The sequence below is a fragment of the Microchirus variegatus genome (assembly GCF_963457635.1).
Source record: "Microchirus variegatus genome assembly, chromosome: 12".
Lineage (NCBI taxonomy): Eukaryota > Metazoa > Chordata > Actinopteri > Pleuronectiformes > Soleidae > Microchirus > Microchirus variegatus.
Genome location: NC_139813.1, coordinates 12624153 through 12768331, shown reverse-complemented (window position 1 = coordinate 12768331; position 144179 = coordinate 12624153). Strand labels below are relative to the sequence as shown.

At 39.9% G+C, this 144179-nt stretch overlaps 10 protein-coding genes across 12 annotated transcripts in view; 6 read left to right on the top strand and 4 right to left on the bottom strand.

Moving 5' to 3' along the window:
- actr10 (actin related protein 10) overlaps window positions 1-4624 on the top strand; it is an 8380-nt gene extending 3756 nt beyond the window's left edge. The window contains exons 7-13 of the mRNA XM_083899233.1: window positions 6-85; window positions 687-722; window positions 1307-1386; window positions 1489-1562; window positions 1679-1760; window positions 2391-2592; window positions 3999-4624. Of these exons, the coding sequence (XP_083755359.1) occupies window positions 6-85; window positions 687-722; window positions 1307-1386; window positions 1489-1562; window positions 1679-1760; window positions 2391-2592; window positions 3999-4180 (736 nt within the window). The 3' untranslated portion in view covers window positions 4181-4624. The remainder of the gene's footprint in view (window positions 1-5; window positions 86-686; window positions 723-1306; window positions 1387-1488; window positions 1563-1678; window positions 1761-2390; window positions 2593-3998) is intronic.
- A 2628-nt stretch (window positions 4625-7252) lies between these two features.
- Window positions 7253-10878, top strand: LOC310934726 (vascular endothelial growth factor A-like; the record flags this gene model as incomplete). Its single annotated transcript, XM_083898521.1, has 5 exons — window positions 7253-7318; window positions 10168-10201; window positions 10286-10470; window positions 10566-10642; window positions 10833-10878. The coding sequence occupies 5 exons, from the start codon at window positions 7253-7255 to the stop codon at window positions 10876-10878; spliced, it is 408 nt and encodes a 135-aa protein (XP_083754647.1).
- A 6518-nt stretch (window positions 10879-17396) lies between these two features.
- On the top strand, window positions 17397-20786 carry cipcb (CLOCK-interacting pacemaker b; the record flags this gene model as incomplete). The annotated part of the gene is made up of 4 exons (XM_083899219.1): window positions 17397-17517; window positions 18579-18760; window positions 18851-19020; window positions 19881-20786. Exons 2-4 carry the CDS (start codon window positions 18652-18654, stop codon window positions 20784-20786), a joined length of 1185 nt encoding a protein of 394 aa, XP_083755345.1. The 5' UTR covers window positions 17397-17517; window positions 18579-18651.
- Window positions 20787-26090: 5304 nt separating this feature from the next.
- Window positions 26091-39457, top strand: znf410 (zinc finger protein 410). Its single transcript, XM_083899241.1, has 10 exons — window positions 26091-26144; window positions 26241-26373; window positions 28008-28190; window positions 29032-29253; window positions 32649-32811; window positions 34476-34657; window positions 35184-35273; window positions 35435-35554; window positions 38107-38226; window positions 39278-39457. The coding sequence occupies exons 1-10, from the start codon at window positions 26112-26114 to the stop codon at window positions 39376-39378; spliced, it is 1347 nt and encodes a 448-aa protein (XP_083755367.1). The 5' UTR covers window positions 26091-26111; the 3' UTR covers window positions 39379-39457.
- A 164-nt stretch (window positions 39458-39621) lies between these two features.
- On the bottom strand, window positions 39622-67253 carry LOC310935290 (ectonucleoside triphosphate diphosphohydrolase 5-like). The gene is made up of 14 exons (XM_083899153.1): window positions 67206-67253; window positions 47413-47645; window positions 47167-47246; window positions 46825-46968; window positions 45688-45763; window positions 45140-45175; window positions 44754-44842; window positions 44263-44345; window positions 43924-43985; window positions 43422-43523; window positions 42171-42314; window positions 41207-41263; window positions 40901-41019; window positions 39622-40204 (listed from the first exon to the last, which is right to left on the bottom strand). The coding sequence occupies exons 2-14, from the start codon at window positions 47636-47638 to the stop codon at window positions 40121-40123; spliced, it is 1302 nt and encodes a 433-aa protein (XP_083755279.1). The 5' UTR covers window positions 47639-47645; window positions 67206-67253; the 3' UTR covers window positions 39622-40120.
- Window positions 67254-68463: 1210 nt separating this feature from the next.
- On the bottom strand, window positions 68464-78169 carry aldh6a1 (aldehyde dehydrogenase 6 family, member A1). Its single transcript, XM_083898295.1, has 12 exons — window positions 78030-78169; window positions 77715-77759; window positions 75915-75989; window positions 75371-75532; window positions 74249-74327; window positions 73017-73319; window positions 71216-71337; window positions 70779-70968; window positions 70505-70686; window positions 69761-69940; window positions 69372-69470; window positions 68464-69290 (listed from the first exon to the last, which is right to left on the bottom strand). The coding sequence occupies exons 1-12, from the start codon at window positions 78066-78068 to the stop codon at window positions 69186-69188; spliced, it is 1581 nt and encodes a 526-aa protein (XP_083754421.1). The 5' UTR covers window positions 78069-78169; the 3' UTR covers window positions 68464-69185.
- Window positions 78170-78527: 358 nt separating this feature from the next.
- Window positions 78528-80329, top strand: LOC310934536 (sterile alpha motif domain-containing protein 15-like). Of its 2 annotated transcripts, none has more exons than XM_083898281.1 (3): window positions 78528-78728; window positions 78829-78927; window positions 79932-80329. In XM_083898281.1, the coding sequence occupies exons 1-3, from the start codon at window positions 78594-78596 to the stop codon at window positions 80142-80144; spliced, it is 447 nt and encodes a 148-aa protein (XP_083754407.1). In that variant the 5' UTR covers window positions 78528-78593; the 3' UTR covers window positions 80145-80329. The 2 variants fall into 2 exon arrangements, with proteins under 2 accessions (XP_083754407.1, XP_083754406.1); XM_083898280.1 differs by having other exon boundaries at window positions 78826-78927.
- Window positions 80330-82043: 1714 nt separating this feature from the next.
- Window positions 82044-90900, top strand: lrfn5b (leucine rich repeat and fibronectin type III domain containing 5b; the record flags this gene model as incomplete). Its single annotated transcript, XM_083898863.1, has 4 exons — window positions 82044-82057; window positions 87227-88143; window positions 88922-89096; window positions 90563-90900. The coding sequence occupies exons 2-4, from the start codon at window positions 87253-87255 to the stop codon at window positions 90898-90900; spliced, it is 1404 nt and encodes a 467-aa protein (XP_083754989.1). The 5' UTR covers window positions 82044-82057; window positions 87227-87252.
- Window positions 90901-103565: 12665 nt separating this feature from the next.
- On the bottom strand, window positions 103566-111738 carry yy1b (YY1 transcription factor b). Of its 2 annotated transcripts, none has more exons than XM_083899006.1 (5): window positions 110897-111738; window positions 108874-109036; window positions 108225-108285; window positions 105741-105899; window positions 103566-104672 (listed from the first exon to the last, which is right to left on the bottom strand). In XM_083899006.1, exons 1-5 carry the CDS (start codon window positions 111498-111500, stop codon window positions 104490-104492), a joined length of 1170 nt encoding a protein of 389 aa, XP_083755132.1. In that variant the 5' UTR covers window positions 111501-111738; the 3' UTR covers window positions 103566-104489. The 2 variants fall into 2 exon arrangements, with proteins under 2 accessions (XP_083755132.1, XP_083755133.1); XM_083899007.1 differs by having other exon boundaries at window positions 108874-109024.
- Window positions 111739-114085: 2347 nt separating this feature from the next.
- evlb (Enah/Vasp-like b) lies at window positions 114086-143822 on the bottom strand (the record flags this gene model as incomplete). The annotated part of the gene is made up of 13 exons (XM_083898520.1): window positions 114086-114123; window positions 114543-114600; window positions 114748-114808; window positions 114900-114957; window positions 115698-115749; window positions 116027-116066; window positions 116257-116357; window positions 116521-116816; window positions 116904-116977; window positions 119849-119915; window positions 126737-126914; window positions 127932-128100; window positions 143728-143822. 13 exons carry the CDS (start codon window positions 143820-143822, stop codon window positions 114086-114088), a joined length of 1287 nt encoding a protein of 428 aa, XP_083754646.1.
- Between the last annotated feature and the right edge of the window lie 357 nt (window positions 143823-144179).

Genomic DNA, 144179 nt, shown 5'->3' with positions numbered 1-144179 from the left:
TGTAGAGAATTAGATGGACTTCTTGTGGAGCAGTGCACCGTGGACACAGACACTACCACTGGGCAGAGTGTACCAGCTGTCATCGGTAATTACAAAACACGCCATGCGCCATCTGTCTTTGTCTTTTTAGTGGCTAAATGTGTAACTCTGGTATGGACTGCTGATTTGCTTTTTTTGGAAAGGATAATGGCTTTGAACTATCATGCATTCAAAGAGGAACTTCTTGTTTCTGCGTGACATTTGTGTGAATTGTACATATATATAGAGCCTTGCTTTTTTTAATAGTGGAAACGGAGTGATGGAGTTGAGCTGTGTGATCCACAGCTGCAGCAGAGTGAGAGAAGCTGCTTGTACATACATCAATAATTGAGATCGACAGCAGTCTGACTCACTAGACTGGACTGTTAAAAGATTTCTCCTTTAAGCACCAAGCGCTGAGATCTCTTAATTTAACATAGATTCTGGTATTGTAATCTAAGTATTTGAAAATCACTATACAGTGAAGACAAAAGTCACCAGAGAAGAGTTTCTGTGGCCTATATTTGTTTTATACTTCCATAAGTTACCCTTTGCTGCAGTGTCAGCTAATACTTTTTTCCAAGCGCAGATCTTATAATAAATCTCACTTGAAAGTGGGCATACAAGAACTAAAGAAAATGTCTTTTCACTTGTATCTGTCTTCTCAGGGACCATCCCAGAGGAGACTGTAGAGGACATAAAAGGTGAGCTTGACTGAGCTGTTTTTGTCTTCATGATTTGCACCCCTTGCTTTCCTCTTTTGAGGGATCACAGACGGTGTTTTTCCACAAAGAAATGCCACATTTTAAAAAAGAAAACCAGTGTTGAGACTCCGACTACTTTATGAAAGTAGAACACACTTCACACCTTTGGGATACTGGGGCGGCCTATTCTAGTTTTTCTCTTTATTTGTAAGCGACGGCTCTTTATTGTGACACAAGAATAGGTTTATATTTAGTCTCGTTTAATTCATGTCTTTAGGAAAATCCTCTGGGTTGCACAAAACAGTGGATTAATGGTGAGTCAGAGCAACATCTGAGAGTTGTTTCTTTAAGTTTATGATTCAATTCAAAGTGTTTATTTTTGTGAATTAAATACATAATTTACTTGCACTGAGCTGGTAGAACAACCTATTACATAATTAAATATTTTATTTATGGCTAATGTAGAGTTAGTATCTTAACCCTTACATTTAGGATCAGACTTTAACGACCAGTAGTTATTAGATTAACTTGATTAATCATGTGATTTGATACAATATATAATTCACTGTTGATTGTTGTTGCAGTGAGAACGTGTTTTGTCAGTGACCTGCAGCGAGGCCTCAAGATCCAAGAATCCAAATTTAACTTGGACGGTACAGCAGAGGTTTGTCCACAGTTTTCTTTGGTTATTTTCCGTCCGTAAATGCATGTTAATTTTAAGTTATGCATTACAGTAAGACTTCTTTCTGTTCTGATGTGTTCATAGCGTCCAGCTCCTCCACCGGATGTTGACTATCCTCTGGACGGGGAGAAAATCATGCACGTCAAAGGTTCAATCAGGTAGTTCATCTGAATAATATTCATACATATTATGTGCTCTCCATTTCTTGATTTTCTGTGCTTTTGAAATCCAAAAGAAATCGACATGTGATTCATGGGTCTTCTCCTGTCTTTAGGGACTCTGTGATGGAAATCCTGTTTGAACAGGACAATGAGGAGAAGAGCGTGGCGTCTCTGATGCTCGACGCTCTCGTCAAGGTAGAGAAAAGTCATTCATTCTGTATGCCTTGGGTTTTTCTGAAGGGGAACATATTACGTTAAAGAACAGTCTCTTGCAACCATTGTGTGTGCCTGAGCTGCTTAATGCAGGGGGGGTGACGTCAGCGCACAGCAGCCTAATTAATCTTGAAAAGTCCAGCAGCAGACGTTACACCTTCTGCCTCCTTAGAGTGTGACTGAAACAGCAGCATGTTTAAAGTGCTACTCGTGCAGTATTCTACCCGGGTTGTACTGAAACACAGCAGCTCCCCTCAGGGAATTGGCTCCACACACACAGAGTAAAACAGCACTGCAGTAAAATGTTACACAGCCACTTTCATCCATCACAATTTTCTTTAGTCTGTTCCTGTCCTGTTAACCACAAAGTGCTGTTTTCCTGTCACATCTGTTCCCCCACAGCACAGATACGGCTGACGATCGTCTGAAATGTTTTCCTTATTGATATAGAACGATGGTGTGAAAAATTTAAATAAATAAATCTAATATCTTTTCATTGTTCCCTTGACACAAAAGCACTAGCACATAAAAAGCAGATCCACCCCCTGCATATAAAAGATGGCACCTATGCAGGCGACTTAATTTGCTGGAAATGTTTATGTTTGTCTTTAGTGCCCCATCGACACCCGTAAAGTGCTCTCCGAGAACCTGATAGTGATTGGTGGCACGGCCATGCTGCCTGGCTTCCTGCACCGTCTGCTGGCAGAAATACGCCTCCTGGTGGAGAAGCCCAAGTACAGCAACGTGCTGGCCAGCAAGAGCTTCCGTATACATGCTCCACCTGCCAAACCCAACTGCACTGCCTGGCTCGGAGGTTAGACATGTGATTTTATTTCAGTATTCAGCACAACTAGGTTGAATTTCAGTTTGATAAAAAAAAGATTTCTTCATATTCCTGCAGCATCAACACATTCTCCATAAGATCTCTTTATTAAGTAATTTGTTAATCAATTTTTCAGTCATTTTACATGATGGTTGACTAAAAGAGTACTTTTATAATACATGTGAACTTGTTAGTTTAGTTGAATGGAAGTTACATTTCCACTGCATGTATACCTTCAGTCAGACCCAAACTAGTGCTCAGGTCCATGTTCCACAGTTTCTACCCCCTGTTTTTGATCCAAAAATGAAAGAAGCCAATACACTACATTTCTAGACAAACAAGGAGACATATTATGCAGAATCAACTTTTAAATCATTTAAATCCTTATATTTGGGACTCTGAAGGCCCTATGAGTAGGTAGTAGAAGTGTGAAAAAAGATAACTCACTCATGTTTTTGTGATTCCTCCTCAGTCTAAGTACAGGAGATAAAACACGCGATGTTGACTTCCGCACGCAATGTGACATCACACTGCAAATTCCTGCAGTTGTTGTCTCGCGGAGCTCCACTTTGTCCCTAAAAAACGGGAGAGTGCTGGCGAGGGCAGTAGTATCCGGAAGAGCGCAAGTCCGTGAAAGTCAGGGGTGGGGGTCACAACAATAAGCCATCTAAGCGAATGAAGACGGTATCTCACCCAGTCAAGATCCTGCACTCTGGTGGACACAACACGCGCAGGTTCAAAAACCTGAGCCGTCTGGCGACACACTGTGCCAAAACAGCCCTGTTTAGAGCGCTCTGTTTAGTGGTATCGCTTTAGATCCACCTTAAAAAAAAAGTAAAACGAAACTTGAGGGACAGGAAATGACATCAGCCACAGAGGCTAGTGGAAGCTAACAGCAGTTAGCATTTGTAAAAGTGATCATTTGCAGGCTCTAATAGGCACATTGCTGTCATATATAACATGTATCCACTGGACAGATAAATCCTCTGAGGCTGGAAGTTTGTGTAGAACTCTGTGCTGCACTGTGGAGCCAAGTATAGAACTTTTCGTGGGCTTCCGATTTTCGGATACCGTTGCTCTCGCCAGCACTCTCACGTGTTTTACGGACAAAGTGGAGCTCCACGAGACAACAATTGCAGGAATTTAGCGCATTGTGACGTCCCAGTGAGTCAACATCGCGTGTTTCATCTCCTGTACTTAGACTGAGGAGGAACACAAAAACATGACTGAGTCATCTTTTTTCGCACTTTGCCAACTGATAGGACCCCCAGAGTCCCAAATATAAGGATTTAAATGATTAAAAAGTTGATTTTGCATAATATGTCCCCTTTAAAGTTCATGGATTTTAGGAAATCCACAACCGTAGCCTGACTTAAGTGTTGTCCTCTGCTCAACAGGTGCCATCTTTGGGGCCCTTCAGGACATCCTGGGCAGCAGGTCAGTATCACGGGATTATTACAACCAGACAGGACGTATCCCAGACTGGTGCTGCCTGAGCTCCCCTCCTCCTGAGTCTCTGTATGAAGCAGGAAAGACCCCTCCTCCACTAATGAAGAGAGCTTTCTCCACAGAGAAGTAAAATACGCTCAGACATGAAATAATGTTACTCTCCTTCTACCCAATAAAACAGTAATATTTTAATATAACAGCTCAACACATATCTTGTCACTGTTATCTACACAAACAGCTCTAGGTGTTTTGTCGTGTCTGGTTGTCACATCTGTGCTCTCATATGCAGAGATTGTAATACTGATGATCATGTGAGCAGGTTTTACACAAAATTTCAAATTATGTTTTGTGCGTCATGCACAACTGAAGTCTCGTTGTGCAAGACTGAGGATGTATCTGCACTCCCAGTTCTGTTTTTGTTTACGAAATGTGATATTCAGCTAAAGAAAATTTGCTGTTCACTAATAACGGATCAAGTAGCGGGAAAAGATTGATCATCTTCTCAAGAAAGCTGACGTTATTTCAATGTGATGTATCATAGAAAGTGGGAAACTCACTCTAGCTCTTTCAAAGTAAGAAAATCTGCGTGATTTTATTTATTTGCACTTTTCCATGTAAAGTCATTTCAGTGTATTAAAGGTTCTGCACACTCACATAAGTGTTTTCAGTCATTCATGCTCGTAAGCAGCCCTGTTCCAGCAGACGAATAGGTTAAATAAGTGTTTTGAAAGATCTCCTATCATTAAATCACAGCCCAGAAACCAAAAAATAAACTAATGGGAGCTTTATTTAGAAATTACATGTGATTTTAGCCCAGAATGAATGAAAAAGTACCTCTCTACATCTAGGCCATGTGAGTAAAAAAAACCAACAACACTTTCATAAAACTACCTTTGTTCTCCTCTGGTCATTGAGACAAGTTGTTTCTTCCGTTTTCATTCAGATATTTCTTTAACCAGTGTGGCCTGTTTCTGTCTTTAGCCTAGTTCTAGTTTGCTGTACGTGTGTTCCATCTGTTTGCCTTTCTGGGTCACATTCATCACTGAGACTGGCTCCTGTGGAAAAAAAAAAACGGTATAGCAATACCCACAATGCATCTGCAGCACCGACACAACATACGGTGGGAAATTGTTAATCGTTTGCATCATTATCACAGGAATAAAAATAGGCATAAGCACTGAATGGCGTTGATCCGTGACCTTTACAATGAAGCTTTAGATAAATAGCTGTGTGTGTGTGTGTGTGTGTGTGTGTGTGTGTGTGTGTGTGTGTGTGTGTGTGTGTGTGTGTGTGTGTCTCTTGTGTCTTCTTTACTGACTAAACCCAGCAGCACTTGAACTCTATGGAAACAATAGCGTTCTATTTTTGAACATGCATTTTTTTTTTGTCTGGAAAATGTCCTTGGTGTGATGAAGTGTACATGTTTCAGAGTAAGGACATTTTCTGTTTCCTTTGTTTCCATCGATCAGGTCTTATTTTTCAACTATGGCAAAACTCTTGCCATAAAGGGTGTCATTCTTCTTTTTTAGTGATTTTTGAAAGCTAAAATACACGCTCTGATTATTTTTTCTGTTTGGTGGCCTTTGCCTCAAGTACAAAAAAACAATGTTTATTTTAAAGGGATTATGCACTTATATAGACATACGTATGGGCAGTATGCGCTTTAATGAGATTATCCCTGTCTGATCATATGATGAAATGGCCTTGTCTGTGTCTGAGGATGTAAAGCTGTGGAAACAACGTCTTCCACCTGAGGTAAAATGGCGGTGGAGCCCTCGTATATTTGTCAGGACCAGATCTAAGAGCAAAGATGGTTGAGCTGCATCTGCATTTGTCAGTCTGTCAGAATGAGTCAACCACATGCTGAACATCAACAAGATAAGGCAGCGTTTAACATCAGAACAATGGTCTCTGATAGACACTGCTCTGTGATATGAGGAACATTGCAGGACGCTCCTGTACGTACAGACCGACACGTGCATGAGTCAGTCGTTGACAGGATGGAGAGGCAAATGTGTTGAGCGGGATGGCAGCATCCATCTTAGTTATCTCCTCTGCAGAAGCTGTTCGTCGGGACACATCAGCCCAATTATCCCATAAATCACACAGGCTGTGAAAACACATCTGAGCCTCCTCTCATAAACACGAGGAGCCACCGCCGAGCCTGTCGTCCCCACTCTGCACCATCACAATACAAGAGCACGGGCGTTATATCGTTATATCGCTGTTGGTGTGGTTCGTTTAGGAAAGTCAGTATGAGTGTCATTGAATGTAAGTGGAGAGCATTGACACACCACAAGAAACCTGGGTTACAGTTAATTATCACCAGAAGTAAAGTGTTGATAAAAGCCCATTTCTGCCAATGTGAAAACTTACAATGATGACTTACTAACTCAGAATAAAAAATAACTGTTTTTAATCTCAAAATATATGAAAAAAGTATCTCAGAGATGGCAAGCCATTATTTTTTTGTTCTTTTTTTTCATCACTAAGTAAGCCTGTGTTTGTGTATAAACATGGCAAAATCAAGATAGACAGTGTGCTTATTCTCCTCCTGCTTTAATGCCACAACTGTAATATGAAATATTAAGTTTATGTTGGATCTGTCTTTCATGAATTTATTGATTTTTTCTGTTTGATTTTCTTAGTCTCTAATGATTGACTTCTCTTAATAATCAAAATCTAGTAGCAGTTTGTATAAATGTGCTCGACATCCTTTCATTTCCATACGCTAACATTTAAAACTGCCTCGATTTAGCTTTATCTTTATAGCAGTTAAACACAAACATAATTATGGGTAGTATATTCAATTTCTGCTAATAAAACCTCCTAAATGTTGCACAGTGGACTTTTAAATGCAGCAGCGTTGTCTGTTGTGTAGTATATAGCCATTAATATCCAATTTTATTATACTATAATTAAAAAAAAATTCATTTACCATTGTTACTATTGCATATACACCTGCTGTGTATGTAGTAACTGTAGTAAATGCAGTTATCATCATGAATGCTGCAGTTGTTTCCTGTCTGTTTCCAGTGGATAATTCATCCAACCTCTGTTTGTGCACAACAGCAAATCCATGCTCTCTCTCTCTCTCTCTCTCTCGCTCTCTCTCTGTGTCTCTCCCTCTCCTCTTCATTCTGGTCTGAGTGACTGCTCCTGACAGGAGGTTATATCTGAACTTATCCTCACCAGCATAAAGATGCAAAGTTTCCCTGGAATCTCTCATCTGTCATTGATTCTTCTGGTTCAGCTGGTACCTGCACAGGTAAACAGGCGTTATAATATCAATAATAACACGCTGTGATCTGCAACTTTTCAACTGTAGAAGTACTTTATTTTTTATTATTATTATTTTGAAGCTGAACTCTGATTCATTTAGATATGTACTATGAAATTCAGATTTTTTTTTAAAAAGTCGGATTTTTGTCTCGGCTGTTGTTGCACACATGCATGAACAAGAAGGTCCAATCCTCACTTTTACTGTTACAGCAACAATGAAAACAAGGGTGTTGTCGATCGGCGACGATAACGGTGTTTGTGTTCAGTTGGTGTAAGTCTGGACAGTGAGACAGGAGAAAGCTAAATGGAACTCAGCCACCTTTAATCTGGTTATTTACACCTGGGGTTTCTTACTGTGACCTTCATTCCAGTGAAGACTTGCTGTTCAGTGATGTAATAAAGTGTATGATCAGATATCCTATGCAGCTATACAGTGTTTACAGTTAAATAAATGTACTTTCTATGACGTGATGAGTTAAAATCAGTCATAAAGTACCTTAAAGGGATACTTGAGTAAAAATACAAGTATCTTACCAGAAAATGTCTTGGGTAGAAGTTGAAGTCACTTTTTATATTATTACTTAAAGTTGCATTATGTAATAAATCTAAAGCAACTGGCCATAAAATCCTCCTAATATGTCACAGAGACTCAGGAATAATGTTTATATAACAAACTGAACTCACCAACAACAACAGTACAGACAAAATATTTGAATTAAAAATAATATTTTGCAAATCATGTTTATGTTTTGAAATCATGTTTTGGCATGTGGCGCCACCTACCGCCGTCTACCAATCATTGCAGTCAGTAGAGTCTCAGCTGCCGAGCAACCATGGGTTGCCAGTTACGTGAGAAAACGAAACCTAAAAGACCTCGGTATTTTGAATTTGAATGTAGTAACTGTTTTTGGCCACATTCTTACATATGGCACCTTTAAGTTGACGTCTTAAAATATTTAAGAGGTTTATTCTACTTTGGTATCAAAAGTAATCGCCTAATATAAAATGTACTTTTTAGAGTAAGTTTTAGAAGTAAAAATGAGGAGTCAGTGGTAGGGCGAGTTGTCTTTCAACTGGAAGGTTGTGCGTTCAATTCCTGGCTCTGCTAGTCTATGTGTCCTTGAGCAAGGCACTTAACCCCATGTTGCAGCGTATGAGTAATGGGTGAAAACTATAGTGTAAAGCAGCTCATCAAGACGAGAAAAGCTAACAACTCTTCTTCTTCTGATTTTATTTGGTAGTAACGAGTAACAAAGATATTTAGAGGAAAATGTAGTGGAGTTTAAAGTAAAAGTTCCTCGAAATATACAGAGTAAAGTACAGATATGTGAATTTGGTTCAAATCATTGATGTCATAGAGACCATGGTGGAGATATTCTCCCACACATTATTACTGGTTTTTAGAGACACTGTATAGCAGCAGGTGTTTTCTCCCCCTTGGGTTGTGAGTAGAGTGTTAAATGTCTGCTTTTAAACAGGTGCTTCCTCTTTACTGTATGATAGGATGTAACCACAGGCGAGACAGATGCACTCATCCACTATCGCTCAGCGGGGGAGCTGACTGCTCAGTGAATATGCGCTGTAGCGTGTGAAGGGGCTGTGTCGTGGTGCAAATCTGTAAAAGTGGCACTTTTATGGACTGTGGAATAACATTATCTGATTATGGAGAGCCTCTCTTTGTGGTTCACTCAGTTACCATGTCCTTTTTTATAGAGATCTGCAGAGATCTACACTTGTTTTGTGCAGAGTAAAAGTTCAACAGCTGGTTTACGTCCTACACTGTTACTTTTAAGGTTGGTTTATGGCTGTGTTTAATACTTTTAAAAGACGATGCACTGTGAATACTCATAGTAGTAGTAGTGTGCCATATGCTGGGATTATCATTATATGTCAATTTGATGCTTTTACACAAATTAATAATTGAATTTTGTTGATACTCTGAGCCTCTTTTAGTGAATGCCAATATTTAAATCCATTTATTCAAGAGGATGGACTAAGATTGTCTGTATTTTTCCTTCTTTGGCAAACAAACTATCAGGAACATTTCATGCATGTTTGCCACCGTGAAACCTGTTAGTTATGAAGCTTTTCATTAGAAGCCTCATCCTCGGGTTGAGACAGAGTTTGAGGACTCAGAAACAGAGACGGAGCCAAAGTCAACACTTCCTGCACAAAGTTGGAGACTGAGGTTGTGAGAACTTGACAAACTTCATGCTGTGACATCAGGACACAAATCAGTGCTGCCTTTGTTTTAACTGTGTTTATTGTGTGTAAAACTGCATGAGACGAGCCGGCAGCTATTCTTTACTGATATTCTATGTCTTTTTTTTTTTCTTTTACTCACAACTTGTTGGGAAACAATTGTTCTGTGGTGGTTTTTAGGCTCGTTTTACTTTACTCATCCTCAGTTCTGCTGATTTTACAAACACGTGGCCACTGTGAGTGCACTGTCTTTCTTTTACCACAAGATGGCACTCTGCAACTGTTTTATTGTAATGTTTTGTTCTTTGTTTGAAAGCTTTGGAAATGCTTTTTTTTTTTTTTTTTTTTTTTATTAAGAGGGGGGAAATATTGTTGAGGATTGTGTAACTTTGAAACATATAAAGTGAGAATCAGTGTTTCAAATATAACATAAAAAGATTAAAATTATGTGCAATATTTATCTTTTCCCCCCTTCTATCATATTGCATATGCTGCATATTTCTATCAATATATGTATATGAAAAGCAGTACTGTATAACCAAAAATGTCTTCCCTTCCTGGTTGTTTGCAGGTTTTGACACTTTTACTCTGATTCTTATCAAATTACAATAGAAATGTCATTCATTTTTGCAGATGTCACCCGAACCAGGAAATGCAACTCTAAAAGGTAAAGAACGTCCTCTTGGTCATTCCCCACTGAGAACTGTCCCTTCTTTTTTAAATGACTACAAACAAAACTTTTTTTCTCTAGAGATGACGTTCCAGGAAGTGTTTGCAAAGAGCGCTTGCCACCCAATGGAGCAGTTACTGGAGGTGGAGCAGGAGTTGGGATACATCTACATACCTGCCTGTGTCTCACTGTGGCGATGCTCTGGTTGCTGTCTGGATGAGGCCATGGAGTGTCATCCGACCCTTGAACGCAACATCACTTTAGAGGTGTGGAAAAGCCTCAAAACATCTATTGAGACAATAGATGGACATTTCATTACCATGTGGTTCTTTATTTCATTTCCCTTTTCTTTGTTACTCAGGTGATGAAAATCCGTTCACTCAAAACAAGCCACATGGTGGAACTCACATTTGTGGAGCATCAGGCCTGTGAATGCAGGTAAATTACAGATTAGGTCCCACGTCAGGTTCTAGTTGATGGAGGGGTTTCGTGACACACAGCTAACTGCGAGTTGTTGTTGTTGTGCTTTCAGAATCCGTCAGAGTAAAAGGTCAGTGGTCAAACATTTTTATCGCCTTTAGACTTGAACTCATGAGTGTTTTGATTGCACTTTATTTTCACACCACAGCAACAGTGAGACCATCAAGAAAAAGCCTTGGATGAGGCAACACTAGAGGACAGCAAATGACTGTGGCAAGTAGATTGAGTGTCCTCCTGTGGCACACACACACACTTGGGCACTTGACTTCCATTTATTTGGACAGCATAATATTATAATAATAATTGTAGCTTAATTTGTATAGCACCTTTCAAAACAGAATAAAATATTAAAAAAAGACAGCATCACATAAAGGCCAGTCTATAAAAATAACTTTTAAGATGCGATTTAAAAGAAGACAGCAAACCTTATCTCCGCAGGTAGGCTGTTCCAAAGTTGACGGAGAAGGCACGGTCACCCCTTGTTTTGAGCCTCGGCCTCAGAAAAACAAAGTAAAATGAAAATTAAGGGACAGGAAATGACATCAGCCTCAGAGGCTACTAGGAGCTAACAGCAGTGAGCATTTGGAAAAGTGATCATTTGCAGGCTTTAGCAGGCACATTGCTGTCATACAGTATATAACATGTATCCACTGGACAGATAAATCCTCTGCGGCTGGAAGTTTGTGTAGTGCTGCACTGTGGAACCAAGAATAGACTTCCGGTTTTCGGATACATTTGCCCTCGCCTGCACTCTTGTGTGTTTTACGGGCAAAGCGGAGCTCCGCGAGACAACAATTCCAGGAATTTAGCGCAGTGTGACGTCCCAATGAGTGTGGAAGTCAACATCGCGTGTTTATCTCCTGTACTTAGATTGACGAGGACCACAAAAACATGAGTGAGTCATCTTTTTTCACACTTTGAAATTTGAAATTTGAATTCTCAGTCCAGTTCCTCAAAGGTTCTGCCTCATTTTGACCAGGTTTCGGCCTCCATGAGGACTACTGGTCCTGACAAGTTCAGTGTTTATGCCAGACACAAACACATTCTTGCACAAAATTCCTGCATACTGCGTTCCCTTGCCCCTTACCCGAACCTTATCCATCACAACTAAATGCCTAAACTTAACCTAAATCTAATTCTAACCCTAAAACCTGGTCTTGCCCCTGATGTCCCTGATTTGTCACTGTGCCTCAACTCTGTCAGACGGCCAAGGACAGACTTAAGAATTATCTGCGGTGATGCTCTTCACTCTGGTTTGCCCATAATCCAACAACCACTCATGATGCGTTTGCGCTTCCGTGTAAGAACAATAATCCAAGGCTGACAATTGTTCCAACCAAGGACTGTCTGTGAAAAGACTTGAAAAGGTACAAGAGAACGACATTTTAGCTGTCACATGCAGCAGGCAGCCAAAGCATGTATAGTCATAAATGTATTTATATGAATCGTAATCAATATGAATAATAATGATTTAATCAGACTATTATAAATACTGAGCCTATTTGGAGTTTAATGCCCACAAATGAAGATTAATTTGTGAATATTCTGGCTGAGCTATTGTTATTGAAGCCAGTATCAATTTCATTTTCCTTATGACGAATACAATACATTTCTTAATAACGTAACCTTTAAAATAAATCTGATGAACTGCAGACACATTTATTTTACATTCAAGTAAAAATACCTTCTTTTTTCCACCGAAAGAACCATGTGTGCTTTCAGATCGAGCAGTTCAGTTCCAGCGCAAAAACGTATCTTTCATTTTCAGCGAGAAACCCTGAGCAATATGTGCAGCCACTATGGTATTTTGTTTGTCTGTGGTTCATTTTCACATAAAGGTCAGAAGCAGCGTGTGTCACAGGTAATCTCTCTGTAATAATCTGTCTGCCTCTTCTTTCTCTCTCCCGCTCAGAAATGGTTATGGAACCAGTAGTGAATTATAGACATTGTGATAAGAATCAGATGCCCCCCCCCCCCAAAAAAATTTTTTTTTTTTTTGAAAAGGCCACATATGGAGCTCAGTTGTCAGAGAAGAAGAAGGAAGAGCATCTTAGAGGAAGCCTCTGGTGAGGGTTTCAGGGTTAGTTTGGGCTTGAGACTGCAGATGTACGACAGACAGACAGACTGTGTTACAAAGGAATTGGGGAAACAAATATGGTTTGATGGTCATGATAACCTGCCTACCTGTCCTCCAGTTCTAAGAACGCCCCATTCTCGATAATTAGCTTAAAATCAATGCCCATGTTCCCACATGAATGTTTTCCTTATTCACAACAGAGGCAAAGACACATCTTTCATCATTTCCCACAGAAACAGCTGATATTTTTATAAGATTAATACACATTTTTACTTGGGGTGAAACCAGATAACCAAATAAATTAACATATTGGTGCTGACGAAAGTAAAACAAAAGTCAGCTGAGGAGGCAATGTGTAATTAGATTCAACTTCAACCCATCCATCCATCATCTACCGGAGGAATACAAGGGTTGCTGACATAGGGCGATAGGCAGGGTACAGTCTGGACAGTTCACCAGTCCATCACAGGGCCACATATAGAGACAAACAACCATCCACTCTCACATTCACACCTATGGTCAATTTAGAGTGACCAATTCACATAATCCCCAAATTTGCATGTTTTTGGACTGTGGGAAAAGCCAGAGAACCCATGCAGAGAAAACCCACGCACACAACATGCAAACTCCATGCAGAAAGACCCGTGTTCCAACTGGGGCTCAAACCCGGGTCTTCTTGCTACAAAGGCAAGAGCGCTAACCACTACACCAACTGTGTGGCCCTGAGTCAACTTCAAACCACCTCCAAATGTGTTTTTTTGTCTTCGGCGGTGGGGACACAATCAGGACAGACTGTGAGCATTTAAACCCTACACTCTTTGAAATAAAAGTGCTAAGTAGAACCATGTAAGGTTATTTTTGGCCTTTTTATAAAGGTTCCACCCTTTTGGAGGGTTCCACCAAGAACCCTTTTAAAACCCTTTATTCAGGAAAGGGGTTTTTAAGGGTTCTCTGGATCAAAATGGTTCTTACTGGAACCATTAGTGTTACCAAGAACCCTTGAAAAACCCTTCAACGGGAAAGGGTTTTTCAGAACCAAATGGTTCCAGGTAGAACCTCAGCCCTTGTAGAAGGACCCTTTTGGAAGCCTTATTTCTAAGAGTGTAGCATCTCAGGATGTTAATACCAGATTGGAACTGGGTCTAAGTATAGACAGACAAACTTGAAAACATCTACCTCCAGCAGCGTCATTTAATGAAATCTATGTGTTTACTATCAAACCATCTCTTTAATTTTACAATCCCTTCACCATGAAAACACTGGCTGAATGTTATGAAGAGACCCATTTAGAACCCTTACTATAATAAAGCAGGACTTGGCTTGTAACGAGAGGGTACAAGTCCCCCACCAGGTCAAGGACTGAGGTACCCCTGCCAAATCAAATGTGGGGATCATTTGCTGTCATGACCCCTAAAAAGAGACAAATTGAGGGAGCAGAAAGAAACAAAGACTATAATAATAATAAATCAATGTTTCAATGAACAGTTATTGTTGAAATGGAGGTCCGATGAGGATTCAACACAGATCGTGAGTGTCGGTAATGAAAATGCCAATGTTGCCTCAGTCACTGAAGCACATAATCTGTTCTGTCTTGGGGAACAAGGATCAATGGGTAATTTGAAGAATAGGTGGGATCTTGGCTCTGTCTGTTGGAAAGTAGGTCAACTGTTTAAAAGAGGTGACTGGCCCTGTTTTACCATGTCCCTTGTTCAGAAGGAGATGGACGACATTTATCCGGCAGCCTGAGCAGAGCTGGAAAGAAGCCATCCTTCGAAAGCTAGAAGTCATGCAGACAATGGACTGAGGGTCATTCGGGGAAAAGTATTTTTTCTTCTACCACAAGTGAATGATCACATACACAGTATAAGAACCTGTGTGGCCATTTTAGCTCTGTCTGCTTATCCAGTGTTAATGCTGTACGAGTAATTGCTTTGGCTCCTGTTCATTTTGTAAATCAAAGCTCAGAGGTACAGGCCCATTATCTCGTTACCCCTCCACCCCATATTTAGTGGTCACAGCAGGACCACACAGTTGCAGCATATTTCATTTCTTCCAGCAGATTCAGAAGAGCCAAACCTGTGTGGGGTCAGTACTCGACATAGTTTAACTGTCTACCTTGATTTATTCTGCTTCTATTTGACAGGTGATGTTGCTGTTGTGCTGTATGTGCCCTGTGAGTGTTAGAGAGGCTACTGTTTTGTTTTTGCAGAAGGACACTTAGCCTTTTTCACTCTGAAGTAAGAGATACCACTTCACACAGATGCTCTGTCCTGAGGGACCCCTGCCCTGACCCCATGGACCCCTCATCCTCATCCTTTGCCATTTAGAACCTTTTCTAAGTGACAAACCTGCCACTTTGTAGTGCTCACACTGCCAAGTAGCACATTAGCGAGCTCCATAACCTTCAGAGCACCACACATTTTAACAGTACTTGTACTATAAACAGTAAATGACTACTAAATCCAAAAGATTGTGATCTAGTTCATCTTCAGCCATGTGTTCAACGAGTGCTAGAGGCATGCATTTTTCTGTGTGTTTCATCACAACAATTTACAAATAAGCCAATAAAACTGGCATAAACTAAGAACATGTAATCAATTCGCAATCATATGGTCATGTGTTCCGTATGGTTTTATGCCTTGTTGAAATTCAAATGTGTGATCATTTATGTTTGTCTTTCCAGATGCCAGTCCCCAGAATAACTGATTCACACGTCTGTATTTGGAGGACCGGTTTTGGTGCCGTGCACAGCAGAACATCTGTGACTGAATCACCTCTGATCATCATCTCTCACACCTTCCATCTTCTCTGTGACTTTGCTTTCTACTTTTGGTTAAAACCTAATTAATATCAAATTATTGTGTTTTATTGAATAAAAAAACCTGATCATTCTGATATCAAACATGCAGCTGCGTTCGTAAAAATACACGTGGGGTTGAACAGTGGCAAAGAACTGGTGTGGAGATAATGGGTGGAATGTTTCAAGCTTATCAGCTGCTACGCAAAAGGATTATGGTCTCTGTCCAGCCGCAGAGTTCATTGATCCGCGGTCACATCAGTCTGTCACATCTTCTCCATGAAGTCATATTTACTGTGAGTTATACAGTGATTAATGTTCTGTGATTAAAGTACTTTTATTGTGCAAATTCACACACAGGGAATGAAGACACAATCTCAATCACCGTGTGTGTTACGCCTTCTTTCTGTACTGATGTTTTTTTGATGAACACTGAATCCACTAATGTTGAATCACAGCGTGTTATCAGTTGAGATCACACTCCAGACACATAAGGAACCTCTGTGCTGGTACATTTGCACTCATATACTGTTTGCTTGGTATTTGGCATGTGACCTCACTTTATCTGACCAAAAGGCTCTGAAGTAAACACATTGTTAACCAAGCACACAGGGTTACTGTTGTCCATTGCCTTGTGTTGCATTCACTGTCTTTTGGAGACACGTGAGACTTAAAACATGTTGTGTGAATGAAATCTGTTCAAAATCCAGAATCTTTCTGGTTTTCTGACAACGATATATTATAAATTAGCTACCTATGTGACTCATGCCTGAAGAAAATGTAGGAAAATTATTTGCTTAGTATTTATTGCTACTTTATGGTCTACTCCTGGGGTTTTGGGCTTGGCATATTTCCGATGCATTACACAATAATTAAAAAAATCAATCAAATCACTCATGTTATCAGTCATCACGTTGCTGTTTAAATGGTTGTCTTCAAGTCAAAGGTCTACATTATATCTCATCTGTGTGTTTTTGTTTTATAGTTTAATTACATTGTAATTGATGTTGTCTTTTGAGACAAAAAGCGGTGAAGGAAAATGTCCACATCTGTGAATAATAAATTATTAATATTAAATATCTCCTTGTACATGCATGTGCACACTTAACAACAGAACACTGTACATTTGACCCATCATAATATACACCACGGCTGCGCACGTGAGTACACGTTGTTCTTTGCAATGTCAAGCATGCCGTAGTAATTCTTGGACAAACTGCTCTATTATGTAATGCACCTGAAAGCTCTCGTCACAGGATTCCCTGTATGTCACTTTACATTTAACTTACTCACTCAGCGACCGTACACGATGTCCTCAACTTGCCACACTTTCAGCACAAAGTCACGTTTTTGAGCTGCTGCACGCGCCGGCCAATCAGAGGCCAGGAAACCCACCCAGGCTGTGACGTATCCGGTAGTCCAGACGAAGCCACGCCCTTAACTGCCAAATATGGCAAAGTGGCTGAAAACAAAACGTGTGGTCCCTGGCCCGTAGCGTTGTGTTTAGTACACGTTGTTATTGTGTGTGTGTGTGTGTGTGTGTGTGTGTGTGTGTGTGTGTGTGTGTGTGTGTGTGTGTGTGTGTGTGTGTGTGTGTGTGTGTGTGTGTGTGTGTGTGTGTGTGTGTGTGCGTGCGTGCGTGCGTGCGTGCGTGCGTGCGTGTGTGTGTGTGTGTGTCTGTGTGTGTGTGAGAACGCCGCCGCCTACGTCGACGCCTGTTGCCGTCGTGCTGCGCACGTGACCGAGCAGACAGGGGAGGGGCTCATGTCTCGTGTACAGTACCGTGGAGCCGCAGGATGTGGTCAGTGTGACTGTAGAGCAGCAGTAGTAGCAGCAGTAGCAGCAGTTGTAGCAGTCGTTATTATTCACGTACAGGAAAACACGGAGTAACCAGTTCGGCTACTATCACGTAGCCCACAGCTTCAGAGAAAGCGTCACCGGAACAGCTGTACAGATAAAGTAGGTTTATTTTTGTGTGTGTTTTTCTTGTTTCTTGTTGTTTTTGTTCTTGATATGACGTTAATTTCTGTCAGTTGAAGGCCCGTTGGTGAGCGCTGTAGTAAAAGTGCATCACGGCTAACTGCACGTCCGCCTCATCTGCTTTCTCGTCTCTTGTTTTCAGTTAGCATCAGTTAGCTAACTATATTGTTTATCAAGGGTAGGGCGATGTGGCCTAAAAGGTCTTCTCACGACGAGAGTGATACGAATTAGACGATATTGTTCGTAATCATTATACATGTCAGATGACGGAAGGCGGAATTTCGTTCTTGAGTGATAGGCGAAGAAATCGGTAAATTGTGGTTTAACAACCAACCCTTCACTGATTTGGGGTAAACATTCAAAGTGTTCGTCTGTTATAGCTCAATGTGCGTTTGTGCAGTGCATGAACACATTGCTATGTATTGATCGTTTTTGTTTTATTTTGCAGTTGAAGTTGTTGCCTTATTGCTGAGTCTGTATATCTAAACTATACTATTATATGTTGCTAATGACGGTTCGTGTACCTTGTTTAGTATTTAGCAAGGTTTGACTCACACAACAGATAAAGGTTCATTTTACTATCCAGTGCTACTTTGATTACACTACACTAGTGTCTTATTAATGCTGTCTGCCTCACCAACGCACAGTCCTAGTGATTTACTTTGAAGTGCCACGTGGGGGAAGACTGCATCTTTTATTGACAACCCAGGACCTCCCTATCTATTGTTATTTAAGATTATTCTGGGCATTCAGTTCACGTGCATACAAAAAGAGTGTGGACAGGACAGAAAGTCATGTCTGTTTACTTTTACAAATCTAAAAAATATTTTTACGACATGGCATGAAGATTATTATGATTAGTATAATCTTGACAAGAACTTTTCACTTAGTCCTATCTGTCTTTTATCAGAATTTAAAGTTGCTAGTCCACTCTGAGGGTTGTGATCACACCCTTTGTGTTATGTGTGTGAATATCTTAATGTGTGTGTCATTGACACAAGGAGAGCCTCTGCTTAACTGTTTTTCTTTCTCAAATCTAGACTTTGGTATGCTGATGCAGTATTGGTGAGAGCATATCGATCCAAGAACTTTGTGTGTACACAAGCAAAGAAGATGAGCACCAAGAGGAAAGCAGAGATTCGCTCCAGGACAGCAAACAGACCACGCACCATGAAGTCGGGAAACTCTCGAGCCGATTCAGAGAGAGATTCTGGATTCTCAGGTTTGGCGTTTATCTTGCTGCTTCGCATGGTGCTTCGATTATAGTTTATCAATCAAATGAACTAAGGTTTCTCTACTTATTTGCCTATAGATGCAAGCTCAGAGTATATGAGTTCAAAGAACACAACAGATCGGGAGGACTCACTCCACCCTGTTGGACAGCAGGGCTCAGGGCCTCGGTCCTCTCAGCTGGCTGTGGTCGGAGGCTCATACTCCAGCATGTCTCCCATGATCATTATGAACAATGTCCTCCTGAAGCAGGTACGGTACAAAACAATACAGCTTTGAAGATGCTGTAATACCTCAGATTTTAAAATGTGTAGATGATTTAACATTTCTGTTTCCACTCAGGGTTTCAGCTTTCAGTCTTTAAACATCAAAACATTGGTGTGATTTAAGCGAAAAAAGGGTGGCTTTTGTGTCCGTGTTGAACTTAAATATTTATCTTCACAATCCAGTTAGTTTCATGGAAATGTGCCATCGATGAAAGATTAACCATTCTCGCAGGATTGCGAAAAGTAGCTGAGAAACAGCAGTAACGTGAAAGTAGAAATGGCTCAATTACATTCAGCTTTTACAAAAAAGAGTGAAACCAGAAAAGCGAGATTAGACAACAAAAATGTAATGCAATATTATGTGAAATACATAAGTAATACTTGTTCTCCATTCTGATAGACATGCTGATTTTTTGGATGTTTTGAATGGATGACGTATGTTGGTGCATGTCATCTTCATATAAATTAGCATGCTTTTCTAATCCCCTTTAATTGGCAGTTTAAATTAATTTAGGGATACTCGTTTGTAAAAGTAATTTCAGTGAAAACCTCTACAAATGAGCAGGTTAGAGAGAACCACTGAGCTGTAGAGTCCTGTGACTTTGTAATTATGTAAAGTTGTGTTTTAACAGTGATGCATATGGAAGCATACTTTAGGTAGTGGTGCTAATTATTCATATTTTTAATAACCAATGCATATTTTAGTATTGTTTTTTTTCAAGTGCAAATTCAAAATGCCTGGATGATGTCTTTATTAATATTACTTATGCTTTCACAAGTGCAACATGGGAAAATGTGTGTGATGGCATTTCAAAGTTCTCAATACCAATTATGTTGTCTTTGTAGACTGGAGACAACCCTTCTGCTCTGAGGCAGAGCTGGGGCTTAAGTCCCACAGTGGAGGTGGTTCAACCCATGGTCCAGCAGCCTCAGGTAGTGTTCGTCCAACCTGTGGTCTCTCGTCAAGCTTCTCCCGCCCCCAAAGAGGCCACCCACAGACACAGTCAACGCAAGAAGTATCTTCCAGTCCGCAAATCCTACCACAAGATTGCGCCACATCCTGGCGACTACTCCTCGGGCAGGGGAACTTCTTCCTCATCTTCATCCACCTCTTCCTCTTCTTCAGCGTCAAAGAGGGGTAGAAGTTTGACCTCTAAACACCGTGATCATGGTCACAGAGAGAAAAAGTCAAGAACTCTGGGTGGTACTTTTAGTAACTCTGGCTTAAATATTACCAGTCCCAGTGCTCCCAGCATCATGTCTTCTCTACTTCAGAGTCGACTTTCTTCCCCCATGACAGAAACCAGTAGCAACAGTAGTCCTTCCAGTGAGAGGCCTTCATCAGCTTTCAGTCAGTCAGACTGTAACACTTCCTTTTCTTTCAAACAGACCTCCGATTCCGAAAATGAGACACCTTCTTTTTCTCAAAAAAGCACAGAGAAAATCTCACTGGGAGAAATTGACCACAGTGACCATGATGATGACACACGGAGGAAGCGTTTCTGCAACACCTACAACATCCTGAGCAACTCTGGCCTTCTGGACATCACGCTACGAACCAAGGAACTTCTCAGACAGAACCGACGCACGCAGAATGACCTAGACCAGCTGAAAGAACACACGGACCTTTTCCTTCAGGCTATTCAGAGCGGTGACATTAGTATCTGTGGTAAGCTGCAGGCAAACCTTTACAAGAAAGACACAGAGAAAGAGAGGGAGAGAGCTGCTCAGGCCAGCTTAAAGTCAGATTAAGCCCGGGCCAGTGCGAGACAATAAACCTTTAAACTGAGATGGGGACAGGAAGGTCAGGGTTTGGGAGGGGTTGGCGTGTACAGAGACAGATGGAACGAAAGTAATGTGCTCCACAAAACACACCCACAGAGAGAGTGCTCTGGCCTACATTTTGGCTGTGGCCTGCTGTAGGGCTTTGATCCTCAAAAAAAAAAAAACTCAAAAAATTGGTGCAGATTAAGACCATGGCCTCATATTTTACTTTCTTTCAGTAGTTGCTGACAAACTTAACTTTGCTGAACCTGATGGTGTTAGTCTAGGACGGTGTCCTTGTGGGAAGAGAAAACATGGAGGTGAAAACAAAAAGTCTGTTTCTCTAGTCAGCTCGTGCACTGAGGGTTAATTGTCCAAACAGCCAGTTATGACATGACTTGTGCAATCAGTCAAGGACACGGTGCAAAACTATAGCCAGGTTTGCTTTAAAATGCATCGCCAAATTTCACAGGATTTTCAAAATATGTTTCCATCGACTGCTGTGAAACAAACTTCAGGAATTGGTTCACATAAGCAGTGGGTGGCGCCAAAGTCCATGTCAACACAAATGGTCATAATTACAAAGCGCTACTTTATGACATAAGTAAAGAGCACCAATAGCTGTTAAATTGTGGCATTTTGTTGCAGCTTGATTGATTTTTTTTTGTACTAGAATGAATTTGCTTCTTACACTAAGTGGAAGAATGTGGTTTCCTCACCAGTCCACGCAAACCTCCTCTCACCTACTGTATCCACAGTTTCTGCTATTTTTTTCGAGTACAGCGAAATGTGGAAGCTGTAGAGATTTTTAGTCACTTGATTTCTAGATGTCCTTTTTTATGTGCTCGAACCATTAAAATAGTTTCCATTCAGGTTTTTTTTATACGTGTTAAACCAGAATAATGAAAAAACACACCTAATTTCATGTCGGGTACGTTGATAGTGCTGCTAGCTATTGACTTGATGTGTTAGGGTCCAGTACGGACAGAACCTCAGCACACAACTCGTTCTGACAATTAACATCATTGATATGTTCCTTCACACATTGGCTCACTTGCACTGATGTGTTGCTTAACAGGAACCTAGTTGACAGTCAGGAATTGTGTATATAAGCCAAATAATGTGAAGCAGCAGTTGCCAACCATGTAAAATCAGTTTCTGACAGGTTTAAGAAATGGATGTGTTCAGGGCCTCTTGTCAGTCTGTATCCTCAATCATTCAGAAGTCTAACGCGTGTCTCAAGTGACTCTTAAGATGCTGCTGTGCCGTTATCCTGCTGTGAAAGATTTAGCACAGCCGGTTGACAGTTTTAACTTCAGTATTCCCATCACGTTGATGGCAACAGCAATACAGAACAAACGGGCTGGAGGTGACACGCACATCACAGATGCTTCCCAGATAAACGTCCCAGTGTTAATGGTGCTTCCTGGCTGTAGTTCAACCACGTTGATTTGTGTATGATGTCCTTCATACGACTGTATTGGCTTCTCTTATTTATCTGTCTATGCATGGATGTCATTTAATGCAAAATGTATGAAATGTCTGCATCACCAAGGCAATCACCAAGTCCTGTTTCTTTATGAATATTTAGGCCTCTAGTATCTGAAATTTTTATTTATTTGACAAAATGTCCAACGTACCCTGTCTAAATTAGGAACAGATGTGTGCTTATTGTCATGTTTTTGTATGCTTATAAATGATGGCCTTAATACCAAAACCCAGATAGCATCACAGAACTTTGCTTTTGCACTAAACTGATGTAAGGAGGAGCTCTGAAGCAGATTCTGGACAGAATGAAATGGCAGCTATGGAAGACTTGCAAAAACACTTTGCATTGTGAGTCATTGAAAGCACATTAGCTGTGTAGACATAATACTATAGAACAGGTTTCTGTTTTTTCATAGTCTCTTTAACTAGTAAATATGTATAATAATGTGTGTATGTTGAATACAAATGGCCTATGAGTTACACCTCAAGCAAGGGAATCTTTCTTACTTTAACTTTTTAACATTGTAGCTGAAATTCATGGCTTATGTTGTAAATTACAGAAATGTACATGGATTGTCTGTAGGGACTGGAGCACACGTGCATGTTTTTTGTAACAGCTAAGACGGAGTGGTAGCAGTTTTTTATAAACTTCAATCTTTAATTCATTTGTATGTTTCATTGTTTTCTAATGCTGTCATGGCAGATATGTTTTTGTGTTCAGGGTCACTGGAAAAACCTTTTGTGTTCAAGACCCAGCCTTCTGCTCGATAGTTTGAGGTTGCACTGAAGAGATTTAAAGTCATCTCATACTTTTTTTTTCCAATGTTGGCAAAAAAAAAGAAGCCCCAGACGTATTGCACAGTTTTTTCGAGGTTGAAACATTTCCAGAAGTGTTGTTCTATGACCATTAAATCTGCTGCAAGCTTTGAAGTTTATGATTGATCTCGATGCAGAGTTTCTCTGTAGAGCTTATGGTTAAGCTTTCTTAAGATCACATCGCTGTTTTCTGGGGCTTGCCTTTGATTGCAGCAAACTGCCATACGGTGTGTTTTCTGACTGTCAAGTGTAGTGCGTGAGTAGTATTGCTAATTCAGAGCACTGTGCGTTGTTTGTTCATGATATTGATATCGGAATCTGTTATCTGTTCTTTCTTTTTCAGTTGAATATAGTTCAATGTAGCTGGAGAGTTTGGTCTCCAACTGTATTCAGCAATAAAAAAAAGAGGTCATGTCGCAGTGACAGTGTAAATGTTTCTCCTACATCAAGTTATAAAAAGTGTTAAATGTGCAGTTTAATCAGTGGGTCTTCAAAAGAACTACACTTCATTTATCAAGGAGCCTAAATAATATTTCTTTGTTGTTTGTGTGCATATGTTGCTTTTTTTTTTTGAAACATCAGAAAAACACACTCTAGGAATATTGACAACCTTAGCCAATATTTCTCTCTATGTCAACTCTTAAATAAATGTTTTTTTTAAAAAGCTGGAATTTTTCATCATTGTGAATAGTTTTGATGTATGGAATGGCAACATTACTGTCTGCATTATCTTTCATTCACCACTCTATATGTACACTCATTAGTTTAAAAAACATATATTCTTATTGAACATTAAAGGCCATGACAGCTGCAGGAATAATGCTGGTATTATTTTCGTCTTTTGCCTCCGCTGTAAACACGTGTCCGAATCTTGGAATCACAGCATCCCTCCCACATTTAACATAAACTTGGGCAATTCATTAATTTTGACACTTGCAGACCAATCTCTCGACAGCTGAGCAGGTGTTCTATTCTTATGTTAATATTGTGCTTACTTAACGATTCACTGTTGAGTCTTTAAATTCTTGGAACAGGTTGAATGGCCCCCTAATGGAAATTAAGTTTTTGCTGTCATCATATGGATTTTCTGCCAGTGGAATAAGTAATGGTCTTAAAATATCAAAAAAGGTTAAGGAAGTTTTGGCTACAGCAATGCTTATCTTTTCTTCTATGCTGCCATAAGTGTTTAAGTGCTTTAATTAATTTGTTAGTTGGGTTTTGTTTACATGGACGAGCACTGCTGTGGTTACTCTTTTTTTTTTAATCATGACGTCAAGATCATGTTATTGTTTGTTAATTGTTCAGAACAAGTTCTTGGACAAAGTGTAAAGACCGTTTGTGCTTGTAGAGTTTGTCACACTGGACTTTGGATCATTCATCTAAATGTTGGCAGCTCTGCGTCCTTACAGTTAAACCAACTGTTTTTTTGTTGTTGTTGTTGTTGTTTTTAGTTGTGCACCAGCAGCAGTGATGGAACACACTGGCCTGGGTGTTTCTCTTTTTTTTCTGTTGTGTTCAATGAGTAAATTGTGTTCCAGAAACATGATGTATTCATTAACTAGAGATAAACATTGCAGACTGAACGTAGTGTGATTTTTTATTTGTCTGCTCTAAAAGTGGAAATGCAGAACCTTGTTATAATCATCATGGGACTTGAGACTTTGGAGGATTTACCAAAACACCTGTCTCACATTTTTAAAACCTGAGGACACAAGATAATAATGAATAATGAATAAATTAAGTTTGGAAATGGGATTGATGTAACATGCTCTGTGGCAATTTTTGTACATTTGTCGTCACAGACATTGCTTGTGTAATAAATGTCAGTAAGAAAGAAACCTTTCATGTCTTATTTAAAAATTCTCTGATCATCCAAGTTCGGGTAACATTAGGTTACTTTGTTAAGCCTTGAAAGAACAGCAGTTAGAAATAAGTCTGTGCTCTTTTATCACCAATGGAGATTTTACCATATGTTAAGTTTAAGTACATTTCTAAAATGTCTTATGTTTATATATCTGTTTTATATTGTATTTGTGCATTAACATACTGAAAACGCACCAGTAATTGTAAGGTAGTCAGTGAAATAACTTAAAGTGAGCCTTAAAGTTAAGGATCTGTGATTATAATCAATGGTGGTTTGCACAGAAGGAGCACCATGACTCCTCTCCTGCTGCTTGAAAACCGTTCGCACTGAACGTGGCGTGAACAGGTTATGTTTTCTTAATTCTCAGAGAGGTTAAATCTCTCTTAAATCTATGTTTTCACGTGACTTTCTCTTCTTTAAGGTGTAGTTCACAGCCCTGAACACTGGGTGGCGTCGTTGAAACGGGATGCTATCGCAGGAAACGCGGAAATGTCCGACATTTGTTCCATCCGTGTTTCCGTAGAACAAACCTGTCTCCCACTCTGTTTTGTGACTGTTATTAAGCTGACTCTTCTCACACAGAATCCCACTTACGCCACCAATAAGAGGTAACGGAATTTGTTTCGTGCTACAGGGAATTTATTGTGTTTGAAACCGTCCTAATTATACCGTCAGGGGTAAGACTTTAGCACCGGGAGCTGATATTATCTGTGTTGTTAGCCCCGGTAGCTAGTTTTGGTAAGTGCTAACCCTGCTAGCTAAGTTGAGAGGATAGTGTGTTATCTTCACTGTTTGTGTTTGGCTCACACGAGTTTAGCTGTAGCTACAATTAACGGTACTGTTTCACCGGATAGTGTTTGTTATCAACTTGTAGTGAGTTGTTGTCAAACTGAGAACATCGAACTCTGTGCTTGACAGCTTGACATTGTTTGACCACAAGAGCTTGTGTGATGGTGTCGACTCGAAGATGACCTGCTGCTGCTGCTGCTGCTGCTTGAGCGTCTGACTCTCTTAAAATCATCCACTTAAGCGGCTCAAGTTTGAGGCGAGTCACGTTTTTATTAGACTTCAATCATAGCACGTTTGGTTGCATGATGGTAAAGGTGTTTTCCCTGTTTTACCACAGGTTGCACACAGGGTGACCAATGCTTTCAGATGAGCTTGACTCCAAACCAGAGGTAACCGTTCCCTCACTCCCATGCTCCAGATGGCTGTTGTGACACACAACACTGAACATGTTTTATATCTTACTGACTGACTGTTTCTCCTCTCAGCTGCTGGTGCAGTTTGTTCAGAACGCATCCATACCATTGGTTCATGGTCTGGAGGACTCTGAGTCCAAACACTCATGTCTGCCTCTGCTGACTCCAGCTGAGAACTCACTGTGCAGCCCGCTGGAGCTCACAGGTCAGCAGCTGCTCTCTGATACAAGCACCTTCACCTTCCTTTCATGTGTCAAAACTAGAGTTAGACTGAAGTGTGGTTGTACAAGGTATTGACAGATAGTACTGCAACTATAAAATGCCAAAAATGTTGATCAGGGTTTTCGCAAACCTCGTAAAGATGATGTTCTCAAATGCCTTTTTTTTGTCCACAAACCAAAAGGAGTCTGAATGATTTCTTTGTTCTATGGAGCAAAGAAACCAGAAAATATTCATATTTCAGAAGCTGAAAAATCAGAAAAAATAATGAAAAAAACCACACAAACCAATGAATGGATTATCAAAATAGTTGATTGTTAATTTAGTAATTGATTAATAATCAATTAATCAACATTGACTTGCTGAGCCCACTGTTTCCCTGAACCAGCCTGGGCTTTAGACAGTCACCCTCACTGATAACAGGACTGTCAAAAACTAATTTTAGCTGCTTAGAAAAGGCTAATATAGTAAAATCTGCTCTTGTATAATTCTGCAATATCTTAATAACATGTTTAAAAATATACATTATTGTCTGGGAACTGAAGTTTGTAAAGTGATCACTTTGCCAACACTTCACCAAAGTCCCAATAGGAAATCAACAATTTCACACAATGACTCATAGGAGTTGTTGATCCACTGCTGTCTCCATCATTAAGTTCAAACATGTTATCTTGTGACTTGCGTGTTTGAAATTCTTTGTTCATATTTACCTAAGAGACACACACTTACCATGCAAAGCAGCAGGAGACGAGCAGTCTACTGTGTCCCTGCAAGCTTAAAATGCAGATTAGATACATTTTTGTCTTGCACAGTGAATTCTTCACTTTTCAGCCTAATAATGAAATAAAAGAGCAAATATATCTTGACATTAAGTGTAGTATAACTGGATAAATATCTAATGTCTTCACTGTCAGGAAACAAACATGGTTGAGGATTTGAGTAATGCACAGAATGTTCTGCACTTTTTCATCTAAGACTCTACTTCATGTCACTGGGTAAAAGAGGAAAAACATGACACTAATGTTGTAAAATGTCTGATGTATTTGAATAAAACAAATGTAATGTTGTAATGTACTGTTCTGACTGACGGCAGAATGAAATATATATATATTTTTGAAAATAACAATCCAGAATGCTGCAAGCCACTTAAAAAAGTACAAATAGAGAGTATGTATCTACCTAAATCTAGTGATACATACTTTTTTGGATCCAAGTACCTTTACCAGATCTTTATTTTGATTTCAAAATAAATATTGGTTGTATTGGATGTCGGGCCAACAGTTTTCTTGAAGCAAACACCTGGTTGTTTACACTTTTCGACTGCCTTTTTTTGCATCTTATCAAAAGTATGAAGGGCATTTTCAGAATCTGCTTTGTTTACATTCCAATTCCTTTTGACAGAAATGAGCAAGAAAGTGAATCATGTCATTTCTTATTCTCACAAATGTGAAACAAAACACCCAATGGAAAGAAAATATGAACCAACTCATAGCATAGCTCCACAAAAATCATTGTTGTTACAATATCCCACAGTGTATCACCCACATTTGAGGAACTGTTTGCAGATACAATGCACTGTTTTGCTGCGGTCACATATCAACAAACTAATTCTGTCCCCAGATGGAGGTCTGAGTCATGAGCCTGAGCGGTCTCCTTCCTTGTCAGAGTTTGGAGGTGTGTCAGAGAGAAACCCCCTCGTGATCCAGGCACACTCTCACTCACAGGCCTCACCCAGCCCTCCGCCCATCCTCCATGACTTACAGTCAGACGGCACTTCCTACGTCCTGCTGAATTTGGCAAAAGGTAAAGAAACACAGATCCACAGTCTGACAATCACACCTACCAAGCACTAATAAATTTACATATTTGTACTCTGGAATTGAGTAGTTCAAAGTAGCAGAATCCGTGTCTTGTGCATCTATTTATTTTGGAAGAAAGTAACACTAAGTTTTCTTTCATCATGTGTCCTAGCTCAAATGAAGAAAAACAAACTGTAAAGCTAAGTGAAATATGAAATGATAATGAAAAGAAGTCTGCAGCAGTCTAAGCAGAAACCTGATGTTATTCCGCTGTGATGAGTCACAGTGATGAATTGTGTTCTGATGAATTGTAATAAAAGTGAGAGTGAGAATGTTTTACTATAAAGCAAAATCTAATCTTGTGCCCGTACTCTGTGTCTTGCTCGGCTACCTGATTCTTCACGCTGCACTAAAAAGAAATGGAGTGACACATTTTCATGGAAGAAAAAGTGAATTATTTTGGCAGGAAGAAATGATCCTTGGCAGGCACATTCTCGTGGTTTATGAGCCCCTGGCAGGGGAGAAAAAAAATTAATTTTGGTCTCTTGACATGAACCTTTTTGTGTGTGGTGAGTGATGTGGAGCATAGAAAAGACTTTGCCGCAGACAGAAACATTTTCCATTGTTGCGTTACGCTGAAATCCTGAATTAGAGAGATTGTTATTCTGTGAATATTTGTGGGTCTGTTTTCCACTGTTCTCTCAGCCTTTCAGGATGAAGAGCATCAGTGGTTGACAATAATGATTTAATTTAGAAATGTGACCTTGAGGGGCTCACACCATTGACGATCTTGCAGTTTTCCTTGAATTCCTAATTTCCTGCCTCTGCCTTTTCTTCCTTCTGAGGCATCACAGCCTCCTCAGAGTCCCTGATCTTTGCCGCAGATGGCACTGGGGAGGATGACGATGAGGGGGTCTCATCGGGGGACTATGGGATAGATGGCAGTGCTCCCTGGTATCTGCGTGTACAGGAGCTGGCACATGACAGCCTGATTGCTGCCACGAGGGCACAGCTCGCGAGAGATGCCAAGGCCAGCCAGGACGCCAGAGCTTCAAGTGTCAGCAACGGTAAAGTCACATTGTCTTATTAACACATACAGTGATGCTTATAGATGACTTTCACTCAAGACTGCGGGGTCTTAAAAAGTCTTAAATCCAATAATTTGAATTTAAGGCCTTAAAATGTCTAAAATTCTCCTAAAATTTCCTAAAAGGTCTTTAAAATATACTAACGTTCAACCTTCAGTCTCGCTATGAAATGTTTCGATATTTGAGGATGCGATAACATAACTACAACACTAACTAAAGTAGGCCACCTGTGCTGCCCGGTGAGAATTTATCGAGCACCACTAGTTTGTGTGCTGTGCGTGCCATTATGGATGTGAAATGGGTCTTTATGGTCTTAAAAAAGTCTTAAATTTGACTTGTTGAAACCTGCAGAGACCCTGTAAATAAGTAACTCCTAAGACAGTATTACATGACGTTACTGTAATAGTGGCTTGTGCTTCAGAGTCATTGTCTGTCATGGAACAATTTCATGTTTTAGAAAAAGATTATGGGGAGAACAATGAAAATGAAGCCTGTTTCTGGTAAGCAGTGTATTTTCTGTGCTTAGATAACTACTTACTGCAGGCATTACAGACAAAGGAGAAAAAACAAGGTCAGCGACGAGAGAAAATGCAGCGTAATCAGTTCTGAAAGAAACTCTGTTAACACTTCTCGTCTTATTCCTCTAAATCAAAATCATTTTGTAGCTTTGTCAAAACGGATTTACAAGTCTGGTTGTGACTATCTGCTGTAGACATAAACGTCACATTTTGGTGGAACATTAATCATTGTTCCGTCAGTACATATCGGTGCTCGGGCTCTGACGATCTAATGTACATTTATATGGCTAATGCAGACTTGAGAGGAGATGTGAGGCTGCATCCATTAGAAGAACAGACTCAGGTTAGATGAGCTGTAACCAAAGACGGGACGTAGGTGGTCAAGTGATCAAGTAGCAGGAACAGTGCTATATGAATGATGATAGAATAGCTGCATAATCACTTTGTTTCCACCGTACCACTGTCATTTCTGCATGCTAAATATGAATCAATATCCAGCAGACAGTTCGGCAAGCACAATGACAGGAAACGGAGGGAAACAATGGTGTGTCATCTTTAAAAAAAAATAGGAAACTGATTAAAAAGTTTGGGAAATACTGTGTCACAGTAACAAAGCCAGGTAACTCTAAAAAGAACATATTCATTTGTACATTAAAACCCTTGTTTTGTTTTGTTTTTAGTCACAGCTGCACAGAAATAGCCCTGAGAGCTGTTCATCAAAGTTTTATTTAGGTTTATTAGCCTCCCTCACGCCTAAGACGTGAAAATATTGTTCTTTCATAGACACAGTGGGCCCTTTTGCAGAGCAGCCATTTTGGCAGGTCAAACAAGGGCAATGACAGGTGTATAGAAATCAAGCTAATAATGGCTGTGTTCCATTTAGCTTTGTCACTTTCAGGCTGCACGCAGGCTCACCATCGCTCTGTTCTGACTTTCATAAACTGAACAGAGCCATTGTTATTGCGATTTCCCCATTGTCCGACTAATAAAGGACTACTTTATCTTATCACGGACACATTTGCGTCTCCTCCTGCTAAAACAAGTCAAAATGGCGGCTGTGCAAAGGACTCATCCTCTGGTGTCAAAATAATCTGACACAAATTTCATCACATCAGAATCACAGCTTTAGCGAAAATTTTTATGACAGTAGCTTAGCGAGAAGTACCCACACCTTCTTCAATCATCAACTTATTTCATGTCACCTGAGCACAGATAGCTTTAATCTGATCCAAGAGGGAGACGATGTTGCGGCAGCAAACACAGACACAGAAAGCTTTAGGAGTAGTACATCACCACTTATTTTAAGTTCACTCCACAGGAGGCCTTGTAGATGAAGAGTTCAGCCATGACATTTCTGATCTTTGAAAGTCTTCTGAGTCAAATTGCAGCTTCAGGTCCTGGTTATAAAAAGTGAGAATATGAAAGCAAAGATTTCTCTTTCTTATTTGCCCTCAGTTGACTTTGTTTCATCCCAACCTGGTTCTATTTTTCTTAAAATCTTATTTGTAGTATTTTTGTGCTATTGTCATTTAACATTTATCTGTGTTAAAATAAAACCATGAATGTTTCAATCTACAGAGACAAAAAGTATTTTAATGATGCGAGCACCTCTTACCTGGGTTACTGAGAAAGTCAACAGTCTCTTGACAGTTTGGTAGAGAGGGATGCTAAGGTTTGCGAGGCGTAAATGCTCACAAAGACGAATGCACACTTGAAAGGTCACTGGTGCAAACACCACGGACACGGGTCCATGAGAAGTGGGAAAAGTTTATGGTCAGATGAGTCGTTCTTCATCAAATCATGGACCTGTGAGCAAGTGTGTTTGTGGCCCATAGCAAGAGAACAGTGTGGACCTGAATGCTTGGGACCTGTGATGAGGGGTCCTGTGATGTTGTGGGCCACATTCTGTGTCCACAGGGACAAGCCACTGCAAATCAATACAGAGGTGTCCTGATTGATTTATTTTGTCCTGCGGTGACACATTTGTATGCTGTTGGCAGTGGTCACTTCAAGGATGCCAGTATCTCCATCCACTGGGATCATGAGCTCACTGACTGTTTTCACGAGTACGGCAATGATGTGATCTGTTGTGCCCTTCACAGTCACTATATATATTAATTCTATCAAACATTTATCTGCATTATGTTAATGTTGTATATTATGTATCATTTGTCACCCAGCATAACATTATTTCCTTGTTATTTCTTTATTAAAGGAATATTCAGAACTCCTTCAGACCAACCCTGACACTAATGCAGCCCATTTTAAGTTGAAGTGGACCATTAGACACGTGTTCTTTTTCTGTCACATGTGATTTCCTCACATTTATCCTTGACCTCATTATATTTCCATTAAGGTAAAATAAGAGCAGTGAGGAAAAAGGACTTTTTTTCCCCCTTCTTCTTCCCTCTCAGCTCATTCTCAACTCGTGCAGCAGACTTCAGGGAGGAAATAAAATGCTTAAAATACTTTATGCATTGTTAAATTAAATGTCTGCATCAGGCAGAAACTGGTTTCAGTCAGAGACCGAGACTCCTCGGTGAGTCACTGTAATTGCTTCCCTCCTGCTGGCTTGCATTAGATTAACCAAGTTTCTTTCAGCAATGGTGAATCAGTTAGAACCACGTTACTGCAGACATGCTCCAAACAAAATTGGAACTGTTACAGGCATTTCAAGCCAGTTCTTGCAGGTTAAAAGAAAGTGATTGCATTCAGCTTTGTGTTGTTTTTCTTCTGGCTGTGAAAGTTCAGCAGGTCTCGGTCCGTACCCGATGATTAGCTTTTATGCAGCCAGGCTCCAGAGGCTGGATTGTTTTCTGCGTGGCCTCACTCACTTTTACTCTTCCGGTTGCCTAGGTGACCACACACACAGTTTGTCGGCAGACGGGGACAAGCGAGAGCCCCTGCCTCCTCGGACCAACCGGCCCCTCTCCAAACAGATCCTCCGCTGCTCGTTTGAGGGCTGCTGCAGGACGTTCACCTGGCCGGCTCATCTCAAATATCACCTGAAAACACACAGGTAACACACACACACATGCTTGTACAAAATTCTCTGTGTGGAACTTACCTTAACCTAAGCTATCGTGACTAAATGCCAAACTCTTAACCTAATGTTAGTACAGGAAGTATTAAAGGTCCTATATTATACCTTATTTCTCCAAGTTAACCTAGTTCCCTGGTGTCCTAATAAACATGTCTGTGACATATTTTGGTCAAAATAGAATAAGGATGAAGCACCACAGCAGTTCAATCACCCTGCCAAAACAGCCCTGTTCAGAACGCTCTGCTTAGTAGTATCTCTTTAAAAAAGAAAAAGTAAAACGAAACTTAAGGGACAGGAAATGACATCAGCCACAGAGGCTACTGGGAGCGAGAAAAGTGATCATTTGCAGGCTCTTTGCTGTCGTATATAACATGTATCCACTGGACAGATAAATCCTCTGAGGCTGGAAGTTTGTGTAGAACTCTGTGCTGCACTGTGGAGCCAAGAATAGAACTTTTCGCGGGCTTGGCAGATGCCGTTTCCCTTGCCAGCACTCTCGCATGTTTTAAGTACAAAGCGGAGCTCCGTGAGACAACAATTCCAGGAATTTAGCGCATTGTGACGTCCCAATTAGTGCGGAAGTCAACATCAAGTGTTTTATTTCCTGTACCTGTACTTGAGGAGGACCACAAAAACATGAGTGAGTCATCCCAAATATAAGGATTTAAATGATTAAAAAGTTGATTTTGCATAATATGGGACCTTTAAAAGTTGATAAATTAATTTTCAGAAAATTAAGGCCCTTAAAAAGTATTAAAAAGTCTTAATTGCGATTTCATGAGGTATTCTTTGTCCGTACAGTTTGACTGCTCCCCGCGTTTGTTAACAACAACAATGCTATGTATCTTGCGACAGCGAACACGCTCCTGCTGACGTGAAATAATATCTGAAATCTCCCGAAATAAACTCCAGAATCGTGAATATTTGAGAAAAAGTGTTACTTGTTGTTTATTTTAATAAACCGATAAGGTCTTAAAATATTTTGAGAAGTTCTTGAAAAAGTCTTAAAAAGGTATTGAAATTATCTTCAGGATTCCTGAATATACCCTGTAATATAAATCCAGTTATAACTAACTATTAATTATATATCTAAAGCACAGACTTAACCCTCAAAAAAGCCCTTTAATGTTGGTCAAAACCTTTTCCTGATGTTGTTGCCTAAGCACTAATATTCAGTGCTGTGCAATTGTTGGCTAATGTGGATCCATTTTCGAAAACAGCAAATATTAATACTGTACATCAAAATACGCACATTTATTTTTATATAAGTCAGAAGAAAGTGTTCAAGAGCAAAAAAGTGTTTGACACTAAAGAAAAAGGATTATTTAATTAACTTCCCCAATGAAAATTGTATCAGGCCTTCTTTATTATAGTTATTAACTTCTACTTGACAGCAGTTCTAGCTGCTTCCCACTGGTTGTTTGTGATGGAGGCAGTCAGACGGAGCAGAAACATAGCAGAGCTGTTAGACAGAAGCGTGTACTTGTTCTGCAGGAGCAGTGTTGACATCAGGGTAGGGAATCTATTTGTGGTTGCCCCGTCTGACATTGCTGTGGGCTGTTGCAAATGAAACATGTGCAAAAGGAAACACACAGAGACGCTCGTTTGTTTGTCTTTTTTTTGGTTATCTCGGCTCTCAGGAATGACCGAATGTTCAGGTGCGGCGCGGAAGGCTGCGGTAAGAGCTTCTACGTGCTGCAGAGGCTGCAGGTTCACATGAGGACGCACAACGGCGAGAAGCCCTTCATCTGCAAGGAGAAGAACTGTGGCAAAAAGTTCACCACCGCCGGAAACTTGAAGAACCACAGGCGCATACACACAGGTGGGGAAAGCGGGATGATGCTTGTGTATAAAAAGCATGATCACGGGAGAGGCAATAACTCAGTCCATTTGACTCTGCTCATTTAATGCTTCCTTGGTGCAGTCAAGGCTGGGAATTTGAGGAGTCAGCATCACTGGCGCCTCCATTTCACTGCTGCAAAGTAACAGTGCTCTGTCATATTTTATTCAGGTGACATTAAGATTTTTGATGGCGCGTTCCACAGTCGTATTCTTCTACCTAGGGACCAGTTATCAGACCAGCTCCATTGTAGTGTTTATATTTTGCCCATAAGTCTGCTAGAACAGCTTTTTATGAGCCATAATATCTACTTATATTACATATTTGATGTTCTTTTGCGTCAAAGTAAGCTCCGCTATCACCGAGACCTTTTTATCAACAAAAACTGCATTTCTAACATTTCCACACCAGATTCTATGGTGCAGTTCTGCTGTAATAAATTTACATCATTAAGTTTTTATATTATAGATTGTGTGTGTGTGTTTATTTGGGTGTTGGCTGTTTCCAGGGGAGAAACCTTTTCTGTGTGAAGCAGATGGCTGCGGGCGATCCTTCGCAGAGTATTCCAGTCTACGAAAACACATGCTCGTACATTCTGGTGAGTGGGGACACAGTGTACCGCTGGGCCACCTTTTAGTAATTAGTGTGCAACAGAGACCGTACAACATTATGTGCCTTAAAGAGATGCATCCTCCTTAAGTTCAGAAGTGACCTGAATATAGCACCACATCCCTTTGTGTGTGTGTGTGTGTTCCTCAGGTGAGAAGCCTCATCACTGTGGAATCTGTGGGAAGACTTTCTCTCAGTCCGGCAGCAGAAACGTCCACATGAGGAAGAGACACGGAGAGGAGGGGCTCAGCAGTGACAGCAGAGAAACAGGTCAGTCTCTGGCTACAGACATACTACTATTCTTTTTTGTTTTTTAATGTGACAACAGCATTTTAAATGTCCAGATGAGTGTTTTTAGCTCTGTATCAGCAGTCGTACACATCCATACTAACAATGTATATGTATATATGATGATCTGTGAAAACAGGAAGTAAGATTCTCTCCTGGAGTTGTTTTCTTAAATTCAAAAAAGAAACGACAATGGTGAAAAGTAAAAGCTTTTGTTGACAGTTGATAGTCACGTTAAAGCCGATAGCAATCAATCATCAGAGTTTTCACACTAAAAATGGAGTCTGCAGTGTTTTCCACAGCCTTAAAACTGCTAGGGTAATATGGGCAACCGGCATGTCAGGGGCCAAATGTATGCATTTTTAAATGTAAATGTAGCATTTCTAATCTTTATTTAGGCCTAAACAAAGCACTTAACCGAATCACAATTAAAACCGTTGTCTTAAACGTAACCAGCCCGTCACAAATGAGGTTCTGCCTCTTTAAGACCAGGTTTTGGTCTCCATGAGGACTATTGGTCCTGACAAGGTGTCGGTGTTTATGCCAGAAAAGGTCAAAAAGAGGTAACAAACACACACACACACACACACACTTAGAGGATTCTTAGTGGAACATTCATTCAGGCATAATGTATTCCCTCGCCCCCTTACACTAATCCTCAACCTAATTTTAACCCGAACACTAAAACCAAGGCTTAACCCTCAAAAAGCTCTTTAAAGTTGTGAGAACCAACCATAAAACCCTCACAACAGTAGTTTGGAGTGAAAATCTTTCTTATAGCCCACAACAGACATACACACAGTGTGGTTTCCATTGACTCGGATTCATTTCCTGGAGAGACTCACTCACAATAATAACTCACACTATGGGGATGTGTCTCTATGAGGAAGACAAGTCCCCTTAATGTGACTGTAAACAGACATAGGTCCCCACAACACACACACACTCATGGATTTAATACTTTCCTTTCCTACTTTCCATTCTTCCTTACCCTAATCTTTGCCATCATCTCTAAAAAGCTGTAAAGCTGCAGTTAGCAGGATTGTGGGGAATAAAGTTAATTGTTTAATGTCATTAACAGATTATTTAAATACACGGACAGACATATGTTTCCTGAACGCGACAAATGAAATCAGTGTCTTACAGATGTTGACACCTTTTATTATATTTATAGTCTCTCTCTCCTTTAAAAACTTGCCTTTTTTTAGGTTTTCTTTGCCGCTGATGAACTGTTTGGTCACGTTCCAGCACTGTTAAGGACCAGCTGTATTCAGAGTACAGTAGGTGTAGTGGATTAGCCAACAGGAGCACCTGCTCTTTGAACTTCCCTGTGATCAGATGGGTCAAAGCTTCCCGTCCCACTACAGATTTAATTGTAAGGCTGCAGAAGTGCAGATGTGTCGTTCTGTCAGATCGTTTGATTTCCATAACGCTGAGGGGTTCTTATTGATTTATTCATCAATACACCCAAGAAAGAAAACAAATCCTGCGTACTGTACTTTTAAAGAGTCATTTCAAGTGGCAGGACGTGTGGACCGACAAAACTGTTGTCATGATGGTTCTCACAATGTTAGAAGTACAAGAACACACACACACACACACACTCGCAGTAGGAATATGCTAATCCGCGGATTATTATTATCTAGCTTTAAGCAGTCCATACATTTTAAAATCTTGCATACTTACCTTTAGGAACATTTCTTAAATTATTAATGACTTTGAGCAAAAATGTGAACGATCTATTATTTTCAGGGCCAGCAGCTGAATCGTGTTCGACTGCTCCTATCTTTGGGAAAAGCTTCTTTTCCCAGGGTCAGATTTGTCTGGGAAGTGTGTAATTGACAAGATTAAGTGGCACAACAATCCAAACTCATGTCCTCAAGCTTTATCTTGCTTTATTTACATGTTTTTTTTTTTCCTCGCCTTCACATCACAACACGCTGAGATAAACGAGTCGGTAGTCTCGTCTTACTCCCAGCTTCAGCATCTCTTCGGGTTAAAAACATTTTAATGACCTCTTTAATTCCAACATGTGGTCTAAATCGGCTTAAATTAGTCCTGTGTTTTAGTATGCGACGCTGAGTGAAACGAGAGCGGACAGTGTTTTTGCCTCCTCGTCACTTCTGTGGAACAGCAGGAAAGCACCGCTGCTGAAAAAGGAAACGCTGCCAAAGCTCTAATTATAAACAGCTGATTTATTCGGGTCATCCTCCCCAAAGAGGCTGGTCTTTTGTTAAGCAGAGGAAGCAAAGGAAGATTCAGCTCTTCAGCAGAGGGGTACTTTCTGTGTTATTTATACTTTACAGACTTGCCGTTTCCTTGTTAAATAGACCAATGGGATCGGTAGAGTAGCCACCAAAGAGCTCCCAAACACAGGTCAAAAAGTAGTAATAATAATGCTCATTATTAGATTTGATTGTTAATTAAAGATTCAAAACCAACCTCAAACTCTGATGTTGGCTCATACCAAAGTCAAGTGTGTGTCATTCTTCACGTCTTTCTTCTCATGTGTTGATTTTTTTTCCCATTAACAGGAGAAGCTCTGACACAAAGCAGCTTGCTGGAGGCTGACGGTGAGAGTGGAGACGGTATGGTCACCATGACGACAACCGTGGAACCCTTGAATCTTCATCACGCTATGTTAAGATCGCCAGGTAGGTGTTGACACGTGTGCGAAGGAGACGAGACAAAACACAGGAGACTTTGCAGTGAAACCTTACCATTAACGTCAGTGTTGCTGAGTCAGCTGGTGGTGTTGCTAATGTCCCGTTAAGTGTTTTTCAATGACTGTTTGTGCGACTCTCAGTTTTTGTTTTCTCCAGTGTTCAGCATTGTTTGTCTGGACTTTTAAAGACTGTCATTATGAGCTCAGGACGTCATGAGTGACAAACTGCCTTTGTAGTTGTGATTTTGGGGGTGAATCAGATCAGCGTTCACAAAGTTCACAGCATTCCTCCAGAACAGTGATCACAAGTAGACTGTTGTTTCTCATGTCATGGATGTTCAGCTGCTCTGCTTTTACAGTTAATTATACATTGCTTTTGTTTTTACTGACAGCATCCTTGTCTTTTAGTATTTTTAAAGTGGCTCATCAGTGTTTTTTTAATCTCAACTAAAAAGAATGAATCAGGTGCGTTTGGAGTTATCAGGTACACAGGACCTGGTGTGTTCTTCTGCTGTTGTAGCCCATCTGCTTCAAAGTCTGACATGTTGTTATTCCACAGATAGTGTTTTGCATACTTTGGTTTGGTTATAATGACTTAATGGTTTATTTAAGCTGCTTTTTCTATTGTTTCAAACCATTCTGGTCATTCTCCTCTGACTCCTGGCATCAATAAGGCATTTTTGCACAGACGACTGCTGCTGCTCACTGGATATTTTCTCTTTTTTCCTCGCTCACTATTTCTGTAAACCCTAGAGATGATGGTGCCATAAAATCCCAGTGGATCAGCAGTTTCTGAAATACTAAGACCAGCCCAGCTGCCACCAACAACCGCATTCTAAGTCACTTAAATCCCCTCATTCTAATGCTCAGTTTGATCTTCAGCAGGTCGTCTTGACCATGTCTAAATGGCGATTTAGTTGCTGCCGTGCTGTTGAACAGATGTACCTAACAAAGTGAACAGGAAGTCCAGAAAAGGGAGAGTTGGATGATTTCCTGTCTTTTAATTAGCCTTTGTGCTGTTGTCTCTCTCTCCCTCTTAGGCTCGGCAGACTCGGTGGTCGTCCTCTCGCAGCCACACGAGCTGGTGACCATGACGACCGAAGGCCATGCATATGGAGAAGACGTGGTGACATTACTGTAGTCTGCAGTGACAAATGTCAAATTGCTGGACCTCTACCCAGTGGACTAAACATCAACATAATAGATTAACTGCTGAGTTTAACCCCTGTAGATATTTGTAATTAGCAACCAATGATGCTTTTATTTTGAAAAGTGTGCAGGGCAGAGGGCAAACGACCCTTTTTCCGCAAGTTTTTTTTTTAAACAAATACTCCCAAAGAAACACTGAGACGGGTTTTAAGAGTTTATGATAATGTAAAGACCAAGCATTGTTCCGTGCATACTGCTTAATTATTGTAAACACAAGTCAGAGGTTGAAATACACTCAGAGGCACTTATTCTTTCCCAAAACTGTGCTGCCCCCATTATCCTTATTAGTAATGATAAAACATTTGCCATTCAAAAACTGCTGAAGCACTGTGTATCATATTGTAAACACTGGTCTTGCACAGCACAACCAGCCAAAGTTTATGACCCTTGTATCTAAAACAAGTAGTGTCATTTGTATTCTTCAAAGCTGCGTAAAGTGAGTCTGTAACATTTTTCACTCCAAATGTCAACCTCCAGTGCAAGAAACGTTTCTCATTTATAACTCACTGTAATAAAAATGAGTTAAGAGGTGAATTGCATTTTAAAATAAATAAGGAATTACCCCTGAGGTTGGTTCGGCCCTTACGCAACAGCAGCAGCAGTGTGGGCCTCTGAGATAAGGTCGTACCATTATGTGTTTGTCATTGAGCACCACTTAAATCAGCAGCTGTTACTCAGTGGATCTTCAGGTTGTAGAAGTGGTCAAACATGGCGCCCAATGCCCAGCTCGCCTCCACGTTGTTGACTTTCTTGGACAGCTACAAAAGAGGAGGGGGGGGGGGCAAAGCCCAACACCAAATCACTCAAATGCCTTTTGTATTTATTAAATAAAAAAAAATATTCATCACATTTTGTGCAGAATTTCCCTTTTTTTTATTTATTTTTTTTATTTAACTCATGGGTATTTAATTAACGGGTGCACTAATGTAGCTGTTATTACATTTTAAACAGCACTTGCTGTTGCCATGGTAACCATGTTTGGATTGAGACAACTCCTTAAATTATGGGGCGGCATGACAATGTTTTCTGACAGAGCCACACACAGACGGGCTCAGTCTGAACAAGTCAATGAACGACGTGTCGTCGGATCAGTTTAAATGAAAACAAATACTTCATCTACGTTAACTCGTCTTTAACGTGCCGCCGTGAGTCTGAGCTGCACAGCTTTGAACATGGATAGTTGATTTCTTCTTTTTTTTTTTAAATGCCTTGAAAACAGTTTCTTTCATTTGCATCATTAGGCTCAAGGCCACACAGCCCATTGTGTGTGTGTGTGTGTGTGTGTGTGTGTGTGTGTGTGTGTGTGTGTGTGTGTGTGTGTGTGTGTGTGTGTGTGTGTGTGTGTGTGTGTGTGTGTGTGTGTGTGTGTGTGTGTGTGTGTGTGTGTGTGTGTGTGTGTGTGTGTGTGTGTGTGTGTGTGTGTGTGTGTGTGTGTGTGTGTGCTAATGCTTCACCTGCAGCACTGTGTTCTCCTTAAAGCCAAATCCATCCTTGAGCAGACAAGTGATGTAGGCCATGTCCATACACAGGAAAGGGCTGACGGGCGGAGGATACTTGGTCATCTTATTGCACACTGAGCAGACAAGAGGAGAATCATGTTGGGATGATCAGTCATCTGTATGCAGGTGAGGACATGATGCAGGATTTCAGATAGCAGCGAGGACGCGAGTGCAGACAACTGAGATGCACACTGTGTGTCAAGTGCAGAGGAGAGCTGCACGTCTGCCATAGTAACAGAGCAGCGCTTTGCCCCGGCTCACCTTCTTTAGCCCTCTTCTTGAAGTCTCTGACCTCCAGCCTCCCTCCTTGGTCCCCACCTGCAACAGCACTCAGTCATTTAAAATCTCGTAGTATCCATTAAAAGAGCATATTTATATGCATATTATGACGATAGTAATGAGGCTGAACTATTTATGTTAAACATGTAGTTGTGATTTTTCTCACTTCTCTTGTTGATTATACAGTGTCATTATTTCGCTAGTATGTTATTTGAACACGTCTGCACGATATTCAGTGTGACCTACTCTTACACTTGAACAATAGCACAACCCTGATCGTCTTTAATCTGAAGTAGAACCCTAATATATGTTACTGGTAAAACCTGTATTTGACTATTTCAGGTTGACTGTGAAAAAGGTTTGTTCATATTTAAGACCAAATTTCAATGATCACAAATTTTCTCAGATATAAAAAAAACAACACAGCTGGTGGCGCCCAAAGACTTTTGCATAGTATTATAAAATATGATCAATAAAGTTATTTTCATAATATATAAATCTGTTCAAATATTGAGCGTTGCTTCCCAAGGAGCAAACAAACCAGAGCATAATCATATTAAAGAAGCTGAAATTACAGATCTGTTTTTTTATGTTATGACACAAAACAAACTTTAACTGCTTAATCGATTATCAAAATTGTTGACAATTCATTTAGTAATTAATTGTTGTAGCGTCCACAATCAAAAAATAGAATACGATAAATTGCAGCCTTCGCAATTTGCTAATAGCTTTGTTTTAAATTTCATTTTGAAAAATCTAACTCTGTTTACTTTGGACAGGCAGAGGGCAGCGATTTCTCTCATACCTACACACATAGAGCTCATTAATTCACCGAGACTTACGCACAGATGACGCACGTCTGTGTCGAGCACTGGAATGGCTATTAACATCTTGCTGGCTCCATATAATTATGTAAGGTGAGTGCAATGTGTGTGTGTGTACTCACCGATAAGGCCTGCATCCACAGCTCTGTCAAAGTAATAGGAGAACGCATAGAATACGTTGCCGTCTTCCAGCTCATACGGCTGATGAATAATGTCCTTCACCACCTTAAGTACTTCTCGATAACAAAGCTTGAATCCTGTCTCACCTGGGGAAGGAAAGAAAAATGGTATCAATTATGCCTCTTTATGTCGGAGCAGCATTTTTTGAAGCGATGGTCATTTTAGCGGTGTTTGCCAGTGTCACATCACCTCATTTATAGCAGGTTATGCTGACTGTGTACAGTCGCTCGCTGATAATTGGGCTTTAAGATTCTGAATTGATCTAACTGCGATTATTTTTTGTCTGAAATATGATTTGTGATATGAGAAGCAATGGTAATTTTGACATGAAATAATTAGTTAAAATGATCACTGTGTGATATTTGTGTTTTCTTCAGTCTGTCGGGACAGTATTTAATCTAAAATGGTAATTTGACACACAATTTAAGGCTTTAAGAAATATTGCACCTACTGGGATTTGAAAATAGAAAAAGGACGTATTGTGAATTTGATAAAATGTTGATTAATTGTTCAGCCCTAGTTGATAATTACCAATAAAAAACTTGATAAATATGTCAGACTGAAGAAATGCCTTAGTTAAAGGTGCATTATGTAATAAATGTAAAGCATCTGGCCATCAAATCCTCCTAATATGTCACAGGCTCAGGAATAATGTTCATATAACAAACTGAACTCACCAACAACAACAGTACAGCCAAAATATTTGCATTAAACAACTCTTTTGCAGACTGCAAATCATGTTTATGTTTTGAAATCATGTTTTGGCATGTGGCGCCACCTACCGCCGTCTACCAATCATTGCAGTCAGCAGAGTCTCAGCTGCCGAGCAACCACGGGTTGCCAGTTACATCAGAAAACAAAACCTAAAAGACCTCGGTATTTTGAATTTGAGTGTAGTAACAGTTTTTGGCCACAATCTTACATATGGTGCCTTTAAAGAACTAGAAACACGATATTAAAAATTATACTTAACGGAATAAAGTGTAGGATTAGAAAATACTTCTTCCCACTCCATGTAGTTTTCAGTGTAAGTATTTATTCTAACAAGCGTTCAAAATAAATTACAATCAGGTAATCTATCCATTTACACTGAATGTCTAAAACTAAAACCATAAAGGGAATCAAAGGTCACAATTTAGGGTTTCTTCCCCCATAAAGAGTTACTATGTAGTTGTTCTTGGACATGATCTCACCCTCTGGGTCACCGCTCACGTGATAGGTTACACCTCCAAAGCTCCATTCGTCCCTGAACTTCTTTGGCAGACAGGAACTTTTGAAAACGCGCCACTCCAACCCTGTGAGAGATATTACACAGATGACTTCTTTTATCTCCTCACAGGCTCAGTGGCTTCAAATCTGGTCACTACGCTCTACAACTGATCTCAAAACCCGATTGTCACCGAGACAATTTTCTCGGGAGGCCTATCAATGATTCATCTGCTATCACTTGGGTTGTTTATCAGTGGGAGGACTTGACATACATCCCACAGGCACATCTTTCTCTTGTATAACCTTTTAAGCATTTGCTGAACTAGACGAGGAAGCAACACAACAACAAAAAAAGAGTGTGCGCTTGTAGAACTGACTCACTCTTGTGTCCCAGTTATCCTTCAGTAACACACACACACACACACAATGAGCAACACTGACCCACAGCTCACAGCAATGGAGCAGCTTTTCTCAACGTAACAGTACCTTCTGCACCCAGAGCGCCCAGAGTGGCCAGACGAGCTGCCATCAGTCCATTTCCTAGGTAACTAGATCGAGACAAAAAGGTTGCTGCGCAGTTAGAAAACCAACCAGAAACTGAGCGTGTGTGCGTAACAAGGCAAGTCGTGCTAAAAATATCCCCGTCACTTCAACACTAATGACTATACTGAACAAAAACACATCCTGAGCAGTTACAACAAGATCACAGGCAACTCAACCACACTTCTATATACTGTACACATGCATATGTATATAAACACACATCACTGATGACTATTTAAAGATGAAATAAATACTATTATAATTCACTGACGCATGCTTTACCTGTAAGTGTACAACTGAAATGTAGAGTTGAAGATGTCAAAGCTGACGATGTAATCAGTGACGGGGACACTTTCAATTGTTTTCTGCAGCAGAATGTGAAGGACACCGTGGATTAGTGTTTGACAGAGGGTTTCATTTTTTTTTTTTATTAAACACGTTCTTTGAAGATAAATTGCTTAAAGCTGCAGTGCAGAAACCATAGCTGATTTTGTTGTTGTTAATATGATCTGTCTATTATCTCTCTGCCCCTGTTTGGTCTTCATGTACAGAAAAAGATGGTTATTTGTTTTCTAAAAACAGGCTCTGTCAAGCAATACTATCAGACCGGCTGTACAACCAGGTTGTTTTAGCAGAAGAACAATAGCAGTAGTAACAGTAGCCTCTGTCTGTCCTGAATGGTTTGACTGTAATATTGACATTTGTTGTCATTGAACAGTTACGTACTACAGCTTTAACGTACAACAACAAAAAAAAAAATTATTATAACAGACCTGCAGTTTTGGCAGGAAAGTGATCTGTGTAGATCCACCTCCCAGATCCAATATTCCCACCGTTTTCTTGGTTTGTGCGTTCAGGTGACCTGAAAACATTTACACAGCAGCCACAGCAGAGTGGAGATTATCAGTTGTACCTTAGATGGTATCTTCAAAAGCCTTTGTTGACACACGCACACACACACACACACACACATGCACACACTCTCACTCAGAGAGCTAGATAAAGATCAGAACAATCCACTACGAAATCACAGCTGTGAACAATCCGCCGCTATAATAAGACGCAGGCAATTCTTGGACGCAAGGTTAAATTTGGATGTACAGTAGCTGAGCTCAGGAAGCAGGAAACAACGTTCAGTGTTGACGCAGACGGCACTCACCAGTCAGGAAATTCAAAGACATCCAAGCCAGGATTCCTGCGTTGACAAAAATGTGTAAACAAGCAAACCGAGACACAGCAAACAGTCATTTCAGGTGGAACCACACACAAGTTCATTTGAAGAAAAGCTGATAACAAATTTCCACAGTAATTACCACGACTATAGTGTACACAAACACGGGCACGTGCGCCCGAGTAAAGAGCTATAATTCCACCAAAGTTGAAGTGCTGACAAATCAATTACACTACGGCACAACAGACAGTAACATTTTCCGCCAGGATAATTACAGTCTTTTAAGGTCACCGCCACTCTGTGATGGAAAGCAATTTTAGTTTTGGAAGTGTCATCAAAAAGACAGCAATAATCTACAGCAATTTAGCTAAATGTCTACAGTAAACAAATGTTCTAGATAGAAATTGCAGCGCCGACTAAAAGTGGAGCAGAAGACTCGGTGATGGCTCCTTCAAAGCACTGCAGGGGGAAACGTAAGGGCCTGCAATAACTGACAAATATCTGGCTTGTCGCGACAGAAGGTGGGCCGGCAGTACCTTCATTAGTGCCATTCATTACAGTCACGCTGTTGTCTGGGACCAAAAAGGGAGACTCATCAAACACATGTTGAACCTGAGGAGGAGGAGGAAGAGAGAGGAGGAGCAGAGATGGAGAATGAGAGCACGAGGGAGGCGAGGGAAGCAGCAGAGCAATGACTTTAATGTGATCTACTGTAATGGCAGCTCATCCAGAGGTGCCCTCCACTTGAAGGGATTAATTATTCCCCCCAGGGGGATTAATAAAGTATCATTTATCTTCCAAGGTGCCCCAGGGCCAACCATTACTATCTTATCCCCTCCACGAGAGCCATCCACACTAAGCTGCCTGCACGCTGATAACAATACTTTCCCCCTTGTCTTTCTACCACCTGCAGTTTTATCCTGTGCCTTCTCTGGATAAGAAGTTTCCCTCTGAAGTGTCTCGATAATGCAGCTCCTAACAGCTCCCTCGTGGTACTGTACTCTTCTTAGAACTCACCTTTCATTTTCACTGATTATTTTTGTTCCATATTTTGGATTTTCGTACTTGAATTATTTTAATATTTGCATTATTTGTAATTTTACACTACCGTTCAAATTTTTGGGGGTCACCTATACACTTTTTTGTGTTTTCCATTAAAAGTCACACTTTTATTCATCAAAGAGTTGTAAAATGAATAGAAAATATAGTCCAGACATTGACAAGATTAGAAATAATGATTTATATTAAAAATAATAATTTTGCCCTTTCGTCAAAGAACCAGCAAAACTGTTTTCAGTTGTGCTAACATCATTGCAGAAGGGTTTTGAAGGGTTTTCTAATCATTCAATAGCCTTCTAACACAATTAGCAAACACAATGTACCATTAGAACACTGGAAATGGGCCTCTATACACCTATGTACATATTCCATTAAAAACCAGACGTTTGCAGCTAGAATAGTCGTTTACCACATAAACAATGTATAGAGTGGATTTCTGATTAATTTAATGTGATATTCATTGAAAAAAAGTGATTTTCCTTCAAAAATAACGACATTTCTAAGTGACCCCAAACTTCTGAACGTAATGTACATGTTCTAATTATTATTCTTCATCTTCTACTGCTTCATCCTTATTATTATCTATACTATATTGTTGTCTTTGTCATTTTCACCTGGTCCAGAAGAGCCTGAGATTTCTCTGCAGCCAGCAGCCGGAGTCCAGCGGTGGCTCTGAGGACCACAGGAGTTCTCTTCCACTCCAGGCGAGGCACAGTCCTCTTTGCCACCTTCAACAGCAGCCTCACCGTGTGTCCAGCCTTTTTAAAAAAAAAAAAAACAACACAGGACAATGCCCACAATAATGTTTTGATTTTCTCACTTCCTACTCCCTTTCATTATCAACGTAATTCCCCACTGAGGGAGGCGGCCGGCTACGTTTCTGAAGACAACACAGAGGCCGGCACAACGTTTCTCTTCGGCTCAATATAATTGATTAGATTTGACGATGAACTCACCATTTCGGGGGAGTCAGCATATGCTGACAAACCAGGCTTAATGGAGTGGAACATCTCATTGTCCAAAACAGGCAGTTTCTCTTAAAAAAAAAAATAAATAACAACATCCAACCCCTTGAAAAATGCAACAGCTATTAAAAAGCAGAGACGTAAATCTGTTTAGCATTCAAAATATATCAAGCATGATCTATGAAGTGACAGTTTAGCAGCATAACTGATTAAACCCAAGAAGGTGCTGAGGGTTACCTGAGTCACTCTGGATGAAGGTGTAAACATGGATACGTGTTCCTGTGCTGCCAGCATCAAACATCACGGCATAAAAGATGCGGCTGTGGTTTGCCGGTCGGCTGAGGCTGGGGAGGACGCTGCCGATGGTGTTGGTCAAGTCCAGAAGAGACGTCCTGATCTGGGCTCGGCTCGGTCTCGTGAAGGTGAGGAGGACCAAGAGTAGAAGTGGCACAGTGGGCTTCATCTTTATTCTGGAGAATCAGCAAACAGCAAAAACAAAAAAAGTTCTTGTGAACAGATCTGTCACTGTATTATCTAATTGCACTGCTCACAGCTCTAACTCCTGCGCTCCAGTACTGGGAGATGTTAAATTACTGCCAAGACAAGCAACAGAGGCACGCGAAGCAATCAAGTTATTTACAACAGGTCATTTGGCCACACCTCATTGACTCTCTAACCAACCACAGGGACACGTCCCAAAATCCACCTCTGTACGTGCTGAGTCAACCCCCACAGATGAGTGAGAAAACATCACACTCTGGACTTAAACTGTTGGACGAGTTCAATCGATACACAGCAACTCAAGCGTGTCCTGACAGCTCTCTGCAAAACTCTGACATCTAATGAGGGGGAATGTGATGTTTTAAAAGCCCCAGTTAAGCACTGCTCTGCTGGAAACTCTTGCCAAGACTTTGTCACACAGAGGAAATGAGGGGACAGGGGACATTTTACTCAACATCATTTACTGCCTGGAAACTCCAATTTAAGTGTTAAATTTCAGGCATTTAATGTGTCTGGAGAAAGTTCCAAAAAGATTATAGACATGCTACAAGTGGACATGAATAGTCTGGGACCAAAGCTCTGTCCCTTTATGTGTTAATTATTTAAAACTGAAATACATTAGAGACAAAGAGACGTTATTTAAAAAGTGGGATTATTGATTATTAATGAATTCCTGAGGGCTTTATTTGTCTACTATATAAGAGAGTGTACTCCTCTGGGACTAAACATGAGAGATTTTTAAAAATGTGGTTTGTATATTTCCTTTATTTAAAGGTCCAGTGTGTAAGAATTAGTGAGCCTGCTAACTGAAACTTTATGTAATAAGCTGCCGTAGGAACATGATGGCACAAGATGGTGGCCTCCGTAAAGCAATTACACAAACCGTATGAGTAGTATATTCTATTTCTGCCAAAGAACCCTCCTACATGTTTAACACTGGACCTTTGAAGCGACTTTCTTGCTTAAAAACATTCAACAAATAATCATCATCAGTTTTAATACAAACCTAAAAATGTCTTCAAATGTTAGGTTCAACTAAAATATCACCCCTCTGCATAAATATCTACCACACATACTAAAGTTATTATTAATATTCAGATATGAAATGAAAGTTAATTGGCCTGAAAACACCTGAAAACAGGACACAAGACACATGGAAGTAAGTCACATTGTGGAAATAGTTACTGGATTAAGAACTGTTCACATTTCATGGACAAACAGTATTTATCAGTCAAAACTCTATTAACAGAACATTTGATCTATATGTTATATTACGTTTTAGCAAGGGATGCACAGTTTTATCGGCACATATAAGTATCGGTAAAAGTATTATTGGATAGCAAACACACCAAGATCCACCAATATGACTGATGACAACAGTAGGCTTAATAGGCTGATACCTTCTTGACTTTTATGCTGGCGCCCTCTACAATGATTGTTTGTTTTGCGTTTATTAATTTTGCTCAATTAACAAAATTTCAAGATTAATTAATTTCAAGACATAAGACACTAAATGACGTCTCCAGTTTGGTGCAGGGGAAAACGTATATATATTTGAAGCAGTGATCGGCCCAAGCACTCCTGCCCAAGTCATCCTATAGACATAGTAAAATTTGAAAAAAAAGAAAAGTAATTGCTTAGTTTATATTTTTTATTTTTGAAAATCATTTTTTTGGTCCAAAACTTGCCAAAACGTCATACTATACTATGTCGTCCAAAATCTGACAATTTTTTGAAAAAAAATATTTGGTCCAAAATTTGACAAAAACGACATACTATACTATGTCGTCCAAGATCTGACAATTTTTTTGAAAAACATTTTTTTGGTCCAAAACTTGACAAAAACGTCATACTATACTATGTAGTACGTCATACTATACTATATCTCCAAAATATGACCATTTTTGGAGAAAAAAAAAATTTTGGTCCAAAATTTGACAAAAACGACAAACTATACTATGTCGTCCAAGATCTGACAATTTTTTTGAAAAACGTTTTTTTGGTCCAAAACTTGACACAAACGTCATACTATACTATGTCGTCCAAAATCTGACAATTTTTTGAAAAAAAACTATTTGGTCCAAAATTTGACAAAAACGACATACTAAACTATGTAGTACGTCATACTATACTATGTCTCCAAAATGTGACAATTTTTTGAAAAAAAACATTTGGTCCAAAATTTGACAAAAACGACATATGTCGTCCAAAATCTGACAATTTTTTGAAAATCATTTTTTTGGTCCAAAACTTGACAAAAACGTCATACTATACTATGTAGTACGTCATACTATACTATGTCGTCCAAAATGTGACAATTTTTTGAAAAAAAAGTTATTGGTCCAAAATTTGACAAAAACGACATACTATACTATGTCGTCCAAAATCTGACAATATTTTTGAAAATCATTTTTTTGGTCCAAAACTTGACAAACACGTCATACTATACTATGTAGTAAGTCATACTATACTATGTCTCCAAATGTGACAATTTTTTGAAAAAAAAGAAATTGGTCAAAAATTTGACAAAAACGACATACTATACTATGTAGTACGTCATACTATACTATGTCTCCAAAATGTGACAATTTTTTGAAAAAAGAAATTTGGTCCAAAATTTGACAAAAACGACATACTATACTATGTCGTCCAAAATCGGACAATTTTTTGAAAATCATTTCTTTGGTCCAAAACTTGACAAAAACGTCATACTATACTATGTAGTAAGTCATACTATACTATATCTCCAAAATGTGACCATTTTTGGAGAAAAGAAATTTGGTCCTAAATTTGACAAAAACGACATACTATACTATGTCGTCCAAGATCTGACAATTTTTTTGAAAAACTTTTTTTGGTCCAAAACTTGACAAAAACGTCATACTATACTATGTAGTACGTCATACTATACTATATCTCCAAAATGTGACCATTTTTGGAGAAAAAAATTTTTGGTCCAAAATTTGACAAAAACGACATACTATACTATGTCGTCCAAGATCTGACAATTTTTTTGAAAAACGTTTTTTTGGTCCAAAACTTGACAAAAACGTCATACTATACTATGTAGTACGTCATACTATACTATATCTCCATAATGTGACAATTTTTGGAGAAAATAAATTTGGTCCAAAATTTGACAAAAACGACATACTATGTACTATGTCGTCCAAGATCTGACAATTTTTTTGAAAAAACGTTTTTTTGGTCCAAAACTTGACAAAAACGTCATACTATACTATGTCGTCCAAGATCTGACAATTTTTTTGAAAAACTTTTTTTGGTCCAAAACTTGACAAAAACGTCATACTATACTATGTAGTACGTCATACTATACTATATCTCCAAAATGTGACCATTTTTGGAGAAAAAAAAAATTTGGTCCAAAATTTGACAAAAAAAACGACTGTGTCGTCCAAGATCTGACCATTTTTTTGAAAAACGTTTTTTTGGTCCAAAACTTGACACAAACGTCATACTATACTATATAGTATGTCATACTATACTATATCTCCAAAATGTGACCATTTTTGGAGAAAACAAATTTGGTCCAAAATTTGCCAAAAACGACATACTATACTATGTCGTCCAAAATCTGACAATATTTTTGAAAATCATTTTTTGGTCCTAAATTTGACAAAAACGTCATACTATACTATGTAGTACGCCAAACTATACTATGTCTCCAAATGTGACAATTTTTTGAAAAAAAAGATATTTGGTCCAAAATTTGACAAAAACGACATACTATACTATGTCTCCAAAATGTGACCATTTTTGGAGAAAAAAAAATTTGGTCCAAAATTTGACGAAAACGACAAACTATACTATGTCGTCCAAGATCTGACAATTTTTTTGAAAAACGTTTTTTTGGTCCAAAACTTGACACAAACGTCATACTATACTATGTAGTACGTCATACTATACTATGTCTCCAAAATGTGACAATTTTTTGAAAAAAAACATTTGGTCCAAAATTTGACAAAAACGACATATGTCGTCCAAAATCTGACAATTTTTTGAAAATCATTTTTTTGGTCCAAAACTTGACAAAAACGTCATACTATACTATGTAGTACGTCATACTATACTATGTCGTCCAAAATGTGACAATTTTTTGAAAAAAAAGTTATTGGTCCAAAATTTGACAAAAACGACATACTATACTATGTCGTCCAAAATCTGACAATATTTTTGAAAATCATTTTTTTGGTCCAAAACTTGACAAAAACGTCATACTATACTATGTAGTACGTCATACTATACTATGTCTCCAAATGTGACAATTTTTTGAAAAAAAAAGAAATTGGTCAAAAATTTGACAAAAACGACATACTATACTATGTAGTACGTCATACTATACTATGTCTCCAAAATGTGACAATTTTTTGAAAAAAGAAATTTGGTCCAAAATTTGACAAAAACGACATACTATACTATGTCGTCCAAAATCGGACAATTTTTTGAAAATAGTTTCTTTGGTCCAAAACTTGACAAAAACGTCATACTATACTATGTAGTACGTCATACTATACTATGTCGTCCAAAATGTGACAATTTTTTGAAAAAAAAGTTATTGGTCCAAAATTTGACAAAAACGACATACTATACTATGTCGTCCAAAATCTGACAATATTTTTGAAAATCATTTTTTTGGTCCAAAACTTGACAAAAACGTCATACTATACTATGTAGTACGTCATACTATACTATGTCTCCAAATGTGACAATTTTTTGAAAAAAAAAGAAATTGGTCAAAAATTTGACAAAAACGACATACTATACTATGTAGTACGTCATACTATACTATGTCTCCAAAATGTGACAATTTTTTGAAAAAAGAAATTTGGTCCAAAATTTGACAAAAACGACATACTATACTATGTCGTCCAAAATCGGACAATTTTTTGAAAATAGTTTCTTTGGTCCAAAACTTGACAAAAACGTCATACTATACTATGTAGTACGTCATACTATACTATGTCTCCAAAATGTGACAATTCTTTGAAAAAAAAATTTGGTCCAAAATTTGACAAAAACGACATACTATACTATGTCGTCCAAGATCTGACAATTTTTTTGAAAAACTTTTTTTGGTCCAAAACTTGACAAAAACGTCATACGATACTATGTAGTACGTCATACTATACTATATCCCAAAAATGTGACCATTTTGGAGAAAAGAAATTTGGTCCTAAATTTGACAAAAACGACATACTATACTATGTCGTCCAAGATCTGACAATTTTTTTGAAAAACTTTTTTTGGTCCAAAACTTGACAAAAACGTCATACTATACTATGTAGTACGTCATACTATACTATATCTCCAAAATGTGACCATTTTTGGAGAAAAAAAATTTGGTCCAAAATTTGACAAAAACGACATACTATATTATGTCGTCCAAGATCTGACAATTTTTTTGAAAAACATTTTTTTGGTCCAAAACTTGACAAAAACGTCATACTATACTATGTAGTACGTCATACTATACTATATCTCCAAAATATGACCATTTTTGGAAAAAAAAAGAATTTGGTCCAAAATTTGACAAAAACGACAAACTATACTATGTCGTCCAAGATCTGACAATTTTTTTGAAAAACGTTTTTTTGGTCCAAAACTTGACACAAACGTCATACTATACTATGTAGTACGTCATACTATACTATGTCGTCCAAAATCTGACAATTTTTTGAAAAAAAACTATTTGGTCCAAAATTTGACAAAAACGACATACTAAACTATGTAGTACGTCATACTATACTATGTCTCCAAAATGTGACAATTTTTTTGAAAAAAAACATTTGGTCCAAAATTTGACAAAAACGACATATGTCGTCCAAAATCTGACAATTTTTTGAAAATCATTTTTTTGGTCCAAAACTTGACAAAAACGTCATACTATACTATGTAGTACGTCATACTATACTATGTCGTCCAAAATGTGACAATTTTTTGAAAAAAAAGTTATTGGTCCAAAATTTGACAAAAACGACATACTATACTATGTCGTCCAAAATCTGACAATATTTTTGAAAATCATTTTTTTGGTCCAAAACTTGACAAACACGTCATACTATACTATGTAGTAAGTCATACTATACTATGTCTCCAAATGTGACAATTTTTTGAAAAAAAAAGAAATTGGTCAAAAATTTGACAAAAACGACATACTATACTATGTAGTACGTCATACTATACTATGTCTCCAAAATGTGACAATTTTTTGAAAAAAGAAATTTGGTCCAAAATTTGACAAAAACGACATACTATACTATGTCGTCCAAAATCGGACAATTTTTTGAAAATCATTTCTTTGGTCCAAAACTTGACAAAAACGTCATACTATACTATGTAGTAAGTCATACTATACTATATCTCCAAAATGTGACCATTTTTGGAGAAAAGAAATTTGGTCCTAAATTTGACAAAAACGACATACTATACTATGTCGTCCAAGATCTGACAATTTTTTTGAAAAACTTTTTTTGGTCCAAAACTTGACAAAAACGTCATACTATACTATGTAGTACGTCATACTATACTATATCTCCAAAATGTGACCATTTTTGGAGAAAAAAAATTTTGGTCCAAAATTTGACAAAAACGACATACTATACTATGTCGTCCAAGATCTGACAATTTTTTTGAAAAACGTTTTTTTGGTCCAAAACTTGACAAAAACGTCATACTATACTATGTAGTACGTCATACTATACTATATCTCCATAATGTGACAATTTTTGGAGAAAATAAATTTGGTCCAAAATTTGACAAAAACGACATACTATGTACTATGTCGTCCAAGATCTGACAATTTTTTTGAAAAAACGTTTTTTTGGTCCAAAACTTGACAAAAACGTCATACTATACTATGAAGTACGTCATACGATACTATATCTCCAAAATGTGACCATTTTTGGAGAAAAAAAATTTGGTCCAAAATTTGACAAAAAAAACGACTGTGTCGTCCAAGATCTGACCATTTTTTTGAAAAACGTTTTTTTGGTCCAAAACTTGACACAAACGTCATACTATACTATATAGTATGTCATACTATACTATATCTCCAAAATGTGACCATTTTTGGAGAAAACAAATTTGGTCCAAAATTTGCCAAAAACGACATACTATACTATGTCGTCCAAAATCTGACAATATTTTTGAAAATCATTTTTTGGTCCTAAATTTGACAAAAACGTCATACTATACTATGTAGTACGTCAAACTATACTATGTCTCCAAATGTGACAATTTTTTGAAAAAAAAGATATTTGGTCCAAAATTTGACAAAAACGACATACTATACTATGTCGTCCAAAATCTGACAATATTTTTGAAAATCATTTTTTTGGTCCAAAACTTGACAAAAACGTCATACTATACTATGTAGTACGTCATACTATACTATGTCTCCAAAATGTGACAATTATTTGAAAAAAAATATTTAGTCCAAAATTTGACAAAAACGACATACTATACTATATCTCCAAAATGTGACCATTTTTGGAGAAAAAAAAGTTTGGTCCAAAATTTGACAAAAACGACATACTATACTATGTCGTCCAAGATCTGACAATTTTTTTGAAAAACATTTTTTTGGTCCAAAACTTGACAAAAACGTCATACTATACTATGTAGTACGTCATACTATACTATATCTCCAAAATGTGACCATTTTTGGAGAAAAAAAAAATTTGGTCCAAAATTTGACGAAAACGACATACTATACTATGTCGTCCAAAATCTGACAATTTTTTGAAAATCATTTTTTTGGTCCAAAACTTGACAAAAACGTCATACTATACTATGTAGTACGTCATACTATACTATGTCGTCCAAAATGTGACAATTTTTTGAAAAAAAAGTTATTGGTCCAAAATTTGACAAAAACGACATACTATACTATGTCGTCCAAAATCTGACAATATTTTTGAAAATCATTTTTTTGGTCCAAAACTTGACAAAAACGTCATACTATACTATGTAGTACGTCATACTATACTATGTCTCCAAATGTGACAATTTTTTGAAAAAAAAAGAAATTGGTCAAAAATTTGACAAAAACGACATACTATACTATGTAGTACGTCATACTATACTATGTCTCCAAAATGTGACAATTTTTTGAAAAAAGAAATTTGGTCCAAAATTTGACAAAAACGACATACTATACTATGTCGTCCAAGATCTGACAATTTTTTTGAAAAACTTTTTTTGGTCCAAAACTTGACAAAAACGTCATACGATACTATGTAGTACGTCATACTATACTATATCCCAAAAATGTGACCATTTTGGAGAAAAGAAATTTGGTCCTAAATTTGACAAAAACGACATACTATACTATGTCGTCCAAGATCTGACAATTTTTTTGAAAAACTTTTTTTGGTCCAAAACTTGACAAAAACGTCATACTATACTATGTAGTACGTCATACTATACTATATCTCCAAAATGTGACCATTTTTGGAGAAAAAAAATTTGGTCCAAAATTTGACAAAAACGACATACTATATTATGTCGTCCAAGATCTGACAATTTTTTGAAAATCATTTTTTTGGTCCAAAACTTGACAAAAACGTCATACTATACTATGTAGTACGTCATACTATACTATGTCTCCAAAATGTGACAATTCTTTGAAAAAATAAATTGGTCCAAAATTTGACAAAAACGACATACTATACTATGTCGTCCAAGATCTGACAATTTTTTTGAAAAACGTTTTTTTGGTCCAAAACTTGACAAAAACGTCATACTATACTATGTAGTACTTCATACTATACTATATCTCCAAAATGTGAACATTTTTGGAGAAAAAAAATTTGGTCCAAAATTTGACAAAACGACATACTATACTATGTCGTCCAAAATGTGACCATTTTTTGAAAAAATTAATTGGTCCAAAATTTGACAAAAACGACATACAATACAATGTCGTCCAAAATCTGACAATATTTTTGTAAATAATTTTTTTGGTCCTTAATTTGACAAAAACGACATACTATACTATGTCGTACAAGATCTGACAATTTTTTTGAAAAACTTTTTTTTGGTCGAAACTTGACAAAAACGTCATACTATACTATGTAGTACGTCATACTATACTATATCTCCAAAATGTGACCATTTTTGGAGAAAACTAATTTGGTCCAAAATTTGACAAAAACGACATACTATACTATGTCGTCCAAGATCTGACAATTTTTTTGAAAAACGTTTTTTTGGTCCAAAACTTGACAAAAACGTCATACTATACTATGTAGTACGTCATACTATACTATATCTCCAAAATGTGACCATTTTTGGAGAAAAAAAAATTGGTCCAAAATTTGACAAAAACGACATACTATACTATGTCGTCCAAGATCTGACAATTTTTTTGAAAATAAATTTTTTGGTCCAAAACTTGACAAAAACGTCATACTATACTATGTAGTACGTCATACTATACTATGTCGTCCAAAATGTGACCATTTTTTGAAAAAATAAATTGTTCCAAAATTTGACAAAAACGACATACAATACTATGTCGTCCAAAATCTGACAATATTTTTGTAAATATTTTTTTTGGTCCTAAATTTGACAAAAACGACATACTATACTATGTCGTACAAGATCTGACAATTTTTTTGAAAAACTTTTTTTTGGTCGAAACTTGACAAAAACGTCATACTATACTATGTAGTACGTCATACTATACTATATCTCCAAAATGTGACCATTTTTGGAGAAAAAAATTTGGTCCAAAATTTGACAAAACGACATACTATACTATGTCGTCCAAAATGTGACCATTTTTTGAAAAAATAAATTGTTCCAAAATTTGACAAAAACGACATACAATACTATGTCGTCCAAAATCTGACAATATTTTTGTAAATATTTTTTTTGGTCCTAAATTTGACAAAAACGACATACTATACTATGTCGTACAAGATCTGACAATTTTTTTGAAAAACTTTTTTTTGGTCGAAACTTGACAAAAACGTCATACTATACTATGTAGTACGTCATACTATACTATATCTCCAAAATGTGACCATTTTTGGAGAAAAAAAATTTGGTCCAAAATTTGACAAAACGACATACTATACTATGTCGTCCAAAATGTGACCATTTTTTGAAAAAATGAATTGGTCCAAAATTTGACAAAAACGACATACAATACTATGTTGTCCAAAATCTGACAATATTTTTGTAAATAATTTTTTTGGTCCTAAATTTGACAAAAACGACATACTATATTATGTCGTACAAGATCTGACAATTTTTTTGAAAAACTTTTTTTTGGTCGAAACTTGACAAAAACGTCATACTATACTATGTAGTACGTCATACTATACTATATCTCCAAAATGTGACCATTTTTGGAGAAAACAAATTTGGTCCAAAATTTGACAAAAACGACATACTATACTATGTCGTCCAAGATCTGACAATTTTTTTGAAAAACGTTTTTTTGGTCCAAAACTTGACAAAAACGTCATACTATACTATGTAGTACGTCATACTATACTATATCTCCAAAATGTGACCATTTTTGGAGAAAAAAAAATTGGTCCAAAATTTGACAAAAACGACATACTATACTATGTCGTCCAAGATCTGACAATTTTTTTGAAAATAAATTTTTTGGTCCAAAACTTGACAAAAACGTCATACTATACTATGTAGTACGTCATACTATACTATGTCGTCCAAAATGTGACCATTTTTTGAAAAAATAAATTGTTCCAAAATTTGACAAAAACGACATACAATACTATGTCGTCCAAAATCTGACAATATTTTTGTAAATATTTTTTTTGGTCCTAAATTTGACAAAAACGACATACTATACTATGTCGTCCAAGATCTGACAATTTTTTTGAAAAACGTTTTTTTGGTCCAAAACTTGACAAAAACGTCATACTATACTATGTAGTACGTCATACTATACTATATCTCCAAAATGTGACCATTTTTGGAGAAAAAAAAATTGGTCCAAAATTTGACAAAAACGACATACTATACTATGTCGTCCAAGATCTGACAATTTTTTTGAAAATAAATTTTTTGGTCCAAAACTTGACAAAAACGTCATACTATACTATGTAGTACGTCATACTATACTATGTCGTCCAAAATGTGACCATTTTTTGAAAAAATAAATTGTTCCAAAATTTGACAAAAACGACATACTATACTATGTCGTCCAAAATCTGACAATATTTTTGAAAATCATTTTTTGGTCCTAAATTTGACAAAAACGTCATACTATACTATGTAGTACGTCAAACTATACTATGTCTCCAAATGTGACAATTTTTTGAAAAAAAAATATTTGGTCCAAAATTTGACAAAAACGACATACTATACTATGTCGTCCAAAATCTGACAATATTTTTGAAAATCATTTTTTTGGTCCAAAACTTGACAAAAACGTCATACTATACTATGTAGTACGTCATACTATACTATATCTTCAAAATGTGACCATTTTTGGAGAGTAAAAATTTGGTCCAAAATTTGACAAAAACGACACACTATACTATGTCGTCCAAAATCTGACAATTTTTTGAAAATCATTTTTTTGGTCCAAAACTTGACAAAAACGTCATACTATACTATGTAGTACGTCATACTATACTATGTCTCCAAAATGTGACCATTTTTTGAAAAAATGAATTGGTCCAAAATTTGACAAAAACGACATACAATACTATGTCGTCCAAAATCTGACAATATTTTTGTAAATAATTTTTTTGGTCCTAAATTTGACAAAAACGACATACTATACTATGTCGTCCAAGATCTGACAATTTTTTTGAAAAACTTTTTTTGGTCCAAAACTTGACAAAAACGTCATACTATACTATGTAGTACGTCATACTATACTATATCTACAAAATGTGACCATTTTTGGAGAAAAAAATTTGGTCCAAAATTTGACAAAAACGACATACTATACTATGTCGTCCAAAATCTGACAATATTTTTGAAAATCATTTTTTTGGGTCCAAAACTTGACGAAAACGTCATACTATACTATGTAGTACGTCATACTATACTATATCTTCAAAATGTGACCATTTTTGGAGAATAAAAATTTGGTCCAAAATTTGACAAAAACGACATACTATACTATGTTGTCCAAAATCTGACAATTTTTTGAAAATCATTTTCTTGGTCCAAAACTTGACAAAAACGTCATACTATACTATGTAGTACGTCATACTATACTATATCTCCAAAATGTGACCATTTTTGGAGAAAAAAATGTGGTCCAAAATTTGACAAAACGACATACTATACTATGTCGTCCAAAATCTGACAATTTTTTGAAAATCATTTTCTTGGTCCAAAACTTGACAAAAACGTCATACTATACTATGTAGTACGTCATACTATACTATATCTCCAAAATGTGACCATTTTTGGAGAAAAAAATTTGGTCCAAAATTTGACAAAACGACATACTATACTATGTCGTCCAAAATGTGACCATTTTTTGAAAAAATGAATTGGTCCAAAATTTGACAAAAACGACATACTATATTATGTCGTCCAAAATATGACAATATTTTTGTAAATAATTTTTTTGGTCCAAAATTTGACAAAAACGACATACTATACTATGTGGTCCAAAATCTGACAATATTTTTGAAAATCATTTTTTTGGTCCAAAACTTGACAAAAACGTCATACTATACTATGTAGTACGTCATACTATACTATGTCTCCAAAATGTGACAATTATTTGAAAAAAAAACTTGGTCCAAAATTTGACAATAACGACATACTATACTATGTCGTCCAAGATCTGACAATTTTTTTGAAAAACGTTTTTTTGGTCCAAAACTTGACACAAACGTCAAACTAGACTATGTAGTACTTCATACTATACTATATCTCCAAAATGTGACCATTTTTGGAGAAAACAAATTTGGTCCAAAATTTGACAAAAACGACATACTATACTATGTCGTCCAAGATTTGACAATTTTTTTGAAAAACGTTTTTTTGGTCCAAAACTTGACAAAAACGTCATACTATACTATGTAGTACGCCATACTATACTATGTCTCCAAAATGTGACAATTATTTGAAAAAAAAGAATTTGGTCCAAAATTTGACAAAAACGACATACTATACTATGTCGTCCAAAATCTGACAATATTTTTGAAAATCATTTTTTTGGTCCAAAACTTGACAAAAACGTCATACTATACTATGTAGTACGTCATACTATACTATATCTTCAAAATGTGACCATTTTTGGAGAATAAAAATTTGGTCCAAAATTTGATAAAAATGACATACTATACTATGTCGTCCAAAATCTGACAATTTTTTGAAAATCATTTTTTTGGTCCAAAACTTGACAAAAACGTCATACTATACTATGTAGTACGTCATACTATACTATATCTTCAAAATGTGACCATTTTTGGAGAAAAAAAATTTGGTCCAAAATTTGACAAAACGACATACTATACTATGTCGTCCAAAATGTGACAATATTTTTGTAAATCATTTTTTTGGTCCTAAATTTGACAAAAACGACATACTATACTATGTTGTCCAAGATCTGACAATTTTTTTGAAAAACTTTTTTTTGGTCGAAACTTGACAAAAACGTCATACTATACTATGTAGTACGTCATACTATACTATATCTCCAAAATGTGACCATTTTTGGAGAAAAAAAGTTTGGTCCAAAATTTGACAAAAACGACATACTATACTATGTCGTCAAAAATCTGACAATATTTTTGAAAATCATTTTTTTGGTCCAAAACTTGACACAAATGTCATACTATACTATGTAGTACGTCATACTATACTATATCTCCAAAATGTGACCATTTTTGGAGAAAACAAATTTGGTCCAAAATTTGACAAAAACGACATACTATACTATGTCGTCCAAGATCTGACAATTTTTTGGAAAATAATTTTTTGGGTCCAAAACTTGACAAAAACGTCATACTATACTATGTAGTACGTCATACTATACTATGTCGTCCAAAATGTGACCATTTTTTGAAAAAATAAATTGTTCCAAAATTTGACAAAAACGACATACTATACTATGTCGTCCAAAATCTGACAATATTTTTGAAAATCATTTTTTGGTCCTAAATTTGACAAAAACGTCATACTATACTATGTAGTACGTCAAACTATACTATGTCTCCAAATGTGACAATTTTTTTTAAAAAAATATTTGGTCCAAAATTTGACAAAAACGACATACTATACTATGTTGTCCAAAATCTGACAATATGTTTGAAAATCATTTTTTTGGTCCAAAACTTGACAAAAACGTCATACTATACTATGTAGTACGTCATACTATACTATGTCTCCAAAATGTGACAATTATTTGAAAAAAAAACTTGGTCCAAAATTTGACAATAACGACATACTATACTATGTCGTCCAAAATCTGACAATATTTTTGAAAATCATTTTTTTGGTCCAAAACTTGACAAAAACGTCATACTATACTATGTAGTACGTCATACTATACTATATCTTCAAAATGTGACCATTTTTGGAGAATAAAAATTTGGTCCAAAATTTGACAAAAACGACATACTATACTATGTTGTCCAAAATCTGACAATTTTTTGAAAATCATTTTTTTGGTCCAAAACTTGACAAAAACGTCATACTATACTATGTAGTACGTCATACTATACTATATCTCCAAAATGTGACAATTCTTTGAAAAAATAAATTGGTCCAAAATTTGACAAAAACGACATACTATACTATGTCGTCCAAGATCTGACAATTTTTTTGAAAAACGTTTTTTTGGTCCAAAACTTGACAAAAACGTCATACTATACTATGTAGTACGTCATACTATACTATATCTCCAACATGTGACCATTTTTGGAGAAAAAACAATTTGGTCCAAAATTTGACAAAACGACATACTATACTATGTCGTTCAAAGATCTGACAATTTTTTTGAAAAACGTTTTTTTGGTCCAAAACTTGACACAAACGTCATACTATACTATGTAGTACATCATACTATACTATATCTCCAAAATGTGACCATTTTTGGAGAAAAAAAATTTGGTCCAAAATTTGACAAAAACGACATACTATACTATGTCGTCCAAAATCTGACAATATTTTTGAAAATCATTTTTTTGGTCCAAAACTTGACAAAAAGTCATACTATACTATGTAGTACGCCATACTATACTATGTCTCCAAAATGTGACAATTATTTGAAAAAAAAAATTGGTCCAAAATTTGACAAAAACGACATACTATACTATGTCGTCCAAAATCTGACAATATTTTTGAAAATCATTTTTTTGGTCCAAAACTTGACAAAAACGTCATACTATACTATGTAGTACGTCATACTATACTATATCTCCAAAATTTGACCATTTTTGGAGAAAAAAAATTTGGTCCAAAATTTGACAAAACGACATACTATACTATGTCGTCCAAAATGTGACCATTTTTTGAATAAACGAATTGGTCCAAAATTTGACAAAAACGACATTAAATACTATGTCGTCCAAAATCTGACAATATATTTGTAAATAATTTTTTTGGTCCTAAATTTGACAAAAACGACATACTATACTATGTCGTCCAAGATCTGACAATTTTTTTGAAAAACGTTTTTTTGGTCCAAAACTTGACAAAAACGTCATACTATACTATGTAGTACTTCATACTATACTATATCTCCAAAATGTGACCATTTTTGGAGAAAAAAAATTTGGTCCAAAATTTGACAAAAACGACATACTATACTATGTCGTCCAAGATCTGACAATTTTTTTGAAAAACGTTTTTTTGGTCCAAAACTTGACAAAAACGTCATACTATACTATGTAGTACGTCATACTATACTATATCTCCAAAATGTGACCATTTTTGGAGAAAACAAATTTGGTCCAAAATTTGCCAAAAACGACATACTATACTATGTCGTCCAAGATCTGACAATTTTTTTGAAAAACGTTTTTTTGGTCCAAAACTTGACAAAAACGTCATACTATACTATGTAGTACGTCATACTATACTATGTCTCCAAAATGTGGCAATTCTTTGAAAAAATAAATTGGTCCAAAATTTGACAAAAACGACATACTATACTATGTCGTCCAAAATCTGACAATATTTTTGAAAATCATTTTTTTGGTCCTAAACTTGACAAAAACGTCATACTATACTATGTAGTACATCATACTATACTATGTCTCCAAAATGTGACAATTTTTAGAAAAAAAAGATTTGGTCCAAAATTTGACAAAAACGACATACTACACTATGTCGTCCAAAATCTGACAATATTTTTGAAAATCATTTTTTTGGTCCAAAACTTGACAAAAACGTCATACTATACTATGTAGTACGTCATACTTAACTATGTCTCCAAAATATGACAATTCTTCGAAAAAAAAAATTGGTCCAAAATTTGACAAAAACGACATACTATATACTATGTCGTCCAAGATCTGACAATTTTTTTGAAAAACGTTTTTTTGGTCCAAAACTTGACACAAGCATCATACTATACTATGTAGTACGTCATGCTATACTATATCTCCAAAATGTGACCATTTTTGGAGAAAAAAAGATTTGGTCCAAAATTTGACAAAAACAACATACTATACTATGTCGTCCAAGATCTGACAATTTTTTTGAAAATAATTTTTTTGGTCCAAAACTTGACAAAAACGTCATACTATACTATGTAGTACCTCATACTATATACTATGTCGTCCAAAATGTGACAATTTTTTGAAAAAATAAATTGGTCCAAAATTTGACAAAAACGACATACTATACTATGTCGTCCAAAATCTGACAATATTTTTGAAAATCATTTTTTTGGTCCAAAACTTGACAAAAACGTCATACTATACTATGTAGTACGTCATACTATACTATGTCTCCAAAATGTGGCAATTCTTTGAAAAAATAAATTGGACCAAAATTTGACAAAAACGACATACTATACTATGTCGTCCAAAATCTGACAATTTTTTGAAAATCATTTTTTTGGTCCAAAACTTGACAAAAACGTCATACTTTACTATGTAGTACGTCATACTATACTATGTCTCCAAAATGTGACCATTTTTTGTAAAAATAAATTGGTCCAAAATTTGACAAAAACGACATACTATGCTATGTCGTCCAAAATCTGACAATGTTTTTGAAAATCATTTTTTTGGTCCAAAACTTGACAAAAACGTCATACTATACTATGTAGTAAGTCATACTATACTATGTCGTCCAAAATGTGACAATTTTTTGGAAAAATAAATTGGTCCAAAATTTGACAAAAACGACATACTATACTATGTCGTCCAAAATCTGACAATTTTTTGAAAATCATTTTTTGGTCCAAAACTTGACAAAAACGTCATACTATACTGTGTAGTACGTCATACTATACTATGTCTCCAAAATGTGAAAAAATTTTGAAAAAAAAAGATTTGGTCCAAAATTTGACAAAAACGACATACTATACTATGTCGTCCAAAATCTGACAATTTTTTGAAAATCATTTTTTTGGTCCAAAACTTGACAAAAAAGTCATACTATACCATGTCGTCCAAACTTTGACAAAAACGTCATACTATACTATGTCTTGCAAAATGTGACAATTTCTTTCCAAAAAATGTTTTGGTCCAAATTTTGACAATAACATCATACTATACTTTGTCATACAAATTTTGACAATTTCTTTCCAAAAAAATGTTGAGTCCAAATTTTGACAAAAACGTCATACTATACTCTGTCATACAAAATTTGACAAAAAAGTAATGTTAGTATATATTCCAACATTTGACAAATTAGTCATACTTTCATATGTCGGCATAGCTCAGCACATCGGCAAATAGTCCAATTTCATGCATACCTAGTTTTAGCCTGATCTTTCCAAGGACTGCCTTACATGACACTCATGCATGGTGATTTAACCAGTGTAGCATAAGTGGAAAATGAACCTGAAAGTGTTAGAATAAAGATATACAACTGTAATGTTGATATATTTAACAGTCAACTGTCTGTGATGCATTAGAGCTGTCAGCTGAAATGGGGACTATGTTTTACTCTGCACTTCCCTTTGACTGAAGGTGAATTTATACAGTTTCCCTACAGAGCATTACTCTAACTCGAGTTACACCGCATGTGTTTTTCTATGACCGATGTGTAATCTTCAGAAATAAGGACAACTGATGGCTGATTGTTTTTCAATGTTTGCCCAGGTTTCTGTTTACGCCTTCTGATAAAATATGACTGTTAAAACACAAAAAGTACCATTTGCCTCCATCTTGTCCTCTCCCTTGTGTCCCTTTTCTGTTACACCAACTGTCCTCATGTCCTCTTTCCATGAACCTTCTTTGTGGTCGTCCTCTTTTCCTCCTGCCAGACAGCTCCATCCTCAACATCCTTTTTCCAATATAATCACTATCTCTCCTCTGCATGTGACCAGACCATCTCAACATGCCATCTCTTACTTTATTTCCAAAACATTCAACCTGAGCTGTCTGCCAAATTTAGTAGTATTTTTGTTTTTCTAACAGGTGTTCTGTCCTCAGTAAAGTTCACCACAGCGTTGATACACAGGCAGCAGTATTTAAACAAAACAACTTGAGCTATGGGGAGTGTTAAGATGTGTTATTGTTGCGTCTGGTGACATTTTATGAATAGCTTGAGGGTAGTTATTATCTTCTTGTTTTGCTGTTAATGTTTATAATATTTAGGGTTGAGAATATTTTGACAGTCTTGAGGTGTGTCTTCAGTGAACAATGATTACAAGTGTGCTTTCCTTGCTGTAATCAATATTAGAAAGATGCAATTTGCTTGTTTTGACAGCTTAATCATATTCAGCTTTTTATTTATTTATTAGTGTTTAAATGTGTCAACAATTTTGCCTCATAATCCCTCTCCAGGTTTATCCAAAGACATTGAGAGAGTAGGAACACTGTGAATAACTGTAAAATACAGCATCATCACACTAAGTTTGGACACTGTGCTTGTTTTTGTAAAAGGCTGTCAATTATGATATTAACTACTAAATTAAATCAAATCAATATTGGATATAAAATATTTTTACTTTGAAGGTTAAGTGTGGGCTCAATTCAAATCAGAGCTGTACTCGTTTTAAGTATACGTTCTTATAAGTTGTGTTTGTGTGCTTTGTGACATGTCTTTTATTAATGAAGTAATTAAATAGGTACATACATAAATTTAAATAACCTATGTACAGTGGTGAGTTCACTGACCGGCTCGCTCCTCAGTAGACCATGATAAACATTGGCTCACGTGACTTCACTTGCCGGCTGAAGTGTGATAACGTGCTAATGAGCTAACGTTAGCTGCCGGAGACACAGCAACTTTATCGAAGAACTACAATTAGGAGACGACGTTTAGATTAGGAGGTTATCTTCCAAACCACTCTGTCAGTAGTAAAACACACACGGCACACGGTACGCAAACAAGTAAAAGCGTTTCCTGAGCGCAACACTCACAGCAAAGCTCACCATGATGTTCGGCTAACTGACAAACAACACGCCGCCGCTTCCTGTGAGGACTGACTGACTCCGCGTGACGTCACTAGCACCGTTAAATCAGTTCACATTTTAATCTCTAAATTGGACTATTTAGCCCTTACTATTACAGATATCTGTGGCGTCATTTTGACAAGTTGTAATTTCATTTTAGATATCTGTGACGTCATTCTAACGAGTCAAAACTACACTTATGCACCACTGAATTGTAGGTTTGTCATTGGATATATCTCCAATTCCAGTTCCTGATATCTACGTCATTATCACTAGTCCTTATTCAAATTCTAGATATTTTTAATTCAATTAAAACTCTTCAATTTTGTTACACATAGCCATAATGATGTTGTAGCAAAATGACGTCACAGATAACTGATAGTTAAACTTGGTGATTAAATGTTATAACAGCTTAATATCAGGCCACAGTTAAAAAAAAAAACGCTGACTGCAGGACACATGCTTCCTGCCCACACACACACACACACACACACACACACACACACACATACACACACACTACAATGTGCTGCATTCGCGGTCACTCGGGTAAAACATCCAGGGAGCAGGATTTTATTTTCTGCCAGCATGTACACTGCCAGGGTGCAGCAAAGCTTAACTACAAGGAAGAAAACTGCTTTATTGTGTAGTCAGTGCATCAATCATACTGCTCAAAGAGGTCCAGCGTGTAACATTTACATGAAATTATTTTAATTTGGCAGATTATTGAAGATAACATGGTTAATATTAGTAATTTATAGGTGAACAATCACCTCATTGTTGTTTTTCATTACTACAGAATGAGCCTTTTATATTTGTACCAGGAGCCAGGACAGCTCTACAGAGGCCCACAATGGACAAACCTCTTGAGTTTTGATGCCAAGTGGTTTACATCGTTTCCCCAATTTGCATCATGCAACTTCACCAATACATGTTGCTAAATGTTACACGCTGTACCTTTAAATAAAGGGATTAAAAAGGAACACCTAAATCATGCAACAAAAATATTTACTGGTATTAAGTGCACTTTTTTCCTCCTAAAGTAATGACCTCAGTGATATTTTTTTGCTTTAATTAATCCAGTTTAGAAATGAGAACAATCTCTGCGGAGACCACCCCTTTAAATTAGCATATTATTTTGGCCCCAGTTTAATCTGTATGTGTAAGGAGCAGCGCATGAAGTCGCAGAGATGCCAACAGATACCAAGGATAATTTTAAATAAAAGAAGTCAGTGGAGTCCATAACAGTGTCTTTATTCAAACAGTCAACCACAGAGACTCTCATAACTATTTCTCTTCATTTGAAGCAGCTCAGATACTTTTGATAAGTGGATATATCGGAAATATCCCATGGGAATATTGTTTAACATTATGATACATGAAATGCTGCAATTTAGCATTTATGGACAGTCATTAACAAAACAAGTATTATTCTACCAGTTCAATTAAAAACAACTTCCTCTCTTACACAAAAAGAAACCAACATCCCTGGACAGAAAACAGTATGATATGGTCATCATGAGCATCAACCATTATGTCAAGATGGTGTTCTTTACTAACAAGTTAAAGAAACATAGATAATCCAAGTGGAAGACATGTCACTGCTCTTTTTTAAATTTTATTTTATTTATTTGTTTTTAAAGTAATAGAAAGGACCATTAAAAATCACTCACCATGATGAAGTTATGGCCGACTGGGTCAGAACATATGAACAGATACAAAAATACAAGAAAGAAACTCACAGCATCATTCATTGCATCAGTTCAATTCAACTCCCACAGTCTCTCATTTCTACTTGTGTATGTTTTTAGTGCAGCAACATCCAGGACGCTCCAAAAGAAATCCCAAGCCAAAGTATATACTTCTCATTAAAAAGGACAAGGAACCTTTTTCCAATCCCTCCTGTGGTTTAAGGCATAACGAGAAGTTAGTGAATATCATCATAGATGGCAGTTTGGCTTAGCGTCCCATTGTTGGCATGGTAACAGCTGGGCTCGTCACAGTCGCGTCCTCAGCCTTCCACTGAGATGTCACAGTCTTGATCTGAGTATAAAACTGGATGCCCTGATGACAGAGAGAAGAGTGTACCGTCAGAACATTTTCACTTAGACAATCCTGCACACGACCGCGGGTTTGTTACTTTACCTGCTTGCCATAGAAGTTGGTGTCTCCTCTGAATGAACCTCTGGAGCCAGTGAAGGAAAACATGGGGAGGGGGACGGGGATGGGCACGTTCACGCCAATCTGTATAAACACAGAAGCAAGAATTCATCTACAAGTATGCGACATTTGGTCGTCTTAACCTTAGAAACTGGATGGCAGAGGTAAAGTGAAAGCTATGTGTTTCCATCTGCATACATTTTAATGGACCATACAGGTGGTAAAACTGTAGGAAGTTATTTTATTATTATTATTTAACAGATTTTCTAATATTTATTGACCAAAACATCCACCATTTAATATGTTTTTTTAATCAATATGGATGGCTATCTCACATTGGGTACATCATTTTCTGTTTAAATCACATGGCTCACCTGGCCAACGTCCACGTCATGTGTGAATTTGCGCGCTGTGGCTCCATTGTTGGTGAAGATGGCGGTGCCGTTGCCGTAGGGGTTTTTGTTGATTAAAGAGATGGCATCATCCAGCGTATCAGCCTCCAGAACAACCAGCACTGGTCCAAAGATCTCCTCTGTGTAACACTTCATGTTTGGCTGGAAACAGGAACAGAATGAACAAGAACTCCATGAAGGTTTATTACCCAAACACTGTGCCTACATGTACAACGTTTAGGAAATAATGTTCATTATGTTGTAAAAATAAGCGGTTTAGTGTCTTAAATGTGAATATTTCCTTGGTTCTTTACAACTTCATGACAGTAAAGTGAATATCTTTACACGACATTCACAGGTTTTGCCATTTTGAGACATTTTAAAGCATTTCTCTGACAATACATGGAGAAAACTACTAATGTGTTGATTAGTCGATTATAGAAATACTACTAATACTCAATTGCAGTCCCAACTCAACACCTATTCCATTCTTAGATGACCCCATGAAATCTCATCAATATTCATGAACAGAAAATGTTAAAGGTGGGACTCAGAAGGTTTTTAGGTGAGGGTTTGTGGAAGAGTCCCAGTACATTTCCTGGAACACAATAATCAATCACTGGACAAAAACAGTTTTGCACAATCAAGACCTTTTGGGAAACATGAATGGTGTTGATTTTATGTTTTAAAAAATACCCTTATTCCCAATGCCAGATCTCAGCTCACCTCGACACCGCTCAGGATTGTCGGTCCCACAAAGTTGCCCTTTTCATATCCTTTGACCTTGACATTTCTACCATCCAGCAGCAGACTGGCGCCCTCGTCCACGCCACTCTGGATCAAAGACTCCACCTTGTTCCTGGCTTCGGGGGAAATCAGGGGACCCACATCTGCTCCAGGCTGATCACCTTCACGACAAATAAAATGCAAACATTTCTTTCTACAACACTACAATTTTTTAATAATTCTTCATATCGCCATCGTTCTTTCGTGAAATTACCCGCATTTACACGTAATGATTTGGAGCGCTCCACCAGCTCTGGGAGCCATTTACGAGACTCCCCTACGAAAATGGCGGTGGAGAGCGCCATGCAGCGCTGGCCAGCTGCTCCAAAGGCAGCACCCACCAGCTGGTTGATGGTGTTTTCTTTGTTGGCATCAGGCATCACCACACCATGGTTCTTGGCACCCTGAAATAGAAAATGTAGGACACAGCTCTATAGAATATCTCTCTTCTCTCAACATCAAATGGAGGCACCTAATCATATATGTTATAAATGGCAGTGATTGACAGCCAAGCACGCAGCCGTTGTCATGGCGACAGGGATATTTTGCCTCACATGCATCTATTAAATCATAATTTCATACAGTATATGGAGCACACGAGCAGTCAGTATACGTGGTCAGTTTAAATGAGCACTGCGAGTTCTGCTGTACCATGTTGGACTGCACTCTCTTGCCGTTCTTGGAGCCGCGCTCGTAGATGTACTCTCCAGCCTGGTTGGATCCCACAAAGCTGATGGCTTTGATGGCAGGATGGTCACAGATGAAGTTCACCGCTAAAAAAACAAAAACAATCATGTATCATCGTCATAATCAATATCTATGGTATGGTAAAAACATGAGCACAAACAGCCTGTACATTACTGCAGATGAAGGCTGCACACATAATATACCATCTACATATTGCCTGGGGGTTCTGTGATTAGTATTTAAATTATCCTCAGCCTTTCCCAGGTTCCACCGAGATGTGCTTCTGAATGAGCAGGACACAGGCTCTGTTCACAACTGGTATTAAAATATGTCCCATGTGACCTGATCACTTGTGAAAATCTCAGTTTTGTCACTTCACACCAGTTAATATTAGACTGCATCTCCACGTGTCTCGTGTCTCGTCTCACCCCCCCCCCCCCCCACCCACCACTGGCAAAAAACGTGTGTGTGAGATTGTCCAGTGCAACTCTTGTCAATGTGTTTGTGTAATGGAGAGAGAGTGTGAGAGGCAGGAGGAGACGAGTGAATCAAGCTCTCCTGTCTGATTCACGTGTAGCTTTACAATGAAGTAAGGGATCGAGCCGTGTTCGTAATGTGGCAGTGGCCACAAAAAACATATGGGAAAAAAACTGAGAAAATATTTACAGTTATTTATAAAACTGTGACAGGATGGCAGCCGAGTTGGCGGTCATTCAGTGACATATGTGTCCACCACACATCGTCAAGAATGTGGCTACTCATGCATTCCAGACTTCATCTGAACGTAATCCAGGGCCACGTTCAGATTACCAGGTTGAAGTGACTCAAATCAGACATTTTTTAGGGCTGTTTGGACACAGAGATGTGTCACTGAGTATGCCGTCCTTGATCAGATATACATCGAGCACGTAACTGAGAACAATCAAATCAGTTGACATAATCGACCAGCGCTGGCAGCACAATAATCCCAAACAACAACGGAGAGTGCCCTCAAATTTTCTCCAAAAGCTTCCATTTGTCTTCATCCATACATGCCTCCCAAATACGATGTTATCTGTTATTGATGCGTGAAACTTCAGAGGGAGTGAGGCAAGTGACTCATGGTTATGAAGGTGAACCTGAAACTGCTGTGACTTCGTTTCACACGTGACACACACAAACTAGTGACTTGTAAAGCAGTTGTTTTCAGTCTAACTGAATCATTGGAATCAGTTAATTAAAGATTAGTTCAGTACTTCCTGCATCACCGGAGCACAGACGGCCACTGAACTGAAATACAGCAGCTGAGGTTGTGATGCAGCGCCAGACTCTTCTGTTAAATATTGAGATTTTAGACATTTCCTGGCTAAATCTTGGAGATTAACGCAAGTTTTCAAGATTTTTAAGTCTTTTTAACCGATCTACAGTTCTGCACTGCTCCGTATTATTCTTGTGTACGACGTGAGTCACGCTCATGCCTCTTCCAGTGATGCCACTCTGAACAATCAATGCATAGTATCGGCTCAGCTCGCTTGGAACCTCGCCAGAGGAGGTACGGAAAAATACCAGGTACTATGCTAACTGAAAAAAAAAAAAGACAAATGTGCCGTATCACACCGTGCCGAGTCAAGCCATGTCGGGACCATATAGTAGAAAAGCGCCATAAGGGATCAGATTCTACATGTATCCTCAGTGAATTTTGGAATGCATCCACACCTAAACTTAAAGCTGTGACCAGTCATTCAGGACTGAGTTTACTATGTAACACACGTGCATACACACTTACCTGCATGCTGGCCGTGGATGATGTTGACTGTACCATCTGGTGCCCCGGCATCCTGAATCATTTTGGCCAAGAGCATGGTGCATCCCGGGACACGCTCAGAGGGCTTCATCAGGTAAGTGTTGCCGCACACCATGCCAATAGGGAACATCCACAGAGGAATCATGGCCGGGAAGTTAAAGGGGGCAATGCCGGCACACACTCCGATGGGCAGGCGGTGGGTGTACGTGTCCATATCCTTTGTGATGGAGGGCAAAGTTTCCCCCAGCATGAGAGATGTAATGCTGCAGGCATGCTCCACCACCTCTGATGGATGGAAAAAAAGGTAGGATGAAGTCAAGCAAAGATAAATAAAACTAATAGAGAAAACTAATAGACTTAACGTGGCGTAATCTATATTCATATGAGAAGGCCATTTAACGCTGGCATTAGGGTGTATTATCTAGACTGTGCTCATGCCTCCCAATTAACAGTAACTTTTAATTGAATTTCCCCGTGAAAAATAGAAGTTGTGAAAGTGTCAAGCACCACTAGACCCAGGACGGTAGGAAAGATCTAATTTTGGCAAGACACGCGCAGATGTTGTACGTATTTCACATAATGGGTTGAAAGATGGGGTGTAAGAATAATTTGGGCATTTCAAAAACTGGGAGCCGTACCAAGTACAAAAAATACTTTGGCAGCTCTGTCCTGTAAGCCGAAATATATCTTGGTTTATTTGCAAGTGCACTTAGCTCTTAACTTCTCTCCATGATTCTTGTTGATGTGAGACTGCCAGAGTGAACAAGTAAACCACAACGAGGAGAACTTCATATTTATACAGCATGCAATTAAAAACAGTCTGCGCTGTGCTTTTTTAAAGGGGCAGAAAAAACAAGCCGGTCAGACCGTATAATCAGGGCAGAAAAATGTAAATATGCAGCCTGGTTTGTTACAATCAAAAGATACAGCCTATTAAAACTGTTAAGTCTTTAATCCAATATTATTAATCCCTAGCCTCATGATTATTAAGAGAAGAAAGTGACTTTAGGACAAACACCCAGCAGCCACTTAATGTCAAACATTAACCCACAGTTCGTTATAAAGAGATATCAAAGTGAAGGACTTTTTACATCAGGCCAATACAGATAAAACAGGGGAATTTGATCAATGCAACACATAAACCACAGCTCTAATCCAATCAGGACATGAAAACCTAATAACCCGGCTGGAAATCAAGCCCATGCATTACTTACGCAATCCTCTAAATACATCGCCTTCTGCATCAGCCAGAGTTTTGCCCTGCTCCAGTGTGATCATTTTAGCCAGCTCTTTCTGGAAGGATTAGGAAAACAATTTTAGACATAAGCAAGCAGTTTCGTTTAAATAAATAAATAATTTAAAAAAAAAAATGTCCTCCAATCCCGATCCAATCCTTTCACTACAGAGTATCTGCCTATGCTCGTATTTTCCTCAATAGCAGAGCTGCAAAGTATTTTTTTTTAAATGAAGATCACTGTCGGTAAATTAAAAATTATTCCCGAATGAAGTTTAGAGAGAAAGAAAAACAGACTCTTCTGTTTGTGCAGCTGCATCAGTGAAAGAAGAAGGAAGAGTGTGGCGCTGTCAACAGCTCTCTAAACCAACACTGCGTTTGTGAACGTGTTGTTAAACTGTGACTAAAATGGTGAAAATGTTGCTTCTCTACCAGTTAGTTGAACACGTGGTTTGATGCTGGAGTGTCTACGTTTATATTCTGGACAACGAGTGTCTTAGTAAACTCGAGTTACCTCGGCATGCATTCGTTAAAAAAAAGTCTGCACTCTCATACTTTGTGAGCATGGCGTGCATAAGTGTGTGTGTGTGTACGTGTGCATGTCACAGCGTATGGGGTCAGAGCAAAGTGGAGCAAACCAAAATGAGACATTGTATTAAAATATAAGCAATTTTATCAAACACAAATGTCACTGCAGGTCTGCCCCAAATAAAGCCCTGCTACAGTCTCTAGCTGAGCTACATGAAGAACCTGCTCAGTTTTAATAAAGAGGCTGACAGCCGCATGTGGAAGGCTCTGCAGCTTTGATTTGAAAGTTTATTTGAACGTGGAGGCAACAAGAAACAACAAAACAACCAAAGAAATCCCACCCCTACTCCCTTATTTATATCATATTTATCCCACTCCCTTCACATAGAACATCATCACTTTTCACCTCTTCCTGATGGTCTAATTAAGGTGATTGATGATTTCCAATCTTTTTAAAATTGCTCAGATCAGGATCACGACATCCATAATGCAACCTTTTATTTAACAATGTTCACAGATTTAACCAGCAGCAAGTTACTCTAGAGAAAAAAAGTGCACATGTGAGTTTCCTTACAATATTGTCCTTGATGATTTGCTGGTAGCGCAGAAAGACCTGCTGCCTGGTGAGGATGGAAGTTTCTGACCAGGACTTGAAAGCTCTGGAGCAGGAGTCCACAGCAGCCAGCATCTCCTCCTGTGTAGCTTTGGGGACACGTCCCACCACCTCATTCGTGGCCTGAGGAGCAGAAGACAGTCCATTCAGATGAGGCCAACATCATTACTCAATATTAACAAACAAACATTCTATGTGATAAAAGTACATGTGCATGTTTTGCCAGCTATAATCACTAAAATGCTTGCTAAAATTTAGTAGAAGCTGCTTCATTAATAATAAGCTACGCATCAGTGGACAGGCCTTTTAGGGTGATATGAAACATTACAGGGTTTCTTTACAAATTGAGTCAATATAATTTGGTAAATCAAGACTTCTTTTCTATTTCAACACTCACAATTTACTACTTCAAAGCTGCGCTGGTTATTTGTAGCCAGCGTTGAGGAGAGAGCTCGTTACTGTAGCCTCTGTGCAGGTTTGGTGTCATCCATCTATGAATACTTACCGGGTTGTGAATGTCAAGCCATTCCGACGTGTTGGACTCGACAAATTTGCCATCGATGAACAGCTTGGTGGTGGGCTAGAGGATCACGGAAGAAACACAAGATTAAATCAGTTCCCTGCTTGGTTACACGATGACAGAGTTTACTGGAGACACCTTATTCATCACCACAACATATGCACTCACAGTCTGCAGCTTGAGTTTAAGACCTCTTCGCTTCCTGCACAGCGAGTGGCATGACTGATTCTACGTGTACTACAAAAAAAGGCTTTTAACCTACAATAATTGCTTACTTAATCGGTCGATGAAGAGGAAAAAACGTTTATAATTTTAACTTTGTACATTTTCCATGTGCGAATGCCAAGAAAAATATTGGCAATGTTACCTTGAACTTAGCGACTGCAGCTCTTATATCTATCCAAACCGTTATGTGGTTGTGCTGTAAATAAGTATTGTCCAAAACGTTTTAATTATCCGATTAAAGCACAAATACTATGCAAACATGTTTTTCCTCAAAGCTTTGGTTTCCTTAATTTGTGGTGAGATTTTCGACAACACAGTTCAGGCAGATGTTGTGACACCTCATGTCCCTATGAAACAGCAAAGCATGCCGATATCTTAATTGTCTCTGCAAAATATTAAACCAGAAAGGTTAGTGCACTGTGCAGACTGTGAGCGAGTGCTGCAGAAATGGGGCCCAGGTAATGAGTAAGCATTGCATAAGAACAAAGTGCACTGGGTGAAAAAAAAGACACTGAACAGAGTCTTGATTTCACGATAACATCCGTACATGTATGAAATGCTACAGGGAAAGTGCCCATATTTACATGACATGATCTAAGGTCAGATATGAAGGGAATGCACCAAATTCACATTAAGATCTGATCATACATATCACACATGGACCATTTTTATTATAAAATAAGCCTTTTAAAAAAAGTCTTAATCTGATGCAGTCAACATCTTATTTTAACAACTAACAATAGTTTTTGAGCAAAAGCAATAACATTTATCCCTCAACCAGCTCCTTATTTGAAGGTCACAATTTTTGTGACATTTAGAAAACTAAAATCTACACAGAGATGTTTTGACTCAATAAACCCAACATTAACTCTGGAGACAACATAGGTAAATACCAGACAGATAACAGACAAATCAACCTGGATAATTTTGGCAGTTATCAGATTATTATGACTGACAACATGTAGTCCAACAAGTACAACGCAACTGAACTGAGAAATACTTAAGATATGAGATGCAGCTTCAAAAGCGTTGAGGAGTTTATTGATAAACAAAGAAATACTCTGCACATGGTGCAGTTGGATTTAAACAGCAAACAAAGAAAATCCCACACACAGTCAGGCAAATGGACTGTGACATTGAGAAGCCATCTTAACTAAGAGAGGTGGCAAGACTGTGACCAACAGAGAGATACACAAGCAGATATGAAGACACCCATTCAAAAATCTATACAATGGCCAACATGTAAAAACTCTGTACAACAGCAGTGATATTTTTTTAAATATAACACAAGAACAAACAGGACAAGCAAGTATTGCAGGTTATAGTACCAAATAGACCAGTAGGAACCTAAGCAAATACTTTGCCAAATACAAGGCAAGTTAGACAGTGTGCAGGACTCCTCATCTTTAATGGGGATGTTGAGTAATGTATTGAAGCTTATATAAAACTGTTTAATTATTAATAATGGTATAATCTCAGTATTAATAATGGTATTAGAATGAGACATAGTTTGACATAGTTTGACAGTATTTTCATTCATAAGATAAAGTTGTCTTTTACCAGTGAGGAGGAGGAGTAACACATACGACCCAGCTGGACGGGGGCCTGGAGGGAGGGAAATAAAACACCACAGCCTTAGTTAACTAACACTCGTGCTAAACTCGTGATTATCTGACAGGTCATTCGACTTTTTAGCAAAATAATACAAACAATTATTGCTCTATTTACACAAACATTAAATACGCGGGGGAGGAGTGTGATTTGTGCAACGTGTGAGGCAGTGCATAGTTAGCAACAGCTCTGCATGTTAGCTTAGTTTTGAGTTCACACAAAAAAACAACTTTACTGCACAAAGCACGAATTTGCCCATTTTACCTTCCTGCTCAGTGCGGAGCGGAGGAGAATGGCTGCCATTGTGAAGAGTGGAGGTTGTGGTTTTCCTGCTCAAAAGCCCTTCGACCGACCTGACCTGCACGACCCAGGAGAGCGAAGAGAACTTTAGCTAGCAAAGCAGTAGCTGCATAACAGAGCTATATAATAGAGGGGACGTCAACGGGGAAGCTGCGCTCTAAAGCGATCTGTAAAACATCGCTTACACCGATAGCGTCTCTATCACTAGCTCAGATGACTTGTTTATCTGTGAAATATCGGTGCGCGGCCATTCGCTGTTTCCCTTTAATGTGGGCGGGGCGAAACGTGTTTTGAAGGCCAATCACATCGCAGGAAGCCCTGCCGCCCTCAATCGCAAGAAGCTGATTGGATGTTCTGACACATTAACGACTCCAGTCAATGACAGAACTTTGATCTTAAAAAACAACAACAACCTACTTTGGGAACTTTTATGCCGACACGTTTGCAAAGTAAAACAAAATACTTCCGGGGCCTTTCAACACAGATAGTTCTGTTTCTTAATTTATGGACTAAAAGTCCTTTCAATTGATGAAGGGGAAACTCTTCCAAGTGGCAGGTAACAGTTTCCATGGCAACGCGCTCACAGGCAACATGGACTTCCTACACTGGAGTTGCCATGATGTTGCAGGATGGATCGAGTCTTTAGGATTCCCTCAATACAAAGTAGGTTAAACACTCAGCTCAACATGAGAGAGTCTGTCACAGTCTCCACTGTGATGTTCCACTGCTCTGACTGTGTCATCGTTCATTCCTGTCTCAGCAGGCGTGTTTCACGGACAACCTGATCACTGGGAGGAAGCTCATTTATGTCAACTGTATCTACTTACCGAGGCTTGGAGTCACCGATTTTAAACATATGCAGGTATTTATTCCAGGAAAAGTGGATGTTATTATGGAGGCTTGTTTTACATATCAAAGCAAATCGTGTTCAACAGACTGAGCAGCAACCGAGATACAAATAAAAATGACTTCAAAATGAAAATGTTTAACTTACTCTCCCCATCTGCCGCTGACACAATTTTGAAGTAACCACCATATTCTTCAAGTAAAATAGATTTGTTGTGATTTATGACACAGCCCATTTTGCATATTTGAACCATCAATTAATAGAAGACATGACAACAACAATAGGGACAAACGACTCAGAGAGTGCAAACCTTCACCAAGGCCCACAGAGTCATTCCAGTCAAAAATGACCACCCAAATCTAGCCTTTTCTGTCCTCCATCCCCACAAAACATCATCAAAACCCATCATTTACTTTATGAGTTAATGCACGATGACAGCAGAAGTAATAATTGTTGGTTGCAATCTGAGCTGTTTTCTAAACAACCTCTTTAAAAAAGCTATAAGTGGACTGTCTATAGTCGGTGCCCACTCAGTCGCACGTCCCATTTGGCATTTGTACATTTATTTCCTTTGAAAAGTGTGACATCTAATTAAAGTCGTGTGTTGTGGCTGCATTGCAAGCAAACGACTGTATCACATATTCTGTTTCCTGTTAAAGCACTTGCTTTGTTTTTCCGTTCTTATCTCTTCCTGAAACCAGAGATACCCTGGCATACAGTGCCTTCAACGCTGATTTCCTGTAGAAACACTGTATTCGACAAACTAACACTAATTTGTCTCTAATGGTGTGTAAGATAACGATCTATAAAATCAAAATCCATGTTGGTTTTAGAAATTAAGTGCTTTGTTACATTTGTTGTTGGCAGTGCAGTCTTTAGAACCTTTACTACCAGTGATGCCACAGTCTCTGATAGACAAGAGACTGACACTCTCAGTGGGAACACCTAATTAAATAAAGGTTAGATTCTGTAAACAGTATATATTACCAAAGGACTCTACTGTGCTGTGCACTCTGCAGGTCATCTCTGCGTGTGTGCGCGAGCTGCTGGGAATCACCGAGAGCAGGTGGAGCAGCAGCATCGCTGACCCCTCGCAAGACACCGTGAGCCTGTTCCTGGAGAAGAAGAGCCGCACAGGTGCACAGGCGGACAGTCTCACCTACCAGCTCTTCCTGGATGACATGTGTCAGGGAGCGATCGTCATGAATCACAACAGTAAAGGAGGACAGTAAAACCCATGACATGTCAGTGTCATTTCCCACCAACCGACAGCTCATAATGACTCCGATGAGACGCTCACATAGGTCACACGCAGGCCTTCACATCAACACTTCCCACCAGCGTGTGTTCTGTTGTCACCATGGCTCCTTACATCAGAATTTCTGCTGGGGCTTGTGTTCAGTCTGTAAAACACACACCTGCGATGACTGAAAATCCACTTATACCTGGGTGACTCTACACAAAACAAAAGATGTTATCAGTGATATTGTTTTGTGTGCAATCAAATAAACATGTTTCTCATATGAGTGATTAAACTGTTTGGCTATTCCTATTGATCTCCAGTGGGTGTGTGTGTGTGTGTTGTAACTGGATGGAGCTATCGATCTGGAGTATAGAAATCCTCAGGGTGATTCTCAGGATGACAACTAAACACCTCATTTCCAACACACACCAGGAGGCAACAGAAGCTAAAGGTCATTGTTCTTCACAGTACACACAAAAAAGAGGAGAGAATCTGTGAGTCCGAGAAGAAAATGGCACTATATGTTCTGTAATAGATGAATGCATTTATAGAAAACTTTGGCAACTTGCACAAAAGGCCATAGGATCATTGCATTAGATAGCGATGGGTCCAGTGCCAAGTAGACCCACAGGGAGCCAAGGCTCATGGATTCAGCCAACTCAACACTTCTTTCTTGCCAATAATCTATGTAATAGATGCAGGAATATTCTGCGATACAGGATGCTGTTTGGCTTTCACTCAAACCAGATGGAGTAATGTACAGCAAAGGCTTTATCTTAAAGAATGGGTGTATGTTCATTTATCCAACCTCTGCACGCACAAATCTGGAACACATTTATTTTATTCCCATTTTGTTGAAATTTCTTAGAGAATATTATAAGTGTCTTGCATTTTCGTGTGCAGCAGGGTTCAATCTACATGAATAAATGATGATGCCTGCCTGTGAGATAGGCTGAGAGGCACACTGCATCTGTCTATGCACACAAATGCTCTCTGTGCAGCGCGCAGCGCCCCGATTACCATTCCGAGCACACCAGCCCTGGTCAGAAATGGAGCAGGGTATAGGTGGTTGACAGTCGAGGAGCAGAGAGACAGGGGGGGTTGGATGTAGGCTATATTACGGCAGCAACCTTTCACTCAATCTGGATTAAGTCGCACTGAGCCCCCGTCGTAGCCAGTTGAAAGCGATACAGGAACATCTGGCTGGATTGAGCGCAGCACCAGTCACTCACACACACACACACACAGCAGTAGATATTAGAGCAGCAGCCTGTCGCTGCTACAAAGGCGTTTTCTCTTGTGGAGGTGCACACACACACACATACACACACACACAGGCGGGTGCGCAGTAGAGGCGATTCCGCACAGCTGCAGCCACACCGGGACCCTTCAGCCTGCGCTTTCCCTGCGTCCTATTGTTTTCTCTTCGGGGAGAAACCCCCCGAGCTGCATTTCTACCAATTCGAGGGCATCGCACGAAGAGTCGCACGTCCTTTCTCTGCTGTTCATGGATTTCTTGAAGGGCATCGCTGGTTTTGCAGGCCGTCTCTTGTTATAGCAGTGTTTCGGGACACCTGAATTATCTCCATCGGTCCCATTTTTTTAAGGCAACAACACTGCTGGAATGCTCCCCGCTCCCCTGGGAGGACATGGGCTCAAACACACCCTTCTCTGACTCGGCTTGATGTTTCATCTGCAAGGTAAGTTCAATATTGTATTAACAGATTGTGATTGGTGTGAATTGTCGCCTCTGAACTCCTTTGGGGGGAAGTGTCTTTAAAGCGGCGCATTGACTTGAAGTAGTTCTCCCAGGACCGGTCTGGAAGGCTCCAGATTCCCCTCCTGTGACAGGGGGGTTGTGGCTGAAATCCACCACCAGCCCAGGACCTGCTGCACCGCAAGGTCAGACACATCTCCTCATTTGCCAAAGAACGCCATCAGATTTTATTTTTAGTACCCACTTGGCTGCATCCTACTGTGCTGTGTGTGTGTGTGTGTGTGTGTGTGTGTGTGTGTGTGTGTGTGTGTGTGTGTGTGTGTGTGTGTTTTCTCCCACAGGTGAAAGTGAGAATGATGTCTAATGTGCTCATTATTCAGCCTGCACTCATAGGCTGCTTGCAAGATAAGATTGATTCCAGATGTGAGGAGCGTCTGTGTTTTATGGTGTGTTTTAATCAGCACAGAGGATCCAGTGATAGGCTCTGTCATATCTGCTTGCTCTGTGCTGCTGTGGTGAACCCTGACTGATATGCAAATGGCACATCAGTCATTAGGCTGTGATAGAGTCTAAATTAGGCCACAATAGATAATATGATTATTGTGTGGGCAGAGGGGGAACATGCTGCCCGGATGACTGATGAAGGCAGGTGAAAATGTGGTCCTGGTGATTTTTTTTTTTTTTTTTTTACATTTTATGGAGGATGACTTATAATGGCCTTGTCTTCGGGTGTTAGTTATCACATATCTTATTATTCATGAGTGCCGGAGGCAGCGTTGTAACTGCTACACCAGTGAAAGCAGGCTCACGCCTCATTTTGCTCCCTCTGTGTGCTCCCCTATGTTAATGCACACTCAGTTGCCTATATTACACGCTGCTACCTGGCACTGATAGCACAGAGGTGATATGTGCTTCCTCGGCACCTACACGCTGCTCTGCAGACCAGCTCCACAGTCACTGACCCACATTCCCGCTTCCCACAAAATGAGCTCCTTGTTTTTTCTTGCTTAACGAAGAGTTTCCCAAAAGATTTGAAGCACAGATGATTTGTCATTCACAAACTTGCACACACACACATACACCGTGTATGCCTTCAGCTAAAATAGCCACTTTTTGATTACACAACATAATGAGAGAGGGAAGATTATACATTATTTAGCTGTTTTGTTGCTGTGCGAGGTATAAAACATGCAGCGGGGAAATGAGCCAATAGTTTCTCTGATCGTGGAGTTAATCTTGGCTATCGCCATTTCTTTCCTCATTCAGACAGTAACGTGAAGGGGAAAAAAAACACCTTTGTAATATAGAGGCACAGTGTTATCACAGAGATCGGCAGAGATATAACTGTTTCTAACACTTCCTGTACCTGAAATTACACTTGGGATTTGGCAGATCTGCAGGCCTGCAGGCTCACACTGTGGAGGATATTCATTTGAATCGTCCATATTGATATTCAGAGGTGGTCTTCAGGATTTCTTCATTCTTCCCCTGGAAGACAATCTCATCCCATAAGCCTCTCACCCAGGACATATCACAACACTGAAAAAGAATGAAGTCAGTGATCGGCAATTATTTTAGTCCCCTGCTTCATTAGACAGCAGCTTTCAAAAAAGAAATGTCATAAGATATCCAGCATAGCTCTGGAGTTTGTGCGATGTTGTGAGAAGGAAAACGCTTGAGAATGACAGTGTTCATGAGCAGCACAAAGACACACACACACACAGTAACAATCTGATCTCACTGGGAATTTTTTTTTGATTTCATCAGACTTCTCCATGAAGTCTTTTAGGACTTTATTACACACAGCTGTGGAAAACAGGCTAATGAATCACAGTCTCTGTCTTGCAGAGTGCATGATCTCCTTTCTTCCCGTCACTGCAGTGTCATAAATGGCACAATGGGTCTCATCTGGCCTTTAACAAGGACCCCAGTTTTTGGCCGTTAACTCTAAATAGGACTCTTTGTTGTAAATATTTTAAAGTCATCTGAAAATGAGCCAGTGATTACATCTCACCCCCCAAAAAACTGACGTTTTTTCTGTGTTGCCATGGCATCAAGGCTGTCACCCAAGAGCTATCGCATTCTAACATTGGCAGACTCTGTACAGCAAAAAGGGAGTCACAGCACATACCCACATGCACAAACACAGATGTGTTAGTCAGACGGTTCATAACAGCGTCAATATTTGGTCAGGATGTTTGGACTCAGACTACATGAGCATTTACCTGGTGAAATAGAATTTCTACCACCTCAGTCAAAATATGATCCACTTCAGCAGATGCTGCAGCTCCATTTAGTCTCATAAAGCAGGCAGACCGAGGACCTACTTCACTGCTTTGTCGATACCATTTTGCCATTATGTTGCAGCATCAGTTTACCTCCTCGACACAACAGGGCTTATTTTTGGCAGTAGCGCACGTACAGCTGCCTTTCCCCGAGTAACCCAGGTGAGACGCTGCCGAGATGCCGCCATGTGCCATCGCGTCGGCCTGCACAGAGGCAAAACCAAGCACACGTTATCTCATTACCTTCCTCTCGCAGGCTCCACTTTCCCTGATTCCCTGCCCAGACATGGATTGCAGAGGCTTTTTCATATGATCTCCAGCACAAGTTAGACCATCTGAAAAACATATTCCCCATGACCTCACTGGCCAATTGGCATGCAGTATGCTGCGTAAGGCTTTTCCTGGAGAATGCTACCCCAGGGAGTTCATAGATATCCTCTCCTACAGTGTACCGGTGCTGCTGTGCATGAATGTCTGTCTCTATAGCTGGGGGTTGTTGTGTAGTGAGCTAACTCTATTAGGCACAAATCCACCCACTGGTGTGTTTGAGTGGGTGTGTGCTGTCAGTCTGTTCTGTACTCTGAGGGTGCAGAGACCTGCACAGAGGTAGTAAACGAACATTTGATTGACTAAGAAGGAAATGACGCTTAATGCATCAATAGATTTTGTTTTCCTGCTTCTTTGTCGCCCTCCCAAGTCATCTCATCATAATGAAACTGAAGGATAATGATTTTCCCGGGGCGTGGCATTTAAAGACGAAGCACGTGATTGATGAATGCACAGATTGATTATCTACTTATTTGTTCTTGTACCTGATGAGTGCAACCTGTTATTCAAATTGCCATGAATCACCCGTAATTAAATGCAAATGAGGGAGGCAGCACCGGATAGTGCCTGCGCCCTCTCAGCAGCGAGCGGGGCTGTCTTTTTGTCCTCACAGAACAAATTTAGTTGGGATTACCGTTCACAACCATTCTCTTCACGTTTGGCTGAGTTTTCACCAGCGAAAGAAAGAAAGAAGAAGGAAAAAAAAAAAGAAGCAAAGCGGCCCCCATCACCACCGAATGAATCAATATAACGTCTTCAGCGCCGTTCAAGCCTGGAAGTAGCAGGTCCTCTCTGCCTCATTGCACCTCCAGAGGCTGTGCCATTCAGAGAGTCGGAGCAGAAGGCTGTTGACACACCAACACAAACACCTTAGCTTTCACACGCACTATCCTCTGATGCACATGCACACATAAAAGCACACACTTTTTCCAAGCAGGTACTTGGAAGCCTTTACATAGACTTTAGTAAATAGCACTGTCCTATTTATAGTTCTATATCTTCTCAAGGTTGTTCAATAGGTTGTATTATATTACAGTAGTTAATATTTTTGATGGTATCTTATCAAACATTGTGCTGAAGCTTGACTTAAAGAGTTATATTGCAAATGAAACACATTATGTGTCAGGAAAGATTGCAATTACGCAAGTCATCAAAGAGAGTCGTCTTTGAATGATGATCTACGTCTCAGAGCCTCTGCACCCCTGCATCACAGAATATATCCACTTAATAACTCTCTTGACTGTGTGAATTTGTAAATTTGTTGTCCCTTGTAAAAAAAGAAAAAGAGAAAGGAAACTGTTGAAAAGGGCATTGATTCATTGCTGCACGATCAGCAGTATTCATGAAAATGTCACACCCAGCATGCTGCCTCCGATGATATCTTTCCTCCCATTGCTATTATGGGCCATTTTAAGGTGACCTCTTTCTTGCCTTCTTGTCGGGATGTAATACATTTTACCCACCTGTCAAAATGCATCTGTTGTCAGTGGATGCTACCAGTCTGCCTTTACTCTGCTTTTCACATTAAAAGCATGCCCCACCTCTGGCAGGATGTCAACCTTGTCGCTGTCTGATGTTTTCCTTGTAGACTGTGATAGTTTTCTCACACTAGTGTCAGGGTCATTACACTATAAGAGTTGTGTGTCCCAGCTCTGGTGCGACAAAGGCTTTTGAAGCGTGAAGGTACTGAGCTGGCAGAGTCTTTGCTGATACAAGGGTTTTTACGCAAACTCTACAAGACCCAACGTTTAACAATGGAGTCATTACCAGCAAACCACGGGAAGCCATAATCATAAATGAACCATTGTCTTCGGTATTTAAAGTTTAAAGTCTTTGGATTTTTGTTTTACTACAGATGTGAAATTGGATTCCTGTTTGATTGGATTGGTGTTCTTTTTCTGTGTGCTGTAACGGGAAACCCACAGGGCTGACTATTGCATGTTCAACCAAAGTGAGACTAAATTTCAGCTCAGTAAATATAATCGCAACTAATGTCACCCTTGCTCTGGAACATTGCACAGTGCACTTGCAGAGCTGAGATCTGATCTCCACATTCTTAGTTTTATGACATGCTATATCCCTGACAAGGTCTCAGGATTCATCAAATGGATCCCTCCTTATCCCCCATCTCAGCTGTGTGATAAGTAAGAGTAGCAGCAGAGAGAGCAGAGAGAAAATCAATAGCAAGTCATAGCACATCCTCGCTGAGGTACTGGCTCCAATCATCCCTTCCTTTTGGCGATATGATCCTCGGAGATATCAGTCTAATTCTGATGAGGCCCTGAACTGTCAGTCTAGACTTTCATCCCTCTGTACACAAACATAAAAGGGCTTGTATTATCACATCAAAAACTATGAGCAGGGAGCAGAATCTAAAAAGGACTGTTGCAAAAAAAGCGTATTAGAGCACTGAGCATGATTCACCCTCAGATCTGCAGGTGACTAATTAGTTCCATGTCTAATTGCGCTGCATTTATTGCTTCAGCACGGAGTTGCTGAGCCTCCTGCTCAGAATTTGGACTCAGTAAATCTCAGCTGTGAGCTGGCAGCAAGAGTGTTTCAAATCTAGTGGAAAAGCTTTGACAACAGTTGACTTTGCAGAGCAAAAAAAAAACCCAGTTCCCTTTTTAAATAGAGAATTTTCAGGTTTAAAAAAATTACAGCTTAATGAAGATGATACACATCACAGTTTTATAAATATTTTTCTTTGTCTCTCTCTCTCTTTGCATTGGTCTCTTTTAGGTGCATGAGCCTGACTGAAAAGCCAAATGGAGTATCTCCTGGTTTATCTGATGGTGCTTGGTGTGGCTGTCAAGGCCCACAAAGTCCAAGTCTGCCCCAAACGCTGCGTTTGCCAGATGCTGAACCCCAACCTGGCGACTCTGTGCGATAAAAAGGGGCTACTGTTTGTGCCCCCGAACATTGATAGACACACGGTGGAGATGCGACTGGGGGATAACTTTGTAACCAGTGTCAAACGCAAAGACTTTGCTAACATGACTAAGCTGGTGGACCTGACCCTCTCTCGGAACAGTATTGGCAACATTGTGCCTCATGCTTTCAAAGACCTCGAGAATCTACGAGCCCTTCACCTCGACAGCAACCGACTAACCCGCATCACCAATGACACCTTCAGCGGCATGTCCAAGCTGCACCACCTCATCCTCAACAACAACCAGCTCACCCACATACAGATTGGCGCCTTCAATGACCTCACAGCCCTGGAAGAGCTGGACCTATCCTACAATAATCTGGAAGGTGCTCCGTGGGTGGCCATTCAGAGAATGTCCAATCTCCACACCCTCAATCTGGACCACAACATGATCAGCTACATCCCAGAGGGCACCTTCTCCGGCCTGCAGAAGCTAAAAAGGCTGGACGTGACCTCCAACAAGCTCCAGAAGCTTCCTCCTGATCCTGTTTTCCAAAGAGCAGGGGTCCTGGCCACCTCCGGGATAATGGGACCTACGTCGTTTGCACTGAGCTTTGGAGGAAACCCTCTGAGATGTAACTGTGAGCTACTGTGGCTGCGGAGATTGCGGAGGGAGGATGATCTGGAGACCTGTGCCTCACCACAACATCTCGCTGGGCGCTATTTCTGGACGGTTTCAGAGGAGGAGTTCCTGTGTGAGCCTCCTCTCATCACCAGGCACTCTCAGGTATAACCTCTGAATTGAACTATGTGCTGCTAAGGCATTACACTTCCAACACTTTCTCAGCCAGACATTGGACTTTGCCCCAGTTAATCCAAGGTGGCACTTTGTTCTTTCTCTGACTGTCACACCAGATATTAGCTGTGTGAGTCAGAGGAGCCTTACAACACTTGTGGCCATCATTTGAGCCACACACTGAACTGAATATACTAAAATATATCTTGCCCATAAAATGTAGCAGACTGTGGGTCGTGGAGACTTTTTAGAGTCACTCTTTAGCAGGGTTTTCAGTTATCATTTTAATAAAGCTATTTTGCAGGTTCATGATGAATCCACAGAGATGCTCTTATTACACAGCAGAAGCTTACAGTCATTTAGCCCTTGATTCATGCATACAAACAAAATTATCTGATCAAATCCTTGGCAAATAACCACAGCTATATTATCTCATTTACATTCAGCACTTGTGCATAATAGCAGAAGAGATAATCTCATACACATTCTGCCATATTGATAACTCTGCCTCATCAATTTTCAGCCCAGCGTTATGACCATGATGAGTTGGTGATTTTATTTAGAGAGAATAAAGCTTTAGATCACAGCATCACTAATAAAGGCAGTTATTTACACTGCTGTTGTAAAGCAGTTAGCCCACACTTTTTTTTTTCCACTTTTAGGATGCAGTGTATTATCTAAATTGGTGCATGCGTGTGTGTAGGTGTGTGTGTGTGCATATGCTGAAATCCTCCCACTAACTAGCTAACAATGCCTCTCTTTGCCTCAGGAGCTTCGAGCTTTGGAGGGTCAGAGTGTGAGTCTGCGCTGTAAGGCCAGGGGCGACCCCGACCCCATTATTCACTGGATCGCCCCCGACGGGCGCCTCATGTCCAATTCCTCCAGGGCCACGGTCCACACAGACGGCACTTTGGACATCCTCATCAGCACTGTCAAGGACTCTGGTCTGTGTACTCTCCCCGCTGGCTGCGCTTGCTTTGTTGACTGAATGAAATGAGTTGTTTGTTTGTGTGCACAGACGCCTTTAGGACTCGAGTATTTGTCTGCCCCAGGCGATAAAGTTTAAAGACTTATTCAAAGTCACAATGGAATTAACTTTTCTTTACCTTCACAATCTCCAAATTTGGAAGATTTTACAAATAGCCTTACTGGAACAAGAGGTCAATTAGCTTAGCTAAGCATAAAGAAAGCAGGGGAAATGGCTCTCTAAGCATTGTGGTTTTGGGAAGAGACACTTTATTGGCTCACTGACTGGCAACCATACATTGACGGCAATGTAGGAAGTAACTGCTCCTGACCAAGAACGTCAATCACATCAATTCCCTATAAAAAAGGGTGTTGTATTGTGTATTGTAAGAATATTTATCCAGTTAATTACACTCTCTTGCTGCCTGACAAAGTGTGCTTCTTTTGTGCATGGTCAAAATATTTGTGTCCCTCTCTTTAGTTTAAAGGTGCCAAAAACGCTTACTACATTCAAATTCAAAATACCGAGGTCTTTTAGGTTTCGATTTCTGACATAACTGGCAACCCGTGGTTGCTCGGCAGCTGAGACTCTACTGACTGCAATGATTGGTAGAAGGCGGTAGGTGGCGCCACATGCCAAAACATGATTTCAAAACATAAACATGATTTGCAGTCTGCAAAAGATTTTTTTAATGCAAACATTTTGGTTGCACTGTTGTTGTTGGTGAGTTCAGTTTGTTATATGAACATTATTCCTGAGTCTCTGTGACATATTAGGAGGATTTTATGGTCAGTTGCTTTAGATTTGTGTGGTTCATAATTACATAATGCAACTTTAAATTACTTAACTAACCAACAACAACAGTACAGCCAAAATATTCGCATTAAAAAATATATTTTGCAGACTGCAAATCATGTTTATGTTTTGAAATCATGTTTTGGCATGTGGCGCCACCTACCGCCGTCTTCCAATCATTGCAGTCAGTAGAGTCTCAGCTGCTGAGCAACCACGGGTTGCCAGTTACGTCAGAAAACGAAACCTAAAAGACCTCGGTATTTTTAATGTAGTAACCGTTTTTGGCCACATATGGCGCCTTTAATGCTAAACTAACTGGCTACTGTCAGAGTAGAGACTCACTGGGGCACAAAAGCACACACAGACACACACAGCCACTCTCCCACTGACAGGGTTTGTGCATCCTTTGCTCGCTGGCTTGCAGCTCTCATAACAGCTGGTGTATTGGTTCAATGGGTAAATAAACACAAATGACTGAGCAGTCAAATTCAGCAAATGACACATGTACAGTGTCTTAGCCAAGACAGCAAATTAGTTGAACCCCTTTTTGTAAATATGATTGGCTATGATGAGCTAGGCTTTTAGTGTCTGTTCTCATAATCATAGCAAATGTCAGCTACAAGCTAATTGTATTGGTTTGTGCTCCAGGATCCTTCACCTGCGTGGCCTCTAATCCAGCTGGCGAGGCACAGCAGACTGTGGATCTGGTCATCGCTAAACTCCCTCACATCACCAACAACACAATTGCAGAGCAGGAGCCCGACCCTGGATCATCAGACATCGCCACAGTGACCAAGACAGGTGCCGAGGCTGGAGGAGTGCCTCTGGGGAACACGAAGCCGAGCCAGGAGAAGAAAGTAGTAATTGCAGAGGCCACGTCCACCTCGGCCCTGGTCAAGTTTAACTTCCAGAGGAGTATTCCTGGAATCCGCATGTTCCAGATTCAGTATAATGGGTCATATGATGATTCACTGGTATACAGGTGAGGAGATATCACTTTACCTGCTGGATTAATACAAAGCATGACATTGTAAATGTGATTTATAGTGGGAGATAACGTATGTGCAACAGTGACTTTTAGCATTTAAAATGTGCAAAAAAAGAGGATAGTGAGCAAACCTGACACACGTTCTGTATTTTTTTGTCCTTCAACCTTAGCTGAAGTTCCTTTTTTTGTCTGTCGCGGTCCATCATCAGCTTCTGTTCCTTTTTCTGCCGTCTATATTTTAAATGCATCCCCACTGTAGGTCCTCATTTTGTTTCTCATCTGGTCGAGACATTTTTGAGAGGGGTAGTGAGTCTTTTCAGGTTCGGTATCATTAAACATTTCTGACTTGTTCTGCTGACATCCTACAAGCGTTGTTATTGAGTGGGTGCTGCAACAAATCAAAACGTTAATATACATTTATTGTATGAATATGCTGGCTGCACCATTGTTATCAGTGAAGCCAATTTCAATTTAACATATATCCCTAATCTCTGCTAACAGATCATCTACATTGTCTATCTACTACATTTATTTCTCCAAGTTAGAGAAAGTGCTCTTTATCTTAAAATACTGGTAAAATCTGATTCTCTTCTCATCTAATTAGAATCATATTCCAATCTCTTGATATTTGTTTTTAGCTTATTAGTTGCTTTTCAATGCGCAGCAGCCTCTGAATATGTTGTCTGTCACTCATCAAGGCCCGAGACCTGACTGTCAACATGATTATTTGTGGCGTCTATTAATCTTATCAGGAAGACAGACTGATGCATTATATCTGACTTCTCGTTCTTCGACTCGTAATCCGCCCTCGCAGGAGTGAACCATTTACTATGTGCAAAACCTTGACAATGCTTAATCGACAAAATCAAAGCTGAATGTCAGCACTAAGCTGTGGACTGATAGGAAGATGAAAGCAGAGTCAGCCGGTGTTTAACAAAGAAAAACAGAGCTTCTCACATGACTATTTTTCTTTTTAAAAATGTGTGACGTGTTTGCCCTCATTCTCTTGTTTAGTGCTAATCAATGTGGTGTGATAGCAATGTCACAGCAATGATTCTTTTTTCCGTATACAAACTTCAAAGTCAGCAGCCAGATGTGGTGTTTGGCAGTGGTTACCAAATTTAGAAGACGTTAGGGAGTCGGCAGGGCTGAGGTGCATCCATAGCTACTGAAACATTTTATCAGTCATGTTGCAGGGAGAATAAATCAAATGTCACAGAAGATTATGCCTACAGGTCCTAAATAGCCCCCTGAGAGATAAAGGATTGTCAAGTCATTTCATCCCAACAAAACAATAAGCTGGATAATCTGATTTGCTTCTGTCTTGTTTCATTTAGCCCGCTCTAATCTACGTCAAAAACTCACAAAGCTATCCTGCTTTCCTTTCAGAATGATCCCTCCAACCAGTAAGGACATCCTGGTAAACAACCTGGCAGCTGGTACCAACTATGACCTGTGCGTGTTGGCCATCTACGATGACCAGGTGACCTCACTGACCGCCACCAGGGTGATCGGCTGCGTCCACTTCACCACAGAGCCGCAGTATCTGAAATGCCATTTCATGCAGTCCCAGTTCCTTGGCGGCACTATTGTGGTTATCATTGGAGGGATTATTGTGGCCTCGGTTCTCTCTTTTATTATCTTCCTCATTGTGCGCTACCGGGTGTGTAACCAAGGAGATGCAGATAAGGTCAGTTTGGCATAGCTCCTTTTGTTTTGTTGTTTTGCTCCTCATTATCTTTGCTGATATTGAAACAGGGATGTCCAAAAGAATAGCTTTCATCCCCCTCTCTCTCTCTCTCTCTCTCTCTCTCTCTCCCTGCCTTTGCTTGTCTCCTGTCATGTCAGGCTCTAGAGATGGGGGATATTCGGTCACTGAGCAGTGATGGACAGCTACAGGGTTGTGGGATTCCCAAGTCCCTCTCCAAGCAGGTTCTGCGTCCAGAAAAAAATGACAAGGACTGCCTTCGAGTTTCCCTGCCCCCGCCGGAGCCAACCAAGCAACGACCACCAGTCGTTCTAGCCACAACCAAACAGACTGTCCCTGACTGCACTGTCTCTACCTCTGCTGCCAGCCACAGCTGGCACCCAGCGTCACCCGGTGCTCTGAGGCCCAAGCGTTCCAATGCACCGCCAAAGCCCTCGGAGGCTCGCCGCGCTGACACTCAGGCAGATGTGGAGCTTGATAACATGAACTGCAATAACTCATCAGAGGTGAAAGCGGCTAACGCCGTTGCTCTGGCTGTTCTCGGCCAGCCTACCAAGTGGACTGCTGCTCCCAGGGCACCGCGACCGCACCAAGCCCCCCGACATTACATGACTGTGCCTGCAGGGGCTGTGAGGGTGAACCGTAGACACTCGCTCAACGCAGACTCTTATATGGAGCGCTGTTACGTAGCCTACCCCAAACCTGGGGCCAGTCTTCGTTCCAAGCGCAGCCTATCAATGAGTGGAGAGCTGACGCAGCTCGAGAGCACAACAAATATTCAACGGGCCAGAGACAAGCTCTCCAAGTCTGAGTGGCTTCTGGAGAGCACTTTATGATTTGGAGTTTATAACCCGTGCTTTCTTGTTTTCTTGGATTGGAATCGTGGCCCGTGGAGGAACAGGCAGGGATTTTACGCCTTGTTTGGAGCTTTTGCGCTCTCTATTGCGGGACCTGTAAGCTTCTCTCATATATCTGAGGGCAAGGCAGGCATACAGGGTTGTGGGGATCGTTTCATATTTGTTTACTACCTTATAACCTATCAAAGTCTTCTTTATTGCGAAATTTGATCAAACTTTGATGAAAGGCACAACAATGTATAAAAAACGACGTCATGTACAAAAATGTTTAGTTGTGTGAGATGCTGTATATCTCAGTACAACCATAAGTGTTCATGTGGTATTGAATGCAGTAACCTGGACACTGTATTATAACCAGGAAGGAAACAGGCAGGAGGCGGAGTTAAATACACTCACAGTCACATCGCCTGTTACTTAAAGTGATACAATCTCTGTAGACTTTGAACACGATTCTTGTCTCCAGCTCCACAGACAGATGGTGACATGTCTTAATTACCGTGGCGGTGGTTTGGCGAGATTACAGACGTGCTTTACATCCCAGAGGTGTTGGAACAGAATGTAGTAGACAGACAGAGCTCCATCTTTTCTTCAGCAACACTCCTAGACACAGCACAATGCAGCATATTTGTGGCACAAGTCGACTCAGCCTTATACTGCCCTCTGGTTTGAATCGATACATTTTTATCACATAATTACATAAAGACTCAACTCTGATAGGATTCCTGTCACGGCTAATTTGAGTGACAATGGAACCGACACCAACAGCATGACGCGTGCAGGAAATAATCTGATATCACAGGTGGATGCGATCAGGAGGAACAGATTCATCTCCATATTTTTTACTTACTGACGTTATCGTGTCACATCGGTGGCATCCATTGTAAATTGACTTGTCGATGTAAGAGAAACGATAATCAAACGTATGGAAGGACGCCAGCTCTTGATTTTGCTGTTGTTTCTGTTTGATGTTTACGAGTATAAATAAACCAGTGATGAAAGGGAAAATATACTTGATTTGATTTCATTTGCAGATTGTCTCCTGGATTCCCACAACTTCTTATACGGTCTAAAAACATCAGTGGCGGTAACTCTCCGCCTTTAAGTTGTTTAAGAAGAAAACAACTTAGTCCAGAAAGCTCCATCAGTCAAAATGCTAATGAACTTAGGGTTTCAGCAGCCTTGTAGCATTAAATTCCCCTTTCTCTGCAAGCGGTGGACCTTTGACAGATCCCTGCCCTGAGCCCTTGTGTTTGTTCAAAGGAAGGGAGGAAAGCAGATGATGAAAAGAGGCTATGCTAATCACCGGGGGACGGCGCTCACACCATGTGCATCTCCCCTGCAAACGCCTGACGGTGCGATGCACGTGCCCTCGGATGTCAGTCACTGCAGAAATCTGCTGCAACAGAGGTTAAACAATCCTCCAACAGTGGGAACCCATGCACGACTAATTCTACAATTACAGTAACGTTACCCTTAGAGCCGGATGGACACATTATGCATTGTCTGCCGGGATACGAGCTCTGATTCAGTGTGTGTTTTTCTGGTGGAATGCTTCCAGATTGATTTTTATCTACATGTACTAGTATACTCACAGTATGAAACCTCGGGGGGATACAGCGTTATTGGTTAGAAATACGACTCTGTGCAGGGAAACCTGTTTAAATGAGCTACACTTACAGTATGCAAGACATCAATTAATTGCAGTCACCCCGACTTGGTCGGCTTTTATTCATTATTCTCTGCTCATTACGGGAGATTAAAATGCTGAGGAGCTTGGTCTGAACCTTGGTTCAGTCTTTTGCAAGAGCCAAAATTGTATGTTAATAATAGATGCATTTCTGGGGAAACAGAAAGAGAGCGAGTGAGAGAGAACAAAAAAAAATATATATATATATATATATATAAAGAGAGAGAGAGGTGAAGCAGAGAGAAGAATATGGAAGGTTTTGTGAAACAAATACAGCAAGGAAGGAGGGTGGGAGGCAGAGAGGCAGGGGTGAGGATGAAGAAATAAAGAGGGAGTGAGAGGTGCACAGAAGAAAGCAACGCAGCTCAGAGATGGAGAAAGCGAGACGAGAGGAAGAGGGCACGGGGAGCGGAGAATGAGAGAGAATGCCGAGTGAAACAGAACGAGGACTGCAGAAGACAGAGAAAAGAGCAGCCTTTGTAAGCCGGCCATGAAGCCTCTGGCTCTTCGATATTCAGTGCACCTTCACAAAAGGGGGTGAGGGAGGGAGGATGAGGCGGGGGTGAGTGTGGGTGATAGACCTCTGCTGGAGGTCCGGCAATGAGCAGAGCCCTGCAGCATGATCAGAACCACACGGCTCTCTCCACGACACTACAGAAGCCTGACCCGCTTTCCAAAGCCTGATAATGTGTTTCCTGGCCCTTGTCTCGTTTGCCTCCTCCTGTCACCTCAGTCTGACTCCCCCCCTTCCCTTCCCTCTCCTCCCTCCTCCTCTCTCTCTCTTCTTCTCTCACATTGCACTGCAATAATCTCACCACGCTCCTGAACAAACCCACCCGCTGACCCACTTGAGAATTGGACCTGCCAATCCGGCAAAGTCTGACTTGGACGAACACAATGGCAAACCTCTGTGAGTGTGAGCTGGTTTGATATGCTGCTCAAACGTATCAGGGTCAGAGACTGTCCCTCCTCTCTTTTCAACAATAGCATCAATGTCCCGCTGATTGAATTCATTTTGTGCCGTCACTCTTAATGGGCTTTTCATTCCTTTGTGCGAGTTTCACTGGGTTCTGACAGGAAGTCCCTTTTTACGGAGCACTTAAACCAACATGGCCTCCGATACCACAATTGCCTGCTTTTAATGACAAGCGCGATGTGGAGGAAAATCACTTCAGGGGCATTGATGTGTCCAATTTGTGGTCAATTGTCTTATTAAAAGAGATTGTTGCAAACTGAAGAGCCTATTAGAATCACAGTTACAGAGGAGTAATAAGGAGGTTTAATTGAAGAAGACTGAGGTCCTTCAACAAGTGTGTTAGCACCTTTGGCTCTCCATGCCGCAGCTCGGTGTTTCATTATCTCCTCGCAGCAGGCAGTCTCAGGCAGAGTCACATGGGAACACTGTTTCCCTGGTGAGCATCTACATGTAGAGAGAGCCAGAGGGCCTCATAGCAATGTGACCGAAACACCACTGATATCCCTCCCCGGGGGAGAGTACACTGACGGGGGTGGCACAGTGTAAAATATGCGCAGTCAATTCCGAAGAGTATGCATTATTGAGAGAAGTAAATGGGTCCAGGATGAACATCATGGCTCATTAATAGTGAATGCGATCACTGTTTCTGGGAAAACAGCAGTCTGGGCAGGGGCGAGATAATTGAAATGGTCAAATCTAAAGACTTCCTTGTTTACTCAGCACCAACTGTTACCGTCTAGTCCAACCCATGACTAAAGCTGATAACTAATGATGCCAAGTGTTGTATTAAGATGTTTATTGGTGACTTTGAGCAGTGTTGTGTGTGTGTGTGTGTGTGTGTGTGTGTGTGTGTGTGTGTGTGTGTGTGTGTGTGTGTGTGTGTGTGTGTGTGTGTGTGTGTGTGTGTGTGTGTGTGTGTGTGTGTGTGTCGCTTGACTTTGCTGCGTCGAGTGGTTTGAGAAAAGGGTTCCATTCTACTCTTTGAAACAGCCATACTTCCATTATGGATTTTGACAAGGTTCAAACAGAGACTCAGAAAGCAGGAGATCCAGTTTGCAGATGGGCGACCGGGGGTGTTGAGCAACTTCCACTGTTTGACACGCAGACTGACTTAATGACACAGCATCATCCCACTGCACAGACGCCAGATTTGGTTTGACGTGAACCCAGATTATCACTCTGCCCCCCTGAAGGGTTCCCACGCTGAAAGAACAGATGCTTCCTCCTCTTCCTCCTGTCTCTCAGTTACATATGCTCCAGGGTGATGGACGACAAAGAGGCTGGTTGCAGTTTACACCAGACGTAGCAGGCACTATTAGGAACCATTTTCTGCCCATTTGCCTGATAGCTGCTATCGCCTATAGAAGTGATTTGCTCTCTGTCTGCGCAATGAAAGTCCCCCAATGATGGATCTGGCATTGATTTGTCAGTGTTAAAGATCACTGAGAGAAGTGTGCAGCAGCCAAACAGATGTGGCAGCGTGCTCCCAACTATGTATCAGTGGCTGATGAAGAGAGGGGTGACAGTCTAAGCCTCTGTAAGGATCCTATTCACAGAGACTTACTAAAAGTGCTTATGCTAATCTTGTTATCGCTTCAGGCTTCTGGTAGGCCTAATGGAGGATAGGGGGTCATGAGCCACGCAATTTTTCTCTGCAATATACGCTAAGTGGTGGTCTCAAACAGGGGGCGTTGCAACAGAGCAGGCAAAGCAGGCAATCCCCCTGTGGCCCTGAGCTGAGAGTTGATCAAATCGGATTTGTGCATCCAGACATATCTGCATGAGCCGCTCTGGTGACGGCGTAGGTGTGTCCAGGTCTGTGACGCAGCGTTCAAACACAGATGCAGGTGCAAAAAACTAATTGATATCTGCTTTGAGCAGCCAGTGTGTTCAGAAAAACAGAGTTTCAAAAGCAGAGTGAATAAGATCTGGATATGTGGGACATTTTTTGAGTCTCTGACACCATGTTTGGAAATCTAAGCCCAATTCCAATCGCTTGCTTTGGTTCAGTTGGCTGGTCTTACCCTCAGGTCAGGTACCTTTTGCCCGAGGCCTCCAAAAACTCAGAAAGCACCCCCTGGTCATTTAGTATGGCTGCTTTTCACAGGCTGCCTCTCTCCATCCTCAAAAGTCTTCAAAAACCAGCTCACTCTGGGATTATGAGATTACCTCTGCATCGGAGCGCTAATTCGATCTATTGCTTAGTGCAATTTCATCTAGGTGAGGTTGTTGAGACATCAAAACCGTGATGTCACATTTAACATGATTTCCACGCTAATTGGGCGTATACTGTGTAGATGCTAACACACATGGGGATACGGACAGGAAATAACACTGCAGTAACCCTGTAACTGCCGTTTGATCAGTTGTCATCGCTGCAGCTGGTGGGATTGAGCCACTGTGGGTAAAATTGAGAATGTCAGGTATCTCTTCATAAACCAGGCTTTAAAGGTCTTTTGATCTGACTGGCTCTACATCGTTTGCGAAACAGGCCAATCATCGCCGCGCAGCAGTACAGTCGCTGATTTGAAATGTAGATGCAGTGGCCAAGGTCTTTTTTCAAAGAGTTCACCTTTAGTGGCCGCGCGCAGGGCGAAGAGGCGACGTGATGAGCATCCTTAAATGAAGCATTAATCAAATAAAGGTCGATTTGTGATTGACATCTGGTGGCTGGCAGTGGAGAGACTGAGGCACAGAGAGGAGAGAGAGGGGAAGATACTGCTGGAGATTACAGATGCGGGCAACCACAATCCACTACTGACACAATATGATAAACAAATGAAAGCAGAGGAAATAGGACATCAATCTTTACACATCTGATATAGAAAAATAGAAAAAAGACGAAAAACACAAAGCTTTTGAAGGTGAAAAAAAGATGCTGCATACAGAGTAAAGGACTCAAACACCGACTGCTTCACTGCAGCTTGTGCAGAGGCAGAAGAGCCGAGCTGTAAAATCAACACAGCCTCACACTTCAAAGCTGTCTCGCCATATTAAAACGAGAAGAAGGGCTTCTTCAACTAACTATATTTTCATTACTAATTAATCTCATTTACTGTTGGATGAAGTGCTAACGTCCCATACGTGAGTATAAATAGCAATTAAAGGATGCTCCATGACAAGCACTGCTTTCAAAGTTATACTCACATAAAACTGAACTGTCAAGAGGATGAGAGGAAGAGCAATAGTAGAAGAGCTAGTGCTTTGTATCTTGGAGGTGCTGTATTTGAATACTTGCGAATAGTACATGTACCTTACAATTGTAGTAGGAGTTCAGTACAGTCCCTGCACCTGAAAACAGAAGATTTCCATTTTAGAGTTCCTCTTCCAAAGATTTAAATTGAAAATGATGCAAAACAGAGAAACAAACGGAGCATTTCCTGATGACAAAGATGTGGATTTCCAGCCTCGTCACACAATTAATGACCCAAAAGAAGTAATAATCACCATAAATGTGACGAGGAACGTGTTAATTCTGTCTTTATTTAGCATAGAAATGTGCACAGCCTCTTTCTGTAACCTTCTACCTACATTCTATACTTGTGCACCAACCACAGGGAGATGAAGAGATGAAGAGAGAGGAGACGGGTGTAAAACAGGCTTCTGAAGGAAGTAAGACACACACACACACACACAGAAACTGGGCTGATAAAGGGACCATAGGTGAGACGAAGACAGAGCAGGAAGATAAAAGATGAATTACAGCGTACACTGTTACCGCCGTCGTGCTGCTTCGCTGAATAGACACGGCGACAGAAATGATGTTGACATTGTGATCGCTCAAAGACAGGCTTCAGATGTGTCGCGGGTGTTTTACACGGGAGTGAAATTGCGTTGTGGTGATGCCGACACGCAGGGTGGAGTGCTGTGTTTTACGTCTGCAGCGGCAGTCCTGGTATGCAGGGGGTATTTCAGCCTCTCTCTCTCTCCTCTCTCTTGCACACACACACACACACTTATTCCCATTCTCGCTCTCTCCTCTGTTACCTTGGCAACATTTTTTTCTGCATGGAAATAGCATCTCCTTCTATGCCCACCGCACAAAAAAAAGAAAAGAAAAGGCACTTAGAGAGATTTAAACATGTCTAGAACAAATTCCAATCGGGAGATTTGACCTACAGATTGGACGGAATTGAATTATACTGTTCTGCATGGCTTATCGTCAAATTGACTGTGTGACAGAGCAATGGCTGTGTTGAACACGGCAGCCGCTGTCACCAAGGATGAAGTGGAAAGCCTCTGTGTGTGTGTTTGCAGAACAGATTTAACTGGTTGAAACATGTTTTATTTATATGGATTTAAAAGAACAAATACACTAAATTAATGTTAGCCCTGGCTTACACAAATTTGTGTTTACTCTGCCGGTTGTTTGCCTCTGGGTTTTATTTACATCGAACACAACACGACAGCTCCTGACAAGCAGACCGTCAGCAGGAGTGAGATTCATGCAGCAGGAGTGTTATTAAAAAAAGGTAAATAAATAAGAAGGCACAGAGGTGCTGAGGGTGGATCTGTGCAGATTTCCTGATTCAGTCTCCCCTCACACAGATGAAGGGGTTTAGTGCAGCTACTGTGGGTTATCTTCATGCTGAGGATGCCTGCTATGCTTCAGGGTGATAAACCTTTGTTTGCTCCCAGCCGGCACAACATAGGGAGAGAGAGAGACGCAGGTGAAAGGAAACGCAGGCACCGAGACTGTAGGTGAGATCACACTCGGCCTGAAAATAAAGCCAGATTTGGCCAGAGCAGAGGCTAGAACCACAAAATAGGGAATATAACGTCCAGGTAAACATGCAACACAGGATTTAAAAAATAAAATAAAAAACACACCCAAACAACAACAACAAAAAACACCCATTGACTCCTGGGAGAGTGAAGCCATAATGAAATAAGCATTTGAAAGAGAGCAGGTGTTGGAGCCTTGACAGACTTCAGCTGCATAACAAGTAGTGCATTTACTCTCCTCAGCCTTTGTCAATCAAAACAACCAATCGTGTGAATAAAAGCTCTCCTTGAAGAAAAAAACCCAAGTGGAATTATACCTGAACACGCACGCACGCACGCACGCACGCACGCACGCACGCACGCACGCACCCACACACACACACACACACACACACACACACACACACACACACACACACACACACACACACACACACACACACACACACACACACACACACACACACACACACACACACACGTCAAAAGTTATTGTCAGGTAGCAATAAAAAAGCTTCTGTTTCTGAATCCCAAGCAGCCGGACTGAGCTGTTGTGAGTCTAAAAAGCCAATAACACATTAAGAATGTACTTGAGCTGAATCAATTCATTTCCTGAGCAGGAATTCAAAGTAACACTCACTCACTTCTGTTGTTCTTTGTTTTAATGTCGTCTCCGGATCAATGTGTGTGTGTGTGTGTTTGTGGCAAACACTGAGGACAAAGAAAGTCTCAGGAGAAAAACTCACACTTCAAGACACTTTAGCCTGGTGATAGTGTTATGTCCACGCGTACAGCCTGGGGATCAGCACCATGGACAGCGCCGCATGCAGTGTAGGTTTGCTGCCAGTTGGGGGCAGTGGGAGCAGGTCTGGATTGTGCAGCAGGGAGGACCAGAGTCAGACCAAAGAGCAGGGTCTTGGCAGGATGCTGAGGTAGTCAGTTGAGTTAATCCTGCTTGGCTGAGCAGAAAACGGGAGTGGAATTATTTTTGCAAACTTAAAAAAAAAAAAAAAATGCAAGTTGGGATCCAAGAGGAAACCACAACGAGCTGACGCAGCGTTTACAAAGTTTGTTCTGACACAAATATCAACAAGAAAGTTGTGGAGAATTTGAATTAGAGGGAGACCAAATTAATCATGCAGGAGAATTAGTATTGGACGAAGAGTCTTCAGATTTCACCAATTTCAGATAATAAATTATTATTTAGTTTAGACATGAGTTCTGATGCAAGAGAGATTAATGTTTATTTAAGATTTATTATTGTTAGACTGTTATAATTCATCACATGAAGGGGGAAAAAGTGAAAATCAGTCAGACATTTCAGAAAAAAGAAAATTGCCTGACACAAATCACTGATTCTTTACTCCTGAAGCATACCATTACTTTCTAAATATTTAAATTCACATTTCTCACGGTTTATGTAAAGTAGCTTCTAACAATTGCTGTCAAACACTGTAAACGTTTACCCTGGGGAACATAAACACACTCACACGCAATCAAACAACATACAGAATTGTACTGTTCATTTGTTGTTGTTGTGTGTTTTATGGCAGTTGGCATCCATAACGTTGCATTACTGCCTGCTCCTTTTCCCTCAGCCTCTCTGTCTTATGTACAGCACTAAAGCAAATGTATGTAGTTGTTTTGCAGCGCCGACAGCGTCAGGGTGAGTTGTGTGCACAGAGGGGGGACAGTTGGTATTTCTTAAGACGTGAGCGATGGACGCAGCACGTCGCTTTCAAGGCGCCGTTTGGGGGAGAAGTCGGATGAAATTGATGCTTTCGGAATGGATGTGACATCGTTAAAAAGTTGCCGTTGTGGAGAAGGCAAAGATGTTGTGAAGTTCAATAACGGACAAGCACATTTGTAAAAAGGCACAAAAACATTTTAGGAGGATTGACAATTTCATTATAACAGCAAGGCATCTTCATTTTTAATCTACTTCTAATTGTCTTATCCAGTAGCGCCCAACGCAGATGACTTTTAATTTATAACACCTAGGACGGTGGCTGGAGTGGCACCTGCATTGGTCTCCTGCTGCTGTCGCCCAAGGTTTGACATATTGTGCATTCAGAGTAGAGCTGAAACAATTACTAAATTAATCGTCAACTATTTTGATAATCGATTGGAAGCTTTTTTCATTATTTAAACAAGATTTCTGATCGTTTTAGCTTTTTAAACGTAAATATTTTCTTCATTTCTAACAAAGAAATCATAAAAACTGAATCATTTTGGTTTGTGGACAAAGCAAGACATTGGAGAACATCGTCATTTCCAGGTTTGACAAACAGATCAATGTTTTTAAACATTTTCCGACATCTTATATACTAAACGATTAATTGAGAAAATAATGGTTAGTTGCAGCTCTAATTTTGGAGGTCGTCTCCTGCATATCTTGGTTCTATCAAGTGATTATATGACTTACTGTTGTTTTTCTGTGATCCCAAACCAGTCCGGTCCGTCTGGTCTCCTGTCTCGTCTGACCTCTGGCATCAGCAAGACCTTCTCAACTGCAGCTCACTGGCTATTCTCTGTAAACACTAGAAACGCAGAGCAGAAGTTTCTGAAATACTCAAAAACAAACAGAGTAGACATTTGCATTAACACAAGAAAAACAGGTGTACCTGGAAAAAGCAGCAAAGACAGTCAGTCAAAAACACACAACAATAATACACTTTGTAAAAACCTTGTGTATTTTGACAGGGCTGTAATGACCCAGTTTATTGTGGGCAGTTGAGATACATGGGTGTAAATACCAACAAAGGAAGTTAATGGTTGACGTCTGTACAATACATTCTAACAAAGAAAGTGATGATCTCGCAGTCAGTTCAGCTTACGCTTCGGATACTTTTGAATGAGACAGGCTCTGAACAAGTTTATACGACTCGTTCATCTGTGTAATGAAAATATAAAGCAACTCATGACTAAAAGTTTAATTGGTTAAACACTTTAAATCACACCTCTATCTATGTCTACATAATTTTAATACAGCCATACAATACAAGTATACAAGATTATTGTGTGGTTAGAGAAAAATACAACCAAAGAGGGTATGGAAATGCAAACATACAGCCGTTATTAAACTTCTCATACATGTGAAACACATCACACTTTTTGTATCATAGGTACGATTTCATGATGCGGAGGCGGGGGGGGGGAGTAACAAATCATTATTTAACCAATCGTAGCCTGAGTCGAGCGTACAATATGCACACTCGAAGGAAAATAAAAGCTTGCGGGGAAATAAAAATAGGAATAAAGGACTGCTGCGTCTCTGCTCGCTCTGGTAAAAATAAGTCTCTGATGTGCGTCCATGAGTTCCATCTTCTGGCAGGTGAGTGCCACTGGAGAAACAAAAGGGAGGGTGTCAGCCAGGGCCATGGAGGGGGGGCGGGGGGGGTCATCCAATATGACAGCAGAAAAAGGGGGGGTGCAGGAAAACTAGCCGATTTTCAGTGTTTCTCTCTTTTTTTTTTTTAAGTCTTTTAATCTGTCAGATTTTTGTGATATAAATCCATTAAAGTCTCAAGCTTTTCATTCCGTCTTCAAAAGAGGTTTCATGTGTGCCAAAAGGATGCTCGTTTTTTTTTGTGTTTTCTCCGCCTGTGTGGCCCGACACTTGTGGGAGGGGTCCTCATTGGTTATTTTTGGCTTTGGCGTGTGTCAGAATGTGAGACTTAAGGTTAGTTGACTGGGCGAACTTCTTATTGCAGCCGTCGAACGGGCAGACGTAGGGCCGGTCTCCAGTGTGGATGCGCACGTGTGTGCGCAGGTTGAAGTCCAGAGAAAACCGTTTCCCGCAGCCTTCAAACGTACACTAAAGAAAATGAGAGGAGCGGGAGAGTTAGTGTGTGACATCAGTCAGACACTAACCACTGTATACATCTGTGTGTGTGGGGATACATTTTATATAAAACACATGTATTTACCCAACGCTTGTTTTGTGCAACTCCATATCTATTCTTAATGTTTACACCCCAGCCAACGCTTTGAAAGACAACGCTATATGTTTGCCAAACTCAGCACTTAGTTCTCACCAAAGAAACCTATTTTAATAGCATGTGAAAACTTTTTATGAATACATATATATGTACATATATAAATAAAAGCTAACACTGTGTGTGCAGCCAAACACAGATATGTTAGAACTAAATTAACTGTGTGAACTGATGATATGCATTTTAATATGGTGTTCGACGCTGAACTGAATCAGCTTACAGTAACTGTGTTGACTGGATTTCCAGCTAAGCTACGGCGATAAACTCCGTTAGCGACGGGACATCAGCGATTTAGGGAAAAGATCCAATTTCAATTTTCTTGGCAGATACTGTGATTACGAATTCATCTGTAAAATTATCCAGAATGGATTAGATTTAAAACATGATGGAGCGTTGCCCCGTGACATCATCGAAAACATTAACTACTCTATGAAATGCTCCCAGCGCATAGAAATTACATTTCTGGCTGGTATAGAACAAGCAAAAAATCAAGTAAATAAACTACAGCCTTCACAATTTGACTCTAATGACTCTAAAAAAACAGCAACTAGTTCACAATCAGTAGAGTATTTTTTAAGTCTGCTGCTGCTGCGTATGGATAAATATTGTGTATAGTGTAAGAACAGAAGTTTGACAGACTAAATGACAGTAATTAAGTTTGCGCTCCACAGAACAAAAGAAAATAACTTATTTTCTTATTTAATGTGACATGAAATGATTTATCCAAATTATGCCATAGTTTTACATCATTATGGGTGTTCATATTATACTATATACACAGTAGGATAACAGATTTTAAACAGTGACGAGCATATGTGATTAAAACGTAAACAAGTGTTCAAGTTCATGTGTTTGGACAGGAGTGTGCCGTCGGTCCAAATGCTGACCTGGAAGGGTTTCTCTCCCGTGTGAACGAGTTGGTGACGTTTGAGTTTGGAGCTCTCGACGAAGGCCTTGCCGCACTCGGCGCAGACGTGCACGCGAGGCCCGTGGGTGTGGAGATGCTTTCTCATGGCCGAGTTATCCCTGAACATTTTTGTGCAGCCCTGAGGACCAAAGGAAAGTGCAAAAACAAGGTTGAACAACAGGCACAAGGTCTGCAAGATGGTTGTAAACTCCAAAGCAGTGCAACAAATCTAAATATAAAATATACTTGTCAACCTGAAAAATAGACAAAAATGACATGCTGAAGTTTGTGTCTTTTTTCTAAAAAGCCCAATAAACAAGTACAGCACTGGTATAAAAAAACAAAAAACAAATGAACACTTTGATGTAATAATTGGCTGAATTTTTTTTGGCAGAAGAAGCTACAAAAAGCTCTTTCTGTCTCTGTTGATCAGATCTGCATCATGTTCAGATGGAATGTTGGACCAGACCTGCGTCAGCTCAGATGTATTCTTTTTTTTTTTATATTGTCTGGTTAGAACACGTCTCTGAGCTCAGTCCACATCTGTATCAGGTTAGTCTGGATTCTGACTAAGCCGACCCGAGAAGCAGATTTTCTTTGTTTGAAGTCATTCTGTAGTAGATTGCCTTCAGTGTGTAAGGTCACTGCCCTGCTGCATCGCACAGCTTCGACTAAGCTGCAGCTGGCAGACAGCCATACAAACATTATCCTGTAAGACACCTTGATAAATTCAGGAATTCTTTCTCCCCTCAATGGTGTTGAGCTGTCCAGGCCCAGAGGCTGCAATGCAGCCTCAAAACATGGCGCCCCTCCCCTAAGCTTTTGGAGGATGTGTTTATGTTTGTGTGCAGTCAGTGCCAACAACAACACAACAATTCTACCGTGCCCTCATTAGTCTGCCAGAGTTTTTCCTAGTAGCTCTGAGGACTGTCAAACTGCTCTTTGACTAACTTTAGGACCTTGGGTGAGGTTTGTTTGGCAAAGCAGAAGCTTCCTCTGTGCGGATTCCAAACACCAGGATTTGGTCCAGTGTTTCTTTTAAGCTATTATTCATTAGTTATCTTCAATTGCACCAATTATTCTGCAATGTGCTGTAAAGAATGGTCTCAGCTGGGGTTGTTCACTAATTTGGAAAGTGTGGAAAGATCGACACAAACTCTGCAAGACGTAACAATTCCTATTTTCGTGAAGCTCTGAAATTCTTGATCAACAGCATAGGTTGTCTGAGATTTCCCTGTCCCCAGCAGGCTTTTAGCTAGCTGTACTGAAAATAATAAGAAATTAGACGCCCTACTTTTAGGCAGGACACCCTAAAGACGGCCTATTTTTTCCCTCACGTTTCCCCCGGTAACTACCAAAACGATGTTGTGATGACGCATGCAAAAAGCGGCCAGCACGCGCCTGTCTATACACGCTTAGAGTCTTGTCCAAGATCAGTTTGAAACACCAATAAAACGATTCCAACAAGATGAGAGTACATGGTGGAACAGCACCTCCTAAATGCTGGAAAGTCTCTTTGCGCAAAAGCGAAACTTGGCTGCAAACAGCGCAGATTATGAACTCCCCGCGACAGAACTCTCTTCTCGCCCCCTGTGACCAGTTAACTAAAGAGATCAGCTCATCTGATGAATCCGTTATTCCCTTAATTACAGCACAAAAGCGTCTTCTACACAAAGATTGAGATCACAGAGTGAAGAGGGGGGACACCATCTAAAAAAATCCTAGCTAAAAGCCTGGTCCCCTGTAACCAGGCTCGTATTACCATTACAACGGTGTCCACTCATACGTGATGTGCTTTAACATCTATTTTCCTCTAAATGGTAATATAATTGACGTCATGTTCTAGCGGAGAAGATCTGAAAGTAGTGATTGAGACCATTTTTTTCCCAAGGAAAATATTAACTGACATTGTAAATCAATTTTTTCCATAGACTTCCACTCAAATCGAGTTATTTCTGCAACTAGCAGAGTTCTCTCTCAGAGTTGGCTGCTCAATATATTCTTCCTGTTTGGCTTTTACCTGCAAATCAGACGGCTCTAACCTGCTTTTCCTGCAGCTTTCAACACTATGAATACTAACTACCAAGTCTAATTTGCTTTTTGTCCGTGTCATTAGCCTCAGGATTCACATGTTTTTCATCCTGAGGATGTTTGGAATTCGACAAAAATCATGTTTTAAGCCTAATTTAATATTTAAATTTGAAACCTGAAAAATTTGTCGAGTTGCTCCTGAGGTGGAAATGTACTTTTTACAGTTTCACACTCAAACACCTTCAAACCGTACACATTAGCTAAACATGTAGAGCAGGTAAAAGCCTTAACGTTCTTGTAAGTACATGGAATCCCCTACACTTGGGCGCTTTCTTCACTGTTAAATAATTCAAATGTAATACTTTTAACCCTGTTACGGGCAATGGACTTTCATAGTAGCAGAAAGAGTGGCAGAAAATGTCATCAGACTCACTTTATGAGGGCAAGCTATCGTCCGGGGAGCGTCGTCCTCTTTGACCTTCCTGGGCTTCATTCTGTTTAGACAAACCAAAATAAATGTAGACGTTTTAATACTTTGTTTTTTAATTTGAAAATGGACAAGTCTGTTATCTGTTACAGCAAAAATGTCCCCGTTTGACTTTTTACCTCCAGACAAAACACATATACAGGAGAGCAAAAATTCTACTTTTATTTCACTTATCTCTTCTTTCAGTGTTTCAAAAAATGCCCAAATCTTTTAATAACCACTTATGTACTTGACTCAGTTTAGCGCCTTTTCTCTACAAGCTTACACTCCTAAATGAGGAAAGGCAATTTAATTAGGTAATTTCTGCTTTTACTGAAGCTCTGAAGGGCATTTGTGACATTTTAGAGGCTAAATGATTATACAACACACACAGAACACTTTGCTTTTATATGAGTCCAACAAAAATAAAACACAAAATACATACAGTGCAATAGTTTGTTCAGACTTTGAGCTTAACGTTTATGTTAAATCCTAAATAAGTCATTTATTCTTGTCCTTTTAAATTGTTCTAATTCTCAGCATTTGTTCTTGTGAGCAACAACACTGAATTAAAAATTGAAAAGCATGTACTCGAGGTTTGTGTATCGACACTCACCTGGCGAATTCAGCCAGCTGTTTGGGGTCTGACAGGTCAATTCCTGGAATGCCACCGGGGGGCAACTTCTTCCCCGTCATGTACTCGGAGTAGTCCGGAGGCGAATTCTCCCCAATAATCTGCTCCTCCACCACTGACTCATGGTCAATGTCTTTATTGTCATCTAGGAAAACATTACAGAGACTGAACCGATAACAAACTGGTGATTCCTTAACTACAGGTCTGAGGGGCTGAAAACATCTACTGATGTACTATGAAGTATCATGATACAATAATATGTTTGACTAATGTTTATTCATACCAACTGTTGATAATGTTACAAATAATGACTATATCCACAAAATTTGACTGGGTGCAGGGATAACTAAAAATGCCTCACTAATACTACTAATACTAATAATAATAATACATTTTCTAAAATTGATATTTCTGATAAAATTAAATTAACAATAGACTTTGTTAAATGTAATTGTTATCTATTAAAGCTACATGATGCTGTGATAACAGTCATTTTAAACATGACAGAGGATCATCACAACATATACCATCAAAATATCAACATTCATAATGTAATGCAAGGATAAGACCATAAGATGTGTCTATCAATGTTCGCCATATTGATCAAGATTACATAATCATGGGTGTTAAAATGCATGTTAATTATTTATTACTAGGACTATCCAACTTACCTTAGTACACTCTTTGAAACAACGTATCTCTCGAATCTATCTATCTTAGGGCTAAATAAATGGCTCCATTAAGTTAAACGTCAACAATTTTTATAATTGATCTTTTAAAAAAAAATCATAATTAAAATTTGGTTTATGGACAAAGCTAGACATTCAAGAACATCATTATTTCCTGGTCTGAGAAACAATGATCAACTGTTTCTGGGCCAAATTACTCGATTAATCGATTAAGAAAATAATCGTTTGTTGCAGCCATAATCTATCTATGTAGGTAGGCATCTACCTACCAACAAGCAATGCAATAAGTACATATAATTCAGTACATCATGTTATGCAGTGAGCAAACACTCGCACACAGTATTCGTAACAGCTGTTTCAGCTAAACGTGTATTAAATGTGTCCCTGCTTAACAAGTATTCTTTCCGTCTAGTTTAAAACCACAATTAAGTGGTTTATTCAACTTTCACTTTGGAGCAAACACCGACGTATAAAGTGAATAGACGAGAACCAAACAAAACGTTATTAAAGTCACATGTGCTTTATGAAGACTTACTCTATATCAACCAGCAGAGAGCAGCAAACTCGCTGCAGATTAGCGCTGTCCAAGTAAACACAATAAACACGTACTATATGACAGGTGGGGACTAACCTGCTTTTGTTACGAAGCGCTGGATTAACATATGTCACAAACAAACGCGCTATTGGGCTATAAATCCCTCTGTAAAGACGAACAAACACTCGTCTGTATCGCAGGCCGTTTATCCGTTAGTGCAAGCACGTACACACACACACACGCTACACGGACAGCGGACGCATAGCTGCTTGGTTAACTACCACTGAGCAGACTAAGCTAACTGCTAAATTAACAAGTAGCTACTCGGAATATTGTTCAAAATTCCCCACATGTTAAATTTGGACAAACGTCATACACTCTTTCTAGGCTACAGTAGCTGTAGTTGTGTGGGTAAGTGCGCCACAACATTGCGGCCTACAGTTAACTGCTGTCTCTCCACCAAAGCACCGCCGCCATGTCTGCCTGGCCGCGACTATCGCCATTTTTTCGGGGCCGCCGCCATACTTACTAGACTCGGGGAATATGGCGGCGCCCAGCAACACCTAAAACATGGCCTCCCTTCAAAACAAAAACATATCGACGTGAAACTGTCAGGTTCTGCATCGAAAACGTGCATTATTTTGTCGCTTTTCGCGTCGATGCGACGGAGCACTCCAGGAACTAGTCTGGTGCAGCAGGACAACGCCCTGGCAATGAGGCCTCATACATACGACAAACAACCAAACTGACAGGCAGCCGCGGCTGGGCTAGCGTTACTTACCCGATGCCCACATTGTGACAGAAAATTCCCCCTCCAGTGTCTTTATTTGCACCTGCTTCTGTTCCCATTTTCTTCCGCCTGCTTCCGCGCCGCTTAGGTAGCTCTTTTTACCCGCTTTCTTGCCACCGCTGCCGCCGCCTCCCCGTTTCATTCGACCCACTGAGCTTTTCCCAGCCACAGTCACCAAAGTCTGCTCGATGTATTCGTCCTCCACTCCCGGGGCCGGTACCGGGATGAGGATCTGGTCCTCGAACCCGCCGCCGTCCGTGTGCAGGTCCGAGTCATCCCCGCCAACCACCTCCTCTCGGGTCTGGACCAAGATCACCTCTTGGTGATGGTGGTGATGATGGTGGTGGTGGTGGATCGAGCTGGGGTCGTCCGTCACCAGCGGCTGCAGTGCGATCATGGGCTGCCCATCATCGTCGTCGTCGTCCTCGTCCTCGTCGTCTTCATCGTCGTCCTCGTCGTCGTCATCCCCGCCGACCACCGTGGTCTCGATGGTCTCCACCGGTATCGTTTCCACTTCTATCTCGTGGAGCTCCACGATCTCGGCCGGCATCTCCGAGCCGTCTGTCTGGATGTACAGAGTATCTCCGGATGCCATGTTGTAGTCCGCCAGCTTGCCTCTTTCATTCACGCCGTGTTGTGCCCCTGTTTTGGAAACCACAAACAGACTCTCACACACCCCCTGCTCTGCTCCTGTGCTCCCGTCTCTCTACTCCCTCTTCTTCGATAACAACTCTTCGGCCTACGCCACTTCTCGTCGCCACTGTGGTCTTTCATACACAAGCATCGCGAGACTTCGTTGAACAGGACCGTTAGAGTCTCTGCATATGCGCAAGGTTCAGTTCATAAGACCACTTATTTAATAGAATCATAAACTGATCTTAATGTTCTATATCAGTTTTATAATAAAATACACATTTGAATTGATATTGTCTTTGATCTTCATGTCTTAATGTAATTGATTTGTGTATCTTATAATTATTATTAAGACTTGTGCACTTGTATTGTTATTATAACTATTTATAATGGTGTGTTATTTTAACATTTGTCATATTAAGTAAAAAAAAAAAAAAAAAAAAAAAAAACTGAAATTACTAAAGTTAAAAAACTTGTGTGTTCACCAGTTCCTTCCACTGGATGGTAGTGATGGACAATTTAGCTGCTGATATGCAAGATAGTTTTCAGTAAAATGACACTTTACCACATGAAGCTGCATCAGTGAACACACCTCACAGGTTTGGTCACATTTGTCAATAAACATATATGAGGAAAACATGTATGTTGAATACTGTGATGACGATAATGACTAATGATAAATACACAGTGGTGACTTTTTGACAGTAAATACTAACCTATGTAGACTCTAAAGAAAGATTATTTCAAATCCAATAACATTGTTTTTTATCGAAAATTATGAAAAATACTGCCCCTATAAACATTTTATGCTACTAAAACAAACATGTCTGACCACCTGGATGTTTTGAAATAAATCCGAAAGCAAGTTCTATGTAACGTAATAAGTTAAATGCAACTAAAACCAATTTTCTGGGATGTAAACGCTGCATTTTCATAATGTGACAATAATAAATTTTTGATATTTTGTGTAGCCCTACTACTGATATGACAAATACTTATATATATATACACATTTATTAGACCACCACCTAATGCAAGGATTATGCCATAAATTAACAGTATTAGTATTTGTTAATTATATAAAATATTTTTTCTATTTTTCTGTGATGGTTAATACACCAGTTTAACTGAAATTAGATTTTTAATGCTAAAATAAAAGTTACAAAAAAATAGTGAAGCGCATTATTATTTCTTGATCAAGATGTGATATTATAGTTATTTACCTTACTAGTTTATTTGCCAAATAAATAACAATAACACGTTTTTGAAAATGTTTCGTTTTTATGACTTATACATTTGTTAAGCACTGTGTATGAATACCAACAAGTGAAATAGTACATAGAAATGTACTAAATTAACTTATAATACAATAGTAGAGTATGTTATACAATATTTCAGTGGGTATCTATTGCATGTGTTTAGTTTTACAAAGCAGAAAGAGCTGCAGACACTGTGCCACACTGAACACAGCACAATCAGGTCCCACAGACACACTTCAGATGTTTCACACTTTTCTGTCACACACAGTAAACAGCATTCAGACAAAATAGCACCAAAACAAACAGAAGAAATGACATATGGCCTCATTTAGCCAAGACATTGTTCACAGTTTTATTTGAATTCATTTTAAACTCAGTGCGTTTCTTTTCTTTTTTTTTTATTGTCAAACCAGGAAGCACTTTTTCATAAAAGGAGAGAATAAAATGAACAATACTTCACCATATCCTTGCAGCCAATAAACATTTTATTAACAACATGATCACAAATACTCTGGTGTATTTTTTTTTTTTCATACCATTGCAACATCCAAAGAAGTTTATTCCACCCTTGGTGTCAGGTCCGTGCCTGTTTTTTTCTGCCATGGTTCCACACATAACTGTGCTGGCAAAAAGGATAAAAAGTCGTTTTTTGTTTGTTTTAATGTTTAAGGTCTAATGATGAGAGACAATTTTGATGTGCTCATGGGTGTTTCTTAAACAAACCAATATAAAATAAGACTGACATAACATGATGTGCAATAATGATCACCATTACTATCATATTCTCATTATCATTTCCTCATTGTTACCATTGCTCGCTCTACACTACTACTACTCATATACTCATATTAACAATACATTTACAATCATAAAAATGACAGTAACAAGAATGGAATTGATAGTAATAATAATAAAAAAAAGTTAAAAACAAACAAACCCCCAAAGCAGATAAAGTCATATAAATGTTCCTTTGGGCTGAGGACAGAGGGGTGAACTGGGTCAACAGACAAACAGAAAATCAGAGTAATCAGTGCGAGAGAGTGCCCCATTCACAACTGTCTCCAAAACAAACACACACATGTTACACACACATGTCTGAGGTGTTAGATCAACAATGCTGCGTTGCTTCAGCACCACAGCTGATCAGGGTGAATGGATGTCACAGTTAGGGCCTCTGTGGCTCCTGACTCCTCCTCCTCCTCTTCCTCCTCAGGACCACAGCAGCTGTTGTACGGGCAATGGTTCAACAAAGTGGTTGATGTCAGGGGGGGAAAGTGGCTCGGAAAGATTATGTCGTGCTAATTCGACTGAGTTCATGTCTAATGGCTGCAAAGACAGAGAGCATAAGGACAAAGTCAGGTCAGCTGTACAGCTTCTACCAACAGTGTAAAATGTAAACAACCACATGATTGGGAAAGTGTGATGGAGATTGCTGCATTACCAATCAGTTATCTTTAAATGTTTGTTTTTCTACAAATATCTCAGTTAACAATATAATTCACCTGCAGTATAAATACACTAACTTATTGATGTTGATGTTGACCTACTGAAGTATTTGAGGCTTTAATGGAATATTCCATTTTCAGGGATTCTAGTGCAACCTTGTGGTCACAACTCCACATAACCCCCAACCTCCCACCGACTGGATAGATTTCTAATTATAAATCCATTAGTGTGAATAAGAACATTGTTGATTAATCGATTGATGGCACTTCTTTAGTGTTCCCAAGCAAATTTAAACATACCATCAATGATTTCATCCTTCACTTTGTGCAATTCACGAAACACCTCTTCCAAGATTTCCTGGTGAAGCACAGACAACAAGTGTGTTCACATTCAATCACATATTTCTATTTAAGAGCAGAAAACACATTTATTTTTTCAAGTTTTGGACAGCAAGATGGCCAAAGCCTTATGCAGAGTTTTGTCAGGTGACTGGGTCAATTTTACCTGTTTCATTCTGTCGAGGTCTAACGAGTCTGCGTCACTACCACTCCCCACAGGCCGTACCCTGCATGATTACAAAGAAACACTGTCAGATTCACTGCTGCTGTTGTTATACTTGACACATCTTACAAGGTTGCACCGCTTCCAGGTCTCACCGAGAAACCATTGATCTGTCTGCAGAGTTTGCTCGATCCCACGGCTTTTTTGCACCATCTAAAAATCAAAGCAGAGACACAGTTGTTAGAATAAGATTCACGTACACAGAGATTATATGTGGAAAAAGATGTGGAATACATATATGCTATATTATACATATATATATATATATATATATGTATATATATATATATATATATATATATATATATATATATATATATATATATGTATATATATATATACATATAACCTAACCCATATATACATATAACCCTAACCCATATATATATAAGAATGGGTATTATTTCTGATTCTGTGTCCAGACGTTAACTAGCAATTTAGAGAAATGCAAAAAATGTGTGACTTTTCACATTTACTGAACCTATTGTTAAGCATGTAACAGATATTTTATTCCAGTGTCTGTCCACTGTATTTTTTATTTTTAATATGCTCATGCATGTTCACCCCGTGTGTGCATGGGTTTTCTGCAGATTCTCCAGTTCCTCCCGCAGTCCAAAAACATGCAGAATTTGGGACTAAGCAAATTGGACACTCTAAATTGACTTAAGTTGTGAATTTAAGGATGATTGTATGTCTCTATGTGGCCCTGTGATGGACTATATCAGCTGAGATTGACACCAGTGACCCCCACGGCCCTCATGTGGAAGATGGATAGTTGGATGGCTGTTGGACTTCACTGACACAATATAGAATATTCCAGAATCCCCTACATCATATTATTCAAACCTCTTTGCATAGTGGTATAACAGTTTCATGTGTTTAGTTTCCCCCACCTGTGGCATTTTGTCCACCCCGGGTACTGGGTGATGGAGAATTTGGATCATCCTAAAGAAAGACACAGTAATCAATAAGCATCATTGCACTACAGTGACAGAAATTATATGAGTCACGACACTTTTATTTTGCTCAAAACAGTACAATTCTGTCACTATGCAAATCAATCTAATTAAGATACAAGCAAAATGGCAGCGATCATCACGCTCATCTTATTACCACAACGTTATCACAGTCCCTGACTCAATCACCATCGCTAATTACTGCAGTAAATCTCACAGTGAACATTAACCTTATTGCAAACCATCACTATTTTCCGTTCACTCACATTTTGGCTGTCTTCAGGCTTCTCTGAAGCTGCTTTCCTTCTGGGGAAAAAAGACGCACCTTCAAATTAGAGCATGATAGTTCATGTCTGCCAATAGATTAGCTAATGAATCCTAAACCACACATAGATTGAAGACTTCAATGAGCAGTTATTTTGTAATAATAATAATACGGCTGCAGGATGTCAATAAATATGGATTTGCAGTTTCTTTTGCAGTTATTTGCTCCGACCTTCGCGCCAACAGAGCGTTCATCTCCTCCATCAGTCCTCCCCCGCTCCCCCCACTTGTTCGGTTGGCTTCGTTTTTGGTGCCTGAAGAGCTGTCCTCAGGCTGAGGAGAGGAAATGAGAGCAAAGGTGAGGAGACAAGTGTAGAGGATAGAAGAGGGGCATTCTGACATAGTAAACTTTTCAAATATACTGTATCAGCCATGTATGGTAAAAAAAAGAATCCACTTTTATTCAGAATGGCTCAGAGCAGTTTCATAATCTCACTCTTTGAACGCGGCGCAGTTTGGCTCCAGCAATCATAGCAGCAAGTCCCGTTGCTGAGGAGGACTCGTCCGCCGGAGGAGGTTGGGATGCACCTGCTGAAGGTGGAGGAGGTCCTGGTGGTGGTGGAGGAGGAGGTGGGCCACCCATGTTCATTGGAGGAGGAGGGCCACACATGTTCATTGGAGGCGGTGGACCACACATGTTCATTGGAGGAGGCGGGCCACACATGTTCATTGGGGGAGGTGCTACTGGTGGGGCCACAGAGAGCACAGCAGGATGGCCTTGGAAAGGAGAACCTGAGGAGAAGGATATATAGAAAACTTGAGTTTTTGGATTCAATGGGCACTTTGAATCAGTAAAAACATGTCGTATTTTATAAGAACCTGAGTTAGAAGACCGTCGCTCCCGCTCCATGTGTGCCTGCATCTGCTGCTGCTGCTGCTGCTCCATCATCTGCCTAATGGAACAGGATGAAAACACACAGTGATGTGACTGTCACACTGTCATTTTATTGATTTCTAATCTAGTAATCACCCAACCCATTGTGCAGTAAATTTGTTTTGATTAATAGCCGTAATTTTCTTCTGCAGCGAGTAATTTTCATGAATGTCAGAGAATCATCATCAAGTGGCTGGAATAGTGTTAGAGGAACATCTCCGCCGAGTGTGGACTGGAGGTCCCAAGGTCAAGATGGAAGCTCCTATGGGACTTCCAGGTCTGGACAGACAAACTGGCGGTGGCAAATCAACGAAGATGTGGGGAGTAAGACAACTGTGATGAAAGGAGCACTGGGGGCTGTGAGGGTTACAGCCAACAGATTCTAGGAAAAACATCTGAGATCTTTGACCAGAAGAGCGCAGTCCTAGTAACATCTCAGATACTGTGCAGAACCCTGAGGCTTCCCAGCCCTCTTGTAGAGGACGATGAAGGTACTGCATGCAAAAACATGCTGTTTTATCACATTTTCTCCTCTAGTGCTAAGAAACCATTAAACAAAATGAAACAATAAACTAACTAAGTATATAAGAAGTGCACCTTCTAGATTTGGATTTATAGTGAATGCTTTGAAACGCTGTGGTCTAGCGGTTTCTAAAGCTGTAACCAAATGTGCTTCTAGCTGTGGCAGGCGTAATTATTTCCTCTGTTTCTGTCACTGTAGCTGCAGCAGCTTTGTGTAGTTTGCAGACTCTACATGACTTTTATTCAAGCACGCGTCAGCAAATTTTCACGCAATGTGTTAGTCATCACTGCACAGTTTTTCCCCCAAAACTCACTCTCATTGATCTCCCTCCATGTCCTTTCTCCACCAAACCGCTCCATCTTCCCTAACATCTCTGTTTTTCTATGTGAGAGCCCACATGTATTTCACTGCACAGGATAGAGAGCGTGCAGGAGGCAGCTTGTGGAGAGGAAGTGGGATTTTCCAGCTGTGCTGAAGTGCTGAGCCAGCAGCCTCACTGATGTGACAGCAGAGCACGCAGCAGGAAAGGGGCTGCTGAGCAATACTGCCTCACTACCACTAGAGAGAGCTCAGTCAAATTTCATTTCTATCCCATGAACACAAACCTGAACCACACACATATGCACACACACACACACACACACACACACACACACACAAAGACAATCTCTCCTTTGACAATCACAAGCATAATCCTCTGTGCAGAACAGGAACAATTTAGCAGACATAGGATCAGGAAAGGTTATTTTTCTCTTCTTAAGCCCTTGGCATTTGGCCTTCGAACGAACCAATCGGCAGAGAAGGAAGAGGTTTAAACAGCAACAAAGGCCTAGTTGTGCCAGAGTCCGTCTCTGAGGAGGAAGAGCAGCCACAGTGGCAGAAATGCAGGCTGCTCACTGAGCCATGGAAACTGGCTGCAGCATCACTTTACAACCATTATCCATACTTTTGGATTCTTAAATCTGCAACTGTGATGCAGGAAAAAAAGTTCTTTCTTGAACTTGGGCTGTTTTTTTTTAATACGCTCTTTCTCCATGAGAGGAAGCTCTTTGATGCTGTATAAAAGAGAGAAATGAAACAGCTGCTGATCTCAGCGGTGACAGTCCATATTCCCTCTGTGTGACAGGTTGTTAGACACTGTTAGACACCGCTAACCACCATACAACCCACTGAGACTGAGTTCCCTTCAAGTTCATCCACTGGTTTGGGAGTAAATCAGTAAAAATGTCTTGAAGGAGCCACGACAGCTGCACTGAAATATGAGATGTCTCGACAGAAAGCATTTTAGAAACAGACAGGAAATGTCACTGGTGAGAGACTCTAAAGACTTTGTCAAACCTTCACTCTGGATTACAACCTGCTGTGTGTTGTTTTTGTGTGCATTGTGTTCATCCAGTTTAAAAGGTACAGTGTGTAAAATTTACATTTATTGGCGAAGTTGCTATTTGCAGCTAAATATCTCTCACCTAACCCTTGTACGTTGTGCGTTATAGTAAACATGGTGATCCAAAATGGTGACCTCCATAGAGCTGACCCAAATGTGAAAGACTTAATCTGGGGTGGTGAAAAGCAAGAATTCATAATAAAATTGGCAATTATGAGTATTTTATCTTCAATTTCTGCCAAATTAAAAATATTTTCTGCAACATTTGACACACTGGACCTTTAGTCAATCTCAACCTGATATTTTGATATTGTTCTGTCAACACAGAATTGTGAAAATTCAGACTGAAATCTGAGAGCAGCTGTGGAATTGGATTCTTTATTGTTTCTTTCTTTAATTCACGTCCAAACTGATAGATTCTACGGGGCCCCTGAAGTGACATGAGAAAAAGAAAAAGATGAAGAAAAAAAAACTTGAAATCTCGAGTTTCAAAGGCGAGATCTCGAGTTTCCAAAAAATTATGGAAAAACAAACAAACAAAAACATTTCATCCAATTTTTTTTTGTAAATTTAAAAAAATCTCTAGTTTGAAAGTAGAGATCTGGAGTTTGAAAGAATAAAAAATATAAAAAATATATTATATTTATATTTTTTCCCCATTTTTTCCATTATATTTTTGGAAACTCGAAATCTTGACTTTGAAACTCGAGATTTCAAAAAATGACCAAAAAAATATCACTTTTATTTTTTCATAATTTTTTGGAAACTCAAGATCTCGACTTTGAAAATTGAGATTTCATTTTTTTTTTCATCATTTTTTTTCTCATGTCACTTCGGAGGCTCCTTAAGATTCTGACTGTTTGAGAAATTGATTTCAAAAAGGCTTGAAAACATGTTTCAAGTGGAGAACCATATTGACAATGACCTCCAGTTGATTGTGTCTGTCTTTGTAGTCTATGTTTTTTTTTTGTTGTTTTTTTTACCTCGCTCTCTGAGCATCTATCTCATCTGATGTTGGCCCATTCTGGACTTGGCGCTGGACAGCTGGACCTGAAAAAGAAGAATGAAGACAAGTCAGAAAAAAAAAAGAACAACAAATGAAGCGAAGCCGACCTAAATGAGCTATTATGAGCTTGATACTGGTAATTGAAATTTGTACCAGTCAAGACAATTAAGTAGCAAATGACAGGGAATTACACAATGGTTGATCATTATGTCGTCTTTCTTCTGTAATGAGTAATGTGAAATGAAAAGCATGTTAATCAAGTAGAACGTAATCCAGTGCTGCTGCATGTAAGACAGAAGTGCTTATCCCTGCTCTCTCTCTCTCTCTCACACACACACACACACACACACACACACACACACACACACACTGCTTGGATATCAGTGTCCTTTGACATGTTTAATTCATTTAACTGCCAGCGTGAGCACAAACACACGTAAGCACACAGTGATGCAGCTCTTAGTTACTATAGTCCATGTTGGAGGTGAGGCTTGATTTTATCATGTAAAGCACCTTTAGTACTTTTGCTAGAATTAGTATTTATATGAAATGTGCTATGCAAATAAATGACCAGACGCAAACCCATCACATACTGTATTATACACATATATTACTTTCTGACAGGTGTTCAAGAAAGTTAGAAACTAACTAAGTGTGCGAAGATTTAAACGTCTCTACACAAGCCGTCAAAGAAACAAAAAAACTGTCATGCATATGCTTTAGCTAGAAGTGAAAAAAATGTATCAGCATTAATTGGACTTTTTGTAATTATTTCTTTGCATTTAACCCATCCTCTACTAGGAACCTTCCTAGAAGGAACACTGAGCAGCACCTGGGGAGCAATGGTTGGGTTGTGGTACCTTGCTCAGGGGTCCTTTGACCTGGTGGGGACTCAAACTGGCAACCCTCCAGTTAAAAGCCAAGTTCCCCTTCCACTTAGATATGGGCTGCCCTATTATGATATCCTTACATTAGGTACAATTAGAGTCACCTTATCTCTGACTCCATCATAATCTAATTTGATACCAGTGTGTGAAGTATACATGAGGAAGAGGACGATGATTAGAGAGGAAATTATCTTATTGGGAATAAATCTGCCTCCTTTGAAAAGACCGTAGCTGACTAAGACAAGTCAATTTCATTTGTAGAACCACTGTATTTTAACACTGGCTATAATGATGTTATTTGAAGAGCTTATTATTCTTCTTAGGTAGTAGTTAGTATAAAACGTTTGAGAAAATCCACCAGGACTATTTTGTGTTCAAAGACTTAAAGTCAATGCTTGGATGCAGAGGAATCACAGGAGAAGATAAGCACCTGATCAAAGATCTGTGACTCTCTCCAGTATCTCCCTCCTCTTATTTATGATGTGATATGAGCAACAAGGCATTAACTATGTAATCCATTTAATACCACAAGTGAGCTGCAGATGCAGAGCCAGATAAGGGATGTAATTAATTAAAGACATGATAAGATTAGGACAAGAAGACGTCAGCTTAGGGAGAACAATGGAGTCAGTGTGAATCATCAGATCCCAGTGAACGTTTTCACATCACTGAACTCCTGTGGGACAATACTAATACTTAATTGTTCCCCCTGAGATCACCCTCAGTAGAACACGTCAGAATCTACACTCACTGGGCTTCGTCTGGAATTGAAAAATGTTCTTTAAAGACATAAATCTTTTTAAAGTTACAGAAACAAAAGTAAAAAAAATCGACCCCTGTTCTCACCCTCCTGTCTTATAAAAGTTGTCATCACAGATTTACAGCTCCACACACTCCTATTCAGGGTCAATACTCGCTGACCATTCTTTCCACTGCTCACATAAGTGACTCTCTGGCGAGTCGCTGGTGCTAATGGCTGCCATTGATCAAGTAACGGAAACCCCAAAATAACACTGCACTACAAAAGACCTTACTCGCGCATGCTATCAGGTATACCTACACACACAGGATAGCACAAACACTACAAACAAACAAATAAATTACAACTTGTCTCCATATATTCATAGCAAATGAGACTGCGAGTAAGGATGATGACATGTTGAGTACATTTTCATAGAATTATTCTTGAATAAGACTTTTAGAATTAAATTACATGATGTTATTTTGTTCATTTATGTCCTACATGTTGCCAGTTATGATGTTCATTGTGTCGAAGGAGATAGTTATTGGTAAGTGTGATTAATTAGTGTTCTAGTATCTTGTACTAGTATGTTCCCCTGCAACTAATGCTATATATTACAGCTTGATTTATTGTGCTTTGTATGCCAAAGTCATGTTTTAAAAATGTTAATTTACAACAGTGTCAATTCTAGTGATCGCAGTGTGTCAGCTGATCCATCAAACATCAAGAACATGTGTATAATTTATCAAAATGGCCTCTCAATGGAGGCTTTTAATGGAATCTGCAATTCCTCCTTTATATTAGCTATTATTAAACTGTTGCAGTTGATCCTGGTTAACAAAAGAATCCATTTGTCCTTTATAAGTTTATAAACTGTTATAAATGACAGTTGGTGAAGGTCAATAGTTCTTCAGTCATCTCAATTCTGTCAACTAAGCTTAAAGCCATAGATGTCAAAGATCATTTAAGTTACTAATGTAGAGACTATTCAGACTATTGACTATATTATTATTATCTAGGAAGAAGCCAACACTTTTCAAAAAAGAAGACACACACCTGCAGGAATGGATACTGCGACTTTTAAACACACACACACATATACACACATTCTTGTACTTGCTGCATACCGAGGACCAGGTGTAAGAGCTGACAAAGTGAGGACCAGCATTTCCACTTGAAAAATCAACACGATTACAAATATCTACTTCATCTATAAAGATCTACTGGGTGCAGTACCATAACATGTCTGCAGGTGGAACCCCAGAAAAACACAAAAAGTGTGTGAAACACCAGGGCTTTTTTGGTACCAAATTGAAGACAAAAAACAGAGTATAGCATGTTTATAACCTGAGGAAGTGATTTCAATGAAAACAAAGTGAGGACCGGCCAAAATGTCCTCACTTCGTAAAAATGACCTCACTTTGAGACCTCAGTGTGCTACAAGTACAAGAAAACACGGACACACACAGTAATTATAATTGCCACACAGGAGTTGAAACACACACACACACAGCTTCTCTACCTACAGGACATGCTGAAGAAGAGGAACCGGCTGTAGCAGACACAGAGGCACTGACAGACCCACTCCCTGCTGACCATCTCTCACCTTCGGCTACCCTTCCTCCTCGTCTTCCTCACCTCCTCTCCTCTCTCTCCCTCTCTCTCTCTCTCCTCCACCTGGCCACTGTATCATCTGTCATCTTCTTGTAACGCACACCTCGCAGCAGCAGCAGCAGCGACAGCAGCAGTGCAGCGAGTATCTCTGGTTAATGTTTCAAAAGGTGGTGTTTGTCAGTGGACTGTGTGCAACCTAATGATCGTATGCACACACAAACATCACAGGAAGCTCAACCACACGTGTCCCAGCGTCAGACTGAGCTTAACACAGGAGGGGTGAACCAAACGAAAATGTCATTCAAAAACATGAGCAGCCAAAGGTCAAACACTATAAACTCTCTATACTTAAAGGAGCCATATGTAAGAATGTGGTCAAAAACAGTTACTACATTCAAATTCAAAATACCGAGGTCTTTTAGGTTTCGTTTTCTGACGTAAACTGGCAACCCGTGGTTGCTCGGCAGCTGAGACTCTGCTGACTGCAATGATTGGTAGATGGCGGTAGGTGGCGCCACATGCCAAAACATGATTTCAAAATATAAACATGATTTGCAGTCTGCAAAATATATTTTTAATGCAAATATTTTGTCTGTACTGTTGTTGTTGGTGAGCATTATTCCTGAGTGTCTGTGACATATTAGGAGGATTTTATGACCAGTTGCTTTAGATTTATTACATAATGCACCTTTAAAATATATACTTTAAAAAAACAGTTTTGTCCTTATCTACTGAGCATTAACATTAACAGGCCCAGAACAGGTTTAATCTCACACATTGTTCTGTGAGTTTATTATTTGTATCACATTGTGAGTTTTGCAGTGAGGATGAAAGGTCAGAGTTTGACCTTCTCACCACTAGAGGGTGTAGACACACCTGCTCAGAGAGCAAAGGAAAAGCACACAAAAGGTGTAAATCTGTCTCTTGTGTGATAAATTATAGCAAAAAATCAAAGTGGGAGTGGACAGAACCAACACAGCAACCATCCGTCCCATTCACACACACCCATGCATGAACACGAGCGCTGCTTATTCATTTGCTTAATCGATGCAATGTGTGTGAGTGCGTATGATGTAGATTGTACAGTATCTTCTCGTGCAGCTGGATTCACTGCTGGCCCGGTGACGCCGAGGCTATTAGTCTGTCAAGTGTGTGTATCCTTTCTTTTGTGTGTCTGCGCACTTGTGTTTGGCTGATGTCACTCAGGCCTCTTTGTTTCCCTCGTCCTCTGTTATTAGATAGATGAAAAGATCTGCTCTCTAGCACAGCACCCAGGGGGAAACTTCTCAGTGACTCACTCTAATTAAGAGGCTGGAGGAGACACACAAACACTGAGTCTGCCACCACTGCTGCTGCTGCTGCTGCTGCTGGACTTTCAACTGGCACAATGTGATTATACAGTGTCTCTCCTTCATTTTTCCTCGTAATGTCTCTTTCTCTTTCATGAAACTCACACTTGTACACACACAAAGCTCAGGACTGACAGACACAGTGACGCATGTCTACAGCAGATTAAACAGACACCATCAGATTTGGTTGGCCGCAGCCGTTAAAAATCGTAATTGCACTGTGAGAGTAAATGTCACTGGCTGTAGGCGAGCATCTGCATTTCATTTAGCGCTCGCTGAGGATGGCTTTGTTTTGATTTGTATTACAAAGTGCCCGGTGGAGGGGAAATAGGTGTCAGAATGAAGCTGATCCTCATTGATATTCACCCGCGTCACAAAGAGAGGTGACAGGAAATGAAGGGCGATGGAAGAGAGCATTCGTTTTCGTTAAAGCAGAACTAGACCGGAAGTTCCTATTATCGCTGTTTTTTTTGGTGTGTATCTGCGTCATTGCCTTGTTTATGAAGCCTGACGGTTCGAAACAAACAGTTCAGCCACTGCTGAGAACGTTGTGTTTTATTGTAATCTCGGGGCTCAACGAGATCTCTGAAAATCCCGTTATAGTTACGTAAACAGCGGTTCTCCTGAACAACCGATCGTCCTGCTCCGGGCACTAGTCCAGGCACATCCGGTTGCGTACATTGAACCGCAGAAGAAGAATAACGTCCGTTGTGGAGGTGTTTCACGAGCGACAGCGTCTTCTGACTCTGGGTCTGACTCCGGTTTAAAGTCATAAAAGGGACTGCGGCGGGGAGTCGTGAAGAAGCTATTTTTAAACACTGTTAAAACAATGTTTTGATAATGAGGAGCAGTGCATCCGCTGTTCCAGAGGGGGGCGCTGCGCTTCTAAGAACGGATGTGCTGGATAGTACTGGCCAATCACAAGACTCTGTCTTCTGGGGGTGAAAGTTCGCTCTGAAACATCGCGGCTGAAAAACACTGTCAGAAAAGAGGATTTCTATCGGCTATTTTACAGCAACTAGGAGGTTTTTGACCATAAAAACAAGTTAATATATGTAAGTAGACCTCCATAACTAACATATATGTGCAACAGGACCAATCTATGTGACCTTTAAAATCACAGGATCGTATTCAAAAAACGACTTTGTGCTTTGTCACATAACTAATATTATATTCAAAATAAAATTCCTTGTCATCCTCTCCAGAGGCACAGCTTGTGAACAGGCAAGGCAGGCAACAGCTTGGGGCCCCGAGCTGATAGGGGGCCTCCGACACTCGGAGCCTGAGGGCTGTTTTTACTGAAATATGCAGTGATCAGCCGCCTCCCCGTCCCCCTTAAAAAACAATGGGCAATTTGCAATGACATCTCAGTAGGAAACCTCCCTAAAGGGCCCCACCTCACGTTAACCTGTGTGAAGTTATCATTCTGCAAGTTGGAAAATGAGGATTATTTGCAGTGTAATGCATATCTTTTTTACTCAGTTTATATATGTTTTTCAGTTATTTACAGTATGTTATTGTTCTATATATTTATATTGTTTTATAATGTGGGTTATTTACAGTGTAATGTATTTTTTTTACTAAGTTTATGTAGTTTTTTAAAAGCTATTTTCAAAATGTTGCATTTTAAATTCATACATTATTTGTTGGTGTCAGATTATTTGTAACATAATGGTGATGAACACTGGTTGGAAGGGCCCCCTGGGAATTTTTGCCTAGGGCCCCTGCAGACTCTAGAATCGCCACTGATCCTCTCAAGGCAGGATTCTTAAATCTGTGTGTTACAACAAGGCGTGTTGTCTGTCACGCCTATGGCGAGTGGCACAGTATTCAAAGCACATCAGTTTCACTGCCACAAACACGATATGTGGAACATGTAAAATTGTTCATGGCTCAGAAAAGATGATTAAACATATTTTATAAAGGCTTAAGTGAGGTAGAAAACAACATCCGCCATCGTCCAGCTGCGCTCAAACATTTTACTGCGTTACTCACACATTAACATTATAGGCTACCTTTGCTTTTTAGTGTTTTCTCATAAACCAGATGTTCTGCCTTAAAGAAAAAGGACCTCCATGAGAATGATGACAAGCACTCTGTCTGCTGACAGGAACTTTCCCAAGCTGAGTCTGCTTTCTGCATCAACCGTTCACTTGCTATGAGGGAGGCACGATGGAGCTAAGGGTGTCCCTATTAAAAGTAGAAAATTATACATAATGGGCTTCCTGAGCGTGTTCAGCATATGTGCTCATTTGCCCTGAGGAATCACTCACCTCCATCCTGAGCGCTGAGCACGTTGAGGGCAAAGAGCATGGCGTTGGAGAAGGTGGTGGCTTCCTCCTTGCTGGCGAAATTGAGGCCATAAACCTGCCTGGCATCCCGCCACTGGTGGAAGGTCGGGGTGGCCTGGTTGTACTTGAGCCCCTTGACTATGGAGTAGTTGATTACCACCTATGGAAGTGGAAGAAGAGGAGGAGGAGGAGGAGGAGGAGAGCGGATGAGAGCGAGGAGCTGCAGTTTTTAGTGAAGGGAAAAGTGCAGACAGATATTTCACAGTGGGGATGTGTAAACATCCACTCTTGTCCTTTATCAACAGGACGATACACAGCGGAGAGATAAACGCAATCATGATCTCTTACTCTGGCTGTCATGATTGGGGAAAAAGACATTTCTCTTCCACATAAACTGTGTTTGTGGTTTATTTATTTTTTTAGTTTAATACAGAATCAGTATTATCTGTCACGGCAGACTCTTCTAAGACATACAGTGTAAACTCAAATACACTCAATCATGAAACGAGTAAAACACACGGCATAAGAATAAACAAGAATAAATGATGTGTAAAGTGATATAGTGCATGTATACATATGTTAATGTTGATTGTTTGTTTATGGGTGTTTATGGTAGTGACAATGATGGAGTACTTGGAATAAAAACATTTAAAATATACAGATTTTCCCGTTTCTTTCTGTACTTAAAATATGTGTTGGCAAATGAGTCATTTGTCACATGTGGTGTAAATTAATTATTTGTGTTAGAGAATGTATGTAATTGAACACAAGCTGTTAAAACACTCTTTTCATCTTGCTGAAGAAGCCAATAACAGCTCTTTCACATTTGATGGTAATTTCATGGTGTGTGTGTGTGTGTGTGTTACTTTGATTCCTAGCTCTGTCTACTGTGTCTTATCACTATTGACATAATCACACATGTAAGAAAGATAGGAGCTAATGAAACGCCACTTCTCGAGACAGACAGGAAGACATTTCCCGCCTAATCCCAGCAGAGTAGGATTAGCGCTGTTTTAGACCTTTAATGAAACACCAGAGATGTTGCACACGCAAAACACTCTTTCAGTAACGACAATTGCAGTATTTTTTCTCAATGTTACAATTAGTATAGAAATTAGTAACACCTGATCTCTGATTTCTGTGTGTGTGTGTGTGTGTGTGTGATGGCTGTCATTACCTGCTGGTCCTGCAGTTTGACGCCCACCACTCTGAACGTGTTGTTGGCAGTGTTGTGGTAGATGTTGATGCGGCTGAATCCCTGCTGTCCAGGTTTGATGGGTACCCACTTCTTACTGGTGTCATCGTAGACCATGACGGAGGCTCGCGCCTGACAGATGCTCTGCTCACTGTAAAGACAGATGGAGAGAAAAACACACGACAAGAGAAAGAGTGTGTTAATTATGAACAGGCTGTGAGAGGTAATGGATTTAAGGAAAATCCACCCATGGACACTTTTCTACATGACATACCAGCAATGTAGTGCTGTGCATTTTCACTACAGTTATCAACAATATCCTCAATCTTCTATATTGATGCATGTGGCTACTTTATAACCCGAGGTAACTGAGCATCCCTGTTGTTCCTGAATGATGGAACTCTCTGCTGTTTCACTTACAGACCCTTGACTCCTTCCATTCCTTTACAAAACAACTAACACGCTAATCTGATTTACCACTGTGTCTTCCATCCATCTTCTACCTCTTTATCCTCCACATGAGGGTCACGGGAGAAGCCGTGCCAATCTCAGCCGACATAGGGCGATAGGCGGGGTCACACCCTGGACAGTTCACCAGTCCATCACAGAGCCACACATAGAGACAAACAACCATTCACTCTCACACTCACAACGGTTAGTTTAGAGTGTCCAATTCACCTAATCCCCATATTGCTTTGTTTTTGGACTGTGGGAGGAAGCTGGAGAACCCGGTGAAAAAAAAGTGTTTTTGCAGTCGAGCTGCAGCACCTCTACAAACCTACTGCTCTACTGATGGATGGATAGATGCTTGTGTTAAGTGAGACAGTTACACTGAACACGGCATCAACTCAGCCTTCTAATCCTCTGTTACTCAATAGTGTGATCCAAATGCAATCAAGTGCCTGTCCAGCTGTTGGTTGGTGTGTGTGTGTGTGTGTGTGTGTGTGTGTGTGTGTGTGTGTGGGGGGGGTGTGTGTGTGTGTGTGTGTGTGTGTGTGTGTGTGTGTGTGTGTGTGTGTGTGTGTGTGTGTGTGTGTGTGTGTGTTCTTGTACGTGTGGCACACTGAGGACCAGTGAGGGTTTTTAACCAACAAAGTGAGGTCATTTTTACGAAGTGAGGACATTTTGGCCAGTCCTCACTTTGTTTTCATTCAAATCACTTCCTTTGGTTGTAAACATGCTATACTCTGATTTTAGGTCCTCAATTTGGTACAAAAACCCGTTTTCCAGCGCTGGTGTTTCACACACTTTTTGCTCTGGGGCTCCACCTGCAGACATGTTATGGTACTGCACCTAGTAGATCTTTATAGATGTCATTCATGAAGTAGATATTTGTAATTGTGTTGATTTATAAAGTGGAAATGCTGGTCCTCACTTTGTCAGCACTTATACCTGGTTCTCAGTATGCAGCAAGTACAAGAGCGTGTGTGTGTGTGTGTCCTCCAGCACTGGTCTGCTTGCTTGTCTGACTGCGTAATCACAACCCACTGAAGCACTGCCTCCTAACTTTTTCCAAACACACACACACACACACACACACACACACACACACACACACACCCCCACACACACACACACACAGTCCCATGAAAAGTTTACATATGTTTTACAGATTTCCAGATTAAAGGGGACTTGAAGGTGAAGGGGGGGAATCAAAATTCAAGGTGCAAGTACACGGCCGGATGGAAAGGGGGAAAATCACAGCGGAGGAGAACAGTTTGACTTGCAAATGAGTTTAATAAGAAGAGTCCCATCTGTGTCTTTGCCTTGCTGCCAAATCTAAAATTAGTGGATCAAACCCTGAGGCAAAGCAAAAGAGCTGCGTCAGAGAGAGAAAGAGAGAGAGAGAGCGACAAAACAGAGGGAGAGGGACATGTTTGGCTTCAAGATGCAACATAAGTTACAGTGAAAGACATCAGGTTCGATGATAAGGATTATAGAGGGGAACTGTGACAGATCAGTGCAGCACTAAGTGGCTTCTGGTTGAGATGAAGAAAGGACGACGATTAAGAGCTGAAGCCTGAAGCATGGATTATACTTAAACTGACATGAATTGACATAATTGTCCAATTTGAAAAGTGAAATCAAAGGAAATAGCTGTTAGCCACCAGGGGGTAAATTACTCTGCATAAATGATCGCACTTCAAGAGACATCCAACATCAGGATTGATAAAAAAGCAAGGAGTAAAAAATGTCTTGTGTAAATAATCCCTTTACCACTCACCAGGTGACGTTTTCAGGCCTAAGCCTGACTTAAGACCAAGATGAAGAAGAACCTAGGCCTGAAATGTCACCTTGTCAATAATAAAGAGCTTTTCTTGGAGCAAATGAGCCTAAATCTTGATTTACAGTATAACATCGGGAAACATTTTCCTGAGGATTCAGTGTCCTGCTCTCTTTCAGCCATGTTAAATTACATTAGTGCTTTAGTGCACACGTCTCAAATCACCTCGAGAACTGGAAGAGCATCCATGTGTTTAATTTATTTTCTTTAACTTGTCCACTGTTCATTTTTAAAAGGCAGTTCTCTGTCTGAAACAATCTGAAAATGGCATCGGAGGCCCAGAGGCATGAATAAATAAGGCTCTTGTGCTAAAAGAAATTTGACGATGAAGAAGAAGAAGAAAGAGCTGAGGGCAGAGACACCCGTTTTTCTCACTGACAGTTATGGGACGCACAAGAGTACACACACACGTACACACAGATATAGGAACCTACAGTAGCGTAGATCACTGCTTCAATGCCACAGATAAAAAATTAACAATTACTCTGCAGCGTATGAATAAAACAGATGCTTCTGGATTTACCTTGAGAGCACACACACACACACACACTCATGCACAAGACTTTGCATCATCCTTGTTCTGTTCATGACCAGATGCCACTAAAGTAAATTCAAGCTGACAGGAATCTCAGAGAGCTGCTCGGTTATACTCTGCTGCTTCTCCTGCCATCTATGAGGAAACGGACCAATCACAGAGCAGGAGGACTGATGCAGCTGGGAAACACATACAGGGGTTGAGATCTAATATAATATTATTTCTGAATGACTTTGAACGTCACAGCTGTTGGTGTTAACCTAACCTTGTCAGTTCAGACGAATGCTGACTGCACCCAAAGGCTATTGAAGCAGCTGCATGCACGAGAACTGTATGGTGGGCAATGTGTGCTACAGTTGTGGCTGCAGCTCTTCTATTAGACTCACAGACTGATCATGATGACTGTGATGTTCGGACAACTGTACAGCCTGAGTTCTATTTGTTTGTACAGTAAGTAAGTTTTTATTTGTTTTAAATGAATAAATGTTAACTTTTGTCATAAGTTTGCCAATTTGTGTGATCACATCATCACATGGTCTTATACAAACTGTATCGTTTTGATGTCATAATTTGCCTTAACACACTATGCATTGTATCAATTTTTGAATCGAGAATCTGAATCGAATCGAATCGTGAGCCACCCAAAGATTCACATCCCTAGTAGTAACATTTAAATACACAGTTGATCATTGTTTTCAAAACATTGTCAAATAAATTCCAGGAGATTCTGTGTGTTTCTTATTATTGAGGTTTTTAAATCTTGTGTCACCCAGCAACATTCCTGCTGCTCACAAGAAAAGGTGTTTAACGTCGACACAGGCAGAGGCAATGCCATTGCTGTGCTGTTAAAGGGAGGCGGATAGGAGAACGAGGGAAAGCACAAACGGCTACGAAAAGTCTGAGAGCAGTGGTTGTCAGATGACGCAGCATACAAATGTCACACTGTTTGTGATCGATAAATAGTGTTAATAGGTTAGTGTGTCTATGGTGACATTCGTGAGGGTTGGTACTGATCGACATATGGATTATTCATTCACTTAGCTGGAAAAACAATCATTATGCCTTTTCCATTTCCTTGCACACAAACAAAATGCACAGGCTGCGCACACACAAGAGATAAAGATAATTTTTTCTGCTTCCATCTTCCACCTCTATAGCGTCATTTATAGACAATTAGATCGAGATTGCCATCTAGCTATTTTTGGTTGCTCCAGCTATTATTTGAAACTCTCGTCTGCTTTACAACATGCTCTCAGATTGGGTGATTTTTACCCGAGATAATAAATACACCCAATAAAAAGTACTTGTCATCAAAATATGACAATACATGACAAATTTGAGTAGTGTGAAAGAAAAGCATCATGAGCGGACCATATAAAAATGCTCCAAAATTACTGGAAAATTAGGAATTTGGGAACAAAAAATGTCTAAAAAAATAAAATAATGAAGATGAAAACTTGGTTTTCATGAAAATCACATACATTTATTTGCTCGGGTGAAAACCACCTGGCAATGGTGTAAAATGGGTTAAATGATAGAGTTTCATGTTTACACATTAGGAGTGATATGTGTGATATTCTTTCAAATACATCTAAATTTAATATGCTGTGGTGCCCCCTTTATTGCACATTTCCAAAATACAAGCAGTCAAATCACAAATTGACACATAGTGATGCATCTCTGCACTTTATATCTATTTATACTTTATTTTTATGTATGTTCTTGCAATGTTTTAATCAGTTGTGTACGGGGAACTGGCTGTTTGTGGTATTTGCGCGATGTTCTTTGCTCTTCGCTTTGTCAGTTTTATCAGTGTTCAATCTTGTCTCTCACACAAATGACGACACAGTTTTCTCGGCCACATCCCAGTGTCTACAGCGCACACAGTTCCTTCTTCACTCCTGAGCACAGAGGTTCCTGCTCACACCTGGACCGCTCACATTCATCCGCACTAACTCGCTGTGTCAGTTCACTTCCTCTGTCTATTTCTGGTGCCAAACTTCCCGTCTGCTTGCACCAAATTTACTCTTTCATCATCATTCCTCTGATTAGAGCTGAATGGCACAGTCACACATTGTCATAAGAGAGGGACACGCTTCTGACTCACAAGAGGAGCACTGTAGTTAGAAATTAAACACGTGCACACTCAGAAGAGAGGAATATATATACATGACAAACCCCTGAAGCCTGAAACGTAATGAGCACAGAACAGACGGGGGTGGAATTTAAATTTAGGACATAAAATGCTTGGTAATAACTTTTGCAGAGCTGAAAATACTCACACACTTCCATATATGTGTATCTTTTCTCACTCGCACTTCTATGTAAATGTTAATTGAAAGCATAAATGGACTTTAATCTTTTATGACAGGCTGTTTCTGTGAATTAGCACCTGAAGGCGAGTCACTGAGTGTGGAACTGAAAGCTTAATAGCACCATTGAGTCAGCTGTCGGTTACTGAACATTATAAAGAGCAGTGTGATAGTGTCACTCATTCATCTCATTAATGCTCGTCCTAGTCTGTCTCTTACACTGATAGTGTGTAGTGTGAGACGTCCTTTTGTGTGTGTGTGTGTGTGTGTGTGTGTGTGTGTGTGTGTGTGTGTGTGTCTCCAGTCTCGGTCCACACAGAAGACAGACGGCGGCTCTGACTTCACCCTGCAGACATCACAACATCAAAGCTATTGTTGCTGCTCCACTTTTCCGCGGCCTCGGAGCTCAAGGCGGCGGTGTGTTAACGACAAAGAAGAATCGGCCTGAAATAGAAACGCACATGCACCGCTGCAAGCACATTTGGGTACTTTCACAGTATGACTCATATTCTTCATCTACACACACTGGTTTGGGTGAGGCAGACTTAAAACATGGGCAGCTGCAGAATCAGAAGAAATTAGATCTAAAAAGTTGATCATGGGTAAATGCATCATCTCTGTGCATCAACATGTGCATCAGGGTTAGAATGTTCTACAGAATCTAGATTGTGATGATTGAATTAGGCCTGTGGCATTCAGTCGCTCTGAAGAAGCAGCAAAGCCCAGATGAAACCTCTCTAAGTTGTTAAAGCAATAAAAGCAGAAGCTTTACCACCATTTAAGCACGTTTGAATGCTTCTAACAGGCTGGACATAACATCCAAATAAAAAATAAAAACTCCTTACGAGTAAACCAAAGAAGTCATAGACTCAATTTCTGCAGTTTCTTTTGATGGAGTCACTATGTTTTATATGAACACTACCAGTGTCCATCCATCCATCTTTTACCACTTTATCCTTCACATGAGGGTCATGGGGGGAGCTGTGCCAATCTCAGATGACATAGGGCGATAGGCGGGGTACACCCTGGACAGATCACCAGTCCATCACATCGACACAGAGCCAAACAACCAACCAACGGTCAATATAGAGTGTCCAATTTTGTCTCTAATTTAGACTGTGCAGAACATGTGTTGAGGGAATTCCATGCAGAGAGAACCTTGTTCTGACCGGGTCGCAAACCGGGGTCTTCTTGCTTCTTGAGGCTCAGAACAAAATGTCCTTAAATAATTTTAAAGATTAATTCAATTCAATTCAGTTCAATTTTATTTGTACAGTGCCAAGTCATAACATACATATTGTCATGGCACTGTACACAGACAACATCACGAAGAGCTGAGAAACCCAACAATTCACACAATGAGCAAACACTAGGCATCAGTGCAGAGAAAAAACTCCCTTTTAACAAGAAGATTAGCCTTACCAGTCAGCACATAATGACAGAAATATAAAGAAGAGATAAAAGAGTACACTACAATTATAGCCTTTCATACAGTCACATTATAGTGAATACAGTGTGAGACTCGTTGTGCAATGAAAAGACTATTTTCAGTCCACTATGGTTTGCTTTGCTGATAAAACAGAGACTGATTCTTTTGTGCTTAAAGGGCGACTTTAGTTCACACACACATACACACAAACTTTCATTATTTCATTTGCAAAGGGAGGATTCTACTCTGAGATCTGTTGCTTCTCATTTGCATAATCAACAGTGTCATTCTGGTGACATCAACGCAGTCACAACACACTGCACGCAGCAACAACAACAACAACAACAACAACATCAGTGTTGTTCTAGTTCACCTCCATCTCTCATGGCACCTTTGCCAGGTTTTAAGGTGACGTTAGTTTACACTGTGCCTTCAGGTGAATGACGGATATAGGATATAATATCACTGTTGTGTATCACTACACTTCATATACACAGAGGGGGTGAAGAACCAGAACCAGTGGCAATTCAAATAGAGCATTGTGCATCACAGAAAGTGTCTTTGTATCCCACAGCCAGCTGCTGGGAGAGTATAGCCAAATCCTCAGAGTAAACTGGCAGAACAACTGTCACCACAAAATGCTCTATTTTCTTAGACAAATTAGGAGAAAATTCCTTGGACTACAAACTGGCAAAAATGATGCACAAAGAAGCGTCCTATGGAATTATATAGTACATATACGTGACCGTGAACTTCATCTGCACAGAACATCAAAGCTGCATGAATCAGAAAGAGCAGCTGACACCTTAAAGATTTATAAGTGTGCCGTGTTGGAGCTTTGTTAGCTATGAGCATGAAGCTAAACCAGCGTTTTAATAGAAAAGGGGATAAAAGGCTTTATAGTGTTGTCATATAATGATGAGCCACTTTGGTTAAATGGCAATATTTTCTGCTCCCACGTCTTTAAATCACTCGTCGACTGTCAATCATTTACATTGTGAAAATGACAGAGAGAGAGAATGTGAGAGAGGGTGTGTGTGTGTGTGTGTGTGTGTGTGTGTGTGTGTGTGTGTGTGTGTGTGTGTGTGTGTGTGTGTGTGTGTGTGTGTGTGTGTGTGTGTGTGTGTGTGTGTGTGTGTGTGTGTGTGTGTGTGTGTGTGCGTGTGTGTGTGTGTGCGTGCGTCCCAGTCCCAGTTTCTGCTGCTGCTGCAGCTTCAGTGAAACTAGACCACTCTGTGTTGGATGTCAGCCACGTTTCTCTGCAAAAATGCACAAGAAGCTTGTTCTTCTGAAACGGTAGAAAACTGTCAAACAATCAGAAAGTGTTGACAATAATCCTTAACAACATAGCTTTGAAAATGTATTCTTAGAAAAAGAAACAAAAAATATATATATATATGCATGTTAAATATTGATATACTATGTTTGCAGTAGAAATCTGACTGAGATAATCTGAGGCAATGTTGACTCAATTTTCCTGCACTGGATTGAGTTTTTTTTTTTGATTGTAACATTATGATTTACAGTTTTACTGTTCTGTGTGTACTTGTTTGTGTGTGTAAATGTTTCAAACCTATTGTGAATCTGTGGCAGTGTGTTCCAGTCTACTTGCGTATTTGAGGGTTTGGCGGTGAAGCGGGTAAGGGGGGGGGGGGGGAATGAAGTTGGGAAGCTGTGAGACAGAATCAGAAGCGAGAGAGAGAGAGAGAGAGAGAGAGAGAGAGAGAGAGAGAGAGAGAGAGAGAGAGAGAGAGAGAGAGAGAGAGAGAAAACCAGCCCTGTGCACTGACAACAGACTTTCAAACAGCCTGTCTGCTCCAATTCAAACTGTTATGTAACAGCCAAAATTGCGAAGGAAAATCTAAAAATAACTAACCTTGGCTACATTAGGTTACAAGTCGTGTATTTGTGGAAAACACAATCATTTGTGTGAAATAAATGTTATAGCTGCAGGACAAACAGTCATGTGACTCGATGGTCAATCTGTACTGTAACTCAGTGATCGCATTGTTCAATGTAATCATTTTTAAAATTGAATCTATGTGGATTTTTTTCTCTCTCTCTAAAAGAGAGGATACATGATATAATGATTCTCAAGACCAAATAGACCAACATTTTTTTTTTTACTTTACTTCATGATGAAAAAGTTATAAGACCAATGCAGAGTGGAAATAACCTGAAGTGACAACATGTTATGACAGTGTGGTACGTTTCCTCTGTGTCACCATTACCCTAACCAACCATATCTGTGCATGCACTTTTGTGTATTTTAAAATATTCCAGACCCTGTAGATTAGATGCACACAAACATACATGCACACATTCCTCGACAAGCACGCTAATCTGTTGGCATGACAACTGGACTGTAATATTCACTTGCCCTAGAAACTATGGCTGTGAAAAAAAGATGAATGAGTGCTGAATGATATATAAATAAATAAAAAACTGACGCATTAGGCCTCAGACAGTCTGCTCCCTAATTACAGATGCACTGCCTTTGCAATAATTATACACAATATCATCCTCTGACATCAAATCAGCGTCTCACGAGGCTGCAGCTGTGTGATTGCGTGGTTTTTAAGCATCCATACAAGTGTGGCAGACGCTACAGATTCTGCAGACTGTAAAGCATATTTATAACGACTACTTGCTCCGTCTACCGTGTACATGTCGGCCAGCCTGAGGTGGGTTTGTTGTTTCACTTTCAAACCGCTAACAAAGCCTTCAGTGTGTCTGAACGCTCCACGGAGGTCAAAATCAATGTTTTGGTTGCATGGGCCATGCGTGAATTGATGGTTTGAGTCCAGCTGAAGGCTGCAGAAGAGAGAAGTGCAAGCAGGAGGTTTTCTTTTACTGCTGCTCCACATGATCACATAAAGCATTTAAGGGTTTTCTCAACTCCCGGGCACTAACGCTGAGACCGAAAAAAGCAACGGCGCAGTGGGAAAACCGTGTTGCGGAGGCTGAACAAAGACGTGAGATGATGTGCTCTCAACTCTTATGTTTGGTCAATAGCAGCCTACATTATTAAGTGTGATGCAGGAGAGAAAAAAACTGTCTAGAGTTAGAGAAATGTCCATTACATTTAAACCATTGTCTTAAGAGTTCAAACAATGTTGTTTATTGAAGTCTATTAGCTTCAAAGACTCTCTGTGTTTTGTGTTTCTCAGTAGAGCAGAGTTCAGCCTGGAAGCATTCCTGTGCTGCACACAGGAAGTGATTTGTTTTGTGCCAATACAGACGGAGGCAACAGGAAAAACTGGAATAGTAAAGTGAAACGGCTGCAGGTTAGAGTATGAGAAAAAATACAGAGATGTGCTCAGGAATAACTTCAGAGGTAAATAATACAGCATGAGTATGTCCTGCCTGATAGTATTGCTTGACAGAGCCTGTTTTCATATGACAGACACAGCATTCATAAAGACCAACCTGAGGATTGGAGCTTTTAAAAGTGTCTGAATTTTTCTTTTTTTTTATGTTGAGTAAAATGATGCATATAAGTCTCAAGGAGAGTTGTCAGGTTACGTTGGATGACCTTCACTGTTAAGATCTGTTGTCATGTTGACGTCTTCTCCCATCGCACAGGCCGGAACAACAAACATTAAAGAGAGGACTTTTCTGACCTCACTTGACTTATCCAGTGTCAGATAGAATGAAGGATCAAGTGGAAAACAACTGACAGCCTGAGTGGCAGAGGATTTAGTCTTGGGATGGTCCTTTATGTCTCTGCAAAGACCGACAAATCCTCTGACATAACAGAGACAAAACAGGGTCAATAGATCCCTGATGAGTCGACTGTGGCATTAAGCAAACAAATGAATCTGCTGTGGCGGTGACTCACAGCTGAGATTTGATAAGATCTGCAAGAGCATGATAGATTATCACTTTAAAGGAATAGTTTGGGAAGTATATAGTATATTTACGTTGTGAGCATTAGATGAGCAGTAACTTAAAATAGCCAAACACAGGTATGAAGCTTGGAGAACCAACGTACAGTTTATAGCAGGGTTTCTCACACCTGGTCCATGTTTTAGGTGTTTTCCTGTTCCCTGTGCTTCAGCAGAGCTTACTGATGAGGGTTAAACCATTTGAATCAGGTGTGTTTGAGCAGGGAAACACATCAAACATGCAGGACAGTGGCTCCCCAGGACCTGGAGTGAGAAACCCTGGTGTATAAGATTTGACAGTAGCTGAAGGGTTTTTCTGAGCCAACATTTAACCGAGCCAAGCCGTTTCCAGGTTTCTACTATGCTTAGGTGTCCAGCTGTCAGCTGCATATTTGTGTTCTGCGGGAAAGCTAACAAGCAGGCCTGCTGCTATGCACACTGTTCCACATGTGGCATCGTATGCTTCAAGTGTATTAAGGAGCCTGACATTCCTGTCTACTGTGCTCGGCTTATAATGAGCATTTGATGGAATGTTTAAAGAGCCTCTGGCTGACGTCTACCTCCAACTGATGCCGAGCGCTGTACTGTGAGCATGTCAGAGAACTTTGTGGATATTCACTGGTGAATGAGTGTGTGTGTGGGTGTGTGTGTGTGTATATGCACACAGAAAGGTCAGGCAATCCTCCCAATGAGTTCAGGCACGAGTCTACAAATGAAAAGGTTGTGCAGAGAAGCTCAGACCCCATACTGAGCAGAGGCGAGGGGGAAATAAAGAGGGAAAGAAGCGAGGGACAATGAGACGCTGACAACAGAGCATTAAGATGTGAGGGGTAGAAGGAATTAAGACGGCGACGGAGAGATGAACCGAGGAAGCAGCAGAGAGAAATGGAAGATATGGAATATGGTGATGAGCGAGGTGGGGGGGGGGGGGCTTTTAAAAATGCATGCGTCTCCATTTGACAGAATATTTCTCAGCAGAGAGGTGAGAACAGAGCTGACGCATTAACACTCACATTACCCAAATGAAATGTCTCCTTTATCTGTGGAAGAAGGAAGTAAAAAGGAGTGGAGGGAAGGAGAAAGAGGAAGCTGTGAAGATGCCTCGAGGCTGTGCTCTCTCTGCTCCATGACGCCATTTAACTGCACACACACACACACACGTTTACATGTGATCCATTTTACAGCAGAGTATATGCTGAGGGCCATTAGGGTAAGTGCTCTCCTTTGCAGATTACAGTAGGACTCACTCTCACAAGCAACCGTAAACTGGCAGAATCGTCCTCCTGTGGAAAACCCACCACAGCACTACAGTGGACATGTGGTCGTGTAACGTTTCCCACCAGTGCCACAGATCATCCATCAGTGGATTCACTGACCTGGAATCGTCCACAAATTTCCAGCAGTGCTTACTTATGTTTGACATGCGTGTGCAACGGCCACCGTCTCTAACCTGTGAGACCACACCCACTCCGCTGAGGCAATAACACACATCTCCTCTGGCTTAATCCTGAAGCAATTACTTATTATAGAGGCTCTTTAATGGAAGTCGAAGGCTTTCAAGGTTTTATTTTTATTTAACACAAAATGGGTTTGATTTGATCAAATTAACAATAAAGTCTGCAGACATTTTTTGGGGGAAAATCCCCTCACTGCATATCATAGTTTCAGGTTCTTGCTGGTTTACTGTCATTACTGTTGTAAGTGGGTAATTATCTCCAATTTTACTAGCGCTTCTGCTTCTGTCATGAAAAGGTTTGTTGCAGTCTTTAGAAAACCAATAGTCATTAAACCAGTTTGTATCTAGATGTGTTTTTAACCTGATTAAATTCACACCTGGTACTGATATGTGTCTCCAGAGCTGTGCTATTGTGTTTGCCTACTTTTCAAAGCTGCAAAATGATGATAAATTTAATTTGGCAATGTAACCGAAACGGCCCGAGCAGTTCTTCACACGGTCCCGGCTTCGGCTCAATAATAAGTGTAATGTGTGAGCGTTTCTTAATAAATTATTATATATTTGCGTGTGTATGATTTTCAGCACACAAAGAAAAGAGCCTATAATTATGAAGAGTGACTCGCAGCTAAGAGTTAATAACTAGATTCAGCGCATCAGCAATGCTCACTTTGGTTATAATTATCATAAAACAACTGAATATTAAATGTGCGTCAGCGAGTATTTTATTTTTATTTATTTATTTCACTTTTCTTACAGTTTTGAAATGTTCCAATTAAACCCAGACACAAAAACATCATCATTTTCAAAATTGAGACGATGCAAATTCAACATCAAATCTCAAATATCAGAGGAAAGGTTGTGTTTCTGCTTTTAGCTTCTCTCTCCGTGTGTGTGTGGTTTCAAGTGCATACCCTTCCATACCTACATGTACTCTTTGTGTATGTATGCGCTCATAGATTGGCCGATGCTGGTTGTCATGGTTATGTGGCTACACTGTGGCTAAATCTACCTCGGTCACCATGGAGCTGTGTGTCTTTAATATTCCAGCATCCCATGCAAAGGTTTTGCAAGGTGTGTATGTCGTGTTAAAAAAAGACAACAAAAAACAAGAAACAAAACTAGCCCAGTCATATTTCCACATTCTTCATCCATCCATCTGACCGTTACACTCTCACATTTACAATCCACTCGCTCTTCTTTTTGCTTAGCTTCGCTTTTCTCACCATCCCCCCTTCTTTCCCCTGCTCTCTCCCTCTTCTCTGCTCACACTCTCTCTTTCTCCCCTGGTTTCTCATTCCTATGTCTCCTTCTTCTTCTTCTTCTCCTTCTTCACTTCACATAAGATTGCACATTCACCATTAACTAGGTGCTTACTAACATTCATATAAGTAGCATACTAGCCCTTTATTAGTAAATATTAAGCACGTATTAACACCTTATGTAGGAAAAATCTTAATTCATGTCGTAATGGAGGTAGAATAAGGTGTTAATACGTGCTAAATGATTAGCAATAAATGGCTAGTATGCTACTTATATATGTTAGTAAGCACCTAGTTAATGGTGATGTGTTCCCTAATCTAAAGTGTTACAGATTGCATGGTTAATAATATGGATTTGCTGCTGTGTAGTTGCATCTGGATACCTGTTAGTTTATTTGTGTGCATTAACATCTTTATGCTTCTTAAAGAGTGTATCCATAGCATAACATTTGATTTCTGGAAAATGAATTAAGTGCCTGAACTGGTTTAAATGAAAACACATCACAGTTTAAATCTTACCGAATCTGTGTTTGTGTGTGTGTGTGAGGATGTGAGCCCCTCCCGCACGTATCCATCTTGCTGCAAAGAGGAGAAGAGGTGTGAGGCACAGTCTGAATTGTGCGAGACGGAAGCTTTTTTTCTTCTTTTCCATTTCAAAACACAGACGTATTAAATGTGATATTTGCTGACTCTTCCTCACGTTTGCTGACGCAGTCCTTTCACAGAAGACCACTGAAACGAGGCTGCAGTTATGGATCAAACTCAGTTAATTGTTTAGCCTTGTGGTTAAAAACATAAACAATAACCTTCAGTTTAAGACAGTGGTGTCTGGAAAAAAGTGATAAATCGCTCCATGCCCCGAGGATGACCCAAAGTCATGGTTTCGTGCAATTCAGATACTACAAATCTGGGTACACAAATAGACTGTATATATAAAAATGGAGGTACTTTTCCACTTTAAAAAGTGAAGCCCAGGAAGTGTGACAGAAGGTAGGAAGTCACCAGGGGGCAACTCTGCTGGTTGCAAAAAAAGAAGCCCATTTAGTTTATGTGAAAATGAACCAACTGTTAACATTTTCCTGCAGAGTTAATGGCCTCACTCACTAGTTTTAGACTTCTTCTTCTTCTTCTAACAAATGGTGTCAGGGGAAAAAAGAGCAAAAATAGACAACAGTGCATGGACACCACTGTGATTGACAAGTGATATCTTCCAGTAGGTGCCTGAATGCAGGTGATATAATGTGAATCTTGAGGCATAAAAACTGTTTTTGTTTTTACTTACAACCAGAAGGCTATGTCAATTTCAATATACAGTCAATTGGTACACGGTTACTTTTACCTTTTCCCCTCAGTTATGACGCTGCCATGCTATAAATGCCCTCAGGCTCCTGCAGCAACATCAGGGAACTCAGCCAGGACGTGATAGTGACCAATAGATCTGCTCCAGTCTGGAGCTCCAGCCAAACTAAAAGCTGCTTAGAGGGGGCACAACTCTGGGTTGAGTATCTTAAAGCTGCACTAATCAGAGCTGTTAGAGGAGGAATCGCCAAACTGTATCACACACCAGATTACAAGGAAATCTAGAGCTATAAATGGATGAATGTGTGGCAAATATAATAATGTGTGCTTCATGTGTGTGGAAAGACAAAGGTGCGGCAAGGTGATATAGTTCAGGGGTTGGTGAGCGGATGATTTTGTTGTTGATTAAGAAGAGGTTAACAGTTTGATGATGTAAGTTTGATGACAATGGCTTAAGATGGTGAATTTGTTGAGTTAAGATTACAGGCCTACAAAGGAACAAATCATTTGTATTTAAAAGCATGGACAACCATTTGTTTTGCACGTGTTGGAACAAACCAAGCGGCAACCAATCTAGCCTTTTTTCTTTTGAATGGTAAATGGGTCACTATAGTCACACAGCATCAGCTCTGACTTCTTACATGCCTGAATGCAACAAGCTCCATCCAACAAAATTACATCTCAACAAGACAAAGACGAGGGAAGCTGTTGCACATCTGAGCATGCGTCCTCGCAAACATGACGGCAGACATCGGCTGTGGACGCAAAAACCAGTCACCCTGAGCACTTCCTGCGCTGATTGGAGAGAAGGAGTGGCAGGAAAAAGAAAAAAAGATGCAAACATAGAGAACAAAAGAGCCACAGAAGCAGCCGACAAGAGAGCCACGGCAGCCGCAGGTCCCCGGATCGCACAAAAAATAGGACAACTGCGGCACTGTCACCCCCTCTGTCCAAACTTGGCAAGCTCCTTCATAGGCCATCAATGCCCTCTGCTTTTCTCCTGATCCTTACACTTTTCTGCACAGCTAGCTGACTGATATTAGCATGCAGCCCCATCCCCCTGCAAGGGCAACCAGACGCTCACAGCAGCACTCTTCATACACAGAAACGCTTCATATGCAGCAGCAGCAGCAGCAGCAGCTGGGGATCTGTGGGACTATGATGATGATGATGCTCTGGCTACATTTTGGGTGGATCTATAAGAACCCTGACACTGACAAAAAGCAGACAAGGAGCCAGATGATTCCACCGTATCAGAATGAGTGATGGATCCCTCATCTAGTGATGGATCCATCATGAACACCTCTGGAAGCTTACCTGACTTTGAACTCGGTCAGCTGTGGCTGAGCCCCAGGCTCGGCACAGTAGATCTGAGGGAAGTAAAATCTGTGAGACTGAAGGTTGATATCCATAGTGTCCACTCACAGCAGACACACGGGTCAGCTCTGCTCCACCGCTTGGAAAAAAAACGTATTGCCGTCTATATTGCTGTGATATTTGCTTTGTCTTCTTCAGATCCGTCGCCGACACGTTCGCTAAAGGCGAGAGTCCAGCGAAAGCATCCTTGGTCACCTTCTCGCCAAACGGTCACAGGGCTACAAAGCGCTGTCACCAGGACGGCATCCCTCTCCTCTCCGTCTCCTCCGTGCACTTAACATTCAGTCACCTCTGCTGCCCGTGCACCAAACAGACACACTAACCTATTTCCCCACTAGCAGCCACTGAACACTCAGCAGCTGTGAGCACAAGAACAAAGATGACTCCAAGTA

Excerpts from the sequence above, each read along its gene's own strand:
- yy1b (XM_083899006.1), bottom strand. The coding sequence starts at position 111,500 with ATGGCATCCGGAGATACTCTGTACATCCAGACAGACGGCTCGGAGATG. Across the intron at positions 108,286-108,873 it reads CAGCTGGCTGAATTCGCCAG|AATGAAGCCCAGGAAGGTCA; the intron begins GTGAGTGTCGAT and ends TTGTCTAAACAG. Across the intron at positions 104,673-105,740 it reads CGGGAGAGAAACCCTTCCAG|TGTACGTTTGAAGGCTGCGG; the intron begins GTCAGCATTTGG and ends CATTTTCTTTAG.
- aldh6a1 (XM_083898295.1), bottom strand. The coding sequence starts at position 78,068 with ATGGCAGCCATTCTCCTCCGCTCCGCACTGAGCAGGAAG. Across the intron at positions 77,760-78,029 it reads GCTCCGCACTGAGCAGGAAG|GCCCCCGTCCAGCTGGGTCG; the intron begins GTAAAATGGGCA and ends CCCTCCCTCCAG. Across the intron at positions 73,320-74,248 it reads CGATGTATTTAGAGGATTGC|AGGTGGTGGAGCATGCCTGC; the intron begins GTAAGTAATGCA and ends TCCATCCATCAG.
- znf410 (XM_083899241.1), top strand. The coding sequence starts at position 26,112 with ATGCTTTCAGATGAGCTTGACTCCAAACCAGAG. Across the intron at positions 35,274-35,434 it reads ACACATGCTCGTACATTCTG|GTGAGAAGCCTCATCACTGT; the intron begins GTGAGTGGGGAC and ends TGTGTTCCTCAG. Across the intron at positions 38,227-39,277 it reads CGCTATGTTAAGATCGCCAG|GCTCGGCAGACTCGGTGGTC; the intron begins GTAGGTGTTGAC and ends TCTCCCTCTTAG.
- LOC310934536 (XM_083898280.1), top strand. The coding sequence starts at position 78,594 with ATGAAGGGGAAACTCTTCCAAGTGGCAGGTAACAGTTTCCATGGCAAC. Across the intron at positions 78,729-78,825 it reads TAGGATTCCCTCAATACAAA|CAGGCGTGTTTCACGGACAA; the intron begins GTAGGTTAAACA and ends TTCCTGTCTCAG. Across the intron at positions 78,928-79,931 it reads CCGATTTTAAACATATGCAG|GTCATCTCTGCGTGTGTGCG; the intron begins GTATTTATTCCA and ends TGCACTCTGCAG.
- LOC310935290 (XM_083899153.1), bottom strand. The coding sequence starts at position 47,638 with ATGAAGCCCACTGTGCCACTTCTACTCTTGGTCCTCCTCACCTTCACG. Across the intron at positions 45,764-46,824 it reads CTCAGGCTCTTCTGGACCAG|GTTCAACATGTGTTTGATGA; the intron begins GTGAAAATGACA and ends CCTCCTCCTCAG. Across the intron at positions 40,205-40,900 it reads AGGAGAACACAGTGCTGCAG|CTGTCCAAGAAAGTCAACAA; the intron begins GTGAAGCATTAG and ends CCTCTTTTGTAG.